Raw genomic sequence first — 143246 nt, 5'->3', positions numbered from 1 at the left:
GCAGCAGAGCAAACACTGACATCACTTTTTATTCATAAAAGCAGTCGCAAACAGTTAATTTACGCATCGAGTAGACAGTGAGCAGCATTAGCATTCCCTCTTCTTGTAGCTGTGCTTAGGACCAACTCATGAAGGAAATATCTGCGTCTTCACCTGCTAAATGCTCCTCTTCATCTGCATCCAGAAACACTGCTGAGAGTGACCCAAGACAGCAGCTTTACAGGAAACCTCAGAAGTCAGTGATTCTCTGTGGGTTTGTCACTGCGAGCCACCACTTTTTTACCTCACACAGTCGTTTGACCCATTGTCGTTGTGGATTAGCGCAGCTTTAAGGTTTGAAGGTGCAAAAAAAACCCTGTAAAGGAGGAGAAAGTGATATTAAAACAGAACACAAGCAAACCAATAAAACACACTAAAAATAGAAAAAGCTGATTAAGGCCAAGAGACCTTAAGAGGCCAAGGTACCTAAAGTACCTTTACAATGTGTAGTGTGTTGAATGTAGGCGCGTGTATACAAAAGTCATGTGGCTTCCTGTTTTTTCAATGCGGCATCTATTGTTGTTTTTTTATGTGTATGGCTGAAATTATCCTGTTAAAACCAAACGTAATATACACATTAGAACAGTGGGAGCAGACCAGTCAGACCTCACAGCTGTATGAATGGCGATAATGTGAAACAGATCTCATTGTTAGACGCCAGCTGACCCCTTCTCGAATCCATAACTCCGTTTTGCATCATTCACCTTTTGATAGCGTTCACACCTGCATGCACTGAGTTCATGCTTACACTGCAGTGTGAGGCGTGTCCAAAGGCGACTGCCTCACATCAGCAAGTTTCCCTCAACCTCTTATGAACACTAATCCCCATCTCCCTCACACCCCCAGCCTCTTTCCTTATCAGCCGGAGGATAAGTGCTAAAATAAGAACGACACTTAAACATTCCCTCCGCGACTAACAAAACTAAAACCTGCACATTTAAGGCTCTCCCTCTGGTGCAAAAAACAGATAATGGGATGTGTTAATCGCCCAATTCCAACTTCTCCGTCCCTCCCACAGACGTGGAGGGGAGGTTTTGGGGGTTGTTGGAGGAGCAGGCGGGCATTAGGAGGGAGAGGTGGGGGGCTTTGCAGGTGAATAGGTGGGAGGGTACGGATTAAAAAGCGCAGGAGAGGAGAAAAGCCTGGAGGTCAACTTGACTGCCAAGACACCGCCTTTCATGCTCGCTCGCTCTCCCTTTCATCTGCTGCTCCTGCCGGAGGAGGAGGAGGACGGGGAGGGCGAGGAGGGCGGCGGACGCTGGGGGTGAGGAAGGAGGAGTGACACAATGCATGCAGGGAGAGAAAGCAGGGCGGTTTTAAATCTGTGTTAATCTTTCTGCTTTGAGATGCAGTTTTTTTGGGTTAACATTCGTCGCACGTTGCATCACGCTGAAAGGGAGTTTTTTAATGCGAGCAGCGGACAGAAAGCGCCAAAGCGTATTTTTATGAGAGCGAGCCGGTAACCTCGTTGAAAACTGACCCCCGCGTCACCCTGAGGACCCACAAAAAGGCTCCTTTCATTACAGCTGTACAGTAGCTGCTGGCGCTGTTGCATGTACACGTTTCTGCTGTGATGTGAAGGCTTTGGTGAGTGCTGTGGTGGTGGTGGTGGTGGTGGTGGTGGGCGACAAGGGGCACAGCTGGGCAGCTGTTGGGGAGCGCCAAGGGTCCCTCAGGTCCTTTTTAAATAGGCCATTTCATACAACACCCACTCCAAGTACTCCAAGAAACAAAAAGGAGGGAGAGGAGCCGGCCGAAGAGCAGGACGAGTGCGCCGTAAACAAACCTCCGTATCCAAGCCGATCCGCTTGTTTGTGGAGCTCGGCCGTAAACCCACGTGTTGTGGAAAAAGTGCGCCGCTGGTCTCCTCTGTTACACGATTGTTATTTCACGCTGTCAACACCGTTGGTCCAGTGGCTCTCTGCACAAGACACGAAACTGGATAAGAAGCGAGAGAGTGTTACACTCAACAGGATGTTTTAGTTAAATTGGCTTTTTTTTTACGTTCAGCTTGACATTTAAAGACCAAAGATTTGATTCACAGCGCTACAGCTCTGGCTGTTTAATGCTGAATGTAGCCATGAAATGAAACCAGAGACTTCAGGCTCTGAAGCTACGCTAGCGACCTCGAAAGGCTTCCATGTTTATTTCAGCCCAGGCAGAACAAACAGCTTTCACATGTTGGGTCAAAATTATGAAATCTGACATCAAGAAGCACCACTGGCTCGCCACAATATGAAGGATTCATCCCTGTGCTGGCATGACAGGGACATAATCCACTGACCATGTCGTCAACGTGTTGGAAAGCTTTTCAGTCCCAGAAAAAAACCTGGTTTCTTAAGAATTTCACTCAACATTAAATATTCGAAAGAAATTAAGCAACGATCTGAGATAAAACTAGAAAATCTTCCTGGACGACGTAACGAGAGAGCAGCTACACCCGTGAGCTCCTGGGAAAGTTTTACAAATATCAAACCTTCTTGGCACGAAACAAACCGTAATAACTCACCTGTGCCGCGGTTTGAGGTGACCTGACCAGGAGATTCATTTGTGGCGACTGGAACAGACGGGCAGCGATTCTGACTGACTGCGGCGTGTCCGGCTTCTGCGGCGAGCGTTCATGGCGGGACACATACGTTGCTCACTACCCCTCCTCCAAACTGAACAGTTTGATATGTGACATTTCTGCATTCACCTCCTCTAGCTGCTGTAATTTCTGGGGAAGCAGCAGATGATATATCAGAGAGGGAGCCAGCGAGCTAGCCAATTAGCCACTCAATTAGCAATTAGCCACAATTAGCCATTATTTACTATTGCTAACGCCAGACGGAGCAGGATTATTCATCTTCATCTGCAATGATGGTTGTTTCACAATGAAGACAACGTTTCCCATGATTCCATGCTATGTCACGACATCATCAAGCTACGACTTTTGTTATTGTTTGGATTGAGAGACCCCTAGTGGCAGAAATGATGTACTGTGCATTTAAACCACCAAGGTCAAAAAGTACTTACAACAAGTGTGCTTTATTGTAAGCGTACTTTTAAAACAAACAAGTACTTTTAATCATAATAATGTGTACTTATGAAAAGCATACTCATTTTAAAGTAATACACTTTTAGCATGCTTGATTAAAGTGTACTTTAATTCACTTCATTTAAGTATATATTTGAAGTATATTTCCAGCACGTTGGTGATTTAACACAGTTGTACTGCGAGTGTAGTTTGAATGCTCATGAATCCTGATTTTCACTCGTCACTCAGAGTTTGGAAAAACAATTTGGCAACTATTTATACTTCAAGTTTACTCAAGCACTGCTGTAGTACACTTGTAGAGTAAAGTTGAAGGTGACAAAAATAGCACAAAGTGTACTTAATCCATTAATCACAGTGATTCCATTAAAGTGAATTGATCTCGGTGTCGTTCGTGCTGGTCTGAGCAGATCATGACAAAAACAAATCTTTTATGAAATCACCAGTGTTGTTGTAACTTTGGCTGATATGTGTTCATCAAGGACCCGTCAGATGTAGGTGGAAGCTGATTATTAGAAATCAGGTGTTCATGGTGGCTCAAGCTAACAGTCAGATGGTCAAAGACATATTCAGAAATCATTATTCATCCCTGGAACATGTCGCGGATTATAGATGTTTACTGTTTCGTGGCTCAGAGCGAGCTGTCGTCAGGGCTCCTGGAGTTAAAAAAAGCAACGTGCATAAGCAAAAATCACAACTGCAATCAAACAGCAGCTGTGTAAGCACAGTTGTGTGAGTCCAGATTCGTAATGTGAAGCGTGTAAAAGACGGCGCTGGGTGGGAAACGGCGGCGAGAACGTGAGCCCGTCCACGAGCGGAAGATGAGAAGGTGACACAGAGGGAAGAGGAAGTAGAAAGGAAGCGGAGATTATGTTTATGAAGCGTCCTCATTATGTAACCTTATAGGACCACGTTACAATCACGGCCATTCCAGGAATTTCTCATGGGTTCACATGGAGTAAAATGGCGTCCGTTGTTTTTCTGGCTCGCCAGCTGTCGCCCCGCTCGGCCCTGTGGTCGCTGAGGATTGTGGCCCCGATGAGGCACGACATTGTTGAGGGAGCAGAAGTGCAGCAAAATGCAATACCCCAAGAATGTAAACCCCAACCCCCTCTCCCCCTTGTGCTGTTCTTCCAATTATCACACTCCCATGTTCATCACATACGTCCGTGCTGGAGGTTTTTTTCAAGACATAACTGCATGGTTACGTAAAGATCGCCGCTTCTGGAAGAGTCCTAGAATTAAAAGTCAGGATTTGTTCTTTTGTTGTTAAATCGCTGTGAAACTGCCTTTTTTCTCGTCTTCTTTGGGGGGACCCTGAATGCAACAGCCCTTTTAATGCTTCTTGAAATAAAGTGCATTAACTGAACTGTCTTTCAAGATAATTAGTTAGCTTTCTTTCTTTCCTTTCTTGCTTTGGTGGGTTTTTTTAATACACAAAGTCTTTAAAATCTGGAATTTAAAGTCATTTTTGCATAGTTTTCAGGAGATGCTTTACATAATTCAGCAAGATTTCTTTCTTTGACGCTTTTTTAGGGTCCAAAATGCAACAAACCACTTTTTGCTTCATGGAAGAGACATGCAGCATGTTTGATATGTCCAAAGTACAGACTGTCAACCGTCCTTTAATACTTTGAAAGTTTTTACAGGAAGTGGAGAGAAGAGAGCTGAACTATTAACTTTCTTAAATGTAACGCTTCATTAATGATGAGCCTAATAACCACGACAGCTGCATGTGTTTACTAGTTGTTTCAGTTACATTCACAGGAATCACAGGACGTATTAAAAACTGAGGCTGCACAGGGTCCAGATTCTTATGTGACATAACGTTTTCTCCTTAAATATAATTTTGAAGTACTTGTACACTCTTTGTGGGCGTGCTAATTCATGAAGTGCACAGTCTTGGTGAGATTAATGAAGAGAATTACTGACGTATTTACACTTGCAAACCTGCAACACAGAAAATCTGGATCTCAGATTTAGCAGTTAGACACCAGATTGCGTATATTACTCTGTATGACATATACACAGCGACGCTTTCATCCCTGTGGTTTGCAGCCAGAGATGCAATGAAGCAACTTTTCATGTTCTAATGTGAAAAGCATATTAATGCTGAAACGAATCATGAGAAAAAAGGCTTTAACTGAGGCGTGCCACGTCATTAATTTCTCCATAAACTGTATAAGCAAAGGCAAACCTATAATTTAGCCATGAGTGATCCATGAGTCAATGCAGAGCGCGTTAACGGGTGAAGCGTTGAGACCTCTGAGAGCGAGAGCCAGCCGCTAATGTTTACCCTGCCTGTTCATTTACCACGCGCTGCCTCAAACGCCTCATTCGTCCATCGTGACTTTCCTGCACGACGTGTTCACCGCGACGTTTATCCAACACACACACACTCAGATCTTTATACACTTATGAGGATCCTTAATGCAAGGGAGACATCAGCCATGTTTAATCTGTCCGGGAGTCCAGAAAGTACAAATATTCAAGCTTTCTCGTGAACAAATTATGTTTTTTTTTCAGCGTTTCTCATCACAACTCATTGTGTGCATCCTCGAGCTCGAACAAATGTGCTAAAGGCTGATTTTTTTTAAGCGTTTACATCCAGAATTGTTTGCAACCATGTTTAGAAGCTTGCGCTCTTTTTCTGTAGGCGCCTTAAAGTACATTTTGCAGATAATTCAGCGATTCCGGAACTTTCATATTTTATAATTGTTCCTTAAGTGTTAATATTTTAGCCCATTTTGCTTGTCAATTAGCATCACAGCTAACCATTTTGAAAAGGTGTATTATAGTTCCAGGCATTCCAGGCGTTCATTCACTGAAGCCTCAGAGTTTGAAGATGGACGTAGTGAAACTGTGTTAGAAGCTGAGTGTTTGGATCAAAGGCTGCGAAGCTGCAGGAGAGGTTTGAGATGTTTTGATGTGCGTTAGCGCCTCCTTCCAGGCTTCAGAAGACTGATATTTGATACTCTGACACTTGATCTTCCACCAAAAATCCATCGTCCAAGTGTACATCATTTGTAGAGAGTTGAAACTTGCAAGCGCATTGATCATAGAGTCGTTTAAAAGCTCCGAGCACCTCCACCGTCTCTGTGGGATATCACTGGACATGAGATCTGAACATACCCCGCAACCCAAACCCCCACCCCTGCAAAAAGTCGCAGCTAATCCTGCCCCTGCAGCCCCGTGTCAGCTGTCTGCACCCCCTTCCAGCTGTCTCCCTAATGATATACCTAATGAGACATCTGGGGGGTCTCTCTCTCACACTGGGACAGTATGAGCTAACCGGAGGAGGAGTGCCGGGGAGCGCCGAGGCGGGGGCACATCAACTTTCCCACGTGTCCCAGTATGGCAGTGTGACTAACTCCTTGTTGCTCTTTCATGAAATTTCATCAACTGCTCCTTGAGGTTTTTGACCTGCAGTAGCACAAATCCACAGAGGGAGATAAAGCCGAGCGTGACGTGAAGCCGGAGCGTCGTGGTTATCCGTGAAATCGGCCAATATTTGAGATTCATAAGTGCCCACGCACTTGAAAGGATAAGCCCGAGTCAATCAATCATATCTAGCCCAGTAGTTCTGCATAATGTCATGGCAAATAAGCTAAGCCTCCGGCTTTAATTCTTATTTCAGCTGAAATCTTTTGAGGCTCACATGCGCCCTTGTGTGTTTTCAGTCGAGAGAATAAATCTGCTGTAGTTGGGAATTCACTGCGCTGTTAGATGGTTTAAATGCTCACAGTGATGGAGGAAGTATTTATTCGATAAAAGTACTGAAAACACACTGTAAAAATGCCTGCATTGAAATGTTACTTCAGTAAAAAGTATGTAAATATAAAAATGTACTAATGTACTGACATATATGATCTCATTAGATTATTGTGGCTCAGTCGTTCATGTAAAAGCAGTTTTTACTGTTGGAGCTGCTGATTATTTTCTCCATTAAAATGACTGAAACAACGATCTAAACAGCTGCCGATTAACGTTTCTGTCAATCAACTAATTGGTTAATTGATGACTCGCGTGAAGACGTTATATTTGATTAACATTTCGTATCTGTTGTGTGTAAATGTCTGAATTGTGACCACAGCTGTCAAGTCAATGCAGTGAAGTAAAAAATACAATATTTTCCCCTGAATTGTCACATCAAAAGAAAATACTCAAAGTAAAGTCAAATGTATTTTTTTAGTAGAATATTTGAGTAAATGTACTTAGTTACATTCCATCACTGAATGCTTCAACAGCTGATTTTGACTTAATTGGCTTAATGAATGATTGAAATATGTATCTTCATCATAAACTTTCTTTAATTGTAGGATTATTTTTCTCTCCTCTGTAAAGCACTTTGTAACTGTGAGGAAAGTTGCTGTACAAATAACGTTTTTATCATTATTCTAATTGTCTAATCTGCTCATTTGCATTTCAGGTGCGTCTTCATACAGACAGTGTGCATTTATACATTTCCTGTAACTGAATTGATATTCAACAAACATGAACATCTGTATTCCTTTGGTGTCACTCCTGGTGTTGCAATTTCAGGTTTCATTTTCGGGGAAACCTTCAATCCATTATTTATGAAGGGAGAGACTTGGGACCAGTAAACACGCCGGTACAGGAAGCAAAACTCAGATAGTAAATAATTGCTATGTCAAGTCACAAAGCATTTCATTTTCTCCTCTGCACTTTTTTCTTTTGTCTTAATTTGGGTAAAAATCAGAAAACGGAAAAGGCTTGTTGACAGAAGCAAGGCTGTTAAATCAAACTGTGTCCTCATTTGTTAGAGGAAGAAACAGAAAACAGCATTTCCAGGCTGAGAACTCGTTTCCGGCTTGTTTCACATCGGCACCGCTGCACCGGCAGCTCCCGGTTTTCGCTCCACTCAGCAGGTTTGCTCAATTCCAGTCAGGTTAGTTTGTCGCCGTCTGCCAATCCGAGCCCAGATGTTTTTAACCTTCGCTCGTCAGGAAGACGATGCCGGAGCAAACCGCCGCTTCGCATTCAGGTCACGCAGCCCGCAGGTAGTCCGACCTCTACTGCTTAGTAAGCGCTGATTTGTTGATGTGCAGGTCGTAAAGCTCCTGGAGCGTGTGGAGTTTTTAGGCATTTGATTTACATTCATCTGCTGCAATTGTTGAAATTGTGTTGAAACAATGAACGTTTTTTTAACCGAAACTCAATTTTTTTGACACCTTTTCACCTGGAGATGACTAAATGGATGTTTGCTGGGAGGTGCGGCTCTGCTACAGCAGCTGGGGCTCAGATGCCTTGATCAGTGGTTAAAAATTCATTGTTCCCCACAGCTGTCAGTCTTCTTCTCTTGTCTTTCATGTGCACCAGCAGAGATGTGCGGGTGCTGGAAACACTAAATAAACTCCCACTTCCAAGGTCAAGAATTAGCACTCAAGCTAATTTTACTTAGCTGACGAGGTGACAATTTAGAAAAAGATCATCATCATCAAACTTAAGGGTTTTTTTTTCTTTTCTTCATATGTATTTCAAGTAGTTCAGAGGTTACAAATTGCATTATAAAATGTTGTGCAGAGCATCTCATACACCTCAACCTCATAGACGAGATTACCCCAACTGGACTTCCTGGTTTATATTTCATCTCCTCACAGTACCTTGAAGAAAACACCCACACCCTTTTTTCTGAGTGTGCCTGAAGCTGCGACACAAACCATCTAACTGTCTTTGCAATTTACACAATGTCACACTTACTAGCACGAGAGGGGAAAAACAGGCATTTTAATGTAATCCGTTTCAAAGTTCTTGGATAGAAGTGACACCGAAGCACCTCGGGGAGCGCCGTCTCCACGCGTCGCTGAAGGCTTCAAAATGTCTTGCGCTCCAAAATAAAAACAATTGTCATTTGCGGCCCGTGTTTTTTTCACTTGTATTTAAGTGTCTGTCTGCCTCCGGATGAGAAAAGGAGATTCATCCCCGGAGAATAAAACTCCATCACAAAGCCTGTCCGCAGACAACAAAACACATTACTGCGAGGAGAGCGGGCCGCCGCTAACTTCGGCCCTCGGGATGCTCCTGAGACGGTCTGATGGCGGGGAAGTCACAGCCAGCTGGTTGAAATGGACTCTCGCCTGCCTTCGTGTGACGAGTCGTGTCATCCCTTCTCGAGCTGAAGTCTGGCTTTAACCTGCACGCCGCTGATGTCATTGAGTCTTTTCACGCTTTACATGGTCGGGAATCTGAGGACGAGCGGGGACAGAAGGCCGAGAGCAGCTTTGTTTTTGTTTTTTTTCGTCTTCTGCTGCACTCTTCACACAATGACGCCCTCCACAAAATCCATACTGTAGTCTTCCTCTGTTTCTCCATCCGGTGAGGTTGTTTTGGCTGCGTAATGAAAACAAATGGCGATGCGGCCGCGCTGCAGCAACTCTGCACGCCGCCCCATCCATCCCCATCTGAATGAGATCTATACGCCATCACGGCGAGGGGACGCAGAGCTCCCACAGCCCCGTCGCTGCAGTTACACCTCCAGGCTGGGCTCAGGTCGCTAAACGCGTTCCAGTCAATTGATCTGAGAATGTCGCACCAAAACCTCGTCCTGTATTCGCAAATACAGGGAGGGCCAGGCTGAAGGAGGGAGGGTGTGATCTTCCTCTGATCTAATTTCTTACATTATACTCTTGTTCAGTCATCACTAGTCGGACATGCAAATCATGAGACAACACCTCACATCCCCTCCAATAGCTACAGTCAAAGCTGTTTATTTGCCATCACTGAGCCAGATCAAAGCCACAACATGCTGATGGCGTATGCTTTATATATTATTTTTTTGTTTGAAGAGTGAGACTGAGAGTTTGAGTGTTCCCAGGTTGGTGTTACCGAAGTCAAAGTTGTTATAATCCTACGATATGAGCTTTAATCATGGATGACAGATTATAAAATAACCATATGGGTCATTTTGGAAGGCTGTGACAACCTGTTCTGTTGCTCAGGCATGTGGACTCACTTGTTTTTGAAAACCAGTCTGACACGATGCAAAGTGAATTTTAACGGTGGCGTGATGGCATACAAAGTCAATGGGAAGACACAATTAGGCACGTGTTTGCCAGAGCAGAACTGATGCGAACTCGTAGAGGGGGTTGAAGTTGCTGTACAGGTAACGTCTGTACAGTTGTCACATCGGCTGTTTTTGGTAAGAAAAAACAAACCGTCCAGTTGTCAAATTCATGTACAAGTGCCAAAAACTGCAGTTCCTCGAATGGCCACTCGAGGCTGGCCACAAAGGCGAGTCAATCCCCATCGACCCCCGTATTAAAATGAACAACTTTACAGCAGAAATAAACATGTTTACAGCCTGATACGAAAAAAAACGTTTTGATCTTTACAGCTAATTTCCCCGTTCAGGACAACTGAACAAGGCTGATTTTTTTATGTAACTCACAGATAGCCGTGAGGTTTTAGCAAGCAGACTTCAGTCAGCCGCCTCAGCTCCACCCACGCTCCACCTGTTTGCCCCTTTTTGGATTAGCTAGGACATTAGTGGAGACAGGCACTGCAGAAATGGCGACGTTAAGAGCCACCGTCACTGATCTTCACAATGGCTCTTCAGAAACCTGTGGGTGACATCATGGAGACTACGTCCATGTTTTATACAGTCTGTGGTCTGGACGCACTTTTATGCAACTTTTTCATGCAACTTTTGGTGCTGTCAAACAGGATAGAGAAAAAATACCTCACAAAAACAGGCTGCAAAACATGCAAAGTGCATCCATCGCCGGATCATTCCAGATCAGACAGCACAACACCGGAGAAGCTTTCTAATGAAGCTCGGCCGCTCCAACCTGGATTTGATATTATAGAAGAATGAGGTTCCCCGCACATATATTGTTCATCTGACTCCATTACAGCCCGAGGAGAGGTATAAATTGGTTCATTTGCTGCTTATACTCAGGACTTTTGCCTGTAGGGGCCTTAAAATTGCCAATCAACTGAGTGACGGGGGTCGGCCAAGCAAAACCACACAAAACATCAAGAAAAAAACGGGGGGGGGGGGGCGGAAATGAGAAAGTCTGGACACAACACAGCACTACTTAACAGACGCTGACATGCATCTGAATCCAGTGGTAAATGAGACGCAAGTAACATAAAATAATTGTAATACTTCTTCGTATACTATCAAAGTATAAGTATAAAGCACTATATTTACATGACAGGTGTGATGTGTAAGACATGGCCGAATTTTAGCTCAAAATGTTTTCTAAAAATCAACATTATGTGACAAAATGACAGTTCTGATTATATCAAAGCTAGCACATTAGCATGCTAACCAGCTAACGTTCCTGTCTGGACGGACTTTGTACCTATACCTGTCTTATTGTTCACTGCTGAGCCAGGTTCAATCCCCCGGTGCTCCGTGCTCCTACTGAGCTAAACGGCTAACAGCAGCTAGTAGCTACAAAGACAGCTACAGCAATGAGTATAGTGAGCGCTTTGATGATCCCTTAACTTTTCCTCTGGATCATCAGGCCGAACTTTAATTTGTCCAGTACTTTGATTTCTGACCAAATACCTCATAATAACCTCAGCTGCACTTTGTGTTTAGTGCTAATTGGTACAATTTAGCATACTAACACTAATATAAGATGGTGAGCATGGCTAACATTATTACTGCTTAACATCATCATATTAGCATTGTCACTGTGAGTATGTTAGCATGCTAACATTAGCATTAGCTCATCATTAATCACACTGTTTTTGATGTTTGTTGAAGATCGTTAGGGAAAATTATCATCATAAATTTCTTTGTTTTTATGGTTTGTTTCTGTGTTTGTCTGGTATGTTTTTGATTTTGTTAGAAGTAGACTGCAAATTAGCGGATGCGCTAACAGCATATTTTACATTTAAATCTTAGAAATGTGTACTTGTGCTATAAATCAACAACAACATGCATTTGTGTTGTTTATGATATTTTTGTTTTTGTCCTATAATTTCAACATAATAAGAAAACTTTATGTATACAGCAGATTTCATGCAAATAATGCAACACTGTGCTTCACAATAGATGAAAAATGCACGAATACAGATGCAAAAACTGTTTGTTTTCTGTTGTCACCTGTGCACGGTTTCAATTAATTTTTTTCTCCGTTTTATCTAATCTTCGGATCCTAATATTGAACCGAGAAGTGGATTCTTTTGTTGGCCTCCCGCAGTAAACAAAGCGCGGCGCTGCTGCTGGTGTTGGAGGGTGGAGATGAGAGCTGGCTCAGGACTGCATCAGTCACTGTAAAGGCTCCTCTCCCTCTCATCAACAGCAGCAGCAGCAACCTGGCAGACTTCCACCGCCTCGTGTGTGTGTGTGTGCGCGTGTGTGCGTGTGTGTGTGTGCGTGTGCGTGTGTGTGTGTGCGTGTGTGTTTGTAGACGCCCTTCAAAGACACTGGACTTGGCTGTATAAATGCAGTTGCACAGAGAGAAGGAGGGAGCTCCACCTGTCTTCCCCCCCTGCCGGAATGCATCTGTGAGTGTGTTAGTGGAGGGGGGATGAGGGATTGGGATGGGGGAGGGAATCTCCTTCTAAACAAGGTGATTCCCACCCCTCCACCTCCTCCAATCTCCTTCCCATGTTCCCTTTTCTCCTCCCCCTCTCCCTCCTCTCCTTCGTCCTGCCAGAGTCTTAAATTGGAGGCTGCTGAGAGGGTGAGGATGGGTGGGTGGTGGGTTAAGGAGAAGCCCCCCCCCAACTCTGTCCACCTTCCACTTTGCTGTTAAGGTGGCCGACTTAGGAGGGGTGAGGACTGTGGAGCTCCGCCTCTCTCCTCCTCCCACCACCTTTCTGCTCACCTTGCCAAACTGTGTGTGTGTGTTGGGGGGAGAGAGGCTAAGGGAAGGGGGCCTCCACCTCTGTCCCACCCGTCCCCCCTTTAAATTCAGCACTCAGAAGGTCTCGTCTGTTTCGATGCCAAGGTGGCGGCGGGTCGTCCAGCCGGAGCTCTGCCAGGCCCTCAGCCGTCCAAAACGCCGTGAAATTTTTAAAAAGCGTCTGTGTGTCCTTTGGTCACCTGCCTGCAGGGGGAGGCGCTGAGCAGCCTCTGGAAAAGGTGTGGTGCAACAGTTGGGGCGGGTGGAGTTTCATGCATGCTCACACATTTACACTCAGGCCTGTCAGAGCAACTAAGAAGCAACATTCATGAGGATTTATCCGTCGATCACACCGTTACCCATCCTGACCCTATAGGTGGAAAGTAACTGAGTACATTTACTAAGTACTATAATTATAAATAAACTGTTTTTTTTTAATAGGATGAGGAGAAAAATTCACATCTATATACGAATGGGCCATTCTTCTTTGAATACAGGACTTTTACTTCTCACAGAGTATTTGTACACTGTGCTATTGCTCCTATTGTATAAGAAAAATATCAGAGTACTTCTTCCAGCACTGACTCCACCATCACAAGGTTCAGTTCGTTGTCACATGACCTGAATATGACATTTTGGTCACATGATCACAGATAACGGTGGTTGGAAATGGTCTCTGGTGTTCACAAACCGGATTCGGGTCTTTGCCGTTTCACCGGCGTCCCCTCAGCTGTCACACGCCGCCACAGTCTTCTTCTCTTGTCTTTAAGGTGGACCAGCACGGCCCTGTAGGTGCTGATTGGTTTGGGGTACTGGAAACAGGAAGTAAGACTGTTTCCAGTTTAAACTGCCATTTTCAACATCGAGAACGAACCGTAAACCGGATTAAGTTTAACCAAACCTTCGCCATAAAGGTGGCAATTTAGAAAACGGTTGTTTACTGTGAGGTTGTGTTTTTCATTTTCAGTCTCTGTCTTTGTTTCGTTTGTCTCTATAAACTCTTTCTTTCTTGTTAATGTTAACTACGCTTCGTGGTCGTAAACAAAAAGTGCATTTTGGAGGCACTAATAAACAACGTTGTCCTGCCTCGTCAGAAAACCCTCGCAGTTCCCATCGGAGGGAAACAGCATTTGTTTTCTTGGGTTTGACATTTAGGAGATGAAGCATGTTTCCACTTCAGGATAATAAGATGTTTAAAGCATTAAAGCAGTGAAAGTAAAGGCTCTGCAGTGCAGGAGAATTACTGTCATATGGGACGCACAAAAAAAAAATCAGCCTTTGCATCAGTTACAGGCATCATCATGATTAAGAGACCTTTTGGGGCTGGTTTAATGTGCGTGGTTGAGGAAAATGATTTAATGCACAGCTAGAAAAGGAAAAAACAAGGAGACGCTAATGAAGAAGAAGCTAAATCAAGCTTGTGCTTCCAGTATTTTCTCCAGTGTTGGCACCCAGGTGCTGTTTTCCGTATATACGGTTGGGTTTTGTGTGTAAATCAGATGCTATTTGTTTGGAAAAAAGTGAGAAATAATCATTAAAAAATGACTGATGGGTCAAAGTCAGTTGCTGGACTCGTTGGTGCATCTTTGAAAGGAGCCATTGTGCAAAGATAATCCTTTTATCCTTTTGGAAAAGGGATGTGATTTATGGTAACTTCTGCCAAAAAGGTTTCATTTTTCACCCTTATTAGAGTGTTTGTCCGGCTGCCAGCAGAGCGTCTCGTACACATTACCGTGACATCGGATGGACAGACTCGGGTCAAAGAACAGTTTCTGTTGCTGATCAGGAATTTCCACCAAGAATGGATGATGATCATTTTTCAGCCATAACTATGCAACTAATGAAAATAAAGGCTTAATTCCAAAACCGGAGGGAGGTTTCATGGCGGGAAAAAGTCAGCTTTGAGTGACAGCGGAGATGCCTTTGGCTGCGACAGGAAGTTAATGATTTGTTTAGCATTAGCAGCGTCGGTTCTCGAGTTATTTCTGGAGGCTTAATTTGTGGATTCGGATGCCAGCGTCTCTCTTTCACTGGATTTCAGGCCCTGATGTCTCTGTTACAAGCAGCCAAGGTTAATTTATGTATTCAAAGTACTTCAGGTGCCTCTTCGTCAAGGTTGAGTACACTAATTAAATCTCCTTTGTCTCACTTTCACACCTTTATTTATGTCTAATGCATTTTTGATCACAAGGCTTTAGAGAAAATCTGCCTATTTCACCATCAAAGCGACCTCACATTCCTCTGCTTCCCACTGTTGCTTCATATAACTTTTCACTCTTGCTTTCCTCTCGCTTGTCTCTAATTTCAAAGCGAGCGTTTAGAGATGTGGACGCTTCTCTTTCGCCCGTCGTCATGGCCAAAAGTCGAACACATCAATCGCACATTTGTTTTCCATTTAACAGAGACGCTTTTAAGAAAGATGGAAATATCCTCTTGGCAGCGCGTCAGTGCGCTCTTCCTCTTTCAAGCCATCTTATTTAGCTGCTTTTATTCCCCCTCCTCCCCTCCCACAGCAGAGCTCCCGCCACATCTGTAGTGTGGTTTAGGGGGAGGGAGAGAGGGAGGGAGGGAGTGTGTGTGTGGTGTAAAACAGAGTCAAACTCCATCACAACTCTGCTGATTACCGTGAGAGTGTTGTCCGAGAGGCACGCCGGTGTGTCCTGCACGGCGCTAAGCTAGTTCTGTCCGATATGAAGCTTAGCATCGAGGGAACACAGAGCATCTGATCGCACTGTTGGAGGAGGCCCAAGTTCGGTCCTAAGGGCAAATGTGGTGAGACGTTCCAAAGAGGAGAGAAACCAGAGCCAGAGTCTGGCCATGCCACTTTAAAGCAACATTATGCAACAATTTCACCTTAAAATAACAGCTTCAGATTCGTTTTGATGGTACACTGACTTGTAATAGGGAGGACGGTGCCTCTTTCGTTCCCAGTCTGCGCCCCGAACGCCTCGTCCTGCACTCTCTAACCTGGGTTGAGCGGGTACAAGGCACAGTTTGTATTTATGACAGCGAAACCGAGATGCAAACAATACCAACTCCTGCGTGACAGGCCGTTAAAGCAGCGTGCATTTTCATGACCTACCAGGAATTTTCACATTTATTTCCCACAACTCAGAATCCAAAAAAGTCAGAACGCTGTGTAAAACATGAAAAAAACGCGATGTGATTGTTTCCTTTTTGACATCTACTCAACTGAAAACAGCACAAAGACAATATATTTAATGTTTGACAACTTCATCGGCTTCATTGATTTCTGTAAATATCTGCTTATTCTGAATCTGATGCTGCAACACGTTTCAAACAAGTTGGGACAGGAGCAACGAAAGACTGGGAAAGATGCGGAACGCTAAAAAACACCTGTTTGGATCATTCCACAGGTAAACAGGTTGATTGGTCACAGGTGAGAGTATCATGATTGGGCATGAATCATCCTGGAAAGGCTCAGTGGTTCACAGCGAGGATGGAGCGAGGTTCAACACTTTGTGAACACATGATTGGATAAAGGAGATTCATACCTGGACTTCTTGGAATCAGCACTGTTTTCTGACACAATTACAAACTTATGGATCATCACAAATAATTTGTAGGTGCATCAAAGTGCGTTCAGTAATAAATAAGGTGAATTTTGTTTGTCTCTTCCAACCGTGCCGTCCACAGTGGAAGAATGTGCTTGTCAAACATTACGTTAGCTTCAGCACAGGACACGAAATCTCTCACTTTACCTGCATCGGCTGCTGGCGGCTGACTGAGAGGTTATTTATAAACCCAGACTTTCTCTTTCCTATTTATTCAGGACGTATAACAGCACGGGGGCAGAAAACGCCTCGTTCTGTGCAGCGCTGTGAATTAGCCGTAATGGTGATAAAATGCTGATGATGGTCCTTAAAAAGCCCTCAGTGAGAGAGCTGCCAATTAAAGGGAGTATGGTGATTTAATGGGAACAATAAAGCTTTATCTGCTCTGCTTCTCTCACACACACACATACATTTGTACTTCTGTACTTGTGAAGGCCTTTATTTCAACCATGCATCCCTGGTCTCTTATCCTAACCTTGACCCTGAAGCCAAATCTTAACTCTCAAACACTCGTTTCAAAAAGGTATCCTCACCTTCAGAAAAACCTCCTCTGTACAGCAGATCATATCCTCGCTGCAGCTCCAGAGGTGGTGTCAGTGGCTCCACCTCGTCGGTCCAGACTGAAATATCTCAACAACTATCGGATGGATCGCCATGAAATTCTGCACAGCTGCTCAAGAGCCGCAGCCACAACCCACGATGATTAACACCCACATGATGCAAATGATGCATTTAGTCAACAGACTCATCTGCAGTCTGTGAGCAGCTTCATGTTACACAAGAAATGAGACAAAAAGGCAGATTGAACAGCATCCGAGCGCATGAAGGATGTCAACATCTAGATGGCGCGAGTAGCTGCTGGACGGCCATTAAATTTAACACAGATATTCACGTTTCTCTCAGGAATAATTGTAATTACTTTGTGCATGAACAAAAAAGAAGATATCCCCAATTTTAATTCATACGAAACTAAAGACTTTCCGATTAGCCTCACCTGTTCTTAGTGTTTTGTGCTAATAATTAGCAAATGTTGCATGATAATACACTAAACTAAGATGCTGGACATGGTTAGCATGCTGCTAGCATTTAGCTCAAAGTACCACTGTGCAGAAGACTCGCTTTTTCCTCTTTCACACCCAAAGTAACATAGTAGATAAGATTAACAAGAGCACACAGAAGAACCACGCACACCTTTTAAAAACTCAGTGCACAACACACATTCATGCACACATATTACTCCCGTTGCCTGAAACAATAGCTCACATGCACGCAGCAGCAGCAGCAGCAGTCGGGGGTTTGCTTTGTTTCTGCAGAGTTCGCTGAACTCGGAGTTGCCCCCAGACACCAGGACCCACTGGAGGTCTTAATGAGTCTCTGAGGAGCAGCCAGCTGTGCTGCGGCCAGGAAACCCTGTTTAAAAACTATCATTTAGTCCGCGATACTCACCCACTTCCCTTCCAGACATGCCAGCACTGCAACCTGCATCAGGCCGGACCACCTGCCGCACAGTGCTGCGGCCCCCCCACCCCCACCCCCACCCCCATCTCCATCTCCCAGCAGTAAACTGTGAACCTGAACAGCCGGCCAAACGCTTGGCCTCCAGTCACCTGAAAACATCATCTGCATTTAAATTGAAAACCGGCTTTGGTGAGTCATTATTACTCCATAGGTTCGGGGTGTTTCATTAAGGGGATTTGCATGCGGGAGAGCCGGCACAGACTCGCCGTAAACATATCGCTGTGGCTCATGACAGACAGGAAGTCTCGTTTTGGTGGGTTCTGATGAGCTGGATTAAAAGGCAGAAATAGGCAGCAGTGATATGAGCATGCAGAGAATCTATACGTGTCTCAGATTACTCAGATTAGTCTGAAAGTCAGTTTTCATGATGAGACTCTTTGTTATTATTGCTTCTTCTTAGTGCCTTCTTCGCACAGCATCAGCTTTACAGAGCTTTATTTTGAGCTTCAGCTAATTGTTTGGGTCTCTGCTCACAACTTTACTGGTTTGGTTCACTCTCACGCTCTCATGGCCACATTTCTGGCTTTCAGCAGCAGCTGCTCTCAGGGAAAAGCTCTAAAGTCCACTGTAGTCTACCTGCTGAGCAGCAAACAGCAGACTGACTCAGTTAGAGGTGAGCTGGTGAACGTAGCGGAGCATTTGGCAGCTGAAGAGGCAGATGTTTCTCTCAGGAGCTGGTGGAGACCAAAAACAGAGCTGAAAGAGAGAGGATACTGGACTGAATTCATCAGGTGGAAGCAAACAGGTAATTTCACTGCATAACTGCTGGATGCCTAAATAAGACGTTTGCTAACAAGCTCGACAGTTATTGCCAGTTTCAGGAAAATTAAAAGTACAGAAATCTAAAGTTAACAAAAAGAGTTGGATTAACCAAGAATCCTTTATTGTCATTGAGCATGTCAACGAAATTTGCATCGCAACCCCCGTGTAGATAATAGAAAGATAAGAAAGATAATAAAATAAAGTAAAGATAAGGGAATTGAATAAACTAACATGCAGTAAAAATATGCGTAAATGCAATAAAAAAAAAAGAAAATATACAAGAAATAAAATATACTAAACAATATAATATACCAACAACATCTGAAAATATTCCAAAAAGTATAAGTCTCCAGTCGTCTGAGTTCAGGATAATCAGCAGCCAGACGAACACAATGAATCATGTCGTGCCTTTGTTGGGGTTATCTGCACACAAAGAGAGTTTTCAGATTTGATCTGTCTATATTAAAGGCTTACAGTGTGGCGAGGGGAGTCTGGATCTTCTTAAATACTCAGCTCGTCTCTTGAATAAAAAATACATTTTTGCGTTTTAGAATCCAAACAAACAAGAATCTGGATGTGGTATTTCCAATCTGTGTCGAGCACGATCTGTGTTTAAAGGGGCAGAACCGTTCAGCATTTTCCTGCCGCAGTGGGTCAAATTGCCGTGAGATGGAATGAGATAGAAACACGAAAGTTGGCCAAATAACTGGAAGTGATTTGCAAGTTTTTCCCAAGACGTAGGAGCCCAATCTGCCAGATGGTGGCGCTGCAGATAAGACCACAGCCTTCACCCCAAGTCTGACTACTTGAAAGTGGACACACAAGTCCAGCTTATTGTGCCCTGCAAAAAAAGCATCTTAGACCATAAACGTCCACCATTTTTGAAGTTTTAAAAAGCAGAAATATGAATAGAACTTGTTGGATTTTGACTGTATTAACACCGAAACTGGACTGAGTTACGAGTTTCTATTGTAAATGAGTCAGATCAGTTAAAAAAAAACAACCAAAAAACTTACAAGGGGTGGAGCTTAGCAGGAAAATGGCCATAGGTCATTAAAGATTTGTCCAATCATGAAAAATCTTAGTAAATATCTTCAAGCTGACCTATAGGGGGCGCCACAAACACCAAAAAGGCGTACTCCTAAACCCCGTGGACAGAAATTCACCAATTTCAGTGTGCATGCTCTGAGGGCAAGTATGAACCTAAATCCGAGGCGCCATGTTGATTAGTGCAAGTGGGCGTGGCCTATCACATATTCACTCATTGAACAGTCCCGATTAAACTCGCTGGAGACATCCGGCGCCACCTCCTGACCACGCACACAGAGTTTCAGTCAGATCCGAAGAAGGAGGGACAAATGGTGTTTTTTTTTAGGGAGTAATTATTCAAATGCCGCAGACTTTGTGATGATGAATCGAGTGTGTGATCGGCGACAAAATTAAACTCGCTGGGGTGCGGCCTGCTCGCTCTGATGGTGGCTACGACTGCGTCAATCAAACTGACGGCTGATTCTAACGGTTAGTTCCTGTGGGCCACGTGTTGGTTGCATGCACGTACTCAGAACACGAGTAGAAAACACAGCCGTCTCTTTGGTGACCACTATAGCTGCAGTGGTTGGAGCAGTTCCACTCAGTGCCCCCCCCCCCCTCCTGTCCGTGCAGTTCAAGCCCAGAAAGAAACACCACCACTGTGAGAAGCTCGGGAAGTTTTATTACCTCTATAAAAACTTCTCTATGTACTCTTGGTGACTGTGAGGCGCACTGGTGAAGCCCTCCAAGACGTTCATCATCATCTCCCACTAATACCGATTCCTGTGAGTGACCACAGAGGCTGGGTGGCCCCCGGTGACGAGCCAGGCTGTTTACGGACGCCAGAGTGAAGGCGAGCTCGACGCCAGATAGCAGAGGTCACCGTCAGCCCGGGAGACGGAGATGGATGTGTGTTTGGTCTGGAAGGGAGACAGGCCTGGAGTCGCTCTCTCTCCTACAGAGAGGCCTCAGTGCAGCTCGCCCACTAACAGCAGAGCTGCAAAACCAGCTATACCTTTACTCAAGTACTAATGCTGCAGTACTGGTACTTTACTTGACTAGTATTTCTATTTTTCTGAGTCCTTCTATCTCTACATCAAGGCTGAACGGTCATATTTGTTCTTCTAATAATACACTACATGGCCAAAAGTATGTGGACACCCGTACATGTCACCCCATGTGCATTAATCTACAGCCTCCTCTCTTCTGGTTTCAGGATTTCCACCAGAATTCAGCGACAAAAGCAACACTGATGGTCAGAGATAAGGTCCGGCTCGAAGTCAGCGTTCGGGTTCATTACAAAGATCTTTGGGAGTTTATTTATTCATGTGCAGGAGCTCACAAGAAAATACTGTTTTCATCTCCACAGGTTCAGAGATAAACACAAATAATGTCTCTATCAGATAAAAATCACCTCCGAAACATTAAAGTCTGAGGAAATCCATTTAAAAAACAACCATTCGAGGGATTTTAGAGGGGAGCAAATCCCTCAGGTGATCTAAAAGCATGTTGGGCAACAAATCTTTTGTGGCGTCCATTGTTTGGATTTGCGTCGCTGATGCATTACCACAGAAATAGAACCACTCTGCACAGGTAGTGTTTCTCACACCTGGGACAGTTCTGCTGCTCGTCCTCTCTTTGCACAAACCCCACTCTGCCTGGTACTACGCCTCACTCAGTACATCCTGAATCACTGTGACAGCCCGAAACAAGCAAAACAATGTGTTTTTTGCCAATTTCCCCATAAAGTTAACTGCTCATTAAGCAGATCCAGTTGAATTCAGCTCAGTTTCACGAAGCCTTTGAAAACCCTTTTCACGGTTTGTTTTCCCTGCTCAGATGCCAGGTAGGTGGAGTTTCCCTGTAAAGAAACATAATGAGAACAGAAAGCTCACACAATCACAGGAGGAGGCGTTTGAAAGCCAATTAGTCGACCGACTTACCTGCCGCAGGAAAAGCCTCCCACCTGGCCTGCGGCTCCAAACCCGTGAGGACAAAGCGCTTCCTGGAACGTTCTCGCTCTTTCAGTAGCTGTGTGGCTGACCTCGGTCTGCTCATTCATCACTCACCAGAACAAGAAGTCACAGTTTGAGAGTGTTTATTCATCCGAACACGCTGTCACACACCGCCATCTAGTGGCCGGACCGCAAACACCACCGAACTGAAAGGATGTGGATTCTGCTGCTGCAACAGGAAGAGGAAGGAGCTCCTGAGCAAGGCACTGTGATCCTGTGAAGCTGCACAGTTAATGACAGTACAGAAGTAGTAGTAGTTTATGTTTTAAAAGGCTGATAGCTGATATTCTGACCCTGAGGTTGCTTTAATTTCAGCATTATTCAACATCAGATCTTTGATTGCTTTGTGGAATGTATTCTTGTGTTGTCTGAGTTCATATTTATGGTTTTACTTGATCTCATATGTTTGTTCATTTATATGTTTTGTTATGTGCGATGAAGCCGGAAGAAACATGCAAACTACACTGGCAAAAGTAGAAAAAAGTAGGAAGGTAAAGGTCTTTCCAGGCTTTCTTTCTTTATATTTTTATTTCTATTGTTTTCATGGTGGGAAAACCCAGAATAAGTAGAGTCTGCTTTCGACAGATGGGGAGTTTCTAGAATGAATTCTGCTTTCAATAAGGAATTAATACACAGCAGCGTTATTAAAGGAGTTACTGAATACATTAAAGATGGGAAACATAATTAGCAGGGATTACAGGGAGGAGCATATTTAATAAAGCGGAGCAGCCTCTGCACAGCTCTATTTAAAACAGGTTCTACTCAATAACAGATTAACAGACAGCTACTAGAACAGACAGAACCACAGAGGGAAGCTGCGTTGAGAGATTTATTGCAGTTTGTTTCAAGCGATATGATCACAGCAGCTTCTGAACAATCCAGATGTCTCAGATGTGTTCAGTTCTCCTCCGTTTAGGAGCAGAGCAGGTTTACACGTAGTAAACAGAGCAGACAGACAGCACTGTGTGGTTTCTACTGCAGCAGACGACAACAGCCTGGTTTCACTATCAGCAGTAAACAGCCTAAACAGGGACCGGCTCTCGCTCCACAAACCTCTTTGTGAAGATTTACACGGACGTTCCAGAGAACTTTTTCTACTCCTATGACAACCACAACGTCTTTCAGGTCGTGTGTAGTTTCCACGTGTCTCCCCAGCTGTCTGAGGTGGTGCATGAGGCCTGTAATGTGACAGAACATTCAGCCGTCGTGACTGATGGAACAGCAGTAGTGACCATTAATCTTTAACTTTAACTGATGACGCCTGAAGCAACGTGATACCTGCAGGACAACGTGGCATCTTCCAAATGTAATAAAACCTTCAAATGAAACCAGTCGGAGGCTGTAACATCATGTCATTAGAGCAACTTATTACACCACAAACGATGATTTGAAAATAATAATGATTAGATGCACTTTCTTTACACCTTTATGAGTTTTTACATTATTCATCTATGTCTTTATTACATTCCTGCAAAGCCCTTAAGATGTAATTAAGGGGTAATTCTTAAATTAACGAATTCTGTTCTACATCACAGGAGGGACACTTAAATAACAGGTGGTTACATTGTCAATTAGCACCAGTGTGGCTCAGCCAAGTCTGTGTGTGTGTGTGTGTTTGTGTGAGGTGTAATTTAAGCTCATTGTGGGCAGATTCTTGCAGCATGCAGCCTCTTTAGATTCACTTTATCTGGAGATGTTTCCACAGCGCCGACGCTGCAGTGTCCCTCAGCTCTGCAGAGATATTTAGTCTGTTTTGATGTGCACGCTGCAAGATGCCAACCTGCACAAGAGCAACAATCAGTCAGCTGTTCAAAGGTCAAAGGTCGGAGGGATGGAGAGAAAACATACAGCTTGAATTAAGAGCTTTATAGATAAACTTCCTTCCTGCTTCTTTCCTATTGGCTGATTGTGATGTTTCCTGGTCATTTTTTTAAAATATATTATATAAAGCACATTGAATTACCTCTGTGTGCAATAAAGGTGCTAAACAAATAAAGTTGCCTTCTTTTCTTCTGCTGCACAAAAAGGCCCAAAATGTAAAATGTTAGTTGTTTAGTCAAAATCTTTTTCTTCCAAGAAAGTCTAAAGTGCAGTACGACATCAAAGCTTCTCTTCAGGCCTGACAAACATAATGTTGATGCACAGCTGAGCAGGATATCAGATTTCTTGGTATTAAATGCCCTCGTTTTTGGTTACGAAATCCGTCATTTCGCCCTCAGAACACACAAAAGACATCATGGCTGCTCTGGAGGAAATGAGAAATTAACATAAAAGCTCTCTGAAACCACGATCTCCTTTTGGGACCCACACAAGATGTTAACAATTAATGTGTTTACAACAATAAAAGATCCAAAGAACAAGTTGTTTTAAGCACAGTAACCATAACAAGGAAGGAAAACAGGGAGGACGTGGAGCCAGAATTGAAACGATGGCCAGGCACTGAAAAGCCTAAAAGAAACACTGGACCTCCAGAGGAAATAAGAAACAGTCACAGTGCGTAAGCACCTGTGATGAGATCAGCTGTGTGTCCAAACAAGTCCCGTCTTCCTCCTCTTCCTCAGCTTTAACAGTGCGTGCAACACGTTTTTGTGTGCAGCAGGTTCGTCCAGTCAGTCCACAAATCTGAGAAAAGTGAGCAGAGGAGCTGCGAGCAGCGTGTCCACACTGAAATATGCAGGCGGACAGTCTGTGGGTGTCGCGTCAGCAGCAGATGATCCAACACAGCAGCAAAAATCCCCAAAATTTGAAATTTACAAAACATTACAGGCTCACTAATGATAGAACATGTGGATGTGTGAGCTAACATGCAACCTAATGACTGATGATTTCTTCCTCGGCATGCAGTTTTACATACTGCTGCACAGGGAGACTCCCAGTGAGCTCAGTGTCAGATTCACATTAAAACTGTAGTTTAAAAGAAGGCCTGCATACACTTTATACAGCCGATAGGATCCATCTGCAAGAATCCCACAGAAAAATCTTTGTTATTTAAAATATTTATCATCTGCTCTGAAAATCACTAAATGACTTAAGTTTCCTCTTTCCCAAGAAGGCTGCAGCCGCCGCCGAGCGTGTTTACATGCACGCTGTTATTTGATCATCTTAACCAGGCCCGTTTTTACCAAACCACAATTCAGCTTAAAAATGCTCTAAAAAGCCAATTCAGGGGGTTATTATTGTTATCATTTAGAAAAAAGTTCATTAAATTGGCATTAAACCTTTAATGCCTCCAGCAGAAATGAGCAAGAATCTTCTTTGACTCAGGTCCAAAGTTTCACTCTATTAGCGGTTTGATGAATTCGGGCTCTGGTGTCTGATCGTGGTGCTTCTCAGCTCCAGTTATGCAGTAGTTCAGTTGGTAAAAAAAATCTACCACCTGCACCAGTCATGCACAAGATAAACTACACTGTCAGACTTGTTTTCCATTACCGGTGATCATCCTCAACCGTCGACTGGACGTGGAGGCGTCGAGGGCACACCTGCGCCGGTGCAGACCAGCAGAGGCCTGGTTCACACTCATCAGAGCTTATGCTCCATGTAAACATCCCATCCTGGGATAAGAGTCACTGAGGCCATGTGTTCTGGATTTACTTTCTATAATTTTATAGCTTCAAGATTATTTTAAACCAACTCTGTCCATAGAAGCTACATTTAAATACAACTAAACATCAGCAACGAATACGTTTCGAAAGGGGCGTCGTGCCTGATCTGGATTTCTGATCACACAAAGAGAGAACGGTGAAGCTACGTTGCAGGATGTTGACACTGAACATGCAGAAGTTCACTGACAACACACAGCGTTTCATTTGTTTTCCCTACAAGATGCACACATAGCAACTAAAGCATTATTCAGCCTGTTGTGGTCGCGTCGAGGCGCTCGCGGAGCTCGGTTCAGGTCGGGGAAAGATTGTGGTCTTGATTTAATATTGAAAAAGAAGTCGTGTAAGGAAATTCTGGGACAGACTCGTGACCTCAGTGTCTTGCTGCGGCCCTGATTTTCAACATTTGGGCACATTTTCCAAACCAGATATAATCTAAACCCCATCGGTCACATTTAGGCGAGCAAATTTCTGTCTGCGAAAACAACACATTTCTCAATAACGTCACATTTGTGAGCTTATATACAAGAACATCTGTATGCTTCCTGTTTACAGACGTGCACTGTGCAAACATCATTTATTATCTCTCAAACAGTGATGTGCTGCTTTCTAACAGGTTAGTGTCTATAATCACAGATCCTGTCGTCACAGCACCAGTTCAGTTCAGTCTGAGGGTGAAGATTTGTTGACTGTGAGATGAAACGTGGGCGAGTCTCATTCAGACCCACTCACAATGATCCTGGAGGCAGCGGGAAGCGCGAGCATCATGACGCTGCGTCCGGAAAACAAAAGGGATGCAGGACTTCGTCTGCACCGCACATGCAGGACTGGTCGTCCACTCAAATCCTCCAAGAGTTCTCCTCTTCGCTGTAATCAGCACCTCCTCATCAGAATATGGTAAACAGAAGCTCCCCGAAGCAGAGAGCTCACACTTCCTGAGATCAATGTGCGTCTCCGTTCAGAGGCTGCAGGCCTGAGCCGCCGCCGCCGCCGTGAGCCGGTTACAGACACACTTCACCGTCCTGACAGGCAGCCTGCAGACAAACCCCTGACACCCGACTACCGAGCTGACGGAGGTGCAAATATCTGTGATTCTCTGCAGAGACGTGACGACGGGTGGAGACGGGGAGCAGGAACAAAGTGGGGAAACATTTGGCTGTCTATCACAGGGTGTCTGCGGCGTCTGCCTGTTTTTAGACCTGTTTTATTTTTGCTAGAAACGTAACAGACTGAGAAAACAACCGTTTCCAGGGTTGTTCTGACTTTCTTTTTTTTAAAGGCTGCACTAAGAAATATAGACATTGGTGACCTCAAAATGAGCGTGGGGTAAATTTTGACATCTTTCTGTGACAGAAGTTTGGATTTTTCTCTTAAATTTAACTTAATGTGAGTGAACTGAACATTTCTACAAACATGCAGAATCTGCAGGATCTCAAATATTCCCATTTTCCATGAATGCTCTTTGCAGATACATGAAAACATTGCTTTTTAAACAAGACACAGGTGTGCAGCATACCTGTATTACCAGTGGTTGTACCGTTTTAATGCCATCAGTATCTGTCTGCAGGAGGTTTAACGTGGAGAGCGGAGCAGGTCTTCCTCCACCTCCGCAGCCTCCTCCTCCTTCTTTTCAATGTTGCTCGTTAAATGTTGTGTATCTGTGAGGAGGGTTTGGGGGCTCAGTGGCAGCCGCACCACCGAACTAAAACGCATGTTGTTGCAATAAATGGCAAAATCCGTGACGTGACTGAACTTCAGATGAAGATTATCTTGTGGAAAAGATCTGCGATGAATGACTGTGATGTTGAACAAAAACCTGCAAGATGTTAGCGTGTCCGCCGCCTCCTCGCTTCCCCACCAGCGGCTTGTTGCTGCTCCCTCTTGCTTTACTTCATCTACAGTAAATAAAGCACGTTCGAGAAACGTCTCAGCTCGGGCCGGGATCAGGGCTCGTCTCGGAGCCGCTCGGACCGAACGACCTCTCGTGACGATCCTCCGGCTCGAGGGTTTTCGCCTCAGATTTCAAAAATGCATCCAAGACAGGAAAATCATGGCAATAGTCGCGCAGTCTGCACTGGGCTTTACATGGTTATGTTAGTGGAAAACAGTCTGCGGTAGAAAAATTGGGTTGAAACCAAAAGTCAATCATGTGTCTTTCCTGGTCGACTGCAAACATCCTGGAGATCAAGAGCGAGATGCAAACTACTGTTTAGGAAAATCTGTTTCTAAACTTTCACAAGCGCTGACGTTTAAAAAAAACATCGGCTGTATCACAACTCAGCACCTGAAGGCATCATGAAATATGACAAGGTTGTTGAGATCAGAGGTCAAACAGACATATCAGAGGTCAGGGGGGTTGCCTTCTACTTGGCCAATGAGAAATGTGTTTATGAAATCTTAGTGCAGCCTTAAAGGTTGTATTTCAGATATTCAATGAGTGTAAAGGACCTATGAATCTGGAAACCTTTCATCTTTCACAGCAGAATGTGGAATCTTTTCCTTTCAGCCTCGATCAGATCAGATCTGTGCAGGAAGACGTTAAAGCTCCTGGTTACAGGGTCGTCGCCAGCGCGTCAAGGGTTAAAAACCAGACCCGTCATGTCTTTTATGCGTTTGTGTATCCTGCTGAAGTCTGTTAGAAAAACCACTTACACACAGACGTTAAAAGTGTCGCAGGAAAAATGAGCCCGGTCGCGTTCCAGCGGCAGAGGACGGAGGCTCTGTGGGGAGCGGCGGCGAGTGTGGCGAGGCGGGTAAGAGCTCAGGAATGACGGTTTGGGATGAGAAATAATAAGAGAATGGCTGCGTGGAAGGATTCAGAGGTGACACACGCGACCTGGAATGGAGGTGAGTGACACGTGATGAGCGTGAAAAGAAGAAACATGAAAGGAAATCCAGGATCGTCCATCATTTATTCAACACTTCATTGGTTCATTTTGCAAATGACGTTTCTTTTACATGAACACTTGATCTGATGCTTTTCATACATGAGAAGTTAAACTAAACTACAATCCAGTTCCAGTCATTAATTTAAAAAAAAACTTTGGAAAATTTGAGTAAATAAATAAATAAATACACATGATTACCTCAAAGAAAAACTCCAGTGGTCTATGTTTTAGACGCAATGACTAATATTCTTTTCATTCCAGATATAATTGCAAAGCCGTCAGAGATTAAACTGCAACGTGTCGCCTCCTCTTTCAAACTCATGTCTGCCTCTGTTTTCTTTTAAAAACCTCAAAAGATCAACACTGGATTCACTTTTCTTTCCTGAAAACTTTGTTTGGGCTTCGACATCGTGTAAACTGACTGACTGGCTGCACAACGCGAGGCTTCCGATGACGTTTGATGGGCGTCAAATCGCATCTTTCCGTTTCCAGCGGAGTGAAACTCTGAGTCTGAGGGTCTGAGGTGAAATAAGACAGAGCCGGAGTTTCAGTCAGAAAACTTTCAGTCTGAACGACACGCTTCCTGTGTAAAAACATGGTGGCTGCACTATTATTTAAAATTCAGCTAAATTCAGTTTTGAAACCTGAACCTGGTCTGAGCTGCTCCTTTAGGTCTGCATCTGTAGAAGCAAACGCTGCTGTCAGTCTCTTTACGTCCACCTCAGGAGAAAACTCATATATATTCTCAGACATCCTACAAAATAGCATTCTGGTTTGGTAATAAAAGGGCTGGTGCAAAATACTCAAAGGAAAAAGAGGTTTATCTGTCTTCAAAAAGTCCGTACAATAATCAACTACAGGTGCATCAGCTCCCAAACAATCATCGAGAAGAGAAGCAGAATCCAAGCATTGCTTTTTAATTACAGCAGCCTTTTTTCTCTAAATCACATATATTACAATATAATTTCAACACATTAAACTCTTGTTCCACCTCAAAAACGGGAGATCAAACGAAATTCAAAAAGTTACACGATGCATAAATGACTTATTGCTTTGAATATTTGTTCTTCTCGTGCTCGCCTCCTCCAACGGGAATCTTTTAGGACGGTTTGTATCGCGGGTCGCAACACGCCAGCTTCGAGCTCCCTGCTGGTCCTGAAGCTGCTCAGACCGCATCACAGTGAACACTCACGCCCTGAGTCCAAACACTAACACACACCTGCTGTAAGGAAAAAAACGAACAGTGCATTTACACAGTGGCAAAACTCCACAGAGACCAGCCAAAGAGCTACGACAGGAGCTAAAACCGGCCGAAATATCAAAGCCCCCGACAGAAGAAAGCCTCTTGGCTCGGCTGCTGGACTCGACCTGATTTAAGCTCGCTGTCTTGATGCTTCTGCTGCCTCTCCACCTCCCTTAGGTACAAGACGGCAGCTTCGACAACACAGTGCAACACTGCTGCCAGCGGTGAGCTCTGCCTCCTCGCGCTGCAGCCAAAGACGAGGACGCGCAGCCGTAAACTGCCATTCACGCCTGCACAGCTTCCGCACACCAGAAGTCTGTGGAAATACGAGCAAACTTTCTGCACAGCCTCCTTTTTGTAAAATCTAATTATTTTTTCCGGGATTTCTTGAATGCATCTGACGGTTTGACGGGTTTTCATAAATCATAATCACATCCTGGTAGCATGAGGGAAATATGACTGTCATGTCTCATCACTGACTGTGTGGCTGAAATGTATTCCTCACTATGAATATAGCAGCGCATGAAATGACGAGCAAGAAGTGCAGAGACTGTGAGAGACAACAAATATTCTGATCATTCCTCATTTATAAAGACAAGATGACAAACGTCCTCTGGGTGCAGAAGAATTTCCTGTTTTTCTCTGTTTGTATGTTGAATATCTTTGAATTCTTGACTTTGTCACACTTTGAGGACATCTTGAGCATAAGAACTGAAGCCATTTGTCAATTAATTGATTATTTGATCGACATAATATTAATTAATGACAACTAATGATAAATTGCTGTAGCCTTTCATCAAGAAAAAATGCCAAACATTCTCGAGGTTTTGCAGCTTTTCTCTGTTTTAAGTACTTTCCGCCCAAAAACCAATACTTTAACGACGCCGGTTTGGGCGCAGGGAGGTTGTGATGGGAATTTTCTTCCATTTTAATGAAACTATTAACAGATAAATGTGAAAAACATTCACTGACAATGAATGCAGACCTAATCAGCGCTTAAACAACAGCAGTTGTTCATATTTTCACCTGTTGGTTCACCAGGTGTTCAGATCAAAAACTGTCTGGTTCAGGTACCCATGAGACAATGAAATCCAAAAAGTCTGGCTGCGACTTCTTTTCGTTAAGGTGAAGGCAAACCCCTTTTTGGCATTCATGCTTGAAAAAAAACACTTTAAATTAATGATTAATTGCCAATTAATTTTCGTCCAACTGAATCATCAACTAATCGCTTCGGCTCCACCGGACTGAGCTCAGTGTGTTTGCAGTGTTTGGGTGTTTTATTAAGCTTCAAAGTGGTTCAAATTGAAGTTTTTACTCTTAACTCTGGAAAAATTTACCATCAGCACATAATCTACCAGAAATGAGAGACTGCACATATCTGATTGGCTAACGCAGCACCTTGTCAGATCATGTTGCATTGCTTTACAGCAAAACTTGAGCCTGGGTCGCCTTTTTAGCGAGACCACCCTGGATCTTATCCCCCGAGGCCTCTACGTCCTTTAAATTTAACTCCGCTCATTTCAAACCCGTCTGGACCGACACCAGAACCTCAAGCATCGATCTCGACGTGCCGTCCTGGTATTTGTCACCGCCACACATCTCCCCTCCCTGACCTCTGGGCCCCTCCGTGCCTAGAAGCAGTGGCAGCGCTGCTAATGCGCACACAGCGCTCCCCCGACACAAACACCACTCTCTCCCGCCAAGTGTAATCGAGAAGCTGTCACAGCGCTCCTCGGACGTGTTTACACTGACTGGCTGATTTACGCAGCAGAGAGCGTGCCACATCCCGCCGGATCGTCTCTAAGCTAAACAAAACCCTCCGGCGGAGCTGGCTGTGGCCCATGTATGGGGCGAGTGTTTACCCTGCACCCATCAGCCTGACTGCTCCCAGGCAAAGCAGAGCCCCCCGCCCTGTCAGCCAGCCCCGGGCCTGAGCCGGGACGGTGCCTGATGGAAGACGGACGACCTCTTAATCATCCGCGCGCCTGACAGCGGATTCCCGGAACGGATTAAATGGAGCGGCGTCCACTCGGCGTTATCTCGAGAGCCGCTTCGTCTTCCGCGTTCACACCTGAGCTCTTCGCTGCTCAAATCAACTCAGCAGCGAAAGTGGATCAGCCTTTTATTGTGAGTTCACACTGCAAGAAACATGACTAACAACTCGGCAGAAGTCTGATCATTTCCTGTGCCGGTGTGCCGACGCGAAGACTCTTATTTCATTGATTACAGAAGTTAATGTCTTAAAAACCAAAGCCTGCAGTTTGAATCCACTGCTGCCGTCAGTGAAGATGGAAAATAATGAATTTTTATTTTTTCCACATATCACTAACTTTAATTATCAGATTATTCTAACAGCTTTAATGAACGGTGAAAACGGTTCTTGCTCTGAGCAACACTGGTTGAATTTAGTGCTGAGAATATTCAATCAATCGATCGATGGGCTGATTGACAGAAAAACACATTTTATAATCTATCACTTATACAAGTCATTTAGCAACGTCAGCTGGTTCCAACTTCTAAAATATGAGAATGTGCTGATTTTCTCTATTTGTATATTAAACCTGCAGATACTGGGCGCTGGAACAAATCATCTGAAGCGCCACCTCGGCCTCTTTCCTCTGCTTTCTTGACACTATATATTAAAAAAATTAAACAAAACAAATCAAATCTAGTCAAAGACAATCATTAGGTGCAGCCATAGTTGGAATATGTTTTCAGAAAACATAAAAACAATCAATGGCCCAGCTGCTTGCAGTGTGAACGCCGTTGAAAACGAGCAGCGGCTTGAATATTGTGTGAAATCGTCACTTCGACCTTGTTTATAAGCCACTTTTTCTCGTGGCTACTGTGCAAACAAAACGATCTACAGCTGAATTCATCCGGACTAAATGACATCAGGTAAATCCTCAGTGAGGAGAATATCGGAGCGCCACCGTCTTCTTCAAACACCCAACAATAAATGTACAACGGTACACGATGCATAACATCTGTGTGAGGAGAAGGCCACGTTATCAGACTACTCATGTGCACAAAATAAACTACTTAACATTCACACAAAGCCACGATCACCCTGCGACCAGACGCCTGCTGTCGCTCGCCACGGCAGCAGCCAACCGGCCGCCGTTCGCCGTGAGGCGTTCCAGCGTCGCTGCTCATAAACATCAGTCAGTCTTAACTGGTTTGTTGGTTGATATTAGGAATAATCTGAATTATCTATATTTAATTAGTTATTTAAATGTGCCACAGTGCAACTTTGGCATTTCACAGAGATCTACTGAACACAACAGGAATAGATATGAAGAGCTGATAAAAGATTATGATGTAGTAAGTACAAAATAAACAGAAAATACAGTACAACACGTATTAATACGGATGTAAATGCTGCTAAGTTCAGTCGCTTGCTCTTTGGACAAACGTCCAGCACATCTACAGCGCGAATCCAACATTTACTGCTGTTTTGGTGGGAATGATTAACATAAAGCTGTTATTTGTTTTATTGTTAGAATGAATATATAGATTTAATCTTGCACACATAACCTGATGTTTTGTTAATTAGTTTCTACGTTTTGTGTAAATATATATTTGGTTGCAGCCACCATTCAAACCTCCTGTAACCAGCAATAAGCTCCCCTGTCAAGTACAAATCAGGGAAAGTGACTTCACAAAGTGGGGGTATGATGATAAAAGAAAAGAAATGATGGTGATGACGATGATTTTTACTGTGCAAGTCCAGAAATGATGTCTCATTTCTCTGAGATGACGACATGAATGAAATGAAAGGCAAGACGGTTCACCTCAAACTTTCAACAATAAATAGATTTTCCAAACTTAATTTCTGATCAGTTTTCTCCCCTCACAACTCTGACGTTGGGAGAACTATGGTTCCATGTCGCTGTGTTCCCTCTATCAATAAGTTATTGAGTAAAATTACACAAAACCAAGTATCAACATATAATACATGATCAGTCCAGAAGAGTTTAACATGATGGCAATTTAAGTTTCGTTGTGATTTTGTGCGTTTTAAAGGCAATATGCCTTTTTTTCCCCATTTTTTTAACTATTTGTTAAGAGCTGAATTGGTAGTGAGATGACATTCTGAGAAGGCAGCTGTTACCTGGTGACCCCCCCTCAATCTGTGGGCGGGTACCAGACACAGACTTCTCAGAAGTCGGCGTTTACAAGTGCGCTGTGTCTTTGTGGAAATGAGTTAGCTGTTGAGTGTGGCTGCCTTTTCCTTCTCGGCCTTGTCTTTGGCCTTTTCCTTCTCCATCAGCTTCTCCTCCTTCTGCAGCATCACCATGATGTCAGCCACCTGGGAGGTGGAGATGTCGACGTCCTCCTTGTCGATCAGTTCCACCACCTGAAATGACGCCAGATGAAACAAATTCATTGAAGCCCCTAAAAACTTGATTTCAGATCTAGATGACATTGACAATTTGTGGCTAATTAAGCAACAATCAAAGTTAAGTTTGGAAAAAATCGAAAAATTCAGCTGTTCTGCTTCATCAGGACTGTGTGGGTGTGTTTTCATCAAATCTGACTCCACTACTGTTGTAGCAAACCCACTTTGTGTTTTGTGCTTGCTGTTTCTCGTTTTGTCCACCAGAGGGCAGCTTGCACTGTTTATAAGTTCATTTGGGAGAAACAAATAGTATTTTGACATGATTCCTTTATAAATATATTTCATGATTAGAGTTTTGCTAAAAAAATGTAATTTCATCTATATGTATGTGTATATTTTGCTCATTTAAGAGCTAAAGGGGTTCATCTTAAAGGATAACTTTCGTTTTTACAACCTGGATCTTATTTGTAGCATTAAATACGCCCATTTACTCCTCCAGACAACTTTGGTGGCATTTGGAGTCGTTTTGAAGAAATTAGCCCCAGAGGAGCGGCGCGTATATCCGTATAATGCGAGTACTCGGGGCATCCATGCGCAGCCTCTATATAACGCATAATCTGCGGCGAAACTCGTTCATATTCCAATATTTTGTTATGATATGCTGGTGCTATTCCCCTCTGAGCCCGTGGTGGCATGTTATCAACATCCGGCGCCTCTAGGCAACTACCGCTGACGTGGATGATGTAATTTCCGAACGCCGCGCGCTGCGAGCAGCCAGCCACAACACGGCTGACTCTGCGGCGGTCAGCTACGAATACGCAACAACGAACCATAGCTGTGCCAAAGTACAGCTAAACTAGCCGACCGCCGGCTCAGAGGGGAATAGCACCAGCATATTAGTAGTAGTAGAAGTAGTAGTAAAGTAGTAGTAAATGGGCGTAGTTAATGCTACAAATAAGGTCCAGGTTGTAAAAAACGAAAGTTATCCTTGAAGAGTGCAAGATTTTATTTTGAAGGCGCTATGTCATACTTCCGGTTTAATAGTGTGTCGCCGGGAAAATTCAGCCATGAACACGAAATGAACAACTTGACGGTGAAATGATAAAGTTGGCTGTAAGGTAAACAAAGGTAAACGCAGGTGAAGCAGCAAAACAGAAACGGTGACGGAAACAAAGTGTATTTTAGCAACCCCCCCGAAGAGGCACAGGGTTGGTGTGTGCTTGTAATTATATTTTTGACAATGTGTCTGTGCAGGAAATTTATGCTAGCTTGTTGCTCATGTGTTTAGCGATCTTACGATATGTTGCTGAGTATTCAGTTACGCTTGCACTGTGATTGTTTACCAGTTATTATATTCTGGTGATTTGAAAGACTGCTAAATGAAACAAGCAACATACAGAAATATTCCTCATTTTCCGTCAACGTACTTTGATGACGTCGTCGATGTCGATCTTCCCGTCCTTGTTGTCGTCGAGAGCCTCCGCGATCCTCTGCAGCTTGTGCTCTGGAATGTTCTGGATCTGCCGCATGACGCCGATGAGCTCGTCGATGCTGATGAGGTTCTCCCTGAAGGTGTAGAACAGACTGCATACAGGAAAAGGTGTGTAACGAGATGTCGTGGAAATGTGGCGGAGAGGTCTGAGGTCAGCATGCCGCATTCTAGGTTCCCAGATCACACCAATCAACATGATTTTTAATCTTAATTTCTATTCACGGCAGGTCAAATGTCAGTCAAAACTTGACTCACAGTTAATTTATGCTGAAGTTGCTTCTTAAAAGTAACAGCTGGTTTAAAGTGATTCGTTCTTTAAGCTCATGAAGATAGTTTAAAGATGCTCTGGGCAGCTTTAAACATTGGCAACTCAGAAAAAGCAGCAAAAAGAATCAATTCAGTCATTTGATTTGATCACATCTAATATTTGTTAAACCTCAGGAAAGATCAAACAGTTTAGACTGTCCTAAATCTACCAGATCAAGCAGTTTGAATTAGATCTTTGTATTCACTCTGATCGCATTCATTCGGGAACATGAACCGTTTATGAAAATGGGTCCACAGCAACCGGTGAAGGGAGCAGAAACGAAGCTGGTGATCCTTTACGGCACAATTTCAGCAGCTGACGCTTTGACAACCACGATGCAGTGTTAGCGTTTGGCAAGCAAGCAAATGGCGGTTTACCACAGTTCAGCTTACCTTGTGGCATCACTATGTTTAGTAAAGAATAATCTGTAAAATTTTGAATAAATTAGGATTTGGTTTTACAACTGTGAACTAAAATCCTGATTCCAAAGAAGCTGGGACTCTGTGTAAAACATAAATGACATCAGATGCAATAATTTCCAAACAAACTGTGTTCACTGACATCAGTTTTCTGAAGTCTTCCTGAGTCCAGGTATTAACCTCCCTCATCCAATCATGTGTTCACAAAGTGGTGACCCTCGCTCCATCCTGCTGTTTTCAGTTGAGTTTATGTCAAAAAGGATCAACCAGTCATCACATTCGGTTTTATGTCTGTCTTATACGGAGTCCCACCTTTTCTGGAATTAGAGTTGTTTTTCTGGGAAACCTTCTGTTTCTTGTCTTATGTCCACCACCATTTTACAGTGAAAGTAACGATGATGAAGATGACAATGATGGTAAAGATGAAGAGTAACAAAAAAATCCAGCAAGCATAAAAACTGATCACAGCTAATAAAACAAGATATCTTAAAATCTGAAATGACTCATCAGTTGGCTGTTATAGATCATGAGAGTCGACGAAAATGATGATGGTCTAAAGCCGTGAGAGACAGCACAGCTTTTTTCTTCAAGAAGTAGCTCAACATTTTGGTGCTACGCTATTATGACTCAATCACACACACACACACACACACACACAGTCCTGCTGCTACAAATACTCACTACAGCACCAAATGTGGATTAATCCGCCGCAGAAAATAGTCCCCAACAAATGCACTATTTCTTCCTGTTTGAGTAACGTTTGATAAAAACTACAGCGAGCAGCTCTACATACATCTGTGACCTGTTTTCCGAGCCGGAGACAGACTTACACATTGTTCATTTGGTCTTTTCAAGGAAGGAGATGTTGACGATATATAAAAAAAAGAATATTTCAGCCCTGTACTTCAAAAATGGATGTACAGCAGCAACTTCACTCACTATTCTGAACCACCACAGACAGTAAAATAACATCCATCTCTTACCCGACAGGTGGGCTGGTTCCGCTGTCCATCTGTCCGTCCAGGATGACCTTGTCCTTCTCCAGCTCCAGGATGATCTTGTCGATGCGACCGATCATACGGTTCACTCTCTTAGACAGACGCTGGCTCGCCTTTGACTCCTCCAGCGCCTTTTCTTGGCCGGTCTTCGAGAGCTCCTTCTTGATCTCTTCCAGATCCTGGAAAACACACGTGAACTCACAACTGAAACACGGCCACAGAGCACAAAGCAATCATCTGCATTTAAACGTAACCCAGGCCACAAACGCACACATTCTCTATTTTCACACAAAACACTGTTAAAACCTCTAAAACTCTTGATTTGAAAGGCAATAAATCTTCACTCTTATAATGATTACAAGCCTAAGACGGGCACCTCGTTGTACTCCTGGACGTCGTCCTTCAGTTCCTCGAGCTCTTCTTTCTCCAGAGTCAACAGCCTCTTCTGCTCCTTCAGCTTCGAGCAAGCGTCACTCAACAGGTCAATCTCCTCTTTGGTGATCTCCTCGCCCTGCGGCACAAACACATGATGTCAATTTGGATAAAAACCTTTCTCACAATCTCGTATGTCACATGTTTTTTTGAAGCAGAGTGCATGAAAACCGCTTTAAACGCTGCTTTTTAGATACCGAATGATAAACACGGCAGCTTAGCCTCCAAAATGGATGTACGTCACCGCACGCTCCAGCTACTTAAAGAAGTAGGCCGCAAAGTGCATTCACTTAACGAGCACCACATGTGCGTTTAATATAAACCCACATAAGAGACCGACCCAAGCACACAAAATGGGTGGAAGAGGGAAGCTCTGGAGGACACTGGGAGACTCCCCGCTATTCCCACACGGTGGAGAGAACGCTGTGGAACTACACAGGCTGTTAGGGGGGGAAAGGTTGGTCTGGAAAGATCCACAAGGAAAAGGAAAAGAGGAGGAGAAGTCCGTAGAGATGTGGGCCAAACAGAATTTGCAAATCATATTTAGCATTTCTTTAACCAACTCGGAGCACTAGATAAGTGGTACCTTTTATTATGAGGAGACCATGGCTGCCATGGTTTGTCCACACTACAATTTGTTTTATTCTAAAAAACAGATGCTTATATTTTAGGCTTAAATCATTGAAAAAATACAATTATAGTCCAAAAAATATAATAATTCTTGTCTGTGATTTGTCTGCACTCACTTTAATGTAATTCACTTTGTCTGTTTTACATCCCTCAGTTCGATTTCCTCTGCAGGCTGATACCATTCACTGCATCGCAACCATTAAACTTTGCATTTAGGGGTTATTTTCTTCTCATTCTACTGGACCTGAGATCAAATGTCAGTCTGAAACAGTTGAAACAAATGCCAGAATTGTATGCAAGCACTGTTTAACCCTCATCTGGGTCTGCTGGGAGAAAGACCAGGTACTGTGCACACAGGGGTGAACTGGTGTGGACATGAGGGTTGTTTGGGAGGAGACATCATTAAACCTAACCTGGAAGCACAGGAATCTCTGCCACTGTCCAAACTGTGTGGTACAAGAAGACGCAGAAGTGAACCGATGAAAAGGAGGCAACACGTAAATGACACGGAAATTACAGTCCGGATAATAATCAGTAAATAAATGCATAATATCATACATGAATGTTCAGAGCTGGTCAAACATTAGTAGTGCAATTAAGGAAAGAGCCACAATAAATGTAAGTTTTGTGTCTGTTAAAAAGATTATTTTGTATAAAATAACTTTTTAACACCATGAACAATACATAAACATTAATATGTCCAGGACTGATTTGGAAAACAACATTAATCAAAATAATTCATGATACTAACTGCAGATGTTTTATTAATATTTTGTTATAATGCTGGCGCATGAAAATGAATTTAGAGTTCTTGTGTTTTAAGATTTCTGGTAAAACTTAAATGTCTAATTTGAAAATAAAGGTCCAAGTAACGAGCCTTTAACAAAAACCTCCTGATCTCACGGACCGTATGTTCAGAGACATTACCTTGATTCCCTCTATGACGGGCGCTGCATCCCTCAGAGTCTCCGAATGAGCAGCCATGTCGGCTTTAGCCGGCTCTGCTTCGAGCTCCAGCTCGACCTCCTGCGGAGGAGGGTGACGGGGCAAAGCACACAGAGAACAACGGGGCTAAGTTAGGTCACAAAGTGGAAGAATCACCTGTAGGATAACATACTGTAGATCTGCACCTCATGAGCTGGCATAGAAACACATGTACAGGGCTGGGTATCGAACCAAAACACCAGTCATTGCTTTGTTTTTTATTAATCTTTCATCCGACAGTTCCTGAGTTGTTACCCTTGCAGCCTTCTCTGCAGCATCCGCCAGCCTCTCCATCTCCCTGTCCTTGTTGTCCTGGCGTATGGCTGCCTCCTCCTGGAGCATGGTCTCCAGCTTGGTCTTATTGTCCACTTTGGAGAGCTCCATCTCTGCCACCATCAGCTGGGCCTCCTTCGTCTGGAGAGGAGAGGGTAGGATGGAGCTTTTATCGACCACTTTTATAAAGTATTATACAGATAAACTTCCTCCATGTTTTATCAACGACATATTATCATTTCACCAAAGCAAACAGGACTACACTGAAGTCACACATCCCAGTTCAGGCCGCTTAACGTACCACCATCTCGGGCAGCGTTTGCAGGGTCGTCTTCAGCTGGTCGGCGGGGGAAAGGGTGTCGGGGAGGTACATGGCTCGAGACAGCAGCAGCAGGGACGTGGGGATCTGCTGGTTCAGATGCAGCTCCAACCACTACAAGAGCCCGATACAAGATGACAGAGGTGATTACAAATATGTGATCTAACATCAACAACAGTGAGACTGTTTCAAATGTTCTCAAACTTCCATAACTTCATCATTTGAGTCTACATATCCTGTGTGAATAGAAGACGGATCAGAGAATGGAAACATATTTCCGTTTTCAGGTGTTTTTCAAAACAAGACAACGTAATTTTCTGCGTTTTTTGACAGTGGATCAGTTTGAAATAGTGAATGGAGAAATGGAGCAAGAAGGAGGAGCCACAGTTCACAGTTGCTCATACAGTGATTAAAATATTGCCTGACCTTTTAGACCACATTTGCTGTTACTAACAATAACTACAGGTGTCACCAAATCAACCAGGACTGAAATCTGAGAGGTACAACAAAAAAAAAATGACAATCAATTATCATCTTAAGGCAGTAAGATTGTAACATTTAAGTTCTGTAACGATGGAAAAAATAGATGCATGTGTCAAAGAGCTAAATCCTGAAAACATCCTCCATCTCTGTTCCTGCTTGCTGTTGTCACCTGGCTGAGTTGCTCCCTCAGTCGTTCTTCTGTGACTCCGAGAGATCTCATCCCTCTGACGCGACAGGCTGCCTGCACCTCGTTCACGTTCAGAGTCTCCACCCCTTCCTCTGCAATCAGCTGGACAAACAGAGTTCACACAGAGCGCCTGATGATCAGTTAACAGTCAAATCACAAGGTGCTGTACCTATTACCTCTGACCATCGTCTGACTGTATTTCAGTTTTGATGATGATAATGGAACGCAGAGGTTCATACCTTGTCATCTGCACGGATGGCCCTCAGCTTCATGATGAGCTGGAAACGGAGGAAGTTGTTGGTCCCGATGGACTGCAGCTCCAGGAGACGGCAGAGAGCCACCAGCTGAGGTCGGGTCAGGTTGTCCAGAGTCAGGTCATCCTCGAACAGTTTGGAGAATTTCAAGATCTGCTCATTACTGGGACGTTCCCCGGAGTCCCGGATCTGCCAAGATGAATAAGTTAGGACTTATGAATCAGTGTGGATGAGGGAGGTCTGGTAAAAATCTGACGGCCAGACTTACATGCAAAAAATGTTTGCAATAAAATACTTAATTGAAAGCCCTTGTTTCGTTCTATTTGCCCACATTTTGTGTTCTGGACAGGAAATATTGAAAGAAAAATTAATCAATGAAGTGATCTTTACGTATAACTGTGTAAATAAATTTATTGGAATGAATTGAAGTGTCATATTTTACATCTACAACCTATTTTTTGTTTTTTTACTATTTTTACCTTCACCAACAGCACTAAGTAGAGACACTTCATTGTTTCCACCACCAGAGGGCAGTAGTGAGCCTGTTTTCCCTCATTTCATGATGGCCTGTCTCAGTGAATGCTGACACCAACCTTCTGGAAGAAGGTGGAGAACTCCTCCGTCACATTGCCCTGGGCAGCCTTGTTCCGCAGAGCGATCTCCTCGATGGTGTCCTGCAAGAACTTGGCCATCTCCAGTTTGACTCTCAACTCCGCTTTCAACCTCTCCTCCTAAAAACAGCATTACAAGTTCAATGTGGTGTAAAAGTCCCCATTATTCATGATGGTGAAAGTTCATGTCATGGATGAGAATTCAGATTTTATTCCATTATTAAAATCTGAATGGATTCTCACTGATGCTGCAACATGGGTGAGTACAGTGTGGATTTTGCAGACGCTGATTATTTAGAAACGACAATCTGCAGAATAATTAGACAAACTCTTACAATATATTGATGCTGAGCTCAGTGCTGCAACGAATAACAGATTAATCGATGGACAGAAATCTCTCAATGAATCAATTTAGTCACTTTTTTAAAAACTAAAATGCCAAACCTTTTCAGGTTCCAGCTTCTCGAATGTGAGGATTAGATACTTTTCTTTGTTATATGACAGTAAACTGAATATTTTTGGGTTTCTGGACTAAATAAAACAAGAGATGAGAATCAGCTGACCAAGAAAACAATGTGCAGATTAATCAATGACTGAAATACTTGTTAGCTGCAGCCTTAGCTGAGCTACTGTATTTCAAACCACACTGGTGATACACTGTAGACCTAAAAATGGTTGACAATTTTTATCACAACTACAGCAGCAAGCAAATTAATTCACATAATTGATTTTATGCATCTGGTCTGAATCGGGCATCTTTGATTACCTTCTTTGACTGTGTCTCGAAGGTGGACGGCAGCATGTTGGGGAAGAGCTTCAGAGCTACAGGAAGCAGGAACTCCATGAAGGGGACGATGATGAACACCAGGAAGGGAAGAAGTCTGAAGACGTCGGCACATGTTCGGAGGAACTTGGGGGAAAAGAGGAAAAACTGGAATTAGATTTGACTGTGGAGATTATTCTAAATGCCCGTGTTGTGGCAAAATTTGTTGACCAAGTGTCTGCCTGAGTTTGAAGCAGACGTTTGAGCCTGAAGTTTTAGCGTTCCTCCAGCAGAGAGCAGCAGTGAGACGAAAAACCAACAGGGAACCATGTGAAAATGTTTACATCATCTTCCTTTGTCCCTTGGTACAATCAGCTGCTCAATCCCTCTTATAACAGTTTCAACAGTCAGCACTTCTACCCCTGGGCCTTTACATCCCCAGCGCAACAGAAACCTCCTAATTCACTGGTGCGTCCTTTGCATGGAGCTGTGGACCAAAGTGAACATTCTGCCTCACAAGGCTCAGAAACTGCCCACTTGAGCCAACAGGAAGCACATTTGTTCAGCACCAACCTGAACAATCCTCAGAGTATAGAAGCACCAGGCCAACACTGGTCGTTTTCATTGTACAGCTGTCCAACTGTGGCTTACTGACCGTCCCGGTACACAATCCCAACCGGCCATCTACAGAACTGGCCCCGAGGGGTGATGGCCAAAACACGACTCCTTCTTTCTACGCCCTTTCCACCTGCATGTCAGTGGAAAAGTAGGGTGAAGGAATTAGGCCAGCCTGAGTGAAAGGGCCTTTGTCCACAGCCCCATTGACATGTATATCATCTCCCAGAGTTCTACATCAAAGGAGGGAGGAGGGGGTGACAGATTAAAATAGGCCTCCGTTTTAAGGCTTCTTCTGAATATTGGAAGCGAATATGAAAGGAGGAGATTAAGGAGGCAAAAGCCGTCCAGGTTAGATGAATGGGGTGTAGATGGGCTCGGGACATGCGCTCCGAGGGAGTCAGCTGCATTTGAAAAGGTGCAGATGGGTTGCTGGTGCGGGTTAATGGGGAGGGTGACTGTGGTCATCGTCAGCACTGACCAGCAGCCATCAGCACTTTAAGGCTCTATTTCCACTGCTCCTTTAGCACAAAGCATGGTAAATGAATGAACGTTTATACTGTAGGCTCGGCACTAACTGAATTATATTGTTTATTGTTTCGCTTTCGCTGGAGTCGTGTCAAGATGTGATGATATTTCACAAAATTCTGTTGTCTAAACGAATGATTACAAGCAAATTGTAGTAAAAAACTAACAACATGAGTTTTGTTGAGAGTTTTGTCTGATGTAATTCATTGCAGTCACACTGGCATAAATGAATGTTTGATTATTTTATGTAATTTTGCCAACAGTTGCCAAATTGTGATATATACCTGTACCCAAAAAAAAGATATTGGCCTCAACTATACTGACCCCCACTATCTGACTAGACGTAAAAGAAAAAAAACATGAAATCTGTGAGTCAATCTCCCATTAACTTTTCTATTGCAATATAAATGGTTACCTATTACGTTTTTTCATCTTCTACTTAAGTGGATTTTTATTATGATCTTCTGAAAAGTCGAAGGAGAAGGTGTATGGAAACTGTACCTCAAGAGTCACTGAAAAGGCGCCAAGCACATTTCAGCTCCTCGCCGTACTGTTGCACCATCCCCCTGGGAGCAATCAGAGGTCCCATTGTCATCACGTGTCAGCCTGACTTGTGAAACTACATTGTAAACGTGCCTGTGCAAAGACGTCTCTCAGTATGGACACCTGTACGTTCCTGCACTGAACTTAAAAAAAACTGTAATAAATTTGAGCAGGTATTTCATTCGCATGTTGCATGCTTGAATGTAGTAGAAGATGTAAAGATAGATGGAGGAAGTTCTTTACCACTGCTTGATTTGGTCTCTTCTTCTCAAAAAGTCTGCACTCTTGTGGCTCTACTTTAATTTAAAGAAATAAACATGTGGAGCTAATTTGTCTAAAACACCCTTGACAGTGCCACACACTGTATACTTGCGTTGAATATACACTGTTGTAGAAGTGCTGACTGTTGCGTTGTATATTACTACTGTTTGCTATTTTGATATTTTATTATGTATAGTTTGTTCTTTATAGTCCTATTTCACAAATTTTCACTTATTTCACTGTGTGTAATGCTTACAGTCATGGTACACTTTATTTTCTACACACTGCCATTTGCTGTTTATACTCTTTTTTTGTACAATACTTTTTATTACTGCTGTTTGCTATTTTTGCTATTTTATTATTATGAATATAATTTTTACTGCTTGCTATTTTATTATGTATAGTTTGTTCTTTATATTCCTACTTAAAAAAAAATGTCACCTATTTCACTGTAATGCTGCTGCTGCACTGAAATTTCCCAGCTTGGGATAAATAAAGTATATCTATCTATCTATCTATCTATCTATCTATCTATCTATCTATCTCTATATATATATATAAATATAAATATAAATATAAATATAAATAAATAAATAAATAAATAAATAAATAGTGTGATGATTATAGTAGGATCTACTCAGCAGCCTCACTTTAAATGCTTTATGATGTGGACTTGTTTCAAGAATTGTTTCTGTCAGCCCTTCTGGCAGATAAACAAGCATCATTTAAAGGGTAGGGTCTTTGTTTTACCTCACTTTATTTAGTTCAATAACAAAAGCAGTTTTGAATCTGTAGCCTGTATCCCAGCCAAAGCACAAGGAAAGATTCCCAGACGAGGGCAGCAGGGGGGGCGGTCAACCACGACAGCAACTCACACTTTAAGAGGAGCATTCACAACTTGCCAATTACTGCCACTAAGTCCGCACCGTCCTGTACTACTGAGAGATGTGCTAACCGTAAGTATGTGTGACCTGACTGCTCGCCTTGCCTGAAATGACACCTGTGTACCAGCACCTGCATCAGACGACTGCGGCGGGCGCTGGGCCTCGGTCCAGACAGCCTCTCTGAGCATCAGACAGCAGGCAGATTCAGAGTAATCAAGTACTTCGCTTTTTGCAAATGAGGTCAAATGTTCTGGACTATAAATTAAAAAACAGCAGTTTTTATTCTGCATGTGGTTTGAATTAGTGATATTTAACTTGGTTACTCACATACGAGTGAATATTAACCATTACATCACCAATTAAAATCCAATAACAATATACAATTACACCCAAGTTATAACCCTTGTAGTGTAATAACCATATAACCCAGGAAAACTTTCCTTTAAGAGGCATTTTACTATCTCTGACATTTTATTGCATTTTAACAAGATACTTCATCACAAACAGTTTCAGTGACATCAGTTGCTGCAAACTCTAGGAAAGGTAAATAAAGCCCAGTGTAGAAACTGGCTGAAGCTAAAGTCAAATGAGGATTTTTATTCTTTTTTTAATCAAAGAGGCAACACATAAAGCTTCTTCCTAAAGAGCTTTAATCGAGCAGCACAGTCTGCTGAGCGCTGGTGAGTAAACACTCAGCGTGCAGCCAATGTCTTTAATTGATCCCATTAGGTTTGGATTAAACATTACAGAACAAGATGTCTGTGCTGTCAGATGTAAACCGAGCTCAGTCATCTCTGATATGTAAACTCGTGCTGGTGACCTGCTCTGTAAACTCTGAGCTTTCTTCCACTGGAAACTCTGCCTTTATCTACAACTTCTTCTGTTCAAATATACGTTTCTGTAATTGAACAAACCTTTGAATAGTTACAAACGGCAAAATACATATACCTGTCAGACATGGTCAAAATTTACCAGTTAGCTACGGTTGCTACACCTGTTAAGCCTGCCATTCCTGCACAGCACAAATTGCTTTTTAAATGGCAACCATGACAAAACTACTACCCGAAATCTGCATTCATTTTTATAAAAATGATCCTTGGTGTCAGACAGAGGTAGACAACAAACAGGCTTCTCACATGACGACTGTTTCAGGCAGATTTTAGCAGCTTTGAGTGTCAGGCCCTGAAGAAAACTGAAAACCCCAGCTGTCACTGTTGTTGTAATGTTATGTGCATGCATGTGCATTACAAGCAAACCATGAGCCTTTTTACTTTTAACACCAGAGAAAACCTTTCCAAACTACAGGTACGTATATTTCCCGCCCTGCAGACCTCACCTGTCTCCTCTCGCGGCGGGACAGGGGATGTCCGTTCAGCACCCTCCACAGCATCCGGCCAGCAATGGTGGTATCAATCCACAGCAGCTTGAAGCCGTGGTAGTAGTGCTTGATTTCATCGACGACCCGCTGTCGGAGCGTCCGTCTCACGGGTTCTGCATCCAGCGTGGGGCTGTACACCGGCCCTCCTTCCTCCAGCTTCTTCTTCTTGTCCTTTAACGAACGCAGTGACTTCTCCACCTTGGAGTCGTCCCATCTCCTCCTCGAGGTGTGTATCCACCTGACGCCGCGGATGTCCTGTGGTCGCGCTATCGTCCACTGGGCCCCCGTCGTGACTGCAGGGTACAGTGAAGGGGAGGCCCCTAACACAAAAGCACAGTAAGGCCGCTGTGAGTCCACGCTCTGGCAGGGGCCCACGTAGCCATCTGACAAGGGGAGGGAAGGACCGGATGAAGGGAGCTGGGACAAGCTGCCGAGTCGGAGCCCATCAAGTCTGAGGAGACAACAGGATGAAGAGCTTCAGAATACAAAGTTCAGCCTGAGTCTTAGATAAAGTAGAAAGTATTGCTTTAAAAGTAAAAACTGACACCTCTCTGACATTTTTCAATAAAGCACTGAGATTTAAAATGAGTGTGCACAAATACAATGCAAATGTTTTTAAATGGATTTAGGTATGGTTTCATTGAGTGAAATCTTGTAAGGCTTTCACTGGGATGGAAAACAAAAAAGGAAAGACCTTTCAGAAAATGTGGGCGTGTGAATTGAGGTTTCATCCAATAAAACACAGAGCTTTTAGAGACGTGATCTTAATGCTTCGATAAATAAAGGTGTAGCAGGTGTTTCGTCAGCATGCAACAATGGCTAAGCATAAGATCCCAGTTTAAATTTTCAAAAGACCAAGAATAAGACATCCTTATCCAAAAAAATTACATATAAATTACATTTAAGACTTAAAAGACCTCTGGCACTGAATTTTAAGTTTCTGTAAAACTAAAGTTTTCATATTTCATACAGTAAGTAATTTTCAGATGCTTCCAGGAACTGCAGACATGATGTAAAACCAGCACATTTAATTGTCTTACTTCTGACTGGAGAGTCTGAGCGCTGTGCAGTTGAAACATGCACCATCTTGTAGTTTCCCTGAAAGGAAGAAAAAAAAAAGCGGCTGTATTCTGAGAATGAGCTATTAGACAGAGACGGACAAAAACACACACAAACACACACACACACACAGAGTGCTCAGGGATTTCATGAACTGCTGCTGTTGAGCAAATCAAACTTCTGCAGCTATCTGGTACTGGTACATTATATCTGAATTCACTGACCCAGCTACGACACCACACAGTGCCTTCCACTGGTTATGCAATCACATGATATAACATAGCATGGTGTCTTTCACAATGCTCCATGTTTAACAAAGTCTCCTGCAGTCTTGGACAGGCCTTTTCACAGTTTTTCTTTTTACTAATGCAACACTTTAATCACAACGCAACATGCAAATGTCAGGCACAAGGCTTGATCAAGACGGCCTGAATTCAGTTACCCAACATGTAATTTATATTGAATTATTTTCACATATTAGCTTTCAGATTTTTGAAAATATTTTGTAGTGTATGTTATCTATAATATTATCTATAACTGTCTTGGAGGCCAGGATATTCACACCATCAGTGAGGCCCACAGAGGGGCCTCCAAAGCCCCGGGGGCCACCATCGGTGTGACCTGCATGCGGAGCGGGGAGGAGTGGTGAGACGCTTCCAGCCAATCACCTCAGAGCACATGGCCAAACCACGCCTTTGCCCAGGCTCTCACATGGCCGGCTGGAGTGAGTCCAGCAGGGCCTGGCTGAACATGACAGGCTGTGGCTGGCAGCCAGGAGGACAGAGAGTTTACTGGAACAGTGTCACCTTTGTGGCTGAACAGCCGGCAACTGTAGCACAGAAAGAAAACCCTGGAACTACAGTAGATTACCTAAACCTGCACCATTCACCTGGGCTGTACAAGCACCTACACTCTGCCACACCTCTGTGGTTTTATCCCCTGGGAGTTTCTACAGTTTTGGTTTCACAGTCGTGCCTTTAGATAGATTTATGTTTAAGGAGCTATTATTTGTGACACCACAATCACAAGGTATTAAGTGCATTTGGTCACTTTTGGTGTGTAAGCGTATTTCTTAATCATAAATCTCTATGGAGATACTTTGGAAATATAAAAAAATCAGCTTTCTCTCAATTATTTATGCAAAAACTACACAGGTAAGCTGTGGTCTTTGTATGAAGTTTCTATCTCGTGTTGCTTTTCCACAAAGACTCCCATTAAAATTACATAATGTTTTGCACAATGTCATGGTGGCATTAATACTAAACCTTGACAGAATTTTCAAGTCAAGTCAGTTTTATTTATTTATGCCCAAATCATAAATTTGCCCCTCGGGGCTTTACAATCTGTCCAGCATAACATGTGTCAGATAGGGAAAAACTTCCAAAAAAAAGAAAAAACAGAACATTTAACAGAAAAAAGGAGAAACCTCAGGAGAGGAATTTATTATTATGTTGCTCTAGCAATGTGGTCATTGCTTGCTGTGTAGCCACAAAAACTATACTAAACTAAATCAAAGTTATTCCGGTAAACATAAAGTTTTTGTTGACTAAACACAGTAATATAAAACCAAGTATGTTTACAAAAGCTCAGAATAAACTTCTTAGGGATATAGCAGCCTTAAACATGAATCGAATGCAATGTTGCCACCATGTTTTTCTCATCCAGATCAATGTTGATTTAAAAAATTGGGTTTGGTGACTGACAAATGTTGTCATTATAGCTCTCTGTGGAGCTGAGGAGTTTACTTCTATGTTTTTTGTGAATTTTGGAAAGGTTGCACACAGGAACACCTAATTAACAATTAGCTTTAGTTAAAGCAAGAAGTCGTGTCTTGGATTTTAAAGCACGTCTTAAGCTCTGAGCTGAACTTCTGTGAAAATCTAATTCTGCACAAGAACAATGCAGAGCTTCAGCAGAAACATCTAAATCTATGTTGACTTCTTAAACATGACTGTTGCATTGGTAAAGTAATCTATCCCCTTTGGATCTGGTCTTGGCTCAAACTGAACTCGGTCTGGTCTTGGAAGGTCATGACTGGGACATGCCCTGCCCTTCCTGCAACAGCTAACTCGTGTGTGACCCGCAGACTGCAGCTGTTTGACTGGTAAGTGCTAAAACGGCACTCTAATAACACTTCCTCATTCCCTGTGTGAGCAGCATATCAGTAAACAGACCTGGAGCCCGTTATTTGAAATAGTGAGATTGCATAAAGACACACGTTGCATTTAATACCAGCTATTTCAACACGGATATGGCCGTCTTGCACAAAAACAATACAAATGTGCTGTTCAAGTTATTACCTGAACATCTATTGCATCTGATAAAAATCTGATCTGTGGTTTTATCCAAAGTGTGAGCTCACATGTTTAAGTCTGAGTGAAAAAAGTAGCAGCAAAAGAACAGGACAGCTGGTAAGGCGACATAATTGGTTTATCTACTGGACAACTCCCATCACAGATGTTTCTTTGCATTAGACCCAGAGCACCGGCAGAACACCAAACAACACAATCTTGTGCTCTCAACCCAGGTCCATGCTAGATGTTTACTTTGCTTCATCTACACTCTCTATATATTTGCTAACTACACAGTGGACACTTGACAACAAAGTGTAGCTTGGAAACAAAAGTGACATGGACGTGCTTATAGGACAGAATGATGGTAAGCTTACGTCCAGACTGCAATTTGTTCCAAAATGCCTGGCTTTCAGAGTATGAGGCTTTAGTGGCTCTCAAATTTCAGTCATCTCAGGTCCCAGAACCCATAAAATATGACGTTTCTGTCCCTGGGTCACATCCATTGGACAACACTCTCAGTCATGTGACTGAAACTCACACTTTCAGGGGATCTCAGTGTGTCAACTGAGTTTAACTGACTGTGACTCTACGCTGGATAAATCACAAAAAATGAGTAAATGCTCTAAATAAATAAATGCACTGCTCCACATGTTGCTTCAGGTACCCTGTCACAAACCAGTGAGAGTGCATTTAAACCAATGCACGTGCATCATCCCGTTATCACAGCTGGAACTATATTGTTTCTCCTGTAGTTTATCGACACTGCTTTAGATAACACTACAATCTTTACTACTTCTGACCTTAGAGCCTTTATTTGATGACAGCTACAGATCAGCTTTGCAAAGACAGCATGCTGGTCAATTTTGAGCTGCCACAGCAGAACCTAAACCCCAATGGCCAGCTCAGGACTTTCTTTATTATCCTTATGTAGTCATAGTTGCTTGGTAGATTGCTTGTTGTTAACTGTGGGATATTCATAAGCAGGATTCGATCTTCTAATTTAAAATATATCTCAATCAGAATAAGAGGTGATGTCCACACACCACACTACAGGCATTTAATCGCACTCATGTCAGCATAGACATGAAAACAAAAAGGGAAATTTAGCGCCGTCTGTCTCAGGTGGAGATAAAAGAGGCACTGACCTTTCTACATGGAAGCAGAGCAATTTGTCTGATAATCTGGGCCTAAAGCCAAGAACACAGTCTCAGTCCATCCAGGGCAGACAGACAAAATTCCCTTCATGATCTGTTCATCTATTTATAAGCACAGCTTTAATGCACCCACCAAAACTACAGACAGAAATGTTTTCTTCTGTTGAATTGCTCACTGAGAGCTGTGATATACAACAGTGAACATGCATGATTGCTAATATATTTGTCTTTGGAGTTATATATATATAATGATATAATAATGTGACTACATAATCCTCTATAGCATTATATGATGTTTGATATTACAAGATTACTTTATTTTGTGATGATGTGAATATTCTGAAAACCTAATTGGAAAGCTATTATTGTGGATAAAATGACCATACAGGAGTTAATTTGTTTTTGCTAATCCAGTGTATTAAATGGCTGATGAATGAAGGCCCTCCATCGATGCAAAAAACACATAAAAGTGAAATATTGCACAGTCTTGCTCATTGTTTCCCCACAATGATTGTATACACCCTGATATTAAAGGGAAAGTTAACGCGGTATAAACAGTGTGGCAAAATACCAAATTCATTTCACACTAACTGACAATGCAAAAGATTTGACAGTAATTATTTTGATATTGATCGATTCAACATGAAATATTTGCTGGTTACAGTTTCACAAATAGAACAAGCTGTTTTTTCCCTATAGATCATATGATAAAATTTATATTTTGTGTTTTTTTGGCTCTTGATCAGCCAAAATATGCATATTTACAACAAACAATGGGTTCTAATAACTGGATAAGAATTCAAAGGTAGCACAACTTTAATGTGAAAACAGATAGTAGCCAAATCTGGTGCAAAGCATTTATTCTCTTTGTATGAATTAATGTTTTTTTCATACCTAGTCCTAGACACATAAATATGAAAAAACTAAAAAACTAACCTTTGACATTTTAAAGCATGAATGATATTTTGGTTAATTCAAAAGGTGAGACATATAGTGTATATTAAATAAAAGTGAAAGTCAAATGTTAGTAGCAGTTTGTTCGGTAAAGCACAAAATTCCCACGGTGGGTTTGCGACATCACACTTCCTGTGGTTTCTCAACCTTGTCTTAACAACAATGAACAGGCGACCAAAACTGTAATAAGTGGTGGCAACACAAGGCGTTCGGGTTAACTGGACGAAATCAGCACCCCATACAACCAAAACAGAGCCGAAATAGTTAAATCCTTAGGTTTTATTTTCTCACATCTTGCTTAAATAAGGCAATCTCCTGCTGAATAAAGAGAAACTAATTTGCCTGCTATTACAGCGAGCATCCTCTCACACTGCAGTGGAAGAAGAGGGCGCTCAAAAGCCAGAACAGGCGCCAGGTTGTCCTCAGATAACCTGATTCCTTAATCGTGTTTTGCTCCTCACTGAATTCTCATCAGACAGGTGCGGCGCCTCGACTCGTCACATCTCGCGAGGTCGTAACACTAAACCTTAACGTGACATGCAATACACCCTTGATGCAAAGTAATACCTGATCTGTAGATGAAAACAATGAATGCTAGACGGTTTTAAGTGTGATGCTTGTGTGTTACCTGCTGGCACCCTGTCACCTTGAGTCACCCACCATCCTCCTGAAAACCCAAGCAGGGCCAATCGAGAACCACCTGCCTCTGTGAAGACTCTGCTACATGCTAATACAACTTAACTGTTAGCTTCATCTTATCTTTATCTACATTGACATAATAAACAGAGCGAACTGAGACAGACAGTAAAAAAACTAACATAGAAACCTTACCTTTCCTGAATTCGTTCTTTAAAGACCTGGACGTTTTCATGAAAGGTGCCCGAGACCTCGTAAACAGGATTAACGCCATGCGGAGGCTTTCTGTTTGAACTCGCTGCCTTTACAGTTACAGTAAGTAGCAAGCTAGCTAGCCGGTTAGCTAGCGACTGTTTGTTCAAGACGTCGAAACGAAAGGACCGCTATCGTGGTACATAGAAATACCAAAAGCCTTGTATGCTTTTAACAAGCTACGACGCATATATAACTGCTTATCGGAAAATGTAGCTCCATGTCATGCCCTTCCCTTCTACGCGGATGACAGCTAGCCGGGCCAGGCTCCCAAGTGACGTCAATCTGGTGTTGTGTGTTGTTAAGCACCTTGTGATGTGTGAGCAGGAGAGACTTCCGGTATGTTTGCAAAATAAAATCCCGTGTTTCCGAGTTGGCGTTTTTAGTTGCAAGGTGGTTGTTTCTTTTCATCTTCAAAAAGTTCAAGTAATTTAAATTTAGAAACTGATTATTGTGAAAGAGAAGTACAGTATGGATTTATGTTGATACCTAAAGCAAATGTAGTTATAGTTGACCGCACACATAAAACAACATTCTAGACTCTAGACACTACCTGAATATATATCACCTGTACATACAAAAAGTTAGGATGCTGTGTAAATTGTTAAATTGAAATAGAATGCAATCATTTACAAACAAACTGTTCTATAAAGTGTTCCTGAGCCCATGTAGTAATCTCTTTTATCCACTCCTGTGTTCACAAAGTGTTGAACCTCGCTCCAATCTCGCTTGTGAACGACTGAGCCTTTGCAGGATGCTCCTTTCATACCCAATCATGATACTATCACCTGAAACCAATCAACCTGTTTACCTGTGGAATGATGGAACGGGTGTTTTCGGAGCGTTCCACATCTTTCTCAGTCTTTTGTTGCTCCTGTCCCAACATGTTTGAAACGTGTTGCTGCTTCAAATTCAGAATAAGCAGATATTTACAAAAATCCATGAAGCTGATGAGATCAAAAATTAAACATATTGACCTTGTGCTGTTTCATTTCAGTACATGTCAGAAAGCATTAGCAAGTTATCATATTCTCTTTTATTTATGTTTTACTTAGTGTCCTAACTTGGAATCAGGGTTGTATTTATTTATCTATTCATTTGATGTTCATTTTTTCAGGGACATGTGTACAATGCAATGCTACACACCACAATATTTATAGCCAAAGATAGATTGAATTCCCCTTCCTTTAATGGGCCTTAAAATACACAAGACTCAGTGAGAAATAAAGCACACAAAACTCAAAGTACAATACTTTAACACAAGAAGTATTTTGGAGGCAATTTCATTTTGTTTACTTTACTTTTGTTTTGTAATTTATGTCTTGTCAAGCATGTTCACTGGTTCACTGATGCTGTGAAAGACTGAGATATATATATATATATATATATATATATATATATATATATATATATATACATACTGTACTATACTGTATATAGTCTACTTTTATTTTATTTTTTCGAATGTTGTCTACCTCTGCTGCTATTTTTCTTCTCACTGCTTTCACATGCTGCTCGAATGCCCAAATTTCTCGGGCTGGGGATAAATAAAGTTTTATCTTATCTTATCTTAGTTTGAAAACAGTAATTTGATTGTCTAAGTTCTATCTATTGCTGCTTTGGCCTGTTTCTCCATTGATTTGTGTTTCCCCTTTTTAACCTGATCTCAGAGAGTTCCCTCCTGCTTTGTTGAACCTCAACCCTTCATTAGCCCTAATCTCAACTGCTGTCTGCAAAGGCCGATCATACCAAAACCCTTAAACCCACACAGGACATCACTATGAAAAGCAGACTGCAGGACCAGACCTGCTCATATGACTGCATGTCAACGATTAAACCAAAGTATTGACTGAAGATACCAACATTGTTATTCATACTGCCTTGTGTAGATTACTATCTTTAAAGATTCCCATTTTCACATAGTCATTATTTAATAGCTGTTGTTAATTGCCACAATACTCAATAAAGGATGGTGGCTTTTATTTTGAAAGGCAAACGTTTGCCGGAAGATAGTTGTATTATCTCAGTATCGCGCCCCTTGGCGTCCTCTGTTGGTACTGCAAGATCACGAATCGACTGTACAGTATCGATGTGGAGCAAGAAGGCTCTGGGGCCTGTGCTCTGCCATAATAAGGATGCTGCTATAAGAAGAGCCACAATCTAGCATTTGGTTTCAGTTTCTTCTTCTGTCACCACGTGTGTGTTGCATTTGTAGAGCAATCAACATTTGATAAGATTAAAAAATTGGGTCATCTTTTATGCTTGAACAAGGCTGCGCTGTGTTTCTGCTCACCCTGTGGTTATATGCATTGATTCCTATGGATCGAAGCTAACGTAAAAATTTAGATTGAAATGGAATTACAGGCTTAGATTGAAATTACAGTTAGGCCTCTAGTTAATTAGGATCAAGGTCTCGGGCCACCATATCATTCAGATGTTTGCCAGACTCAAAGGAATAGAGTACAATTAAAAAATAGACCATCAGGACTAGGTACCAGCTGTTGACGTTGCTTTAACAAGGTTCTAGATTTAATGGCCACTTTTTGCCTGATCAACAGTAAAAGAAAAAGCAGGAACCAAACATGAGACCGTCTGGACTGACTTGTTTTCGGCAGGTTGACTGTAATGACTCGGTGTCAGATTCTGTATCCCCATCGGAGCCACATCCCCTCCGCTCCGAAGATCGGCCTATCACCGTTTTATCGTGTAAACAAGTTGAGACATTTTTGACGTGGAAAAACACGGGCGCCATATTGCCATACTGTTCTTTAATTATCATTTTTCCACTGTAACGATAACACCCATTCAAACACAAATTGCATTTAAACGTTGTAGGTTAGATGGCATGGTAGTTCCAGCCCGTGTACGTCATTGTTGTAAGAAACAACTAAAAGATACATACAGTCACTGTAAGAGGTAACGAAGAGGTAAAATCGATGCAGAAAAGTAATCATGTCATGTCAAAACATTCGGGAGACACCGGGGTCAGCTACTTCCTACGGTTGGGTTTTTTTGAAAGGACCGGTTAGAGCCTCGCTCTGCTCCCGACCAATCGGAAGTGAGTATTTTTCGCGCTGGTTGGCCGGAGAGTTTGAGTTTCCCGCAAGCTTTTGATTCGACTTGAATGAAATCCTTCGCTTTACAGAATGAATGCGGGCATTATTTCCCTTTAACCACCGAGAGGAGATTCAACAGGTAACAACAAAGAAACGGTCTTTCATGTTATTGCCAACCCTGAGGATATTTGCCGGCATCAGTTTTTGCTAGTACACTTGTTCGGGCCGACCATCCATTTTAGCAAGGGAGGACCTGCTAGCTAGTAAGAAAGCTAACTGTGCTAACGCTGAATGTGCGGATTGGCTTGGTTTGAGTGGTACGGTGGTTAGCTTTAGCTAGCGCGGTTAGCTTTTTGAAAGGAGCTGTCATGGCGCCTGCAATTTGAGTATATCACTGAAAGGTAGCAAAGCAGTTTAATCAAACTGCGACAATCGTCTAGTCGTGCCACCACATATTTATCCGCGTATTTTGGTTTGAATTCGGAAGGTTAGCTGGCGCGTTAACCCAATTTAGCATTTTGGTGGCGGCTTTGTCTATTTGCTGGAATGTGGCGTAATGGCTGACTGTAGCAATGACAGAGATGCGGTTGTACGGTATGGGAAAGTGCTTGTCCATGGCAGGTATCCATGGCATTCCCACATCGTGGCTTCCGTTTCAGATTATAGTCGGTGCCCATTTCGTGTATGACATGATAGTGCAACTGCTGGCTAAAGTTGGTATTTTACGTCGGACACACCAGCGTATTAATGCTAGGTTAGATATCTTAAAAATGACAGAGCGGTTGTTAAGAACGCTTGCATTAACGTTACTTAAACGTTAAATAGTCGTCTTGCCGTTTCACTACAACAAAGCTAACCAACGGTAGCTGTTACCTTTTAACTTAAACCACAACGTGACGTGTTAGCTTTCAGCTGAAGTGTGATGCATTTATGTGCAACAACTACTCGCACCCCATTAACATTACTGGGACTTGTCAGCTGCTTCCATTTCCGCGGCTTTTCTTGCCGGTGATGCGGTGGTTACGCGGCACAGCTAGCCACCCACTCATTGGGCATTCGCTGCATGCGGTGAAGCCTGCGATCCTGCCTTCTTCATACCGCTTTGCCACAGACTGCAGCTAGCCGCTAGCTAAGTTAGTCATTCTCCAGGAGAAAGCCAACTTAAAATTGTCGCGGTAAGAGCTTTTCCGCCCGCCCAGTGGTTTTTGTTCGTATGCATGGATGTAATCGTGAATACATTAGACTTGCCCTCGTTCACATTAGTTGTGATCAACGTATGTCTGGGATTCATTGAGGCATTAGTATTCATTTACTATACAGAGGTATTGTTGCTTCCGACTCGTGGTTTGTCGAGACGCTCGACTTTCTTATAAAACATCCAAAACTACGCGGTAAGGACATTCCGTGACAGGTGCAGTTTTCTCTGTCGCCTCCAAGCTCTCTGTTCATGCTCCGCTGGAGCAAGTGAGTGCCATTTTGTAAAATGTGTAACGTTAAGCTCATAGGATTCATATCCCAGAATCCTATTTTACAATTTGTGTAACCAAGAGCATCAAAAATCGACTGCATGATATTGTTGATGTTTTCTGACGGAACCTTTGGAACAAGAAGTTTCTGTGTGTTCCCTGTCCTGCAGCTCAGTGAGCCTGGAGGGGGTTAGATGGGATGGACAGCAAAGGTAGCTCCCTGCCTTCGATGCCTGAACCAGCCAACCCGATCAGCATGAAGCAGCCACCAGAGTCCCTCAGCGTACGGAAAGGTGGGGGGGACATGAGCAGTGACCCTGCTCTACTAATGGACAAAGCTGCTGCCCAGCTGGCTGCCACACTACAAGACGGTGTCCTTCAGAAGATGGCTGGCCACAGTCATAACAACCACAGCCACGAGAGGCTCAAAGACCTCACCTCCCGTTTGCTGAATGGGGACCAAGACACGCTGCCTAAGCTTTGTGCCCCGGAGCCACCTATGCTTAAGGGTGCTGAAGTCCCTGCTACAAATGGCACCCATCAGCACAACTGCACACCTCTTCCTGAACCTGAACTGAAGGTGACAATACCCCAGGTGGTCAAGCAGCCGCTGTTTGAACCGTACTGTGCCAATGGGACCAGTTTGTCCACAAGCACCGAAGAGATTATATCTGGATCAGAGAAGAGACAAGATGCGAAGAAAAGGAGGGGGAGACCTCACAAACCAAAACCTCAACCAAACCTCAGTTCCTCTCCCATCCCTGTGGAGCCACTTGACCACACAAATGCTGATGCAGCAACTGATGAGGTTTGCTTTTATTTCTGTTTTTAAGAAAAAAAAAAAAAGACCAATATTTTTTATATAAAACTTCTATTTGCTGGTGGCAAGTTATCCTGGCAGATGGTATTGAGACAAAAGGACCACACATATGAATGTGAACTTACATTACATCCTATAGGCAGTTACACTGAATGTTAACTAATAGAGGTATAAAGTTTGTTTGGCCTTTGACATTCCCATATTTGCTCACTTGGAAATAAATGCTAAATATAAAGTAAATAGGATTTCTACAAAGGCTTAAAAATGTGGAAAATTGAGCAAACATTTGTTTGCTACAATGTGTTATACGTGTATAGCTGTTTATAATGCTTACAGGTGTAAAAGAGTGGTGGTGACGCATGTGATATAGTATGTGGGCAAAGTAATTGATTTTGGGAAAGAAAAGGTGTCAAAACCTTGAACAGTTTCTATCTTTATGTGTTGATCAAATGATTGTTCTTTCTCTTCTCCAGCCTGATCTCATTCCAGAGTTGACAGAGGAGGCTACAGAGGACCCCCCTCTGCTCATCTCTTTTTCTGTTGGTGATGTGGTTTGGACCAAGGTGTCAGGATACCCCTGGTGGCCTTGCATGGTGACCACAGACCCTGAATTCAACGGTCACTTCAAACAGAAACAGAAAGGTGAGACACAGTCACGACCACCTACATCAATTTAACTTTGCTTATATATTTACTAGTGTCTGGGACATGTTTTGATTTTTTAAAATTGATTTTTCTTTCTTTCTTTTTTTGCTTTCATTTTAATTTTTAGCAACCAACAGCAGGTCAGGCCTCCTTTACCATGTGCAGTATTTTGGAGATGCCCCTGAGAGAGGTTACATCTTTGAGAAGAACATGGTGTCTTTCACTGGGGAGGATCAATACCAGGTGCTAAGCCAGGGCAACAAACAGCCAGCCTCCCGTGTCATCCACAAAAAGGTGAATTATCTTCTTCTCATATTGGCCTGTGTAGGATGTGGTGTGTTGTTGTTAAGAAAGACTTGACTTAGAAACCTTGCAACATTAAAATATTACACTTCCTTAAAATGCTTTGTAGAAGGTACGCTGTCTCCATTAAATTTGGAGAAGTGCGATCCGAATAAAAAATCAGGCAAATTTAAAATGTTTGTTTCAAAAACAAATAACAGAATGTATTTTGCGACTTTAACAAACTGGTTATACGAGATGATTTTTTTTCAGCTTTTTCACCTGAACCTTATATGAGTAGTCACACTTTTAGCCCATTTTCTCAGCACCAGCAAACCAGAAAGGATTAATACGTTAGTGTCTATGCTGTCTTCGTGGTCAGTTCACACTGATTCACAATGATCAAATGTCAGTGCTTGTGTATTTTCTAACTTGATGTATAACTTTGCAGACGGCTCCCTCTGTGCCCCGTAAACTCAAGGCTCAGTGGAACATGGGTGTCATTCAAGCCAAGGAAGCCATCAGCATGTCACTGGATGAGCGTATGACGAACTTCGCTTTTCTGTATGATGATGACGGGCCTCATTTGAACCCCCACATCATGGAGAAGTTGAGACCAGAACAGACCAACAAGATTGACCAGGAAACGAAGTCGAGGCTTACCCCAAATCTGCCCTCGCTGCTGGCGGACCCTGCCAACGGCCCCACAGCCGTCCCTCACTCCCAAGACAGCACTTCAGCAGGGAAAAAGACACAAGCATCCAGAACAAAACTCAAAACGGGAGAATGGCAGAAAAGGGGCAAAGACCATCCGAACAATTTCCTATTAAAAAATACATCGAACGACACGGTTTCTTCCAAAGAAATGAGTCATCTGCAGTCCGCCTCACAGGTTAGAATACTCACTAAAATGTATCAACAGGGAAGGCATGTGTCATGTATCGCTTGTAGTTCTTTACATGCAGACACTGCAAGGGATTTTGTCGCTTGGTTGTTGTACAGGTTTCGAAAGCAGGAGAATGTATGAGAATAAGTTGTAAGTTCTAAAAGCAGATAAATGTAAAGTGAAGAAAACAATACTAGAAAAAGCTTTTCAGCCCAGTATAACCGAGGTACAAACAAGTGTATAGTTTCTTGTCACTGATTCACCCAGAACTGTGAAGAATAGGCCTCAAATAGAAAGGTTCAGCATAGCAAACTCATATTAACCCACAACTAACTGCATATTTTACCCTTTCAATTTCAACTAAAATGTGTAAATTCTCTAACAAATCCTGATAGGTTAATATGGTAATATTTTGGCAGCCTCAAAAAGATTGCATTGACTTCATTGAATACTTTTTTCCCCTCCATAGGATCCCACCACTTCTGCACCAGACACGCAAGCTGAATCAATCATACCTCAGAAGAAAAAGAGGAGACCCAAACAGGCTCAGTCTCCCACGAAGACTGTGAGGAGAAGGAAGAAATCTGCAGTAGACAAAACGTCTGACCCTGTGAAGAAAAGGAAATCAAAGCTTGTTTCTTCGACAGAAGATATTTCAGAGCCAGTCTCACTTCCAGTTTCAGTTCCAGGTCAGTTGAAAGTTGAAACCAAGACGGCTCATTAGCCATTAGTCAATAACTGGTCAAATATGACCATGGCTGGTATGTGTTTACCAGAGCTGTGGAGTCCTGTGCTTTAAATTGCCATATGTGGCAAATAACATAATAAAGTGGTTGGATTATTGTTGAAATGTATTGCATAATTTAACCAGAATGTTTAAGAATCTCACCTCCTGAGTGTATACAGAGGGTACATTTTTGTTGTGAGCCTGTTTAAAAACAAGTAAGCCGTTAATCCTTGATGGCACAGAAGCTTAGAAACACAGAATTTATCTGAAAAGCTCTTTCGTAGTTGCATGTTACTTTTAATGTTGTCATATAACATCAAATCCAATTTGTACAAATAATCACTCAGAAAATCCAATTTTAATGGCCGTTGGGTGGTTATTTCTTGCTCTTTATGAAGGATAGCAAAAGCTTAAAATCATACTTGATAGAAGTACCGGAGCTAGTACTTTCCAAAAACTGAACTCATAATTTGATCCTCACCTGTGGTTAACCAGCATAATGATGTCTTTACACACATTTAGTTTTAATTAATTTAAAAGGAGCCTTTTGTTGCCGTAGATATCAAAGTGAAGAAAAGGCGAAAGCGAAGGTCTCCTGATGAGCAGAGGGATGATTCCTCAGGTGAGTCAGTTGGTAGTTTAATTTTTGTGCAACATTTCTAAAACACATACATTATTCAAATGAACCAAAATTTACAAGAATAAAAAAATAACTTCTTTAAGATGATCGTGCCAATTTATTTTGGCCTTTTCTTTAACCCTGTTAGGTGTTTGGCACATGGTGGGAGAAAGCTTTTAAATGAATAATCAGGCTACTCTAATGCTGCATTTTCAGCATTTACTGTTCTAACCATCATCAGCAGATAAAAATCTTAAATCGGAACCAAATTAGAGTGTTTAACCCTTTTGTGACATTTTTGTTTGTTTGTTTTTTAGTCGAGGGGGAGTGGAAGAAGATGTCTAAAAGGCCGCTAACAGACGCCGCCGCAGAAAAGGGTCAGCAGCCTAAAAAGAGACGTAAAACAAGCAAAGATGCAGAAAAACAGGTGAGGTTTCAGTCACAAAACTGCACCCTTTCATGCAAAGTAAAAGCTGACACTGACAAAGATGTGGAGAGTTTAACTGATTCGTTAAGAATAATGTTTGTTTAAAATGATGCAGTATGATCTTTTTTCTTTTTTTTTTTAACGTGACACATTATTGTTCTCAAATTATTTGTAATAATTTCTTTTTGATTTTCTTTATCACATCTGCAAACTTTCTTAGGCCTCCACATCAGAAGGAACAGGCAAAAAGCAGAGAAGAAGAAAGAAAACTGACAAAGACGTAAAAGAAACCAAGAAGCGGCTAAAAAAGTCAACAGCTCTCCTTCCTGGTAAACCATCTAGTTAATCTGTTTTTTTTTTTTTTTAATTCACATCTGAAACCTCTGAGCTTGTACTCTGCAGCCTCGCTCTCAATCACTCTCAATCTTGTCTGTTTCATAGTGGCTCTACAGTACCTACTTGTCATTGTCCTTGTTTTTTTTCACAGATGACCAAGATGCAGAGAAACCAAAGCGTAGGAGGAAAAGAAAACAGGATGGGGAGAATCAGGCCACCCCCTCCAAGGCAAAGAAGAGCCGTTCCTCCCCATGTCCTGATCCCGAGGTGAGAGGGCATAACCTCAGAGCAGTCTGAGATTTGCTAGTAAACCTAAGAAAGCTATGAAGTGCTCAAGAGGCACAAATCTTAAACAGTTTAAATATATATATGTGTGTATTTATATGTGACTTAATGAACATAACAATTCCACTGACTTTAATTTCCTTCACTCAGGTTTGTTGGAAATAAATGGGTCACTTAATGTGATTGTAAATCGTGCTGGTGATAGTGTGAATGTATAGCTATAACCACATGTTGCTTGCTTCAGGGCTCTGGGAGTGAAGGACGTCCTGATTCTCCAAGTGACAGCTTGGACGGGATAAAGAAAGGTGAACGGAAGAAAGAGTTTGTCTGCCAGGTATGTCTGTCCGCCTTTATTTAAATGTGAGACATTTCCTGGGAAAAGGCAGCCTTAAACAAGTGTTTTCAATGAACAAACATACTGAATCTCTCTCTCTCACACACACACACACACACGCACACACATATCTCCACCCTTGTACAATCAGCTGTGGGAACTAGACACATTTTCAGTTGTAAATGTTTGTAGTTTTTCCCTGAGGTAATAACAGCTCCAGTTCTGATTTCTATTTATTTTTTTACTCCAGTGGACTGAAACATCTCAGTCTCTGTTTATGTGTTTAACCGTGTGTTTTTCCCTGCAGATGTGTGAGCAGGCTGGTGAGGACTTGGTGCCCTGCGAAGGCCAGTGCTGTGGGATGTTTCACCTACACTGTCTTGGTCTGTCATTCAAACCTGACGAGAAGCTGCAGTGTCAGGAGTGCAGCACGGGTGAGGAGTTCAGTTATTTTATGTTTTAAATGTTTGGCTGCACTGCATTCACGTCTCAGCTGTAACATAATGTCAGCCACTTGCTGGACAGTTTACCTCCACATCAGTCGCAGTCAGTGCCTTTTATTCAGTTAATAATTGCTTTTGTTATGGATCTGTTTTTCTTTTTGACCAGTCTTTGAAGAATCAAGTCCATTAAATTATGTCTCAAAATCTAATAATTGTTTAACTTTTTTTTTTTTCTTAGACCAAATGTCACAACCCTAAGATTTTTTTTTTGTGATAAATTACCTGTGACCCATACCTTTATTATTGTCATGCCATGTATGCATACAGTACATGTTAGTATGGACAGAATGAGTGGTAGCAGTGGAAAAGTGAGAGATAGTGGTACTTATATCAGTAAGGTTTTTGTAATAAAAGTTCAATGTGTGTAATTATTGCCGTTTTTACCATTTCATTTATGATTGCCTCCATGTTGCCCCTCGCAGGAATTCACTCATGTTTCAACTGTAAGCAGTCGGAGGGCACGGTGCGTCGCTGCCACGTCCCACACTGCGGCAAGTTTTACCACGACGCATGCATCCGCCTCAACCCCCTCACTGTGTTTGACAACAAGGGCTTCCGCTGTCCTCTCCACACCTGCCTGGGCTGCCACTACACCTGCCGTACCAAGCACAAGTCCACCAAGGGTGAGGATCTGCAACTCTGCATGTTGCATTTTTACTGTGGAGATTCCTTTACCTTTTGGTCCACTTTTAGCCCTGTGACTTAAGTTAAATTCTTGGCTCAGTAAATGATCAAATCCACTAGTTCCTAAAGTTTAGGAATTACTTATTTTCATATTTCTGTCATTATATAAAGGATGTTGCACTTTGATTACTCATTTCTGGCATGCTGAACTTCTTACAGTTGATGGAATTTTGTTGTGGCTTATTTAAGGCTGTGTGGGCGGAACATTTTTGAGTCAGCGATCCAGTTTAATAGCTGTAAGGGAAATGCATCATTGTTGTCAGCCATGAACATTATGACATTTGGAGGGCTTCAGAGTAGATCTGTTAAATGTAAAAAACAAAAAAGAAAAGGTATAAAATAGAGAGAGATGACGTCCAGAGAAGGTTGAGGAATGCATTCATGACGTCATTGGTGTTTTGTTTTTTGTTTTGGATTTTGTTGTCTGGTTTTTTCTCATAAAATTAATTTAAAAACAAGCTGAAGGAATATGAATTTATATTTGCAGAAAGGGGTCTCTTGTGCCTTTTACATGCAGCCAGTTCACATTTACTGTAGCCTTGAACTCAACTCATCCTGTAAATTTCTAAAATAAATTCTTTCTTTTGCTTTCTCTCTGTATTTTTCAGTTTCTTTGGTATACATTTTGCCCACCTGTACTTCTAAATCTGTCTAATCTGGTGTCTCTTGCTTTCCATACTGCAGGTAGGTTAATGCGTTGCCTGCGCTGCCCCGTTGCGTACCACGTCGGTGACCTGTGTGTGGCTGCAGGCAGTGAGATGGTCACTAACACCGCCATCATCTGCACCAACCACTTCAATGCCAAGAAGGCCTACAGCCACCACAGTCATGTTAATGTCAGCTGGTGCTTCGTCTGCTCCAAAGGTTTGCCTTTTGTTTTCTCTTACCAACAAGACGGGCAGTCACCAGTAGCCATATTTGATCATTCTGTGTTTATTTCACCAGCCAGCCTTGTAACCACCACTTGTCCTGGTAAAGCCATATTTCACCTGTAAAATGGCACGTTTTATACTAAACCTCATTTAACATCAGTAAACATGAGGAGTTTTCATCTATGACTGTGCCTGTTGAACTTTTATTTAGTTCATTACTTTAATTTAGCTGAGGTGTTTATCCAAAGTGGCTTACAATGAGTGCATTCAACCATTGGGAGATTCTTGCAAAAATGCAAGAATCATGTAAGTACATGTACGCTGCTTCAGGTGCTAGGTGCTCGTAAGTGTCTCAAGTGCTCAGAGGTGGTTGTTTTTTTGTTTTTTAAGTTTAGTTTATTTAAAATAACAGCAGATGTGATAAACCACCTGGATTCTGATGCAGTTTGCACACAGCAGCAAAAACAACAGCTGCAAATGTAGACAGTATGCTGTGTTCTACTGCACCTCTTTTTCACAGAGTTAGTAGTCTGTTTCATCGTTTGTCGTTTTTTATGTTAGTGGAAGTTTTCTTTATTTCAGGTGAGGCGTCCCACCTCTGCTATCAAACACTGCAGGAGATCCTGCTTTAATATGATGTAATAGCTCTCTAGAGAAAGAATTATATGAAGTAAAAGGTTGTAGATTTTCCAAATGTTCTTGTAGAGCACTAAAGTGTAGTCTGAAATTGATTAAAATCTCTTAAATCTCCATAAAGGGTAATAAGGAAATCATTTTGGCACGGCCAACTGCACTAGGGCTGCCGCAGTGAGGGTGTGTAGCTGTTAATCACACATAGTGCCGCCGCTGCAAATCAGAAAATGCTGAACTACAGCAGTTCCTGAGCATCAGTTTTCAGTTGAAATCACAGCCAGTTTTGCAGCACGGCTGTATGATGTCATGTGGGAGTTGAAGTTATGTAAGATGATATCGAAACCCAGAAAGCAAGTCAGTTTGATGCTAAATAATTTTAACTTTTTAGTATCAAAAGTGATGAGCTTTATGAGAGAGTTTTGTCTTTGGTGTAAAATGTGTCTTTGTACCAGTTGGTCTGTATCCACTCAGCTTCACAACCAAAACACACAAAAGCAACAACAGTGTGTGTAGGGGTTGATAAACGAGCGGGTACGTGGCAGTTTTTTGGGCTGCTAGTTGGACTAGTTCTGTTGTGCTTGTTTTTATCACCCTTGTACAGATGACTCAGCTGTAATTAGTGTAAATTGTTCCACACTCATCTAAAATGCCTATCAGCTTAATTTAATGTCTGGTATGTTGCAGGAGGGCAGCTGCTGTGCTGTGAATCTTGTCCAGCAGCTTTTCACCCCGACTGTCTGAACATCGCTATGCCTGACGGGAGCTGGTTCTGCAATGACTGCCGGGCCGGAAAGAAACCTAAATACAGGGACATCATCTGGGTCAAACTGGGAACATACAGGTCAGAGAAACTGATCCTTAATTCCGGTCCGTCTTCTCTAATTTCACCCAAACGTCTGTTTCTTGTTCCATATTGAGCCCGAGACCCTCAATGAATAACTCGTATCTTTTCCTTCCTCTTTTATTTCCTCAGGTGGTGGCCTGCAGAGATCCACCACCCCAGAAACATCCCCACCAACATCCAGCACCTGCGACATGAGATTGGAGAGTTTCCAGTCTTTTTCTTTGGCTCCAAGGACTACTTCTGGACTCACCAGGGACGAGTGTTTCCCTACATGGAGGGAGACAGGGGCAGCAAGCACCAGAGGACTGGCATCGGCAAAGTCTTCAAAAATGGTGAAGATCTACCTCCTAGAAATACACATTTTATGCAATTTGTATAATCAGTAGATAAGTCATTAAACTCATGAATGAAGTGAAGAACACAATCAGAAAACAGAAAATGATTCTTTGATTTTTTTTTGTTTGTTTGTTTACAGTTAAAGTTGGGAAGGTTAAGTTTATATACACTTAATTTAGATATAATATATATATAGTAATATAAAGAATCTTAGTATCACATGCATTGTACTCAGCTAGACAGATTTATATTATAACATACATTTTTTACCTAAAAAAACACACAATCTCAAAAGGTATGTGGGTTCTAATCTAAATATTTTCGGGGTTGGAGATTTGAAATTGCACAGAAGTTTGTAAAATAACAAAGATATTCTCTCCCAGTGTGATTACTACACACTGTGTGTTATAGACATTATACCATCCGCTGTGATGTCTGTTTTTAAGCATCACCTTAAGCTAAATGTTCAGATGGATGTTGCCACAGATGAAATGTAATGATCCTTTATATTGTTTGGTCTCCCCAGCTCTGTTGGAGGCTGAAGCTCGGTTCAAGGAGATAAAAATGAAACGAGAGGCCAAGGAGGCGCAAGAGAACAGCCGAAAACCGCCCCCATATAAATTTGTCAAGGTCTGAAATCTCATGTTTTCTTCTTTACCTTTGTATCCCTCTCTGTTCGTACATTTTTAAAGAATGAGTAAATAATCCAGAACACATTTATAATTTTTAGAAAGTTATCCTCTTATTGATGTTTCTTAATGGCTCCATTTCTTCTTCAGGTCAATAAGCCCTTTGGTAAGGTTCAGGTCTACACCGCAGACATTTCTGAGATCCCCAAGTGTAACTGCAAGCCGACAGATGAGAGACCGTGTGGGTTCGAGTCTGAGTGTCTGAACCGCATGCTGCAGTACGAGTGCCACCCTCAGGTGTGTCCTAGTGGGGAACGCTGCTGTAACCAGGACTTCACCAAACGTCTCTATCCAGAGACCAAGATCATTAAGACGCCCGGCAAGGGCTGGGGCCTGGTCTCTCTGCGGGACATCAAGAAGGTGAGCACATGAAATATAAAACTGTTTTTAGAAGGACTAGTCCGTGTGTCATGCTAATATAACCGTATAGCTAATATATAATAATACAAATACAAGAACAATGTCACCAGTGTCATAAAAGCCTCTTGGCCACATCTGTAGTATCGAGACGTCTCTGGTCTGACGTCACGTTTCTCCAACAGGGTGAGTTTGTGAACGAGTACATCGGAGAGCTGATAGATGAGGAGGAGTGCAGGGCGAGGATCAAGTACGCCCAGGAAAACAACATCACTGATTTCTACATGCTCACCATCGACAAGGTTAGTGCCAAACTGCAAGCTGAAAGTACTTTCAGCTCCACAGTGTGACCAGGTGCTGTGCTCTCAGCAGCAGCACCATTTCTACTGGGAGCAAGATAAACAGAAAGGTATTGCATTGGGAATGTTGCATTACAGGCAACTGTGACATTACAGTAGTCAATACTACAAATGCACCCGCAGCTCGAGTCAGCCTGCTGAGTCCTATAATCTGATTTGATTAAGCTGATGATAGAAGATGATGCTGATAAGTGACAACATGTTAATTGGGGAGTAGCAGTCGTGGATGTGCTTCGGAAGTTCTGAGGTTGGTACAAGAAACTGGGAAGATAATCTCGAGGAAGGTGCAACGAATCATCACGCACTTTGTTTTTCTTTTTAAGGACCGGATCATTGACGCCGGCCCGAAGGGAAACTACTCTCGCTTCATGAACCACAGCTGTCAGCCCAACTGTGAGACGCAGAAGTGGACGGTGAACGGCGACACGCGGGTCGGCCTGTTCGCCGTCTGTGACATCCCAGTAGGTGAGACGAGTTTCAAATGGAAGCTGATTGGAGCTTTGTCTGCAGAGTCCTCTCACGTGTGTGAAGAATTACAGCATTTCTAACAACACAAGAAGTACGAGATGGACACTTTATCTTTTAAGTCAGGTCCCACCAGCTCATGGAGTTGATTTTTCCTGTTTTTTTTAACTTGCAGGGACTGAGCTGACCTTTAATTACAACCTGGATTGCCTCGGGAATGAGAAGACCGTCTGTCGCTGTGGCGCTCCCAACTGCAGCGGTTTTCTTGGTGATCGTCCTAAGGTGAGCATCACACCTGCAGGTTCATGTTGAAATTACATAAATGACCGGTTATCAGTTATAACGACAATACTGTTTTTGATGTGTGGGCCCTTTCTGTTGGTAGTATGTTGATATTTCTATGGATCTGAGGGTCACATCACATTTCATGTATTAAACTGGCATGTTAGAGTCACACTTTATGTTAAGGTAAACGTATTTACCATTAACTAGTTGCTTATTAGCATGCATATTAGTTGCATATTGGCTCTTAATGCCTTATTTTCAGGGTTAGGTTATTAAGATTGTATTTCATGTACATTAACGTCCTTACTGACTATCAATAAGCAGTAATTAGGAGGTTATTGAGGGGAAAACTCTTAACGATCTAGAAGTTTTAGGTATGGTCATGCAGAGTCAGGCTTTAATAAGTGCTTTGTAATAATAATAATAATAATTATTGTTATTATTATTATTATTATTATTATGAAGAGCCAATATGCTACTTGTATGCATGCTAATAAGCAACTAGTTGATGGTAATATGAATATAAAGTATTACCAGTATTACATGTATAGTGATCTTTTTATGTGTCTCTTTTTTTCCCTTTTAAGGAAAATTGTTTTGAGTGTGTCTATTGTTTAATTAATTGAATTAGAAGAGCTTTCCACTCCGCCACTTAATTATCTCTGAAACAGTGTAACAACACGTGAAAAACTGCACCTATTCAGTTATAATTGTACTAAAAATCCAGGCAGCGATGATCAAATTTATCCCAACCTGGTGTCTCACCCACAGAACTCAAATGGCCAAACAGCCGAACCAAAAGGGAAGAGGTTGAAGAGAAAGTATAAAAGGAGGAAATCCGAAGGAAAGAAGAAATCTGAGGATGAGTGTTTCCGCTGCGGGGACGGGGGGCAGCTGGTGCTCTGTGACAAGAAGACCTGCACCAAAGCTTATCACCTGTCCTGCCTGAACCTCACCAAGAGACCGTTTGGTAAGAAACACCTGAAATACTCACAGCATGCAGGTTCTTAGCTCATAGAATCCACATACAGCATCACAGACCCACATTATTTTAACTGGTCACAGTAAATAAAACAAGTACACCTTTTGTAATATTCTCTTTCCTGTTATAACACACACACACACACTCGCAAACAGACATACTGACCAATAAGTGAAAAACTTTCATAATTGAGCCAAATTTATGTATACAGTAATCCCTCGTTTATCGCGGGGGTTACGTTCCAAAAATAACCCGCGATAAGTGAAATCCGCGAAGTAGATATATCTTCATTTTTACTATTATTTTACAATGCAATATTGTACTATAGAATGAAACAAAACGCCAAAACTTGTTTTCACGCCTAAAATGCGTTTAATAAATGCAAATATTAACGTTTTTTTTTAACAAAAACTATGATACAAAACAGGAAATATTGTCACTCGCGTATTTCACAGTCCATCCAGCTGTGCCTCTTCGTCCTGACTCCGCTGCGCTGTAGCGTCTTTTTCTACTGAAGGCTGTGCAGGAGTCTTTGCCCGAGACAAGAACATAGTTATGGGTAGTTGTCGGCACTCTTTCTTTTTCTGAGCAAGAAGATTTTTATAAACGAACATGTCACCTTCAAAGCGCTGTAAAAAAAAAAAAACACTGTAAAAAAAATCCGCGAAGCCGCGATATAGCGAGGGATTACTGTATGTGCTCATCTATCGCATGAATTATTCAGTCTAATTGTACTAACTCTTACTTTCAGAATACAGTAATTTTATATAATACTTAGTATAAAAACCTTAATGTAAAAACACCAAAAACTATTATACATGCACGTTGGATGTTTTATTTAAGTTGAACTGTGTTTTAGGAAAGTCAGTGCATGTTACAGGATCTTCCTGTTAGTCTTTGATTTATTGACTTGAAATAAATACGATCAGCTGTCAGACGGGAGTTGACTCAAAGAACTGACTCGTTCATGAACAGCTCTTCACTGCTGGGAAGTGATGGCATAACAGCATTGTGGGTGGGGGATAAGTGGAGTCGTAGACCTCCTCCCTCAACATGGCAGGAGGTCTACGACACCTGAATTGAAGACTCCCCTTTGATGAGAGGTGAAGCGTTTTCAGGTTTCTGCTACCAAGTTCAAGTTGCCTTTGATTCAACCCCCCTTGGATGAACCTTCAGACATCTTCCCAGAGCTTTTTTTCCTCAGTGTTTGAGTTTATTTCAGGCTTTCGGATCAGCTGTGTTCTAATCTTTGTGTCCGTATCACTTGTCCTCCCCGCAGGCCGCTGGGACTGCCCCTGGCACCACTGTGACGTCTGCGGGAAAAACTCTGAGGCCTTCTGCCAGCTCTGCCCCAACTCCTTCTGCAAGGCCCACCAGGAGGGGGCGCTGCGTCCCTGGCCTGCCACGGGACAGCTGTGCTGTCTGGAGCACGACGAGCTGGAAGGAACGGACAACCAGGATCAGAACGTCAACTCTGAGACGAACGCAACAACCGCCACTACTGCCGCCATCGCCGGCCGTCCCCCTAAAGGCTCCAGGAAGGCGGAAGGAGCCGAGGCCAAAACGAAGGGCTCCAAGAGGAAAGCAGCGGAGGCCTAAAGTGACCTCTGACCCCTCAGAGAGCCAGAAGACCAAATTAGACTCTGATATCTGCTTCCCCGCTCACGAACAACTATATAAACCCCCAAATAACAATGTCGTCAGGATCACCAGAACCAAGACACTGTATATCTTCATCATCAGGGAAAGCCGCTGACCTCTCACATGCTCAGCGACAGCCTCCAGCTAACTGCTCACACTTTTTACCTTCAGACGTTTTCAGGTTCATTTTCACGTATCTGCACTGAGGCGACCCACCTGTGGTTAAAGCACAACGCAGCAGAGCGAGTGCAGGTCAGGAAACTCGGGCGAGTGGATCCTAGCTCTCGTTCTTCCACCAGCCAAACCGCCCTTTTCCACTTTGTTTCCTTGTTGTCTTTGTTTCCATGGTTTGATTTTATTGAAAAATTGAAACAGCCGGAAGTAAAACTGAGCGTCGCCGTCTGCTAACTTGAATCTCAGTCAGCCCCTTCACTCAGCACGGGTGATCACGAACAGCAGAGTTTTATAGCTATATCTATATATGTGTATATCAAAGACCAAAATTATGATTACTGGAATCGTGTAAGACATCAAACAGGTTGCCAAATGGATTGTTTTTATTTTTATATATAGTGTATATATGCCAGATTTAATATCGAACACCAGGACACTATGGATAGGGCTCAGATGACCTCTTTACTTCTATTTCGTAGCCATAGGTTACATTTAACTGTAGACTTTTGTTGCTATTTTACAACCTGTTATTTTGTTTTAGCTCAGTTTTGCTGTTTATTGGTTGATTGGATCTTTTATTTTTTGTTCTTTCCAACATGCTGAACCATGGCACCACAAACCGTTCATCTACCTGCCTGTCCAGAGAAGGGATGACAGAGAGTATTAAACTGCCGTCTGACTTAAAAACACTATTGAGAGGTTTATAGGTCTTCAGCGCTCGATGCTAAACCACATAAATGAAGGACTACGTGCGATTTTCTTGGACGTTTTTCTAAGTCGAGGTTTGAGTCCTAACCTTAAGGTGCTGTTTATTCCCCACTGAAGTATCTGAAATCTGAGGTACGAGCGTTTTTATGTGTAAATGTACACACCGTGCTGGTTTGAATTGAAGGTCTCTCAGTGTCACTGTTCGGGCTTTTTACTGACGTTCAAGTCTTTGATTAGTTCATCTGAAAAACGCGAGACCTCAACGTTTTTAATCCTCAGGAGGTTTTTAGTCTCAGAACTGCACCCCGCTTGTTGTTTCGTACTTTAACACAGGCTAACGGCGCACTGGCTAACCCCTTGTAACTGCAATTCTGGTAAATCTCTCATATTTGTACTTGACGTGAAGCATTACAAGGAGGGTTTGGAAAGCCGAAGAGAACGGTGGCCATTGTAGGACATGTCGGGCTCGGCTCGGCGCTGCCAGATGTTCATCACTGTCAGTCCCTGAGCTTCCTCAGCCTCAGCTGGACTCAACAGCATGATGCTCGTAAGTCAAGATCACAACTGAGAAACTCAAAAAGAAACAAACATGGAGGACTCAAAAACCTGAGATTAATTATTCGTTAGAGTTAAAATGAATATTTGGTCACTCATGTTGTCGATTGATAGAAACATTATTGGCAACTATTCTATTTTTATTTAGCGGTTGTTTAAGGTTTGAAACCAAACATTCCTCATTTGTGATGGATGTTTTTCAGCATAATCCGAGACTTAAATACCATCATGAAAGAATTGAGATGACAGGCAGGTTGATCAGTTGCAGCCCTCATGCTTACACTGCTGTATTGTCAGCGCGCTGTATTTATTTCATCTCTGCAGCTCACCAGCGCTCACACACTCCAGTCCACTGAAACTGAGGCTCATCACTCTGATATCTATGCATTGTACGACATGATTATGGTGCAGATAACTGTCAAACACGAGTGAAGTCCTGATGTTGGACGAGCTGTAGCTGCAGCTGACGCGTAGCTCGAGTCCATTTCACTAAATTTACAACATCGAAGGCTGCGATTTCCGACACGAAGTCGCCTCTTCATCTCTCGTTTTGACCCTCTTCACTCATTCAAAACGTCATGCTTGAACCCATCCCTGCTCATGTGAGGACCGTTTCTGAACAGCAGTCTGCCCTGAAACGTGACGCAGATATTTGTGATCAGCGTCTTTAAGTCTCCTTGCATCAGTATTAAAATGTGCGTCATAATGATCCCGGCGTACATTCATGATCCATGCAAACAGCCTGAAGTTCATTAGACTGGAGCTGAGCCAGGTCTGAGAAGGTAGCGCTGAGGTTTAGACAGTCTGAAATGTCCTAAAATAGCCACCGTAGTTTGAGCTGTGACACCACGTCAGGCGTGCATTGGTTCTGATACATGTTGGTCTATGCGTTTTTGTGTTCACACTTTGGAGAAGCCAAGTTTGCCCCAACAGTGATCGTTGTTCGCCTCTCAAACGTTGCTTCTAAATGTACTGTACATCACGTTGAGTGTCCTGCGTCAAGCAAGCAGCACGTTTAACTTAAGAGTTCATATCTTCAGTCTCTGTTTTGGGTCGGTCATGAGGCTGCAAACAAGCCCTGTGCCTTTAAATTTCAGATTTGACATTTTGATGAGGCCCTCTCCAACAGGCGTCTCGTTTCGGACGTTTTATCTTGAAGCCACTGTCTGTGCTTTTCTAAAACTTCTCCAAAAACCACATTAGAGAGGAGGCCTTTTTTTTTTCTTTTTACAACTGCACCTTTTTTCTTTTTAAATGTTTTCATTTTTCCCAGGGTGCGTGAATGGGACATGTCCACAGGTGCAGCAAGTCTCGTACGAGTATTTTCGACTTTGTGTGTATCCTAACCTTGTGTTGAGTGAATGTAGTCCAGCCAGTTATTTTTGTAAGCACTGTAATTCCCTGTAGAGCTGAAGTGTAATGTGTGCGTAGGGGTTTCATTCTGTAACTACTGTCATAGTAAACCAGAGACTAATATGTACATAATGTATAAGTGGTAATAGTGATGCATCTATTGTAAATATCATACAATTTCTCTGACATTGTATGTTTTTTTGTTGTTTTTTTTTTATGTTTTTTGTTTTTCTTGATGCAGTGCTGAAACACTTTGTGCAGGATCTCACGTCTGTTGAATCATGCAATAAAAAGTGACCAAACATGCATCGACCGTCTGCACGCTGCTGCTTCAGCCTCTTCATGTCCCTCTGGAGGTCTGGTGTGGAGCATCCAGGGGGACATGGAATACTGTTTATAACTGTCTTCATTAGTGTGTAATCACTTGAAAATAAGAATCGTTTTCATTACGTTTTAATGAGCCCTTTCATATGTTCAGAGGGAGCAGGTCCGCTTCAGCCGAGTCCATGTTTCTACAGAAGCCCAACGGACAAACCTAACACCGGCTCCAGACTGAGTCTTTGGTGAGTTTTGCGGCTACTGTCGGTTGTACACACACTTGAAAAAGGAGGGTGAAGCGAGAGGTTTTCAGTTGGTTGTAGTCTGCAAAGTCACCACTAGATGGAACTAAATCCTGCACACTGGCCCTTTAAATCAAACTCATCCAAAGAGCTTGAAAGCTGCTGAAATTCAGCCTTCCAATGTAGTTTTAGGTGTTTTTTTAAAAAAATGGTGCTTAAAGTATTGTGGGAAAACTAAAACTTTTTATCTTTGTGGTAAGATTGTACTGATTTGACTGCAGCTGAAACGATGAGCTGTTTGACAGGGATTTAGTCAAACTTTCATCGATTGAATCAATTTTTTTGGTCTATTCACATAATCTGGTTGCTTATTGGAATGAATATTGGCATATTGACTGTATTTGTTGTTAGAAAGCACTTAATGTCTTATGCTGGTGATTTGGATTATTAAGATCATAATTCTTGTACAACTTAACTATCAATAAGCAGTCATCGGGAGGTTATTGATGAAAAACTCTTATTAGAATAAGGCTTTAATAAGTGCTTCATAAAAAAAAATGTACCTTGAATATGAAGTTGGGTTTTTTTTAATAACACTTTCTGGTTTTATTCTGTGAGGCTGAAATGAATATCTAAGTTTTTGATTATTGGTTGGACAGTGATTTTGACGGAACGTTTTGAATGTAGAAAGATACTGTGTTCAAACCGAAGCTGCCGTGTTTTTCATGCATGCAGCATTAAATTGGATCACATTACACTGTGCATCAGTGAATTCTTCAAATGTGAGCCAATAAAGATGATTTTAATGCAAATTTTCCCCAAAATTCAATCTTACATATCTGGAAACGTTTTAATCTGAATGGGAATTTAAAATAGTTCTTTTGAAAGACTGTAAAACCTGAGCTCCCATCATTTAACAGACGATAAAAGCAACACTTTTTCCAGATCAACACTCTGAAATGTGTCTCATCAGGCTGTTGTTCTTTGATCCAGTGGTTCCTCATTTAAATCCAGATTTTCCCATTTTTACTTCATATTTTAGAAGTTGTTTTGGCTTCTATTATTAAATGAAAAAAATAAAGGAATTTACAGAAAAACTTGTTAATATTCCTCAAAGTAAGTAAAATAGCAGAGCTGCAACCAAGTTATTTTCATTGATTAATCTGAGGATTATCTCCTCAATTAATAGATTTTGTCTATAAAACATTAGAAAATGCTCATTGAGCAAATCCTCAAGTTTCTATGATGACCAAAATAGTTGCTAATTTGCTGTTGGTTGATCATTTCAGCTCAAAAAGGTCTGAACAACACGAATTTGCTTCTGACTGAAGTTGGTAGTTTGACTCTGAATTAACAGCCTGTAAATGTAAACATCCATCACACTCAGACTTCAGTCCTCCAGAGTTTTTATTCCCCTTTAAGACGAAGACAAAACAACTTTCATTTTGCATAACAGTAGTACAGCAGCGGCCGAGGGTACAAAACGCTATTTCATTATTCAGTGTAAAAATAACTCTACTCATACCTCACACCTGTGCCGTCCTCTCGTAGTGCAAACGCTTCAAATAAAAGTTAGGCACGTGATGGATACAATACGATCGCAGTTCAATTACACTTGCTGATGACAAGTTAAACGTCCTTCTGAATTTCTTCTCCGTTCGAGGATTCAACAATCGCAGACTGAAGACATGATGACAGCTGGAGTTTAAGTGCGATAAAAGGGCAGTTTGACTTCCTGTTTGTGCAGCGGCGTGAAAAGGTTTGGCCCGCCCTCGTCGAAATTACCGTCACCGAACAGTTCAGTGAGTAGAAGGCGGACTGATCTCCGGACGGCGTTACGGTAAAGATGAGCCTTTTTTTCTTTTTAAAGCAAGATCAGAGCTTTTTTTTGTTTTACAATTTCAGAGTGAAAATAAGAAAAGAGGACCATGCAAAAGTTTGGGCACCCCAACACATTTAAGCTCTCAGACAGCTTGATATTGCTCCAGCAAATTTCAACGCTTCATGAAGAGAAGAAGAAAACTTTCCTGCGTCCTCACAACAAAATTCAGCATCAGTTTGTAAAGGAACACCTAAACAAGACCGACGCATTTTGGAAAGAAAACCTGTCAACTGATGGTTACAACAGAACTTTTAAGATAACCCCTAACCCCTAACCCCTAACCCAAGCTAGGTTTGGAGAAAAAAGGGTGTAGAACTTCCTCTGGTGAAGATGTGTGGATCGATCATGCCGTGGGCTCGTGTTGCAGCCAGTGGACGAGGAACATGAAGATGAAAAGAGGACGACTTCTACAACAGGAAAATAATCCTAAGCAGTGGTCCTCACTGCCCCCCAACCTAAAGATCATCAAACATCTGTGGACAGACCTCTAAAGGCCAAGAACCTCACAGAACTAGAAGCCTTTTGCAGAAAGAATGACTGAAATCCTCCAAACAAGAACCGAAAGACTCTCAGCTGGCTGCAAGAAGCCTTTAAAAGCTGTGATACTTAACAAACGGCGTGTTACTAAACACACGCAGGATGCCCAAACTTTTGCTTCTGGCACTTTTAATGAAACAGGAAAACTGTAAAAAGTGGAAATAAAACTTGACGCCTGTTGGAAATCAGCTCATCTTTTACTCAGAAACCTGGACCAGAGGAGTCTGAACCTTTTCACGCCGCCGTAGCTGTTAGCATCCAATGAAGCTGAAAAAAAGACCGACAGAGTCCTTCTACGTCAACACGGACTACACTGCAAGCTTATGGTCCCAAGCAACGATCACGACTTCTCCCTCGCTGATGCTTTTGCTTGTAAATATCTGAGCGAGCGTTTAAGTGGCAACTTGACATCTTTCTACTTTAAAAGAAAAAAAAAAAAAAGAATAAAAACTAGCTCCAAATAAAGTACAAAGTAAAATATTTCCCAGATTTACATATGTTACAAATAAAAAATAAATATCAGCTCTGTTTTTAATCTAGGCATTTTACGATTCATCCAGAAAAATAAAGGTACAAAGAGCGACCGTCGTTCTTTTCCGACTAACACAGTGCAGCTTATTTTCAACCGGAGTTGCTCCGCCATCAGGAGGCCAGCACGCCTCGGCGGATGATGTCAGACCCGTAGCGCCGGCCGAGAGACGAGTCGCCCCTCAGCTGGTGGGAGTGACATCGTTTCAAGCAGGGCTCCATCTCGCCGTCGCCCGCTTTGGAGTCGGAGGCGTAGCCGTCGTTCTCCGTCCCCGTGCGGAGTCTGGTCCTGGGGTACGACGGCTCCGGCGTGTGGGTGAGCGGCCTCAGCAGCGGCTTGCAGTGCACCTCCTCCTCCTCCTCCTCCTCGGCCGTCAGAGGCCTCTCGCTCCTCTTCGGGATCCTGAACTTGCCCCAGCCTTTCAGGTGTCCGGCCACGTGTCTGCTGGGCGTGTGCGAGCCGTTGGCGTGGGTTTTCCTCAGACAGCCGTTGCTTTTGGTGGCGGCGGCGGCGTCTGAGACCATGCCGGCTCTGTTCAGTTTAGTGTTGGTCACGTCCAGAGAGACGGGGATTCTTTTGGTCATTCGTTCGTCCATGAAGTAGTCGTCGGCGTCAGAGTTCCTGATGTCGACCAGCCGGACGGAAACGGTTTTCTCCAGATGTTTGGAGCCGAACCTGTTCTTCACCTGGCTGGGGAAGCTTTCCGTCACATCGCTCCTCCTCTTCCTCCTCTTCTCCTCTTGTTCCTGGTCGCTGTCTCGTTTCCGTCTGGCCAGCGCCTCGTGGTCGGGCCCTGGCGCCTCCCTTCTCGGGCCTTTCCTGCTCTCCGGCCTGTGCAGCTTGACGGCGATGGTTTCCTGAACGAGCTCTGGCTTCTGAAGCTTCGGGACCTGGACCTCCTGGCCGATCTCAGCCGTGTGGATTTTGGCGTCGCTCGTGGCCTCAGCAGGTGCGGACTCTTTGATTCGGGGGCCTTTGCTGTCCTTTGTTTCCAGTGGTTTGCTCAGATTGTCCTTCCTGTGAGTGTGCAGGGAGTCGGAGAGGCCTTTTCTCTCACTGCTTTTCCTTTTTTCCTGCTTTAAAGACCCCCGTTTGGTTTTCAGTCCAGAGTGGCTCCAGGAGGAGCGAGACTGGGAGCCCTGAGACGTTAACCAGCCCAGAGAGAAGAGCTTCTCCAAGTCCTTCGCTGAAGGATCGCCTGCAACAGAGTGATGGGGACAGCATCAGGACAACAGTCTGATCTCCTCTGACTCTCTTAGTATCATTACAGTGAGTTCAACCAGAATTACCTGATTATAATATAATCACAATTATTAGAGATCCGATCGCGTTTTAAAAGTGAGCTTAGAGCTTTTGAATCGTTGTGGGGGGGCAAGAATGAGGAACATGAGACCGGATGAGATTCAGTTTTAAAAATTCGCTAAATGTTTTGTTCAAACAGGTGGAAGAAGGAGAGACTGTTGAATGAACTTTGTACTAAAAATGCAGAATTTGAATCATGAGAAATATTCTGCGTCACGTTTCTCCTTCCTGCGAGTTTGTGTCTTTTGTTCTGCTTTTCTTCTTCTTCTGTGCACATTTGAACACGTGTGTTCTCTTTATGACAGAATAAAACGGAACATAGTGCACCGCCAGCGTCTTTGTTGACTTTACTGCTCCAAATGCTGCATTTTCCTGTACAAATGGCTGCCGGGTGTCACGGTCGGACCTGCTGTTCCTGTAACGCAGGACTGCGGATGCAGACGTAATTCTACGCATGCATACAAACAGGCTTCAGTAAAACATCCCACCACCATCTGCCAGCCAGACGTAGATTTAGATTTAACAACATAACCCTGAATGTGTGAAACTCCAGAACGCCGCCCAGTGAAGCTCGCAGACTCACCCGTGAGCAGCTCGTGGTCCAGCAGTCGGACCTGCTGCTGGAAGATCTGCTCCTGGACTCTCCACAGCGAGCGCTTCATCTTCTCCCTCCGAGTCACCATGTAGGTCAGGTTACGAACCTGAGGATGCAAAGTGGACGTCTTTGAGTACAGCACAGCTTAGATTCTGTCAAAATACTTATTCTATTCTAATACACGTGTATTATATGGTAACATATTGTGTATCCTCTCTATATCAATACAACGTTGAGTTTCTCAGCACAGTTAAATATCTCCACAGTTTCAAAGGTGTTGTAATCTTTGCACTGAATTTCTCGGTGCAGGTGGAGTAGAAACCTACCCTCTCCAGGTCCTGTCGCAGGTGTGTGAAGAGCTGCAGGCGTCGCAGCAGCACCTCCTGCTCCCGGCGTGCCAGGCTCTCCTCCTCGTCCTTCTTGGGCGTGAGGAGCGGCTGGTTGAAGTTGGCTTTGCGTTTCAGTTTCCAGTACTGGTAGAGGAAGTCCACCACCTCCGGCGGCAGCTTCAGGTGACCGGCCACCTCCTCCACCCCCACGAACTGGTAGAAGTCTTCCTCCATGGCCTCCAGCTTCAGCTTGCGGAGGTTGACTCTCTTCTCCTGCTGGCGGCTGCTGAGCTCCCCCAGGTCGCCGGCCGCCCTGCCGATGAGCTGAGGAGCCACAGAGGAGGACGAGGAGGAGCGGGGGGCAGCGGCGTCCTCCTCCCCTCTCACCCTGCCTCTCCTCTTGCCCTTCTTGTCTCTGGCGCTCTCCTTCTCCTCCTCGCCTTCTGAATCTCGGTCCCTGGACTCGGCGCCCTCCAGCCCCGAGTGTTTGGGGCAGTAGGACTTGAACTTGACCTCGTCGTCCTCGGTGAGGATGGTGTTCATTTCAAGGCTGGCGTGGAGGCCGCACGTCACGTGGAAGGCAGTCCGGCAGTTTTTCGCTGAGCACTACGGCAGCAAACACAACATCGTTAGACTTTTAAAACTTTTAAAAACACAGAATCTGGAATAAATGAAAACAGATTTCACTGCCTGTCGTGACTGTACTGAATATTTACATTGTGTACGATATTAAAAGTGATTAACAGAGGATAACAGCTGGATATGGAGTCTCGTTATACTGCTACAAAACACGCAGACTTGTTAAAATGAAAATAAATAATTTTAAAATTGGTGGTTTGACTCTTGCTGTTACTCTCAGAATTATTAAAAAAATAAAGTTTAATTCAAAACATGACCAACTTCAAACAGAAACATGTGAGAGTCTGTGCTGACCGGTCGGCCGCAACCTGCTGAGCTGTGAAATCATTGAAGTTTCATTTCCCACGTTTGTTTGGTTGTGAGAAGCAGAGGCAACGCTCCGCAGCGCCGGACGTATTCCAGCACGCCGCGTCGCGCTTTGCTTTTGGACTCTTTGCGTTTCTGTGCTGCGGGGGTGAAACGCGTGCATCGGCTCTACCTGTATACACGCTCCGGTCTTCTCTTTGCACATGCAGCAGATCAGAGCCCATCTGTTGCTGGGAATTTGGGACACGTTGGTGATCGGCTCCATCTTCTCTGGATTCCCGATGCTCACCTGTACGGCAGATCGAACATGTGATGAGTCACGTGTTGGTCACATGTGGGACTAAAACTTCCAGTTCGTGTCTGCTGTGCAGCGTTTCATGGTGTTTGGGACAATAAATAAAATACATGATAACTGAATTCATTCAAGTTTGGGTGATCTGATTACAAGTGGGCATTACAATGCATCTCCACAGATGCCTCGAGCAACCGCCTGCGTTAGGATCTCAACTTCCCAGCTCTACATGCATCTTAATGTTTGCAAAGACCAAACATGTTCTTGTCTTTAACCGGCGGCCCGACACTTCGTGGAAGAAATAACTTAAGTGTAATAGTTGCAGAATTTACAAGAAGGTCCAAATAATTAAGACTGTTTCATAGACAGCGTTCCCTAAGTTTCTAATGTTTCTTTTTATGCAACAACTCGTAAAATTGTGCCATTTCTGAAGGGAGTCTGGGGACTTCCTCCACAGGCCACACAGAAGCTTATATTGTTTACTGTATTTGTAAAATCTGACATGACACTCACACAGGGGACATCAGCTGAGGAGGTGGTCTTAGTTTTTAGTAAATATTCTAAAATATCGCTGTCAAAGCCAAAAATGTTAATCCCTTATAAAGATACAATTAAAGCTGTAAGTATGTAAATCTTTGATTAAGATTAGAAAACAGAAGACGCAACCTGATGTAAACCAACACCTGCTTCTAGTTCAAATATGTATTTTGGAGATTAAAAACGTTTTGTTCATCAGCAGATGACTGAGTTCTCTGATTGGAGCGTTTGTGAAGCGTGACAGTCGGCTTTTGATCCACAGGGATTGATCACCTCTTCTAACTGTATGTAAGTAATGTAAGTTGTTTACCAATTTGAGTGTAATTTAAATCAAGGTGATTTCATTCGAGATTAAAAACTGTTGTATTTAAATTAGTTTAACATTAATTATTTAGTATAAAAACAGATTTCATCTTCACCTCTGGAATCCACAAGGCACAGCTGACGTGGACCCACTTGGTTCCACTTCGGGTCGGCTTCATGGCTCCGCCCTTCTTGGGACACAACTGGCACTTTGGCAGGATGCCGAGGGCGCAGATCCGGCACAGCCAGCTGCCCTTCGGGACTTTCTGGATGCCGTAACACGCCTGGTGAGAAACCCAGAGACAGGGTGGCTCAGCTTCCAGACAGCAAGCGGAAATCAATACAGCAGCAACAAGTGGAGACACGGAAAAGAGTGTGTGTGTGTGTGTGTGTGTGTGTGTGTGTGTGTGTGTGTGTGTGTGTCAGATGAAACCACAGCAACAGCTGATCTGAAATATAAGAAGCGTCCTTTTCATTTTGCTTTTCACCACAACGAAACGATCTTCAAACACAGCAAAATGAACTCATTTAGGGCTAAAAGTCTCGACTGTTTTCACTGTTGCAGCCTGAGTGAGGGCAAAGTTAAAGGATAACTTTCATTTTTTACAACCTGGACCTTATTTGTAGCATTAAATACGACCATTTACTCACCCAGACAACTTTGGTGGCATTTGGAGTCGTTTTGAAGAAATTAGCCCCAGAGGAGCGGCGCGTATATCTGTATAATGCGAGTACTCGGGGCATCCATGCGCAACCTCTATATAACGCATAATCTGCAGAAACTTGTTCATATTCCAATATTTTGTTATGATATGCTGGTGCTATTCCCCTCTGAGCCCGTGGTGGCATGTTATCAACATCCGGCGTCTCTAGACAACTACCCCTGACGTGGATGATGTCATTACCGAACGCCGGGCGCTGCGAGCAGCCAGCCACAACACGGCTGACTCTGCGGCGGTCGGCTACGAATACGCAATAACGAACCATAGCTGTGCCAAACTACAGCTAAACTAGCCGACCGCCGGCTCAGAGGGGAATAGCACCAGCATATCAGAACTAAATAAGAAGATATACGCGCCGCTCCTCTGGGGCTAATTTCTTCAAAACGACTCCAAATGCCACCAAAGTTGTCTGGGTGAGTAAATGGTCGTATTTAATGCTACAAATAAGGTCCAGGTTGTAAAAAATGAAAGTTATCCTTTAACGAGCTCCATTAGTTATCAGTCTACCTGCAGTGGTACAGACTCCTACCTGAGCGGTCACACCTGAACACCGCTCACTCCCGCTGTGCTAACAACCAGCAGCAGTCAAATGTGTCTGGATGTCTTCTAAATCGCACTGTGACTCATTAGATCACTTATCAACTAAATAAGTGGACAGGCAGGACATCCAATCATCTGATTCACATTGAAGATATTCAGCTGATGCTCTTATACAAAGTGCTTAACTTAACCTAACCAAAACTCATGTAGTAAAACACGAGAAACAAAGTGTCAACAAAAGTGTCAAACACATGTTTATCACACAATAACGTGTGAAGTGAGTTTCAGCAGCCTGCGTGTCGTTGACCTCTGACCTGGTGAACGCAGATGTTGCACTTGTCGCAGAACACCATCTCGTTGTTGTCCTCGCCGTCGGGCGAGCGGCAGACGTCACACACCACGTCCTCGTCGTACTCGATGCCCAGCCCCTCCTCCGTCTCCATGGCGTGCGTCATGTTCTCGTGGCAGCAGCGCTCGAACTCCTCCATCACCCGCTCCATGGTGATCTCGTCCAACGGCGACATGGCTGGAAAAAGAGGGAGGAAGAGTTTCCTGATTCCTGACTCTGAGTCATCTGACCAAAAAGTCGCTGTAGAGCTCAACAGCAGACAACAATGTGTCTCTGAAATAAAAATACAGTCAAAGCAACATGAGCAGCCTGAAAGAAATGAGGAGAAAAACAAGAGGAGGGTCAACTCGAAACAAAAACTGCTTGAGCCCAAAACCAGAAACACAGAGCTGGATGAGGAGAAGATGGAGGAGAAGCTGAGAGGGTGTTCAGGACCGGACGGACGAACAGGATGAGATTCAGAAGTCATGACGTTAGCGTGGCTTTGCTTTCACATCCAGGGATGATCATGAAAATAAATCTGATACTGAAGCCTTCGTGGCTGAGAAAACACAAACCAGTTTGAGTCAAACATTGAACCAAAGCTTCTTCAGCAGCGTTTGAATAACAGCAAAATTCAGACTTTTTAAAAACAAACTTGATCGTTGGAATTAAGACCTTCATGTCTTGCTCAAAGAAACTTCAGAGACTGTTGAGTGGGAGAACCAGCTGCTGGGGAGGCTGAACAAGCTGCTGGTTTAGTGCACAGCAAGACTGTTCTTTAATAAAACTGCTGACATCAACATCGCCAAATCAATCCATGTCTGCAGCTCAGCTCTCAATTAAAATCAGTTCTACCATCAGAGATCAGAGAAACATTTTACTCACAGGGGAAAAAACATTTTCATTTTTCAAAGACTTTTCGTTTAATTCTGCGCTGCGACTCACCCATCTCTGCAAACTCCTCGTTGGTGATCTGCAGCCAGGCCACGTCTTCCTCGTTCAGGTCGTAGCGGCACATCCCCTCCGCCAGCGTCCGGATGTCCACGTAGCCCAGCGCCTCGGTGCCCGACGTCCGGATCAGCTTCTTTGGCCTGACGAACATGACCTCCTTTCCTTTCTCTGCCAGCACTCTGCACAACACAGGCCGGAGACATTTCGGTTCACTGTGCTGCATTTACAGTCTGGGGGGGGCATTGTTTGTCTCATGTTTTTGTTTGTCGCCCCCCCCTACAGACCATCATTGTAAACAGGAAACTGTTTGTGATAGTTTGTGTCAACTGCAAGTGACATTTTCTGTGCCAGAACACGACAGAGAACTCAAAGAGCAAAAGTGACCAAGATCAGAAGAAAGTATTCGGCTGTTATGTTTCCCCTACAGCAGCAGCAGCAGGTCCTGCCTGAGCCATGATTAACTGAGCATTTTAAGGACTTGATATCTTGTAAAAAACGCCACCTGAAGGGGCCAAACGCCAGTTAAAATTTACATTTGGTGAGGGTCAGGGTTAGGGCCACCAGCAGCAAATATTCAGATATACACCTTAATGATTTCTGCAGCTACACGTTTTATTTTTCCACTTTTCTCTAGCTTTGCTGGATATCAAACTATCTGACTGTGCCATACTGAAATAAAACAATGGCTCTGTAAGAAACAGGCTTTTAAAATAGCTGCCTGTTGGCCTATCAACGTTAGGAGCCTCTCCTGGATTTCCACTCAGGGACATCGCGGGATCAACGGTGACTTTCTTGCTCAAAGTGTTTTGTCTTTTGTCCTACCTGGTGACAGGCTGCGGGATGGACTGGGGGCTGACGGGAACCTGGACGCCCTTCTCCCACTCCTGCCTCCACGGGTCGGCGAGGACGTAGTAGTCCTCGGGGTTCAGCTGGTACGAGTCATGCACTTTCATGGCGGTGATCAGGTCCGTCCTGAAAACCTGCAGCGGTCAAATGAAAACAACGGTCACACTTTCGTGCGAGCACTCTTGCTTTTTAGAGCGCTGTCACTCTGCCTGGAGACGGGGCCTCTCTGGAAAAATGTTGTTTTTTGTTGTTTGACAGTTTGCAGATGTTAGAGGACGTTAGCAACAGTCATGCTGTTGTTTCTGATATGAGTTCTCTGAATCCTCTGTGGAAATATTCATAAGAGAAATATGAGGCCTCAGAAATTGCAGAAAGAAACATTATAATGATCAAAAAAAATCCAAATACTGGAAATAAGTGTTAATTCTTTCATCTGGAAAACTGCTAATTATCTTAAATGTCATGTACGCTCCAAAAACAACATCTAAATGTGCATAATAAGCATCTTTAAAATCAAACTAATCATAAGATTTTTCAGTATTTGTTTTTCCCACAGAGTGTTTGCACAGGTTAAAAAAAAAACAGCCCTGTTGTGTGCAGGCTGCCAAACAGGAGCCAGCCAATCAGGATCCAGCATAGGCCAGAGTCATGTTTTGCTTTGATTTGATTGGTTCTTGGTCAGAGGGCGTGTACGGTGGCCTGCCAGTCCACAGACTGTACATGAGATAACAGCAGGTATGTTTCCATCCCAGAGGCCAGCTGTACAGTGCGAAAGAGTACATGAATGAATGTAACAAATAAAGGCGGGTTTTATTTTTGGAGGTGTTCATTTCAGAGCTCAATTCACTCCATGAATAATTAAAAATTCTTTAGTTTTACCAAAAAAATAATCACATTTTAGTTTTTTCTTCTCAAAAAGTTCACAAAAAATAAATAAAAAATGACATGGCTGCAGAATACAAGAACGACAGATTCATAAACTATGATCTATGCATATGCTCATCAAATTCTAATCCTCCTGCAACGCCATCATGTTATTATGAGTTCAGGCAGACGTACCTCGGAGGGTTTCTGCCCGGTCCCCCTCCTGGGCTGTGATGAATGCTGGGACCAGCAGGTAGAATTACCTGGAGGGGAAACACCACAGACTGTTAAACATCTCGGCATTTCTTCTTCGGCTGTTTCTGCTGTTGTTGCTCTGATAAACAACTTCATATCACACTAAGCGAGTGGATTTCCCCCCACAGGGGAAACTGACATAAACTCATTTGTGGCTCATTTGAATAGTCAAAATGGTGCAACTGGCATTTTCTGTTTTCAATTTCATTTCTTTGCTGTTCACTAATTTGACTTTGGGCTTACTGTAAAAGTATCGACCACAGCAGCAGCCATTTGGCATTTAAAATCACCCTTGTGGCACCACAGTTGCACTACATGTGGGACTCCTTTCATTAATGCATTAAGCGTTCACCAACCAAAGCCCTGAATCAGACCTTCACTTAACGCAATTCACAGTAAGAGCTCAGGGTTTGTTTTAATACCAGCTGGCACATCTGATAGACTGCATATTAACTAAATCCAAACAGTGGAAGCAACCTCACATTGGTTTTTCTGTACTTAACAACTTACACCCAACATTTTATATGATGTGGTTAAGCCCCACCCAACGGAGACTGTGTGGAGGGTGAAACAAACGCTATGAAGCGTTTCTGAAACTGTTCACTGAGGTCTCATTTGAGCCTTTCTGCCTGACCTGCCAGGAGGTCTTTAAAGGTCTGAATGTGCATCCTATCCCTACTCTGTCTCCTGTTCCCCAGACTGCCGGCTTTCTTTTTCTTCTCCTTAATCTCTGTCATTCTGCCGCCTTCCTTTCTTTTTTCTTTCTCTCGGCTCCCTTCCTGTGCATGAAGTATACATTTACTGACACTGGCAGAAATATGATGGAAGGCACATTTTGCAAAGCCAACATGTGATAGCTAGAAAATACCTAAATCACTCAGCTGATAAAAAGAGGTGACTTGTGCTGATCTTTATGGAATAATTTACTTTTTATCAGACCTAGATTTTGTACAAAGATAAAAGTGAGTACTACCTCTGATCCTCTGACCTTATAGTGCTGTGTTGCACTTTCATGTGTGAAATTGAGGGAGGTGGCAGGACTGTACTGACCTCATTCAAGTCTATATTTGGACTTGGTACTAATGAGTCAGAAGAGACAATAGTATGCTTACTTCCATTGTCGGAGTCATCACTGCTGCTGGGGTGCCTGCTTCTCTTCATCGTTGTTGTCTGTGGAGCTCCAGCGTAGAGACACTTCACAAACCAGACCAAACCAGGTTAAATTACAGGAGGGATTGATGACAAGATATGCAGCTGTGATACAGAAAGCTGTTAACATTATGGAATAATATAAAGTCCAAGTAAAAAACAGGCTGGATGTTAAAGCACAATATAAGAACTAAAAGTTGAGTCTGACTAACCCCTGGCCTAGTGATGAGCGAGTTAACACAGCACCAACTTTAGAAGACAAGAGCATGATGCCATGACAACATTAAACATTGAAGCTCATAAAAGTTAATAAATTGATTTTCAGTGCTGGAAAGCACTGTTTCATTTCCAGCCAAATAATCAGGATACTATCTTTGCAGCCTCCTGACAATCTTTTGAACGTAGATTTGAATTCAATCATTAAGCAAGCAAATACATCACGCCTCTCAAAATGTACCAACTCTACTAGACTGTCATCTTGGGCATAAACAGGTAGATGACAGAGCTGAACAGTGGCACACGGGTATTTCCTTGCTGATCTGACAGCACACCAGCCCTGCAGGGATGTGTACACACCACAGTCACTGCACAGCGATGACAACAAGATGTAACCACATGCAACAGACAGGAAACAACACCCTGCAGTGCTAGGAGTTCAAACTGCGGCGTGCAAAAAACACCAGCAAGGACTCTTAACTCCCTACAGGTGGAAATATCTCAGGGTTTACTCCCAGCGTGCACAAGGCGAAAGGTGCTAACTCTAACTTAGCCGGCTAGGCTAACAGCAGGCTAGTCACGCCCCTTCTTCCAGCAAACAGACACCAGAAAGTACCGGCTAACTAACTAGCGGCTAACTTTAGCTAGAAGGCTACAACAGCCGGTACTTACTGTTACCCCGGCAACATAGTAGCACATGCAAGGCAATATTGTGTTTATACGATGGGATCTCATTCCGCTTTAAAGCAGCCTATATAGCGTTGTAGTTTTTAAAATCAGACTGCATACAGGGTAACGTTAGCCAGATAGCTAATCTCCCACTACCGTTATGCAACATGCGGGCCCACCCACACCCGGCGCCTCAAGTGGAAATGTTTTTTTATGATAAGGATAATTATTTTCAAAATGCTTCGCTTCATCAGTTTGCTTAAAACAGGCCATTCTGCCAAAAACGGCCAACCAGAAACCGGTTCGTATCACACGGGTTTACGGCTTATATACATGTTTTTCTCAACAGACGTAGTAACGTCAGTCTGCACGTTAAAGTTAACTTACGTTGGTGGTTAGCAACATCGGCTAGCTCGTTAGCTGGAGGCTACACTAATGTACCCGTAGTCGGCTTTTAGTATTAGCCAATGCTGCTAACATAACGTTGGCTTTTACGATACCCCTAGTTAAACCCTATATTCAACCAGTTATCTGTCAAAGGTTAGGGGTCAATAATTGATTCAAACAAACTACCTGAAATCAACGTGAGCACATGCATGGAAACTGTTAATTAATAATAATGTTGTTGTGCTATCTGTGGGGCTAACCAGCAGGGCACAGTGTGGTAAATTTACCAGCGATCCACTGGCTGAGGTTAATCTTTGGCGCCATTTTAAATGACGATGTCGCGTTTTCCTAGCGGACTGCTAGTGCGACCGTACGAGGAATATAAACTCGTTCAAATAGCCCGTTAAGAACATTCTGGCAGATATGCACATGAATTAAATACGTGTAGAGTTGAAAGTAAATTGGACAGTACATACAGAGTACGTCAGGCCGATGCAAGCCGGTGTTAGAGTTTGATGTGAAGCGCAGTTTTAGCCGTGAGTTCCGCTTGACCCGCATTCCACATACACAAACACAGAGCGGCGGCGGCCGGGGAGGAGGTTACCCAGCCCGGGCTGTAGCTCCGCCTGCAGACCGCTGGAGGGCAGCAGAAAGCCTGAGCCGGTCCCGGTACCAGGATCCAGGAGATCCGAGGACTGATGCGGGAGCAAACTCATCAGTATGTTTCCAGTGATAGGGACCCACGCTGCCCGTCTGCCAGTTTGATTGTCAACAATCATAATGTGAATTTAAGTCTTTCCTGAGTGAGCGTGACGCAGCTGTCCCATTGACTGACAGTCACTCCTTTTTTGGCAGGTGCTCAGTTTTATCTGTTAAAGGGACAGACCACCACTAACACTTTCCTACAGTAAAAGTTTTGCACCAAAAACACACTCTTAGTTTTGCAATACATTAAAATCTGCACCCCAGCTCCTGCTTCACGACTCAACTTTCTAACTATATAATCTAACTTATAATGTTACTGAGTTCCAAATTCACTTTCTGTGATATTTTTGATGCAATTTGTATGATTTTAAACTGCAAATAAACAAAACAATACTATTGATAAAGACTTGTTCTGTGATGGTCTACAACAGATATTCCATTATTGACTCGTGTGTCCAGGTCACTCAAGGGTTAAATGATTCAGAGGAAAATCCAGACATTTTATATTAACGCTTTAACATTCACTTTTCTCATTTTGGTAAAAAAGTTCAACCAAGACTCACAAAATATTCTGTTGGCATGGCTGTATTTTTAATTTTTTTATTCAATCCAATGTTGATATTGGCCAATAATTACATATAAAACAGTGATACTTCAGAGAAATCATTATATTTTTATATATTGTTCTGATTCACAATGAAAATGTCATGCAGACAAATCCCCTGAGCTCTTAGTGGAAAATGTACTTTGTGTACACTTCACTTCAGTATTTATTTACTTTTTTATTGGCTCAGGTTAAATTTAGAGTTAGCATGTGAGGAGGGTTATGATTGTAAATAATTTTTCATATATTTAAAACTGAAATCAAGAGAACATGACAGGCTGGAAGTTAAAATCAGCCGCAGGAAGTGACATAAAATAGATAATATGTGATGAATTGTGAGTAATTTAACAAACCAACCTTTAATTTTCTTGTCATTAAAGTAACTACAAATAAGTACATTTAAATACTAAAATAAAATTTTGAGGTACTTGTACTTTACTTGAGTATTTTCAGTTCATGCTACTTACTTCCACTCCACTACATCTCAGAGGCAAATATTGTACTTTTTCCTCCACTATATTAGTTAGTCTAGTTACTTTCCAGATTACAGTTTTTTAATCCCCTTCCTGCCAAGTGAAAACCACGTATCTCCAGATGTGTTTATAGCTTGAGAAAATTCTCCTCCTCCTCTTGGATCAGCTGGAAAATGAATCATTACAAAGCTGAAAACAGGCTGTTTTTCTGAGATACGAGGTTCTCACAGGACAGCCACGCTACAAACATGTGATGATCTTATAGAATATGATGCATCGCTGTATATTAAACCAGCCAACAGGATATAAAGTACTTCAAATGAGCTCAAGCTGAAACATCTACAGCAGTAAAATGCAGCATTAATGCAGCAGGAATATTAATCCACAAACATCAGATATGATAGAGAAACACTGACGGGAACGTTTTACTGCAACATGAGGACTTTTACTTCACGTACTTTAAGTACATGTTGCTCATAATACATAGCTTTACTTCAGTTAGGTTTTGAATGCAGGTATTTTACTTCTAGTAGAGGCATTCCCAATGTTGTATTAGTACTTTTACTGAAGTATCTGAGTACTAATGAAAGACAGCTGCAGTGTCACAATCCACCACCAGGGTTGTTTACACGTGCACAACTTTTAACGAGAACTAAATTTCAAAAAAGCAAACTGTTAACAAAGAACAAACAAGATGTAAATGTTTGATGAATGTGACGGACGCATGCTGCAAACATGCAGAATGATCGGAAGAAGCTTACAGCGACATGTGCCGGTTCAAAAAGGACAGTTTTTATATTTCTGACACACATATTTCACATTCACACCTCATCTATGACACGCATGCAAATCACAAAAAAGAACGCACTCATCAGGTTGAACAGAAAACCTTGTTCTCCTCTTATCAATGTGACGTTTTCAGCACTTATTTTTGAGCGAACTGCTTTCTGCTACGCGTGATGATCTGGAGATGCAACGAACAAACCAACATCTACAAAGACATTTTTTTAATCAGTGCTACAGGGATTTTTCCTTCAGCTATAAAGTCACACAACTAACAGACCAGATCTGAGAAACACTATCTGAGGAATGATGGAAGTAAACAGTGCAGGTTTGTCCTGCAGAGTCTCATCTACATGCAGTTTGAGAGGGAACCTGAACTCATCACAGTAAGTAAGTTAAAACACTGACACTGGAAATGCTTCTGTGGGGTTAAATGACTTGAAAACATCAAAGACAGATTTACGTATGCTTTGCAAGAGGGACTAAATCTACGATATGTCTTCTGAACATGCAGCTGCTTTGATTCTCCCAACTTCCCTCCTGTTAGTGTCATTTCTCCATTTTCATTTTTCTTGTATGTTTCACCATTAATGTACAATTACGCACAGATCATGTGGAGCCACGTCCATAACTTGTGTTCTAATGTGTTTGGTATGCATGACGCGGTACCTGGCAACAGTGTTGTTGTTATTTTTGATGTTATTGACTTAACATCAACTGGCCACTACCTGGAGCATCTCTGGGTAAGTTGAACGTGGCGGTGCTGTTTGGATTGTGTAGGAGCAGTGTGAACTGGCACTAGGGGGGGTGACTCTGGGACGCCGGAGTTCACTGCCTAACCTCCTGGAGGTGTAGTGGGACTAAGTAGGCGAAACACTGTTGAAGGGAGGTTTCCACCTGATGACCCCCAGAGACGTGTTAGGAATCACTGCTCTTTGGCAGGTATAGAGGCAGATTAGAGCTCCAAGGTTCTTCACTGAGAATGAATCCTCTTTTTGAGCACAAGTATCTTGTGTTTAAATTAACTAAAGGATAACTTTCGTTTTTTACAACCTGGACTTTTTTTCTATCATTAAATACGACCATTTACTCACCCAGACAACTTTGGTGGCATTTGGAGTCGTTTTGAAGAAATTAGCCCCAGAGGAGCGGCGCGTATATCCGTATAATGTGAGTACTCGGGGCATCCATGCGCAGCCTCTATATAACGCATAATCTGCGGCGAAACTCGTTCATATTCCAATATTTTGTTATGATATGCTGGTGCTATTCCCCTCTGAGCCTGTCGGCTAGTTTAGCTGTAGTTTGGCACAGCTATGGTTCGTTATTGCGTATTCGTAGCCGACCGCCGCAGAGTCAGCCGTGTTGTGGCTGGCTGCTCGCAGCGCCCGGCGTTCGGTAATGACATCATCCACGTCAGAGGTAGTTGTCTAGAGACGCCGGATGTTGATAACATGCCACCACGGGCTCAGAGGGGAATAGCACCAGCATATCATAACAAAATATTGGAATATGAACGAGTTTCTGCAGATTATGCGTTATATAGAGGCTGCGCATGGATGCCCCGAGTACTCGCATTATACGGATATACGCGCCGCTCCTCTGGGGCTAATTTCTTCAAAACGACTCCAAATGCCACCAAAGTTGTCTGGGTGAGTAAATGGGCGTATTTAATGCTACAAATAAGATCCAGGTTGTAAAAAACAAAAGTTATCCTTTAAAAAGTTTCCAAAATTAAATAAACTTTAAGTCATCTGTCACATTAAGTTACATGGCTGATTTCTGGCTCTAAAATCTAAGAAATTGGTGGGATTTTAAATATTTAAAAACTGGTGAAAATAAGCTGAAATCAATAACAACAAAACCAGAATTATTCATATAAAAATTCTTGTAAAAGGTAAAGGTATAAAAGGTTGTTCCAAATCAGTCATTGATTAGTTTCTAATACTTGGAATACACCTCCATGATGCTCCAGAAATACTGCAACCAAAGATGAAACTACAATCTGATATGAGGGCTCTATTCGCTGTTTGATTGTGGTGATCGGTGGCGGTGATCAGCTGAAATTAAGAACATTTGACTGTAAATGTTGAGTAGATTTTAGTATTATTGAGCAGATTAAAGTCAACAAAGTAAAAAAAACATCTTTAGCTTTAAAACATCGTTAAAATGAGGCCAGTCTGAAAAGCACGGCCTGTGAACGTACCACGATTCTTTAAAAAACGTCAGCATCCACCACATCTGTGCATTTCTAAAATGATTAAATAACTGATGCTCTATTGGCCGTCTGTGGAAACTCTTAAAGGAATAGTTCCACCTTTTGGGAAACACTCACGATTCGCTTTCTTGTAGAGAGACGAGAAGATTGAGCCCACTCTCATGTCGGTCCATTAAATGTACCAGCAGCCGGTTAGCTTAGCTTAGCATAAAGACTTGAAATAGCCACATAACCACAATTTGTCCTTGTGTGCTAAAACACACAAGATGTAGCGTGCTAATTCATGAGTTTTTGTTACTTTTGGTCAGAGCCAGGCTAGCAGTTTCCCCTGTTTCCAGTCTTTATGCTAAGCTAAGTTAAACTAAGCTAAGCGGCTGCTGGCTGTAGCTTCATATTTAGTGTACAGACATGAGTATGATAATCATCTTTGATAAAAAACAGTCTCAGCAAGAAAACAAATAAGCGTATTTCCCAAAATGTCAAAGTTTCTGTAACCTGAACTGATTCTTGGTGAGTCTAATGCAACATTTAGATCTGAATCTTTACAAACATGTTGTCAATATTACTTAGAGAGATAAGTATTGATCAGAAATGTAATCCAGCAGCGACCTCAGTCCAGAGAAGGTTTGTATTCCTACAAAATCTCACAGGGGTTGACGACAACATAAACAGGAGATGCAGGTGCACTGAGACGGGCAGCCTTGTGTGTTTCCGTCCACTTCCAAACCTTTTCAAGGCCTTGAAAAGTTCAACTTCCTTTTCTTCCACAGGCTTGAGGGATCCTCAGTCTGAGCTCATCTGATGGCCAGGATGGCGTCGTAGGTCTTGCCGGTCCGGCACACCTGAACGTTGCTGAAGCCGGTCTTGTTGAGCATGTGGGTGTACTCTGACGGCGGGCGCTCCCGGCCCTCTGCCTGCACCAGCATGTTGAGGGAGAAGAGCTGGGCCATGACGGGCCCTCGTCTGTTCTCAAACAGCATGGTCTCCACCAGCAGGACGCCGCCGCCTGCCCGGAGGACGAACACCGACACAGATACTGAGCTGAACAGGACTTGACATATTCTTTCCTGTGCACAACAACACTATTTTAACTGCGTCTAACATGCTTGTTTCTTCTTTGTTTGTGTCCAGAGACTTGATTTGGGTTCAGAAGAGAGAAAGTAAATGTGTTTTTCTGCATTTATATTAATCTACCAAATACAATCATGTTAGCTTAACTCCCATAAATAATGTAATATTTCCATCATTACTTAAAGGATAACTTTCGCTTTCTTACAACCTGGACCTTATTTGTAGCATTAAATACGACCATTTACTCACCCAGACAACTTTGGTGGCATTTGGAGTCGTTTTGAAGAAATTAGCCCCAGAGGAGCGGCGCGTATATCCGTATAATGCGAGTACTCGGGGCATCCATGCGCAGCCTCTATATAACGCATAATCTGCGGTGAAACTCGTTCATATTCCAATATTTTGTTATGATATGCTGGTGCTATTCCCCTCTGAGCCGGCGGTCGGCTACGAATACGCAATAACGAACCATAGCTGTGCCAAACTACAGCTAAACTCGCCGACCGCCGCAGAGTCAGCCGTGTTGTGGCTGGCTGCTCGCAGCGCGCGGCGTTCGGTAATGACATCATCCACGTCAGAGGTAGTTGTCTAGAGACGCCGGATGTTGATAACATGCCACCACGGGCTTAGAGGACGTTTCCGCAGATTATGCGTTATATAGAGGCTGCGAAATGGATGCTCCGAGTACTCGCATTATACGGATATACGCGCCGCTCCTCTGGGGCTAATTTCTTCAAAACGACTCCAAATGCCACCAAAGTTGTCTGGAGGAGTAAATGGTCGTATTTAATGCTACAAATAAGGTCCAGGTTGTAAAAAACAAAAATTATCCTTTAAGAGAAGAAAGTCTTTTACAGTGTTATCTTAAACCGATGTTCAGTTCTTGCCTGTTTTAGGAGAATATTAACTGTACACAACGATAAAAAAATGGTTTCTTCTTCTTAGAGAACTTGAGTTTGGTTTTGAACTGCTGCCGACTCCCTTTAACTTGCCACAATAAGAACATCCACAAACTTAAAATAATAAAAACAGCACATAAAACTCCAGCAGCCGTGCTTCCACACGTATAAACAACAAACTGTTCGTCAAGTGGTGGATTTGCATGTTATGGGCACGGAGCACAAACCAGATTGAAATCCCTCACACTAGAAACTCACCTGGTTTGCAGGTGTCATAGATCTTCTTCAGCAGCGTCAGGCACTTCTCCTCGGGCCAGTCATGGATGATTCTGGCCAGAACGTACAGGTCAGCAGGAGGAAGTTCACCGCTGAAGAAATCTCCTGCAACAAGAACAGAAGGATGTGACCACGCTGGGCTCTTTAAATGGACGCCAGGTGTACACCAAGCTAACTGACACACTAGCCTGCATTCACTTAGCATGTATGCTAGTCGTACTTAGCATGTATTCTAGTAGCATATTAGTAATTATAAAGCTCTTATTAAAGCCTTATTCTGCCTGATCATATTCTACAACTACATGCCAGTAACTAAGAGTTTTTCCTCAGTAGGTTGTTGGACATGAATTATGATCTTATTAATGTAAATCTAATCCTTGCATGCATGCTAATAAGCAACTAGTTCATAATAATAATAATGTTTATTTCTAGAAAATAAATAAAAAGTGCTTCACAAAGGCAGCAAAATAAAACAACAGAAGAAAACAGATTTGAAAAATATTAAAACTGAAGTTAATATAATAATAATAATAATAATATATAAAGGTTAACTGTACAGATGCTACATCCATTTTACTTATTTTACTTATTTAACATCCCACTTTAAATATTAATGTGATTACACTCAATAAATAAATGTTTAAAAAAATAGATCCTTTGTGTAATACATTAATAGTGTAATTTTTATATATTTAATAGTGTATTTTTCCTACATTACACTCAAACACTCTCATTTTTAAACATTAAAGATTTATCCAACAAGATACAGTCAGGTTGATTCGTTTCCAACTAAAACCTCACCTCCACCTTTTAGATTCAAAATTCTAGATTCAAGATTTCTTTATTGTCATTGAGCATGACGTCAATGAAATTTTCATTGCAACCCCCATGTTAGAAACAAGATAGTCAGAAAGATAAGAAAGATTCTAAAATAAAATTTAGAATAAAATAAACCAACATGCAATAAAAATATTCATAAATGCAATTAAAAATATACCAGAAATGAAAATATACTAAGACAATAAAAATATCCTAAACAATAAAATATACCAGTGAAATATATTTTAGGGTGACGTGTTGAACGAGGCTGAATGAGACTCGCCTGTTTGAAACGCGACCGCATCGCTCTCCTGAGAGAAATGTTTCTGAGCCGTCTCCACGACCTGCGGGAGGTCGAACACGCTGACGGAGGAGGACGGATACGCCTTCGCCATCTCACGGGCCAGAGCACCAGTGCAGCCTGGGAATTATTCAGACAGAACAACAGGAAGTGTTCGTAAATGTAACAGCTGACATCCTGCTATCGATTGATCTACTGATCCCATTTTATCTTAACTTAGACAGAAAACCTCCTGATTGAGATGATTTATTTGATATGTTTTTAGCATTTTCTAGTTTCAAAATGCCAAAAAGAAAACAGAACTGTTTAATCATGGCAGAAACCAAAAAAAGCTCACAAAAACTGTCTTGGTTTGTGTTTCCACTGTTGCAACAATCACAAACGCTGGTTTGGTTGAAATAAACCCTTAATGCACCAGTTGGAGGTGAAAATATTCCGGTTGCAGACACTGCTTTTTCAGTCCTGATCCTGATCTGTGTTCACTGGGAGTCCGCTGAGCCCGGTTCTGTTGCCGGCAGTGTAAACACCAACAATCCCCTGGTGCTCCAAGCTCCTGGTCCAGCCAGACTCCAGTCAGCTAATAAACCCACTAGCTACAAGGCTAACTGAGCTAACTAGCTAACAGCTAACAGTATCATTGCTCTGGTGATATGCTGCCCCCATATAATGCACCTTTAACCGCTTACCTCCGAGATCCACTATGTTCTGAAAGCAGGAGAGGTTGAACGCCGTCACAATGTCGTGTCCGTCAAGAACCCACGAGGAGTTCATCAGACCCATGAACTTCAGCATCTCCTCCTCCGACCTGGGTGGAATACGATCACACACAGAATCATAGCGTGCAAAGATTTCAACACTGCAGAACCACGAAGTCAAAAACTGAAAATCAACACCCACCTGTAGATGGCTTGGAACACGTCCTCTGGCGGGAGGCTAAAGGTCTTCTCATTCTGGTTCTTTCCCTCCCTGCGTGGTGGACAAACAGTCAAAACGATGAAGACTGATGGTTCTTAGTTTCCTCGTCTGTGTTCAGTCTGCACGTTCTACTCTTCACTGCTTCAGCCTAACATTAATCAGCCAGAGAGTTCTTCTTCTTCACCCCATCAGTCCCAGCAGAGCGGCGGCGTCCCGCCTACTGCTTCAGTGAGGCCCGCGCACAAACTGATTGGTCTGTCTGGCTGTCAATCAACGTATTATTTTATCGGCTCTCGCCCATTTTATTTATTGATTGCGAGGCTGCTGTCAGTCTGACCAGAAACCTCAGATTACACCGATCGCGTTCATCGTGTTACTGTTCAGCACGAGCTTCCACACCCGACTTCTAAGCCACTGACCTGACGGCGTCCACCATGTTGTTCCACAGCGGGTAGATGGTCTGTGATTGGTAGATGATCATGTCGTGGAGAGACTTGGCGCTCCCTTTGGCCAGGTAAAGGTTCGCCACATCGGTGCTGCTGTACAAAGCTGTTTGAACACACAGCGTTCACACTGATCGACTTTAAACCAGAGTGACATCAGTTCTCCACGTCACATTCACAGAGTCAACAGCAGTCGGCAAATTATGTTTATAATCAATTAATCGTGTCTGTTTTCTTAAGCTAAAGACCAAACATTCTCCAATAAGCTTCTCATGTGTGAACATTTGCTGCTTCTCTTTAGTATAAATTTTTTTTTTTTTTTAATTAATAACAAAAGAATGGATGGAAATGATGATGATGGATGAGTCTTAAAGAAGGAATCTCACCTCGTTAAACCTTGTAAGCAAATAAAGTCATAATTAACAAAAATTAGCAAACAAGCAACCGTGCGATCAAAAAGCAAACATAATAAAGCAGGCGAGATAAAACAGCATGAAATAAATCGAAGTATGTTACGAGGGTGGGAGTGTTTTAGCGCTGACTGTTAAATAAATATCTTTGGGCTGATGTTCAAATAAAAGAGTTTTATGTGTTTTCACAGTCTGATTTTTGTTGTTTTAATGAGTGAAACACAATCAGGTGCAGGCATTTCGAGGAGATTTTAGTAAAATTATTCTTGAAGCTTTACTCCCGACTTGTTACCACAACACTATCTGTTCATCACCTGCTCCTCCTTCTCACCTGTCCCGTTTGTGGTCTCCACCTCCAGGATCTCGATGCCCACCAGCGCGTCCAGCAGCCTCTCCATCCCGTCCACACTGGTGTTCAGCTCCTGGGCTACATGCCGGGCACTGAGGGGCTCCTGGGACTTCAGCAGGAGGTCAAACACTCCCAGCTCACAGGCTGAAAATATCACCTGGAGGGATGAACAAACCGCCACGTGACACTGCCATCAGCCGCCGCACCATACCTGCTTTGCTGCTTAGCAACTGTTAGCATGCTAACATGCTAACCTGACATTGTTATGTGGTAAGCATTACATCTACTTACTAAAAATGATGAAAATGATGCCATTGTAAGCATGCTAGCATGGTGATGTTAGCATTTAGCTTAAAGCACTGTTGACTCATAAAGCAGCTAGCATGAGCTAGTCCTGCTCAGAATTAGAGACTCTGCAGAGCAACATTAAGAGAAACTGAAAGATAAGATAAGATAAGATAAGATAAGATAAGATAAGATAAGATAAAAGATGAGTTGGGAAAGTTAGTTCATTTAATTTGTTCATTGATGATTAGTCAGTAAACAACAACAACAAAGAAAATCCCAAAAGATTTTGATAACTTCATAAAAATAAAATAGATAAAAAACATTTTAATGACAACTGGGCAAATTCCATCTGCTGATAGAAGATCATTTGACACGATCAAAAGCTCCGGAACAGCTACTAATGGACCTTGTGGTTCAAGCTAACATTGAAGCTCAACTTTCCCGCCAATAAAAATCCATACTCTAGCTGCTGATGAAGATCATGTGACGCGGCTGAAAGCTCCAGAACACACTTAACGGACCTCATAGAGAGATTAATTTCAGTTTTGATAACCGATTAATCAGTTGGGTCATTAGACTTTGATGCTTTCACTGTTTCACAGATGATTCATCAAACAAGCTGCTGGATAATCACCAGATTAGAAACAGTTCATCAGACTATTGAGTCCGTCCAGTCTGAAACTGTTCTGATCATTTCAGTCACTTGTATTGTGAAGATTTGCTTGTTCCAACTGGTCAAATGTGAATTTTTGCCTGATTTGACACTAAATTCCTTTTTCCCCTGATACAGGCCTGCTGCACTGTTGTCAAAATGCACTAATATACATGATTTTCTGCTTTCTGTGTATTCTATTTTTAACCTAATTTTATCTTTATTATCATCATCAAGAGGTTTTATTCTCCATCTATTTTACATGCATTTTCTATCCCTCCGTGTTTTTTATGTGCAACACTTGGTGCATGTGATCTCTTTGTTGTGAAGCACTCTGAGCTGCATTTCTTGTTGATCAGACATAGGAAGCAACGTGAAAACGCCAAGAACACTTAAAACAACTAATCGATCAATCGAGAAGATGCTAGATGAAGTGCGTCAAAGCGGGGAAATTCCTGCAGACTGCGCGCTTCTGAGCGACGATTTGCGCTGAAATATGAACTGTGAGCTGTTACCTTGGAGACCCTGAAGCCGTTGAAATACTCCAGAAGTTTAAATGGGTAGTCCAGCTCACTCTGGGACAGATGCTCTGCCATTACTGCCCTCCTGGTGGAGACGGAGTCACAGCAGAGCTTCAGTATCTGCAGGAATCCCAACAACTTTATTCTACATTTAATGCGAATGTGGACAAACCGGAGCCGCCGACAGGGTCCTCACTCACCGCGTGCTGCTGCCTGGAAAGCTTCCAAAGATGATCCGATCGGCGGGGACACACGGAGGATGTAGGTTTTATCGGGTGTGTATTCGGGGAGGTTTTTTTTAGCCAAAACAGCCAAGATGTCCGTGGTGCGTTTAGGAGCCGCTGTCGGGATGGACTCGGAGTGAAATGGTCGACGGATCATCGGCGAATGAAACACATTGCTGGAAGTGATGAGGACCGGGGCCGTGGTGGTCGATGAGCAACAACTGCGACTACTTTCTCTGAAACACACACACACACACGCGCGCGCGCTGCTCAGCGTGAGGCTGCAGTTCCGGGATCATCCGCAGCGGCAGCGGGGGCGCTGTTGAGCTGCTGTTGATTGCAAACTTATCTCCACATGAATGAACATGAATGTGGTCCTGTCAGTGGTGGGAAGTAACTAAGTACATTTACTCAGCTTCTGCACTTTACTTGAGTATTCCTATTATATACTTCTACTCCATTTCAAACGAGATATTGTACTGTTAACTCCACTATGTTTATTTGATATCAGAAGTACTCAGATACTTAAGTCAAAGTACCACACTGTGATGCTCCACTGCAGTATTTTAATACTCTTTAATATTTACGTAAAAGCATTAAAAACCAAGAATTATCAGCAAAGTTTACTTTGAATATCCAAAGTAGACGCTGTGCAGTAAAATGCTCCCCATCAGTGTTTTACTACATTAGAGCTGTAACGATTAACCGATTAAACAACTAGTTTGTTTCTTCACTTCTCTGTGACTTTAAACATTTTACACCATTTAATAAACCAAACAACTTACTGATTAATCCAGAAAATCGACAATGAAAACAATTTGTGGCAGCTTTAGATTACATCATGTTTCTGGATTTATATTAATGTGGATGTATTTTACTGCTGTAGATGTTTCAGGCCGAGCTCATTTGAACTACTTTATATAATGTTGGCTGGTTTAATCTACAGCGATGCATCATATTCTGTTAGATCATATGTTTGTAGCATGAGTGTCCTGTGAGAGCCGCTGTCAGCTGACCTAGAGGTTTGTCATGAAGCATCTGCAGGTTGTACATTTGGTTCCAGATTCAAAGCACTGTAACTTAGAGCCTGATCTACAGCGTTAACATTAAATCACTACCTACTGCTGAAATGTGGAGTTAACGTTTACTTTTAAATACACTCTGAGGTCCTGTACGTCACAGAAAATGAATGTATTATGAGAATAATCAGTCCGAGGATGAGTTTTATATTAACCCACATCATTTTCCTGGTAGTGATCCAATCCTGTCGTCTTTAAAAGCAAATAAATTCCAGACATCTTCAATTATTAACCAAATTGATTTATTATGCATGAACAAATCCCTTCCTGCTTCTGTCACGCAGACACGCACACACACACCCAACATTTAAATACATGACGTGGTGGGAATTCGGCATAGCTCACTTTGTTGTTGCACATGCTTTAATAAAATGATAGATATATTTACAGGATAAGCAACGTCTCCGAAAACAATTCGCAAGAACAGCTCCCGGTCCCGCCCTGCAGCACTTCGCAACGCTCCTTTTTTTTTTGTTTGTTTTGTTTTTTGGGAAATTCACCCACGTTTAAAAAGAAGGTCAAAACCAAAAGAAAAAAAAACAAAGAAACACAAACCATGGGGGTTTTGGCCAATACAACATAGCATTATACATATATGGAGTTCATCAACTACATAAATATGGCAGTAACACTGAGTAATTCATACGGTCTATTTACAAAGTTTGTGAAGTGGGGGAATATTACAGTCTGTGCGTGGACGACTGACAGAACGTATGCCTTCTTTAAAGTCTGGGGGACCGAGTCTAAGAAAAACCGACACCTCCATCCCTCCGCTCGCCTCCTCTGTTAGAACGGTCAGGACCGACACAACGAACAAAATAAGGCACAATTAATACTTGGACCATTTTCAGGGGAATCTACAGACTTGCAGCTGGCTTGTGAGGCATGTAAACAATTGAGTTGATTGATTAGGACTGCCTTATCACCTTCCCTTTGTATTCCCGATCAGTGATTCAGTCCGTCTGATGTGATTCAAAACAAGATTCATATGGCAAGGACCTTTAACCCCCCCCCCCCCCCCCCCCCCCCCCCCCCCCCCCCCAAAAAAAAACCCACTGCCCGCCCCGCCGGCCCCCAAAAAACAAAACAAAAACAAAACAAAAACCTTCCCTCCCGCCCGCTATGCTACTCACAAATACAATCACATGGTGACAAACAAAGAAAACTAGTAGTGCATACACTACAAACACAACAGGAAAATGCGACGCCCCGCCCATTTCCACAGCACGGCTCAGGCCCGAGCGCTGCCCTCTCAACAAGGGGGGGGGACCATTTGAACAAAAAAAAAACAGAAGTGACTGATTGATGAGCTGTCCGAAGCTGAAGCAGTTTCAGTTGCGATGAGACTGAACCGAAGATAAAAAAAAACAGCGAGATCTGCTTCCCCGTCCCGATCCGCCGATCGTCTGTGACCAGGGGGGGGGGTCTCTGACTACCTCTGACCGACCTCCAGCCAGCGCTCGGCGGCAACCGCCGTGACCGCACGTTCCCCCCTCTGGACAAATTTCTAACAGATTTTGTGGCTTTGTTTCAAATACACCTAATGGCGCGACCCCTCCCCCACGCCCCCCAGACGCGTTTTCTGTCACTAGAAACGCCCTCGTCGAAGGTTTGCAATCGCTTTCTGTTGGCGGTCTTCGCAGGATGAAGAGGGAGGGAGGTCTGGGCGTTGAGACTTGAGTCCTGCCCTTCCAGAACAGCCGCGGCGCCGGACAGATTCAGGAGGTGAAGAGTTCGGGGGGCGGGAGAAAGGAGCGGCAGGTAGATCGATGGGGCAGGAGGAGGAGGAGGAGGAGGAGGAGGAGGAGGAGGAGGGGGAGGTGGGGGGCGGTCTGTCGCAGCTGTTTGGGGCTCCTGGCTTTGGTCGGTGTGATGAACCGCTCAGTCGTGTTTCAGGTGGTCCTTGATGTCCTCCTCGTCCGTGTACTCCGACGGCTCGTCTCCGGGCTTCAGCAACCGGCCGACGTAATCGTATTTTTCTGCAAGACATCGTGTCAGAAGTGAGTTTTCAGGAGCAGCGACAAGTGGACAAAAAATATCTGCTCAATTTAGTTAATTTAAACACAAGATCAAAAAGAGGATTCATTCTCAGTGAAGAACCTTGGACCCCCCTAATCTGCCTCTATACCTGCCAAAGAGCAGTGATTCCTAACACGTCTCTGGGGGTCATCAGGTGGATACCTCCCTTCAACAGTGTTTCGCCTACTTAGTCCCACGACACCTCCAGGAGGCTAGGCGGTGAACTCCGGCGTCCCAGAGTCACCCCCCCTAGTGCCAGTTCACACTGCTCCTACACAATCCAAACAGCACCGCCACGTTCAGCTGACCCAGAGATGCTCCAGGTAGTGGCCAGTACCGATGCTACCATTTAGCTAATGCTAATGCTAACCGCTAAGAGGAACAGAAGTAGACAATAAAGCTAGATTCACCTATACTGTTAATGTTAACTGCTAGCTGCAATCAATCATTTAGACAAAAAGAAAAGCAGGAAACATTCGCAGGTTGGGAGAAGTGATTTTTTTTTTTTTTGCTTGAAAATGATCAATATTTTCTGTCAATCAACTTGTTGATTCATCAGTTGAGCTCAGTCGTTGCAGCAACGTGAATCTCTGAGTTTCGTCTCCTTTGGTTGATGTGCTGAGTGTTTTTCACTGTTTTCTGGAAATTTTTAGGCAAAATGATTCATTAATTTATTACAAATAAAAAAAATGTCGATGACGAAGACATAGATTATTTTCATTATCAATTATTCTGCTAATTATTTTCTTCATCCATTCATTCATTTCCACAGAGGACACAACAGAGAGAAGGCTTGAAGCAGTCTGTTCACGTTGTTGGTTCTTTTTAACAGTTTTATTACAGAATATCGTTTCATGTTGTTTGTGTTTAGCAGCTTTATTTTATGGGAATTTATTTTCTGTGTTTTGAGCATCAGCCTCTGTTAATTAAGATGAGAGTACTCTCGCTGATAAACCCTTCAATGTCAGAAATGAGGTAAAAATACCTGTAACAATATGAAGGCTGCAAAAATTAATCAATGCCTCGACTAACAGAACATGACTCAGCACTATGAACTATTTCCATAACGGCTCCAGAACATTTTCATGAACAAATATCAAACATTTTATGGTTCCAGCTTCTCAAACGTAGAATCTGCTGCTTTTCACTGTCTTATAAATGGAATATTTTTGATCAGGAAACAACAGGACACTTAATTGTTCATCTTATGAATTATGTAAAAAATTATTAGTTCCCAGGCCGGAAAGTGACAAACAGTCGAAGACATTCAGTTAACAAAGATGTAAAAGAGGAGTGGAAGCAGCTCCGTATCTTCTCTCTCTGAACTGAAACCATCGGGCACAAAGCTGGACTCTGCAGTGACGTCAACAACACGCTGGCACTCATTTACTGACATCTTCTTACACGAGTTAATCAGTCACCGTTTGTCGCCGCCAGCTTCCAGAGCTGGACGGCCGGGGCGTCCAGAGACTTGTGATTTAAATAAGCAGAGAGCCGACATCACTTAGAGAGGCTCGAGTCCGAAACATGAGACAGAGGATTCAAAAAGGAAAACCACTTTGAAAGAAACGACGGGCTCTGAGGGGAGGTTTTTAAAAGAAACACGCGACGCTCTTACATGTAACAACATCTGTGTTTCCTGTTCTGCTTTTCAGCAGATGTGGAGCTGCAGGATATTTTCACTTTATTGCACATCTGTCCGTCAGTTAGAGCAGAAATGGTCGGCCCATGGATCAATCAACGTGATCCACAGATCTGTTTTGATAAAATGCAAAATGCCAGAATTTCACTGACTTCAGGTTTTGTGAAATGTGAATATTTTCTGATTTTCTCAATATTTCAAACTGTAAGATACTCAGTTAATTAACACATGAAGCAGAGAAGCTGCCACAGGACTGTGTTTGGTATTCACCTGCAAAACGACCACAACAATCAACAGATTATCAGAATTTCCCAACCGACTAACTGATCCAGAGATATTATATTAATTTCTCTGGATTTTGGACAGTTGCTTGAATATCACAAGCTGTTTGATTAGCTTTCTTCTTCTTTGGAGGAAGACGTCAGACTTAAGAAAACTGGGCCTGCAATTAACGTTTACTCTCATTACTGATTAATCTTCCACTTTTCTCAGTTAAACGTCAGAAAAAGTCCGTCATGGCGACGCCGTCAGTCGACCGATCTTTGGCCTGAATTGTCAAAAACTTCAATAGAATATCTTGAGTCTAAACTCAATCAATCAATTTTTCTCCAAGATTTGTTTTGAGAAGTTCCTCATTACAACAGTTTCTATTTGGAATTAAAACCTAACCATGCTGCCTGTAGTTATTTTGCTCCTGAACTGTGACATGAGCTCATCTTGGTGTTCTTGCTGTTATTATTGTGTGTTTCTTCAGCTCTGACTGTTTGCATCTGCACAACTAAACAAACATGTAAATATAAAACAGATCTGAATGAAATGAAAGCTGAAGGACAGTGAGTGAATCTGGTCAACAGCCTAATTACAAATGCTAGTTTGTGTACTGGCAGCTTTGAATAATTTAATAGCAAAACCACGTCGTTCGAACTGTAATGTAAGACAGAAAAGCAGCTGCTGCTGTTGGAGACGTATAAAAGCACAACAGACAGAGGAGACAGTCGCCGTGTCTCGTGCTCGTGTTGTGGAGCCTCAGTTTGACCTGATGAAACGTGCGGAGACGCTGGGGGACACAGGCCACGAACACGGCGGACGTCTACGAAATCTGAGCCAAATCAAAATCAGAGGGGAGCTTTCTCCGGTGGAAACGAGCCTACCCATGAACTGCATCTCCCACTCCCTCACGCTCTCCATCTGTACAGCATTGAGGTCCGACAAGTCGTCATACTCGTCCCTCAGGGCGTCTTTCTCCAGGCAGAAGGTGGCCAGGCCTCTCGAAGCATCCCGACCTGCGAAAATGCCGTAAGGACCATCTGAGGGAAGAAAAGCACAGCGGTCGGGATGAATAAGAGTTAAAAAGCAGAGCAGTTTCTTACTTTGTCATCCACTCGCAGGTTAAAATCACTCCGACTCCACTGTTCTAAAAATGTATTCGTGTGTGAGCTAATCTGAGCTCGCTACTGAATGTCGGGCTGAGTCAGTGCACACGCAGTCAGTTTCCTGCCTGGTTTGAAAGGTTTAAATCTGTTTCAAGCTCATTTCCTGAGAATAAAAGTGGTCAAAAACTGAACAGTTTCAGTCAAACAACAAGTTAATCCCCAGCAATTAACTCAGCCGTGCGTCATGTGACCGCTGCTGCTTCCCATTAACAGCCTTACAGTAAGTAGAGCACTTGAACGCAGCGCGGACGCAGCGAGATCTCATCAGAAAAATCAAACAAGCTTCTCTTTTTCTGAAAATCTGTTGAGGGTGACTAAGCAGAAATTCTTTCGTGATGACGCTGTTATTAGAGCTGGGGGGTGTATTAATATCAAAGTGATACTGCCATGTGACATGGGATATTTTCTGGGACTGGGTCATCTCAGGAGCGCCTTTTAACAGTCTTAAGGAATGTAAGTCCATCAATCTATGAGTCGACTGTTAGAAAACTTTAATTAAATTAAACTGTTATGATAATTGATAAATTGCTTTAAACCTTCACCGCTTCCAGCCTCTCATATTCCTTTTTTTTTGCTTCCTTTTCACCGATTAAGGAGATAATTAGCAAATCGATCGGTAATAAAAATACCAATTAGATGCAGCCTTAAGTTAAAGAATAATATCTCTGAACTTTAAGAAAATAACAGTGAATGTTTCTCGCTGCTACGTAATGAAACCCACATTACTACAGACTGTTCATCACACAGCCCGACAATACTAAACTTTTGATGCCAATACCAATGTTTGAGAAGAATGTATTGACCATTTTAACCCCAAATTACCTCAAACATGTCTGACATTTGTGTACTACAGTTTCCTTTCATGGCTTCTTATCGACTGACGTATACGCTGATGCAGTGAAGTCTGCTGATGCTTCAGCTTCAATATCATCACATTTTCAAAGGGGAAGAACTGACACCAGATTAAATACAGCTTCTGCATCAATGTCGTTAAAAATACAGTTTTAACTCACATTTATTTTGTCACAGCGGGACATTGACTCAGTTGTTAGCGCTGCGGCAATCGATTGCAATTAATTCATTAAAGCAAAAAAAAAAAATGATGGAAAAAGAGTGACGGTATCAGAATCAGCAGATACTCTGAGCTGAGCGACCAGATAAAGTTTGATCAGTTTATCCCTGATCGTCAATACTCAGACAGACTGTGGTATTTGTCCAACACTGCTCAGCCCTTCTTGTTGTCATCTTGTGTAACTTAAAGGAGTCACGACTCAAATGAACACTCGTTCGGTTTTCAGTGCTGTGTTAGTAGAGGACATTAAAAAGGACATCGTGTTAAAATGATGTGTGCCTAAATTCCAGTTATCTGATCGTTATCAAACTCTCGACATTCAGCCTCGATGAGAAATACTGCGAACAACATTTCAGGGCCTCCCTGAAGTTTTCTGTGGTTAGAAACTTTCGTCATCTTCAGATGAACATCATCTGACCGGCATGTGAAAACTCTGCAGGCCCTTCACATTTTCTTCTTTTAATTGTGCAACAGAAAGAAAGAAAAAAAAGAAAAACACTCCAGTCCAGCGTTCAAACTGCCGACCACGAAGCAGGGAAGCCTTATCGCCTCAAAGATTAGATGTGCTTCTAACTTGCACAACTACAAGCGTTTAAAAGATAAAACCGCTTCACGGCGAGCCCGAGTAACACCACAGCTACACACTGGTGTTTTTATTTCGCTGTTATAGGAATCATGTTGTTTTTCATACTGTCATAATTCATGACTCACGACAAAAGAAGAAATTACGGAGCCACATTTGTTCCTGAGGAATGTCTGAAAACCTGGAGTGTCAGCTGGAAACGGCAGCTGCAGCTGGACCCTCCTGTACGGCAGGGCTGCTTCTGACTGCGATTTCCTATTTTATTTGTCTTCTGGGTGCATAAAACACTGATGAACGCACATGTTCAGAGTTCCAGCTGCTTAACTGTCTGAGCAACAGTGAAAAAAATAAGGCATTCACTTTAAAAGGACCTGACAGACACAAACGCCTAACTTCCAAGAGCTGAACCCAGAAAAAGATTTGTAGTCCAGAACTGAATTCAACCACCAAGCAAAAGTTCAACTGCGTTTCTCTCAACTGACATGTGGACTGATCAACTGGCTGTCCCAGGAAGTGAGTCCACTGTGATGCACAGCAGGCAGCCAGCTTCCCACAGCTGAGTGTCAGAACATGGTGAGCTGGGCAGGATCCGCACCTTGGCTCGGTCCTGGAGGTGTAGGGTAGCAGGCGCGACACGTGATGCCGCTGGGAGCCTGTTTGAATAATTATAGTTTATTATGGAGTTGCTGGGTGAGTCCGCCAGGTCAGAGGAAATGTTGAGCAGCAGGCTGGCCCTGCTTTACGGCATCGATAACAGAGGTCTTATGAGGACTGAGGCGTTTTAAGTGAAAGTGAAGAAATGGAGGATTTGCTCTTCGTGTCGCTTAATACAATAGCTGGTTAACTTTGCACAGCTTTCCGGGTGCTTAAAAAACATCTTTTCCACGCTAAACAAGGCTTCGCATTAGCAAACACAGCAAGATTATTATGGTTTAAGATTAAAACATCCGTGCAATGTTCCCAGTATCCATGCACGGAGAGTCCCATCACTGTAAACAAGCGGCGGCTCCAGACCAGACATCCAGACAGTGCGGTGCGTCTGTGTGCACGTCAACAAGCTAACAGGCTAGCGTTAGCAGACGACCGGGTTAAAATATGGCACTTTCGCCTTGACTGAAGGACTTAATACAGAAAGTTTCACGGGTTTAGTGTGACTCACATGGATGTTAAGTTCAGAGGTGTTCAAACGTCTTCACAACAGTCACGACCCCAGACGCCGTGCTAGTAAGCTAACAGCTAGCATCCCATTCAAAAACACAGACAAAGCCACGGAGCTAAGCTAACCACATCGGTTTGCGCCCAAATTTTTGTTCAGGACAACTCAACACAAGCGGGGACGTGTCAGCTAACTCAGCCGCTGTCAGTTCGCCATCTACCCACTGTCAGCTCACCTTTCCCGTAAAACTTTTTGCCGCTGGTCACGTCGAAAACTTTCATGTTGACAGCCATCAGGATGCGGGGGTTCTGGAGTCCGTCGTACTCCCGCAACTGCTCCAAAGTGAAGTCCCGTCTCCTCATCTTGGGAAGCGCCGAGGCCTCATCGCCCTGGGCCGCGTCAGAGACGAGCCGCCTGCCCCACCGCCGGTACACCGCCAGGCAGACCGCCACCACCAGAACCAAAATACTGATATTCAGCAACATCCCGCCGAGGCCGAGCCCGTCCGACTCATCCGCTGCCCCCTGCCCGCCGCTTGTGTCAACTGGTCCGCTCGAACTGTCTCCATCGTCCGCCATACTGCACGGTTAGCGCCTACCCGCCCCTGGCCGGATGCTGCGTTCAGGTCCTGTCGGGAATAGCGTAACCACTAGTTGAACGAGCGGCCCGTGTGGTCGTATCATGCTGAGGTGCAATAAAAAATAAAAGTTTATCTTTTAGCAAATACTCACGATTACTTTCATTATCAAATATTCTTTTTTTTAATCAATCAGTTCATTGTTTTGTCTACAGAATGAAAAAAGTGACATGTTTGATCACCTAGTCCTTTCATCTGTAGCCAAACTACCTACATTTGAAACGTGTTTTGATCTTAAATTCCACTTTTCCTCCACTTTCTTAAGAGTTAAAAACTGCTTGTGCACTCAGCAGCATTTATAGAAATTCCTTTCAGTAAAAAACAAATTGACTTTTATTTGCAGATAACACAAACACAAGTTCAGGCAACCAACGGCTATTTTATTCTTCAGTTCACAAATGTGATAATTACTAACCCGGCGACACAGGTACAGTGAGTTACCTGGCAGCAACCGCAATTATAATAATAGTTTTAATTACGGCTAGAAGCTTGTTTTGTATTGCTAATATAGTTTCATTTTAAACCTTTTCCATATGTTGTGCAGTGTCACCAAGTGATACTACGGAATACTTGAGGGGTTTTCCATGAATTTAAGTTTTTTTTGTCCACATGTGTTAAACTCCACTCTTCAATTTGTTATTTCATGGATTTTTATACCAGATAGGTCTATCTGATACAACAGTTTCCCTATCTTATTGCAGCATTTCGAGTTTGTTAATTTTATTGTTTAATTTTTAGCAGTTAAATCTTTTTTTCAATACATCACTAAAAGCACAGATAAATGTCATCTCCTGCGGTGACAGAAAAGACAGAAATATAAGTAAACTTCCTTTACAAAGCAATTTACAGCTGAGCAATTTCAAAGTAACAATGAGAGACAACGAAGAGGAAAATGGACAAACATGACAACATGTGACGCAAGCACACAAACATCAGAAAATATACATTTAATATTTCAAACACAACAGGCAGCCTTATCAAACATAAAAACGCAATAAAGCACTGACAGCCCCATGAAGAGCCACTTTTCATTTAGAACTGAGATTTACGAGGGGCACATGAAGGGGGCAAAACACCCGCCCACCACTGTTGTAAGTTGAGACTGAATTGTTGATGGTTTTTGTCCCTGCATGGAGACCCGTAGTGTAACAAACAGCCACTTAACTTGCAATAAAACTAAAACAACCCAGTAATTTAAATACTTTGCCTCAAACTCCTTCAGATATTTCCTGAACAGTTACAGTTTCCTCACCTGTTAGTGTCGTGTTTCTTCATGGTGTAAATTTATAATAATGTGGGCAGAATGAGGGATATCACAATGATTTCTATTTTCCTCTTGACACTCTTTGGCCTTATTTCAATCACAAATGTTTTATTATTGGTTATCTTTGGTTGTACTCCACACCGTCTCCATTTTGCCAGTGATATCCTTTTTATTCAGCTGTTATCTGTATGCTGTTTGCACACTTTATAGTCAGTTCCCTCCGTTAGAGACGATTACCGGTGAAATGCACTCAGTGGAATCAGATTTACAGTCGGCTGAGCTATCAGATCATTTTTCGTTTTTTATCCGAGTGTTGCCAGCTGATGAATTTCACCCTCAACTGCTGTTGGGAACAAAAACCTGCTGATCAGGCTCGATGACTTGCTCTGTGCAGGAGGGAGGAAGGTGAGCCAACAGGAAGGAGGACAGATCACACAAACGCCTTCATACAATCAACTATTTTATATTTTTTTGCATTTTACAATTCAAGACACAAGGCATGAACATGCATCGCTTTATCCTAAAACACACTCAAAACCACACTACCAATAAAACAAATCAAGTCTTAAAATCAAAAGAATAATTGAATAGCAAATGATTTTTTATAGTATTTACATTTTTTTCTTTAAATTCATCTCTAAAACCTCTTTTAAGTCCACTGATAAAGTAAAAGAAAGTTAACAATTTAAGTGCTATAAAGCACTAAGCCTCAAACATAATATGAAGTAAACTTCAAGCTAAAATATACTGTAGTTTTATGATGCTAGCTCACACCCACAATTCCAGCAGAAACATTTGCTTTATTATCATATTCAATTGCAAAAGCCATTAAAAACTGCAATGATTACCTAAGACTATTCCATCAAATCAAGTACAAAGAAAAATAAAAACAAAAATAATAAATTATACTACCTCTGGGTGTAAAACAGGACTTAAAGCTTCCCAGATAAATTTTGTCATTATTTCTGCAGGTTTTAATTAAAAACCAACACGATAGTTTAGTTGTGAAAACATGTTACGGAGCAGCAGCCTCGGGGCCAGTCCTTCACAAATTTATGACCACAGCTGTCAACTTGATTGTCAACTTGATAAAGAAACGGAAGATAGTTACGTCTCAAGAGAGGAAAACCTGCACGTGGCGTCAGTTTTAAACACGTTCAAACTCCAAATAATCAATCGGGAAGACTTCAGGGAGCAAAATTTGGATTATTTCGTCACAGCTCGCCCTCACATCTTCCTGTCGAATCCGATTAAGGCACACAAGACTATCTGCAGTGTCTCTTATCTTGGCAAACTAGAGTCACAGTTCAACAGGCTGAGAGCTCTTCACAGAGCCGAGCTGTTTACAGATTGTGGAGATCAACGAACTTGTCGCAGAGTTTGGCATCTGAGAGAGTAAAAGGCAAAATGCAGGGAATGCATTTTTTTTTTCTGTTTAGTTTTGTAAACGTTACGAGCTGTCAGGCGCACAGATTCAAGCTCACTGCCTATGCTTGCTTGCTTGCTTGCTTGCTTTAAAATGAAATGCACAGATAAAAACAATCGAATTAAGTCAACCACGCTCAGTCGCTCTTCATACCCAAACAGTTTGCAGCTGAAAGAGCGAACGCTGAGCTCAGAGCTGCCGCCGACCGCCACCGCCGCCGCCTCGCTCTGCGTCTCCTCTATCCAAACCCACACCTACAGGAGGGGGCTTCATTTACTTGGCACGTCCTTCTTCCCGGCTGCAGGCTCCGGCCTCTTCCCCTGGGCGGCGGCGGCGGCGGTTGCCGTTTTCTGGGCGTTGTCTTTGGGCGTGTTCTGTGTGGCGGCGGCGGATTTGGAGGCCTGCGTTGGTTTTGAGGTAGAGTTGGAAGGATGTCGCCGACGCCTCCCTTCATCCCCGGCCGAGGATGAGTGACGTCTCCTCCTGCCTCCCTCCTCTCCCATCGGGGGCTGTGGACACAGAGGTCAGAGGTCAGAGTCATGACATGAAGACGGGACAAACAGGCGATGCTAAAGTCGAGTAGGTCCACGCTAGCAACCTCTGTCGGCTGTTTCCTTGTTGGAGAAACAGTCGACCAATCAGAGCTCAGTAGGCGGGATTAAGAATGAGGGTGTCATCTTCCTACACAGCTTCCTCCATTCATAAAAAATAGTGACAAAAAGATGGCGACTTGGCTGCACAAGTTGTTGTAAGTCAACTAATTAATGTACAATGATTGAATGTAATTAAGTACATCTACTCAGGTACTCTGCTTTTAAGTACAATTTTGAGGTACTTTATACTTGTACTCCATTACATTTAACCTAACCTTAACTAAATCTAAATTACTTTGCAGATTCAGATTATTAATACAAAATATGATCAAATAAATTCCAATGTGTTATTACAGGTTAAAATAAAACTTTATTGATCTCTGAGATGTTCACAAATCGCTCAGCTGTGAATAACGTAATTAAAATTCTATCCCGCTTTTACCAGCTGCAGCATTAAACTGATGAACACATTAATGTATCAGTGATTGCAGTCCAATAATATACATTATTCTGTCATTAGTACTTTTACTTTTGGAAAATTTTGAGGTTAATACTTTTGCTTTGACACTTTTGAACTTCTAGTATTTCTACACTGTGGTATTGCTCTGAGTACTAAATCACTGTCAATACAAAAAAAACTTTAACTGCAACTTGCAAACATTACAGCAGCTTCCACGTTGACTAATAATTCCATCAGGAGCAGATTCGTCACTCTCTGATTGATTGAAACCGGAATAAACCCGCAGTCTCAACAAGATTTCAACCAACACAAACACAGTGACAGCATCAGCAAACAAAGCGAGTAAAGATGGAAATTCAGTCTGATTATCACACATCAGAGTTTTTACTTCTCACTCTAACCCCGAGATTCGCCATGACGTTTCTGTTCCGTCCTCCACGCTGCTTTTTTTTTTTTTTTTTAATACTTCTATCATGGGTCAGTGGGCTTCGTAGTTATATGGTTTCTTTTTAAAATATTTTTTAATGTTGATGAGCACAGGGTGTTTTATTTTGAAAATTTACAGGATTCTCTACACCGTTCCTGTGTCTGACTTCCTGTCTGGCTCTGTCTGCTCTGTACAGGTTTACACACCGTCTGTAAAAAACATCAGATACCGAACAGAAGGCGGACGTTTGGCGCCCGAAGGAATTTTGGGTTTGGTTCCCATTTTCAACATCTCATTTTATCCAAATGCACGACGGCTCATCCACTGGAGTCAGCAAAATGTGTGAAATGATGCAGCATCTTGGTCATAAATGAGTGACGGACACTCACCACCACCCGGAAGTCCTCCAGGTTCTTGAACTGGGAGAGGTGTTCCTGCAGCTTTGGGTCAATGGGCTGGTTCTTCATCCTAGAGTATTTCAAGAAGGCCCAGAACTTCTCCAGTCCATACAGCTGACCTGGAGGAGGGAAACACACGCAACTCAGTTAGAGCAAAGACCATTTAATGTCAAACACTGTTTTCAACACAAGCAGGAACTCAGCTGCTGAGTCCCAGAACTGTAAATGGTGACTCTTTAAAATGTAACGCACTGCATTGTGGGATTGTGAGCAGACAGAAGTACACATGTCATGGACAAGCTAGTTTTTCAAGCTCCATCTTCAGAATATTTAGACATAAACATCTCATCTGAGTTCATACAGTACATAAGGTGCTCTATAGTAACAGGAAGTGATTTCAGACACAAGCAGTCTGCCGTCATGACAAACGCCTCATGAAGACAAACTTTTAAGGTGGAGTTAAATGCTTTAAGATTAGAAAATGATTCCTGTGAAGTCACATAATGGCATCTTAATTAGTGCATCAATTATCGTAGCTCGTTATGAGTCAGCAGTTCAGTATCTGGGTGGTGACTGCAGCCTCCTGTGTCTGTGTGTGTGTGTGTGTGTGTGTGTGTGTGTGTGTGTGTGTGTGTTGGGGGTCTGAATAGGCAACATTTAAACTGAAAGCCAAAAATAACTCAGCTGGAAATAAGTGGCTGCAGCCTTGACTGGCACCCCTCCATCCGGCCTCACTGGGTCGCTCACAGTGTTGAAACAGGTTGAGAAATCGACTTTAATCCCTTTCTTTCCTCTTTTCATACAGCTACACATTCAGCTTTTACGAGGTGAACCTCTGAAAAGTGAACTTTTAAGTGGGGTCAAGCAGGCTTACAGACAAATACTGGTGGCACGTATAATTTATAAGCTGTCAGTCCATTTGTGTTGACATTTGTTAACAAAGACATTGTTAACTGCACAAATGTCCACATGTGTTCACGACTGCATTACAGTGGGTTATAAAACATCTGGTCTTTAGATGCTGACTGAATATTACTGAGAGCATTCTGGGTCAAAGTTATGGAAGTTCTGGGTCGCTGGTTTGGTTCAGCAATCTAATGTCTATTAGGGGACAGACCTCAATTCCAAATATATCGAAATATGTCTTTTATCATTATGGTGGGTCTGATTACAGCCTCCAGAAGTATTTTGAGGTCTTGTTAAACAGCTAAAGACCCAATGAGTTGATGCCCAGCAGACTGGAAGGCAGTTGTGAAGACAGGATACCAAAAACGGTTTTAACAGAATCAATCGTTTCCAATCAAACTGTTTCCTGACGACAGTTTCCTGAAGTGTTCCTGAGTCCAGGTATTAATCTCTTTATCCAATCACGTGTTCACAAAGTGTTGAACCTCGCTCCATCCTCGCTGTGAACCACTGAGCCTTTCAATCATGACACTATCACCTGTTACCAATCAACCTGTTTACCTGTGGAATGATCCAAACAGGTGTTTTTGGAGCGTTACACATCAGATTCAGAATAAGCAGATATTTACAAAAATCAATGAAGCTGATGAAGGTGAACATTAACTATATTGACTTTGTGGTGTTTTCAGGTGATTTTTAAATTTTGATGATCCAGTTTAACGCTGCTTTGTGGCTGACTGTCTTCATAATGCTTAATGAAAAATCACTACATGATGGGAAAACACGGTCTGTGTTTGATTCTGTATCAGCAGCCAGTTAAGCGATTTTATTCTGAAAATCTTGGCGAGCCAGTGAAAGTGGCAGGGGACGTCTGGGACGTCTTTTCTGACGTTAATTACCTCTCTCGAAGTCCTTGAGGGTCTCTTCCTGAAAGTCCTTGAACAGATCTAACCTGAATCTCTTCTCCAAACCGTAGCTGTAGTATCTGAAGAGACACTCCAGTCCGTACCTGCGGGGGGGGGAAACAAACATTTACCTGCACTCTGACCACAAAAACAAATGACACTCGGCCTCACATCTGGCTTCCAGACACGCGTGTGTTTGCATGGACGGGATTTTATGTAATGCTATTGCTTCACTGTAAGATGATCTTCAGCGTACCAGCTATTTTCCCACATGTGCCTCCAGCAACTTCCAACAGTAAAGCTTTGTCTCATGGATTATTGATGTGTTCAGTGCAGCTGACAGAGGAAACAGTTGACCAGTTTTTTGATTAAATTAAATCCAGCTGCTGCATAAAAAGCTGATGGGGTTCTTACATTGTCTGCCAACACACCGTTAAACTGCATTCACTCCCACTGCAGCACGCAGGACCGAGCCGCCTACTCATTTCGACAAGAATGTGGGTTTGGCAGGTGTGTGAAGACGCCTCTGGCAGATAAACAGCGTTTCAGCGAGGCGGCCCCCACCTGTTAACCCTCTGCTGCCGAGCAACGAACAACTGCTGTCTGCAGGCAGCACTGAGGGACCAGGAACCCATCAGTCAGTGTGTAATCTGCAAGTTAAAGGCTTTTTGCATTCGTTAGATAAAAAATAAAACCTCTGAATTTGGAGATTTCACTTCGATTGAAGTTGAATCTTCTCTCTTCTTCTTCTTTCAGGTGTTTTTTGCATTTATTATTCACATGATTTCAGTCAGTATATGCTCCTCTAAGACATTAAAGCTCTACTTTATTCTACTTGAACTCCATCAGAAGCCCGCTGAGTCAAAGAAGACACACTGTGATGGAGATAATAAAACACAGCTTCTCTTCTGCAAAGTTCCCGAAAAGTTTCAGAAAACAATATTTTTGTCCCAGAAGCAGCAACATCTTTACTTTGTGTGTCAGAGCTGAGATGTCTGACAAATATATCAATAATAAAACGGCAACCATCTGCTTTTCTCCGTTTACATCACTGTTAATTTAACATCTTTGGATTCTGGACTTTCGATCAGACATGACGAACAATTTCAAGATGTCAGCTCGGAGTATGAAGGCGTTCTGCTCTCACAAAAACTGAGGCGTTCTCTCATAATCATGACTTACAAGATCCGGACCTCATAAGCCCATAATCACTGCCATTAAAGGAGACAGACAACAATACCACCTATTTTAAATATCTTTCATTTCCTCCTCTGTTTGACGCTTTGGAAGATATTTGTATATTCACCAAATGATAAAACAATTTATGAGTTAACATTTAAAAATAAAGACAAAGAACAAAACACAACTGTTGGGCCGCTCACAACTCCGACAGACCACTTCACTGTTAAAGAACCATTAAATGCTTCCAAATGTTTGCTGTGATCAGCTGGCAGCAGGACGACTCAGGGACAAGCTGCTGCCATAGCAACGCAATCAAATGAAAACACCTGACTACAACAAACTACAAGTAAGCTCCCAACTGAGCCGAAACATTTCTAGCAAAGAGTCGTAGCTTAGCCGTGATTTAACATTCTCGGCGCGAGGAGGCGAAGTTGACCTTGTTGCTACGTGTGACGCATTCTTTTGAAAGATGTGATTGGTTGATGAAAAATTAAAAAGCAAGCCGACTGATGACGGACAGAGAATCAGACAAGCAGAAGCCAGGCGCTGTTAAGATGTAATTGTGAATACAGTTTCATGCATGAAGGCGCACGACTTGCACAGTAAGATGTTCACATGCTAAAAGCTGTTAGCACGCCGGTCATTTTAATCTGTGTGTATCTATTTGACAGGCCTATGAAAAAGGGCTCAGCTTTCATTCATTTCCATGATATCGGGCGTTATAGCGGTGAGATGTGAGTGTGTGTGCATCTCGAATGAGGTCGACCACAAATGCTATCCCTGCAGCATCTAACCTGTAGCGCTCCATTAACTCACTGTCCTTCAGCGTTTGGAGAATATTTCTCCTTCCTCTTCCTCATTCCACCATCTTCTCCTCCTCTTCAGGACAAACAAGCAAACAAGTTTTATCTTTTCAAGGATCTAGTCTTAACTGTGAGGGGAAGTTCTCGGAAAACATCATCACTGATGTCACCCCTGGTCTTATGAGCTGTTGACTGTGAAATCTCTAATAAAGGATGAACCTAAAGGAAGATCTCCCCCCTTTCAACAGCTCACTGCACATTTATTACACTCAATATCAAGACATAGCATTAGCATGTAGCTACAACTCTGTGCGCCTTCCACAACAGCCTGAGACATCAGCTATAGATACTCCGACTAGATAGTATACCTGAGGTCCTCCTCACCTGTGGTTTTCTTTGGCATCTTCCAGCGCACTCTGTTTGAACTCCTCGTACATCTTCCTGTTGAAGTTGTCCCTCAGGAAGAAGGACCAGAACCTGAACAGGGTGTTCATCTCCTGAGACTGGCCGATCCCCAACCGTTTCCTCTCTGAAACACATCCATTCAGTCACCACAGAGCGCAACGCCGGCTGCATGTCCTCACCGTGCAGGTGATGAGCAGAAGAGTGTGAACACTGCAAAAAGTGAGCATGTGATGGTGTGATGGAGTCAGTTTTTTCCGTCTACGTACCGTTAAGGCACCGTCGGCGGTACTTGTGGTATCCCTGCTGAGTGAAGCCGTTGTCCCTCAGCAGCTCGTGGGATGGATGCCAGAATTTGGGCAGCGACTGGGGGGTGCAGCCGTAACTTCCTGACAGCGGGGCTCCTTCTGATGGAGAGGCGTTGGAGCTGCTGCAGGAGGACGGAGGAGGCGAGAAGACGTTTGCTGTTATGAATGAGGGATGCCCTGACACAATATTTTTATTCTATGTACCCATTAAGCCTTCTTATTATTTATCGTACTGCGTCTATACGAGCACCGCTGAAATAATTAGTCGACTGGCAGAAAATCTGTACAAATATTTTCCTAAGCAAGTTACAGTCAAACATTTACTGGTTCAAGCCTCTCTGAGGATTTGCTGCTCTTCTCTGTTTAATATCATTGTGATTTTGGACTACAGTTAACTGAAATTATGAAATCCATGTTTATATTATAAAATTATAAATTATCAATACTGAAAATAATGGTTTCTTGTAGTTTTACTGCCGTGTTTGTCTGCCCTGAGGCACCTGTAAGAGCTACTCTCAGCATGAAAGATAAGGTGAGAAAGCCGTGTTCAGTGGAGTGTTGCTCCAGCTTTCTGGTCCATATTTTTTTAACATAAATGATCTACCTGGAGTTACAGCGAACACTTTTCATTGTACTACTGTGAAAGCTGCTGACGTCTCGAGCGATGCTTGTAAATAATCTGCTTTTACTAACTGTGCATGTGAGCTGTGTAGCTGTGTTGTGTGCTGCACATTAAATGACTCGGGGCAGAAATAACCTGATCTGGAGCTCTGTCGTTAATACCACCTGTGGCTATGTAAAGCACTTTAGCTTCTGGTTTTACTAAAAAAAAGGTTTATATGGACACAGAAGTGAATAAAGGTCAAAAACATCACGCAGAACAACAACCAAAGAACGGCTGACAGAGTGAAAGAAGGAAGTGACCACTTTGCGTTCTTCTTCTTCTTTCAGTCTATAACTGAAACAGGGACCGGATCGTTACGAGCAGTCGGACCTGATGGATGCAGAGCGCGGCCGGTGTTCACGGGAGTCCATCACCCAGCCGATGTGGGCTTCCTGAGGAGGGTTCGAACTGTGGCTGGTTTTCTTCTTCCTCGGTGTCTGGAAAACACAACGTCAGAATCATAACACGTGACAATGAACCGTCGACCAGGACCGGACTTAAATCTGTCACCTTGTGGCTACAGGGTGTCCCAGATACCTGGCAGACTGGGATCTAGTTGAGTTTGCACCACTGAAGTTTAGGGTTCAGGGTTTTTGTAAGTTGACTGCTCACTATTGGGATCTAATAATAATACAATGAGGCCTTTAAACTGACTATGCAAACATGTAACACGCAAAACAGGTGAGAGGTAGACTGATATCACCCAGAATCTGTTTTTTATAACTTCTATCCCCCTGGGAGATGTTCAGGACAACAACAACACCCTCATCCTCTTTCACACTGATGACCTGGACAGGATGACAGGATGCGGATCGAGACCCGTCAGGCATAAAGGCTTCACTCCAGCCTGTATGAACAAAGAGAACTCACCTGTCCGTCGATGGTGCCGCTCTCCTTCATGACGGGGTAGAAGCGCGGCGCCTTGTTGGGGTCCTGGCGTCCGGGGGTGCGAGGCGTTCTGGGGGTTCGGGGTTGGTGAGCGCAGGGCGACTCTGGGACCGTTGTAGGCAGAGAGCGGGCCAATTCTGCTCCGCTGTCCGCTGAAAACACACACAAATAGATCATCAATGCGCACAGCACTGGATTATTTTGCCATTGTTACAATTACACAGCATTCATGTGACACTGAGGTCCAAGAAAGCTCCACCGGATTCAGCAGTTTGACCCAAATATTCAAATGATTCCACAGATGAAAAACCAAACCTGATCTGGACAATAAACCTGCTCAACAGATTCTTTCATACGTCTTAACTGTCTTATCGTTTGGTCTTTTTTATACAGTGGCAAAAACGTCTGTTTCTGTGTGCAGCCAAGATGACCGACTCCCAAACAGCCATGTCTTTATTAACACCCCGTTTGTCAAGAATCACAGCTTGTAAAGGCTTTTTGCAGCCATCTGAGAGTCTTTCAGTTCTTGTTTGGGTGATTTCAGTCATTCTTCCAGTTCTGTGAGGTTCTCGGCTCGTCTTGCATGCGCTGCTCTTTAGAGGTCTGTCCACAGATGTCTGATGTCTAGGTGGGGCTGTGAGGGCCACTGCAGAACCTTCAGCCTGCTCCTCTTGTGCCTCCTTTTCATCTTCAGCTGTTTTACAGACGACGTGATGCTTGATTGAGAATTTGTTGTTATCTCACTGAATCCATTCTCATGAAGTTCTACACCCTTTTTTTCTCCAAACATAACTTTGCTCATTGCAGCAAACATTTCTAACTTTTTTCAAAATGCATCAGGCTTGTTTGCAAACTTCTGATGCTGAATTTTGTGTTGAGGACGCAGGAAATGTTTCTTCTGATGACTCTCCCATGAAGGTAGAACAGTAGAGCAGAGCAGCTTTTGGAGATGAGTCCATCTCATGCGTGCACGTCGCTTGCTTACAGTGTTGATAATGAGTGTGTTGATGAATTAAAGTGAACTAAACAACGATCTAATGCACATTTCTCATGAAGGTGGTTCGAATCGTGTTAAAGTCACGCAAAGAAAAAAAAGAAAAGCAGATGTTTAAGAAATATTAAGGTGTTTAAAATGCAGAGAGCAGCAAACAGGATGCTGCTCATCGTGCATGAAACCGACTTCACTGCAGCTCCACAAACCCACCTGGCATGGGAGGGGGTGGGACTTCCTGGTTTGGGTCAACGGGCACTTTCGGGGTGAGGCTGTCAAACTCATCTTTGCTGATGACGCTCAGCTTCTTGAAGTTCTCCACTTCCTGCTGGGGAACACGGCGACACACGTGCAGTTATAAAGGATAAACACACCAGCTGAGTGCAGCATGACTGCAACATACATAAAAAACACAGTCGCTTTCTTAATATGCAGCATTACAGGTAACCTTTGGAGATCCTTTGTGCTGTCAAAGGAGAATTTCTGAACTGTGTTAAAATACATTTGACTGTGATCTGACCTGCTACAAATTTATTATTCCATATTTTATTAGTTCATTTAAGAGTTATAGTTAAATTAAGTTTCCCTGTTTAACCAGGCGTTCCTGCGCTGCACTCAGATGTGAGCACCCTCTCCGGCCGTCTTCCAGACTGTTTGAACTGATAACAGCGCGACATGGTGGTAAAAATACTTGATGTGCCAGCGGCCGTGTGACACAGAGCAGATGTGAGGTGTACTTTGAACGCAACACGTCAGCGTCAGGAGAAAATCCAGGTGACCTTGGTGTGTGTGTGTGTGTGTGTGTGTGTGTGTGTGTGTGTGTGTGTGTGTGTTCAGGCGTGACATTTCCCACATGTGGCGACGTTACTGACCTTTGAACCGAGAATGAGCTGAAAACGGCGAGAGAAAAGAGGAATTTCTGTCAGTCGGCCTTCAAACTGTTTGAGTGAACACGATGTGTGTATTATTAGTGCGGGCGGTATTTACCCACGTCCTGCCTCGGGGACAGTTTTGAAGCGCTACTTGAAAATTTGTGTTTATTTCTGCATTTCATTTGTTTTCAGAGGGGTATATTGTTCTTTTTATATATTCAAATGTAATTTTTCTAAAGATTGTCCTGAATACTTACACTTCAGAGTAAGATATTTAAAGTAAAACACACAAGTTGTTCTAATATCAGGCTTAAAGACATTTTAGACTTTTACTGTAGTTTAAATCAGATTTTAATATACCGTATTTTCCACACTATAAGGCGCACCTAAAAGCCTTAAATTTTTTCAAAAACCGACAGTGCGCCTTATAATCCGATGCGCCTTTTATATGGATCAATATTGGTTAATTATGGCTATCGTAGTCAGGGGGCGTGGCCGAAGTAACAGCGGTATTCCACTCTCTGCGTGCCGTCATCCTTTTACTGGCGCGTGCAGTCAGCTGTCAACCTGAATAATAAAATTACTGTTTCACTGAACAATGAAAAAATATGAATATATGCTAAATAATAGGCAATTAAAATCAAACGTGGTTAATGTGATTTCTGCTCCTGAACCTCAGCGCACAGCGTCTGCACATCAGCGCTGTGCGCCGTCACCTGCATCTTTACGCAGGATAAACTGTCATCTGTGTAAAATAAAATACATTTTAAATAAATGCTCATTAATTATTTTCAGGAGCCGCATCAGAGGGATGAAAGAGCTGCCGGAGCCGCGGGTTGCCCACCCCTGATCTAGTGGATGCATAACGCAACCCCAGACACCACAGTACGGTAGTTTCTGTCAATGCGCCTTATAATGCGGTGCGCCCTATATATGAAAAAAGTTTTAAAATAGGCCATTCATTGAAGGTGCGCGTTATAATCAGGTGCGCCTTATAGTGCGGAAAATACGGTAATTTTATTGCACTTTTTTCTTTTCACTCACCACTTTTATCTTTTAGTCTTGTGTTTTCTGAATTTAATCCTGTGAAGCACTTTGTAAACTTTGTGATTTAAAAGGTTCTTCTTTAAAAGTAGGTTTGTTTTATTCATCATAGCCGAATAACAGATTGAGTACCGCAGTACTTTACAGTATTGCTGTAAAAACTACTTGAATATCTTCTTTAATCACTACAATCAAATCTCTGCTGATAACCTAAAGCTATTGATGAGTTTAGGACCTCGGTGACTGTAGCTGTTGTCTAAAGGTCGCGGACACATGGCTGCTTCTTTGCTGCAGACCTCCGACCCGACGCTCTGCCTGCACGGTCATCAAACACCTTCCTACCAAACATTATGTGAGGGACAGGGACGTCTTCTTCGTCAGTCATCATAGAGACCTCTCCTCATGCTATTCATTTCTTTTTCTACCGTCTGACTAACACAAATGTCGGTGCCGCTGATGCTTCTGCAGCTGTAAACATTAAATAAATGTCTTCACAGGTGTTAGAGTCCATGTTTCCAGGCTGCGTGGGTTTAGAGCTACAAACAGGAAAGCTTTCATCGGCTGGATATAGATAGACTCATGGTTACACGATACAAGCCAGCATATTAAGGGATGGCAGAAATAATCAGGATTAGTGCTTCAGCATACATGGACACAAGGCTGCAGGTGTTGACTTGCACCTACATGAAAGCATCTTAATGTCAATTAATGTCCTAAAACCTTTTATTGAATCAATGAAATCAACAGGAAATCATTGCTATCAGTTGATATGTTTCACCTTCAGTGTTAAACGTTCAGTTTTTCGTCCTTTTCAGCACTCACTTCCTGAATCGAGGCTGCGCTCTCACTTGACCACGTTTTGAGCCATTTTCACCTTTCAGAAGCAACAAGAAGGAAAAGCTGCTGATGAGAGAGACCCGAGTGTTTGCGTTTCAAGCTGCCGATTTAGTTTATCGTCTAATCTCTGAAGCACTAATGACGGATAAGTGTCTGCCATTATAACTTAATCATAAAGAATGACTGTATAACATTATAAACTACTGTTACTGTTGTTAAATCAGACTGATGCCATATTACTACATAGCTCTGTAATAAAAGAAGACTAATGCTGCGTCACCTATAGACAACGTTTCAGGGTTTCTGCAGATGACGCAACTTGTCCAAAAAGCAGGTCACTCAGTTCTGGCAGCAGCTGCATGGCACCCATGTAGTCTGGAGGCTCGTATAGTGGGCGATAAATAGTGGTGTATTTTTGTCCCCCTCCACAGTGTGAGATTTAACAGCTCTGTCACAAAGTCTTCGTGTCAAAGTGCTCCGAGCGGCCGCGGCGCTGGGCTCTAAGGAGGCGCCCGCGGAGGAAGCCCATTCTCTACACTCTTCAGGAAAAATGCTTTCATTGTTTTTATTGGCTGTGTCGAAAGGCACGATGTAAACATTCTGCACTCGCCGAGCTCAACGGGCAAGAAACTGTCTGACCTACTTTACAGGCCCAGGATCAAATGTCAGGTTCCCGACCAGGAGGGTCTGCCGCCTTATTGAAGACTAGGTGATCAGGAGCTAAATGATCCGATATCAGTTTTTAAAATCCAAAGATCCATCTGTGCCTTTTCTCAGTAGTTTCTGCACATTTATGCTAAATGTTATGTGCAGTTTCTTGTTATAAATGGTCGAATTAGGGCTGCATGATGTGCAAAATATCTACACAGCATACACAAAAAGAGCATTTTAGTGTTTTTTTATTTGTGCAATTTTGACACCTGTCTTATGTAATCAAATTGTGACTTTCTAAATTAAAATTGTGAAACCAGTGCAAATATCCAGCACAGTCTTTGTTCCACTGAGGTCCAGGGTGGCATTTTAAATGGGAGGTCGCCAATAAAACAAACATAAATATGCTGTTGTCAGTTACCAACTATGTCAAGAAAACCTCTTTCCTGTAATCCCCGCGCTGCCACGAGGTTAAAGAAAGATGCTTCAATCATTGTTCAGGCTAAAGTCAACAGTGAAAGAGAAGCTTGTTGTTTTTGTGACAGTAAAAGCTGCATCATGAAAACCAGTCATTAAATTATATGTTTTTCAGTTTTCTGGTGTAAAACTGGTTTTTACTTGTTTTCGTTTGTGGAAAATGAAATGACGAAAGCACCAGACTGCGGGTCTCAGTGTGCCGTGTGTCTGCATCCAGCAGCTCAGCAGCGTTTCTGTATTTAACCGTGTTCCTCCTTTGACTCAGTGGTTAACAACAGGGCAGCTAATTCAATAACAGGAAGTGAATCAGGTTCTGTCAAGGCCAAACAACCAGAACAATCTAGTTTACTGACTGTTGAACAGCTGGACATGAACATCAGCTCTCAGCTCTGCCGCTGTAGCCTCCATTTCCTCTCAGGCACTCTTTCTTCAGACCCGGCACCTTGATGACCAATACATTTCTGCATTTATAGCACACTTAATATTGTAAATATATGAAATTTAATGTCAAATACCTCAGTGTCTTGCACAAAGTCTATTGATATTAGTCACCAAGCTGCAAATCGACTCATCATAACACATGTAATAGCGAACAGGGTGAGTAAATTTAAAATAAAAATATCTGTATTATTGATGATTGGTTTGGAGACGGACTCCAGGTTTTATCTTATGCTGTCACTTTTATGGACATTATGTACATGTTGTATTTCACATGGAAGGTTTTAGCACATTTTATATATTTATATAGCGTATGTTTTATATATTTCATTGTGTGTCAAGTTTGAGCCCGTTTCTCCTGGACGGAAGATGAATTTACCTTCTGGGACAATAAAGTTTAAGTTGCCATCTTACTAAGTTATTGACAAGGTGCAACAGCTCCAAAGATGTCCACGTTTGTGGATTTAAATGAACATTTCTTTTTTTTTTTAAGTTTTCTTTAAAGGGTTGAAAAACGGTTGTAATAAATATGACATCTGAGGGCCCTGTTTATGAATGGTGCCACAATGTAAAGAACTGCTTGTTCAGACATGACTTAATATACGAGTCGCGTGTAAACTTCATCATGTTTCATTTTCTAATTTACCTCTCTGTGACAGACATGCTCGAACATGTCTGATTCCCTCAACTAATATAGTTTAATTAACTTTCAAACTGTCGTATAAATATTCAATCAAAGATCAAAGATTTGGTGGTTTACCCGGTCTCACCTCATGTGGCTCATTCAACCAGTAAAAAGCTTAATAATACTTGGTTCAGGTGTTTTGTTATGCTGTTATTTATCTAAAAAACAAACTGAGTTTCAGAGTAAAATTGGGATTAGGGCTTTCAAAAATGGGAGAAACTGACAGTTGGGACCGAAATCTGAATCTGCCAGCTAATATAAAGTTTTCTATTTTCTTATTTCCATACTTGAAACACTATTCTCCATGTTTTTCTCACCTTGCTGCACTCGATCTGCTCCTCTCCCTTCCACAGGTCCTGTTCGTAGTAGTACAGCCCGTCGTTGATGGCTTTGGCCAGGTCGGTGGTGATCTTGGCTCGGGACTCGTGGTTGCCTGTCCGGTCTCCGCCGGGGTGCTTACGGATGTAGGGAGGGGTCTGGGTAACGATAAGGATCTTGTTGATGTCTTGGTCGTCCAGCTCGTAGTCTGAGTCGTCCTCGTCCGACCAGTCGGTGAACTTGTTCTTCCTGGGCGCCATCTGCTCCATCTCCTCATCGAACAGGAAGTCCAGCTCCTCCTGGTCGGGCTCGGCCTGCGGAGGGGCCTGGAGGCCGCGCGGAGGCGCATCGCTGCGCTCCTGGAGACGAGAGGAGATTTAAACTGCAGGACATGGAGAGGAGGTCTAAAAGCAGTTCAACATTTAAAGGAACTTTTGTTTTTCTGTGCTGAGAGTGAGAAGACAAGATCGATGCCACTCTAACGTCTGAACACAGGAACATGTTTTATCATCAACAGATCAATGACAGGAGACAACTATTGTTTCATCTCAAATGTGGGAAAAGCTACAACTTGTATTTTAAAATGCAAAATGAAAATAAGTCTTAAAGGACGTGTAGTCGAGCGTTTTCAGTTAATTTCAAAATAATATAATGTGCACTGTCTGTGTTAAAGAAAGCTAATAAATAAATGTGATTAAATTTAAATCACTGCTATCATAATACGAGGAATTATCTGCCGTTTCCATAGAAGGCAATGTTAAAAATTAATAATCACATAGTAGCACATCAGATAATAAAGACCCCTGTCAGCTATGATCAATTAATCATAGTTATTTACAACAATAATCAATCACCAGCAGAATGCTAGTCCTCAAACTGTTAAATTCATGTGACATAAACAGGATTTCCAGGACTGGACAGTTGGGAAAGTTACGCAAGTTTAGATAAATGTTGAAAAAGGAAACGAGGAAAGAGGAAAAGAGGCAACGAGCAAGCGAGAGCAGGAAGTACTCAACTGCAGAGGGAAGGCGGTCGGGTTGGAGCGCTGAGGGAGGAGTGGAGCTGACAACACACACATCGGCACTGACATGCTGGACAGATGAAGAGGAGGAAAGGATGGGATGAAGGACGTGAGACAGATGTGATGAGAAACAGAAAGAAGGGATGAAAAATATGATGCTTGAAAGAAGGTGATGCTTCGCCTCGCTGCCCGTTGCTCAGTACCTTTGCCTTTCCGGATGGCTGTCGGTGGCGTTTCTCCACCTGGATCCAGGCGTCGGGGTCGGGCTGCGGGGCGGGGGCGTCTTCGGAGGCGTCCGGGAGCGACTCCTGGCTGGAGGAGCCGGGTTCGGCCGAGTCCTGGGGCTCGGCGGACTCGGGAGGAGTCTTCTTCACAGGCGACGAAGCTGAAAGGCCAAACACGTCACAGTCAGAGCTTCAGCGCGGCTTTAACGTCCCACATCACGCTGTCAGCTCGCATTCAGCCGCAGAGGCGCTAAAAACTGAAATCTCAACATTGCTCAAGATTCTGGATCTTTAAACTTAGTCAACAATAAATGTGATTAAATCATCTCTTGCAGATCATTGAATCTCTTTGGGCTTTAAATTGTTGGTCAGACAATAACAGACACATGAAGAGGCTAAAATTTTCATTTTCATTGGTATATTTTATTGTTCACTGTTTATATACATTTTAGCATATTTCAGCTGCTGTCGGTACATTACACTGTGTATATTTTGCTTGTATATTTTATTCTGTTTTCACGTTCACTGGTACATTTTATTGTTTATTGTTTAGTATATTTTATTGCCTTAGTATATTTTCATTCTTGTATATTTTTAATTGCATTTACGAATATTTTTATTGCACGTTGGTTTATTTTATTGTAGTTATCTTAATTTTATTCTTCCTGATCTTTTTTATCTTTCTTATTATCTGTTTCTAACAGGGGGGTTGCAATGAAAATTTCATTGACATGTCATGCTCAATGACAATAAAGAATCTTGAAATGCATTCTGGGAAATTATTATTTATAATTTTCTGGCATTTTATAGAGCAAACAATGAAGAAAATAATCTGCAAATTAATCAATGTAGAACATAATGGTTACTTGCAGCCCGAGTGCACACGCATCAATAACTCACACTCAGGCTAAAACCTCTCAGTTGTTTGATCAGCAGTTAAAATGTTCATTGTTTGATCTATGAAATGTTAAAAAAAGGGCGACAAGTTGTCACATCTTCAAAATGTTTGTTTTGTTCAACCAACACCTTCAAAACCAAATATATTTAATTTATAGAGAAAAATTAGAGAAAAGCATCAAATCCTCAGAAGCCCGTCATTCAACTGTACACTTCTATATTTTTACTTTTTTAAAAGTTGGCATAAAAAGACTAAAACCAGACATTTTGGAAAAACATCAAAGAAGAACTGAAGAAGATTTTGGAAATGGACTTCCCCCTGGAACCACTTATATTTTTATTGGATGTATTTCCTAACCACCTTTTCACTATCGAACAATGTTACATAATGCATATTTTGTTGATGACTGCAAGAAAAATGATTACTATGAACTGGATGAAAGCAAGCGCTCCCATGATTTCACAATGGCTACAAAAAGTAAGGCATGTCTACACAATGGAGTCCATGACTGCTCAGTTACAGTTAAAAAAGCCTACTTTTTTACGAAGATGGGCACCAGTCATTCACTATCTTGGTTAGGACACCCATACCAATATTTTGTTTTATTTTTTTTTTTTTGTACCATTTTTGTAATACTGTAGATATGTACTGAAATAACTACTCTTCTTGTATTGTTATTTTTATATGACAAATGAAGCCCAATCTCAAGATGAATTTTGTTTTCATGATGTTAATTGCCTGTTTGCCATTGCCATTAAGGCAATAAAGTTCAAAAAAAAAAAGAAGAAAAAAAAAAAAAAAATAATAAAACCAACGATGTGCCAGTCCTTCTCTTAGTCACTCAGCCCCGAGATATAAATCTTTAAAAGCTGCTCTCAGAACATGTCGCTTCTTGATTTAAATACCAGCTGGTCACTGTGGTTTTAACAAACGTTACTCAAACAGGAGTAAATAGCGTGTTTGTTGGGAACTACTTTCAGCGGCGGATTAATCCACATTTGGCGCTGCAGTATTCGTGGCAGCAGGATGGTGTGTGTGGGATTGAGTAAAAACAAACAACAGTGTGTGTGTGTGTGTGTGTGTGTTCATGGCGACAGAGGAACAACAGCATGACTCACTGATGAGGATCTGTCACACACAGTTCTGATGTCGGGTGGTTTCAATCTGTGATTTTCACCTTTAATCTGGTGCGTACGAAGAGAAGCAGCGGGCTGAGACGAATACTGACCGGAGCTCGTGGAGCTGAGCGTCTGTCGAGGGACGAACTCGGGACAGTTGATGAGCTGGGAGAAGTCAGTCCGAGGGGAACCCACGATGGTAGGGGTGGGGATGGGCCAGCGCTCCGGGTCGGTTTTACAGCGAACCTTGTCGTCCACCAGCTCCACCTCTTTGCTGCTCTTCAGAGCCTGGAGAGCAGGATTTATTAAGACCAGGACAAATATATTTTCCTATTTCTGAATGTCAGATCATAGCCAGATCTGAATCTCATTAAATGCTACATGTCATCATTTCTCATGGTGGGCTTCTTCTCAAATGTTTCTCATTAAAGGGATTAAACCTTTAAGGCTAATACATGAATGAAGGTGCCAATGAGACCCTGAGGTCTTTGTGTGCCGAAGATGACATATGTGACATCCTGAGAGCGATCAGTGGCGCTTAAAGCCGCACTAATCAATGATGTGACATTACCTCCATGATGAGGCTGATGTCCATGGTGAGGGCCTGCACTCTGTGGAAGCTGGCGATGAGGGAGATGGGGAGGAAGCCCTGCGCATCCATCTTTCTCCGCAGGAAAAAGTCTCGCTCCAGGTTGTGGAGGCTGAAGTAGTACTCGCTGGAGGAGGACAGCAAAAGCATCGTTTAATCAGGAGCGCAATCGCACGATTAAAACGATGTCTTAATTATAGACCTCGCAAAGAGAGCAGCACCGGGAGGAGCGTGAACGTAGCTGCTGATTGAACTGAAACAGCTGATTAACAATTTAATGTAAATCAAGTTTAAAGACAGACACCACCAATTTTACACATCAAAGTCATTTTAGAAAACGACCCTGATGATGGAATCGTGATGTCATCGGGGTTAACTCAGCTCGGGCTAAGCTTGGAGACGACGTGTTTTTAACAGACAGACGGCATAAACAAACCTGATGTGTAGAGTTTGAAATATACGGGTGTTTAAACGAGAGGTGGGGTCTAATGAAACATGCTATCCAGTTGCATTGTGGGAAGTGTAGGATCTTTGTGGAGCTGGAGCCAAACTGAGGGCTCAAAGTCTGGGTGTCGCAGCATGGGCTGAATTCTCTGAGTTCACAACTGTAAAACTCAATGAATTCAGGTTTTGTGGCTGGTTAGGCAAAACAAGCAATTTAATTTATCATTAGCAAATGATTAATCAGTTCATGAATGAATGAGGATCAATATTTAGATCTCCGTAGCAACAGAGAAAAACAGAAAAGTAACGTATTCATGCAAAACTGTGTCACAATAAATGTTGAATATTCTGCCTGGAAAACCAAAACTGTACGTGGAAAAAGTCTCTATGACTTGTCACACCACTTTAAGTCACCACACGCACACGCACGCACACGCACGCACGCACGCACGCGCACACACACACACAGTCGTCTGGACGTGGAGCTCGGCCTGCAGGCGGTGGGTCGTTGTTTCATGTGGAGAAACGCCGGCTGAGTGAGCAGCCTGAATAACGCTGAGGGAGACAAGAGAGAAGACAAGAATGTGCCGTCTTCCTCTTCCTCCTCCTCCTGCCTCCCTCTCTCACCCTCCTCCTTGAAATCCTTTTTTTTTTTAACATTTCCTTGCTCAGGCCTGCATATAATTCATCGCCTGTCCCCTCTGAGGTACTCAGACTATATTTAGGCGTCCACCTCACCCTCCACTATTCTGAGTCTGCTGCTGTAATGAGGCCAAAGCTGTCAGTCAGACACAGAGTGCACGCTGCCCCCTGCAGGACACACCGAACCCAGAGGAGCCGCACCGACTGCACACGCTCTGTTCGCTGCTTATCAGTCCTAACGACACACACACACACACACACTTTTCACCTTGACTTTATCTGTTATATCAATGTCATTACCTAATGTAATAAAGAGCTAATTGGATGTAAATTACACATTAAACATTACAGTTAAAGCTTCTAAAAGCATTTTGAGTGAGAGTCTTTTGGATGTGTTTGACGCAGTTAAAGATGTTTTTAACATTGTTCCTGCAGTTCCAGACGTGGCTCTTTGACAGCTAACATCAAACAGCTTTGAGGAAAGTGGCAGAACCAATATATGGATTTAAAAAGCACCCAAACTTGTGTAATTAAAGCTCCAAAAACCCCAGTTTTAAGACTTTTTAAGGATTTCTGTGATGCATTGTTATTGCAATGAGGTTTATGAGTTCATTTTCCAACAACATTCCTTATTAGATAAATGCAGCATGTACACACTTCTAAGATTATAGTGTGTAATTAGGTTCTTTGAATTTTCAGTGTATTTATTATTGAATAAGTCATTTCAGGCTGCAACTAACAAATGTTCATTACTGATTAATCTGCTGATTATTTCCCTGATTATTCGCTTTATTGTTTCAACTAAGCAAAAAAAAAAAAAGAGCGAGAATGAGAGAGATGGCATATTTAAATCGCCCGTTCTGTCCAACCAACAGTCCAAAACCTAAAGATATTAAAATTTGATGTCATATAAGACAAAGAGGAACAGTAAATGATGTAATTTGAGAAGACAGAATCACTGAATTTTGCCACTTTTGAATGAAATGTGACTAAATTTCCTGTCAATCGGCTAAATCATAAATCAACTAATTGATTGAGTCCTAAGGTTATCATTCAAATGAAGACTGATGGAATCTGGAAAAAGAAAAAATGGCTAAAATGTGAATTGTATTGCATAAAATGCTGAGATTGAAATAAAAAAAATGAGTTTAAAAACAAACTGTTCTATAACCAAACATGTTAGTAAAAGATGAAAATGACAATGCTACATGCAGCTAATTCATCATTTCTCTACTTTTTAGTCAGCTAAAAGTGTAAAAGCCTTAAGGTATAAGGTGTAAAGTAAATATATAAATGCCTAATTGTAAAGTGGTTGTAAAAACAATGGTAATAATAAAGTTTATGATATATCTTTCATACAGGAGGTATAGTTTAAAGTGCTTTCAATTAAGGAAGAAACAGATAAATACAGGAAAATGAAAACAACACAACACTGTGTGATAAAACCAAGCAATGGAAGTATTACATAAAAGAGGCAGCACATAGCAGGTGTGCTCAGAATAAAATATGTGAACGATATGACGACGTGCCGTTAGACTTCAATCCAAAGTGTGGAGGCTGTGGTCAAAGCCAGTCAAAATAATACAGAACAAAGGAACCAAATGACGGGCTGCAGTTATGCTGTGCGGGTATTTTGTTCGCTGCTCGTGAAGGAAAACAGTTCATTCTTTATCCTGCGAGCAGAATCAAAGTCAGAGTAGTACGTCCTGAAAGCCTCCATATTGCTGCAGAAATGACCCGCAGCCGTCCGGATTAACGAAAAACAGAAAGCTGTCGTATACTCACATCTGGCGTTTGATATATTCTTTAAGGAGCTTTTCATCCACGGTGTACATCTGGACCTTCCTGCCGTCGTCGTAGTAGTAGACCATGTTGGTGCCAAACTCTGAGGGGACCTGAACCGAGCCGTCAGACGACTGCGAGTCCCGGAAGCTCTGAGAGTATTCATAACGGCCTGAAATAAGAGAAACGATTACTGAGCGAGTGGTGAACATGGAAATGCTGTTTTCTAGCAAAGGAAGTGAAGGAAAACATTTAAAAAGTCAGACTGCACACCAGAGTTTCTCATGTTTTTACAAAGGCTGCAAAATAAAACCCTCATTCAAAGCTTTGCTGCGAGGAATTAAAAAAAAAAAACACAGATTACACAAACAGAGCAGGTCAAATAAGGCGAATTCTTAAATTAGAGACAGAAAACAACACCGGCAACATGACTGTAAATTATGGGCGTTAATCCAGCGTAAAAATGTGCCGAAACTGAAACCGTACCTCGCCCACGACCTCTCCCGCGCCCACGACCTTTCCCTCGGCCTCGTATTCCTCCGCGGACGCTCCCGCCGTCGCTCCGGACGCTGGCGGCGTCGTCCCCGAAGTCCCGCTGCTCTCTCCTCCAGCCTGTCGACAGGAAAACACGACAGCTTCCTGTCACATCTGACACGTACGCCGTGCAGAGGTTTTCACCGGTTTCTTACAACCTGCAGCGACGTCGCTACGACCAGCACGTACAAGGCAAGAAACATGTGAGACGAAGTCCTCGGTTTAGCCACATTATCCACTTTTTAGAGGCCTCAATAGAGGCCAACAATAGTTTCAGCATCAATTTATCTGCATTATTATTTCTACTATAGATGAATTAATGGTTTGAGCTGCAATAGGTCAGAATATAGAGAATAATATCCATCAAAATTAACAAAAATATAATTTAGGGCAAGGACAAGCCACAAATTCACACATTTTAAATCAAGGATCCATTAAATTTTGGGCATTTTTACTTGAAAAAGATACTTAATTAATCAATTATCAAAACAGCTGATCATTTATTGTCTGTTTACTGGCTACTCAATTAATTGAGCGATCGTTTGATGACGAGTGAGCGCACCTGAAATGTGGCTAATCTGCAACAAAAGATTCAGGTTTTCCCTCAGGACACTGGAAATTATTATCATTCAATCAATATTTTGGGGGCTTTCGAGATGACAGAGAAATGACAGGAAATTAGGCGAGGGATGGGGAATGAGATGCAACGAGGGTCCCGGATCAGACTCGAACCAGGTGGTTCATGGTCGGCATCTAGTCATTAAATTTAGTTTTCTTTACAACCCATGTGACCGTCTGACTCATCCTCCTTCCTTCCTCTTCCGGAGGCTCGATGCTCCCGGATCTCAGAAACAAAGTCAATGTGTCAAACGTCCTCATAACCGATAGAAGTGATTGACAGAGCTATGAAAGTAAAACTAAATCCGAATCATTGAGAGCAAACTAGCAAACTCACTGAAAGAGCATTATCAGTAAATCTGAACACAGCTCGACATTCACGCCATGCTCTCGCTCTGCTTTGCATTCATATTGGAACAAAGCTGCAGACTCTGGAGGGACAAACGTGATGAAACACGAAGCGGCAGGCAAACAGCGAAGCCAAACCAGCGAGCGAAGAAGCAAAAACACAGACTGAAGGCGTGAACAGAAAACAGCGTGCCGCTGGCCACTTACTCCTGCTGCTATCATGCGCCCTGTTATTATGGAGTGTGTGACTGGGCGACGTGGGGTCGGGTGCGTCGCCGGCTGGCTCGGCGTCCAAATGTGGCGGACCCTCGCCAGGCGTCTTGTCGCCGCCGTCGTCCCGGGACGCATCCTCCAGCGGCAGAGACACCCACTTACGTTTGTTACCTAGCGATGATTGCACACCGAAAACACAGCTTGAAGAGCTTTATTCCAAAACGCCGGAAATGTAGCTTGGAACAAATTAAATCAGCGTGTCAGCACATGTTGAAGATTTATTATATTTAACACTTTTTCTCTTTATTGCTGACAGCCAGGAGACCGTTAGCTTAGCTTAGCTTAGGACACATTTTCTTCTTCTTTTTTTTTAACACTAACAAACTTTAAAAGCACTTGTGGGGATGTCGAGCGGATGACCTCAACTCGTTTTGGAACAAACATCTTCACTTCATCTCTGGTTTGATGAAGACGGAAAGAATCGGGGTGAGTGCAACACAAATGATTATCAGAGCAGAACATGCACCAATCGATCGTCACCACGCCGTGATCAATACAGTCAAAAACATGCTCGCTCTACACAGCGATCATCCGGTGAAAACATCCATCTCCTAAACTGGTTAAAGTGGATTTTTTGGCTCGTGACATTTTATTTCTTCTTTAGTTAAAAAAAAAAAAAATAGTTGACAGTCTGGAGATGAATCTTTTCACATTTTCAGACCAGTTAAAAGGATGCTGCTCAGCATGCTTCACCGAGTGAGAAGAACTCCTCACCCTCACCTCCTCGCTTCTTCAGGGCGGCGCTCTTGGCGTCCTGTCCCGCCTTGGACTCTCCATCTTTGGGCAGCTCTCCCAGGGGGTCCAGCTGAGCCTCCTGGTTCTCTTTGCTCTCTCCGCCGTCGTGGCTGCTCTCTGATTTCCTCTCCGTTCGCTCCCTCCTCTTCTCCTTGTCTCTGCGGGAGGAAGGAGGCTTCTTTCCGTTGTTGTTGAGGACATTTTGCTGTTGCTGGAAGACGGAGAGACCAGCTTTTAATGATACTTTCAGTAGATTATGAAACCTCATGTGCCCTTCAGCGAAAAAACACATTTCGGGTTTAAGCTCAGGCTCTTGTTGCAAGGATGAAACATTTACTCACACAGAAAAGTTACGCACATTTTGTTTTTCTAGCTCATTTTAAAGCAATACAAACTACAAAAGACATATCTTCACTGGTGTTTTACACTTTAAAAAGTGGAGGATATCGCTGTACTTTTCTAATCTTCTACAGAAAATAAAATATTCTCTTCCGCAGAGCAAACAGACGGAGGACAGCAGGACAGGAACCTGTCTGGTGAAACCTGTCACTCATTTAAACAGTTCTACAACTCGTTATCTGGGAAACTCTTGGCGTGACGAGGGCGCCACTCCCAGTGTTTCCCCTTACGTTCACTCTGCAGCGGCATGCTAACACGTCACACGATCGTTAATATCCTCTGCTCTCGTGTTTGGGCGAGGTTAGCCCGTTCACGCACACCTCACACAGGTGAGGTGAAGATAATGTTATCAGGATGGTTACAAAGAGACTCGGTAGTGTACGACACGCTAGCATGCTGATGGATTCAGCGTCTATGTTTTTAGCTGAGGTAGACCTGATAACATTTGGCTAAACCCGATGGGTGATGCACTGTGAGCACTGTGCCAGACTCCATTTAAAAAAAATTAAATTAAATGCTACGTCATTTATGAGCAACCGATCATACAGTACATTAGGAGGCATTTTTGGCCTCGTGCCCTCTGACGTATTTGGCATGCAGTTAACACACCAGTCATAATTTTGTCTTCATGAAAACTCAACCCCTGGCATTTGCTCTTGTATCCTTCACCACCGTTTCAAAAGGAGTAAATTACGGGAGTAGAAGGCGAAACAGAATTAAAAGTGACAGATTTATAAAATAAGTGCTGTGCGGTGGATCTAATTTGTGCCGATGTGAAGAGTGGTTTGTGTGGATTTCAATAAATATGATGAATATTGCTAATATTTGAAAAGTAAGTGATAATATTCAAAGAAACTTTAAATTGTTAACTTTGAGAATGAAATTTGGTGCTGTGTTGGTAAGTGGTATCCACCGTCACTGATATATTTGATTTATCTAACATCACACACACATCCAACCACACACACTTTTCATACCTCTTTGGCCAGTTCACCAGGTGTGGGCCAGTTTGTGATATCACTGAAGTCACTTGACTGTAAAATTCAGAGAGAAAGACATTAATTAACAACAACAAATCATCAATTGAACACTGAGAAGTTGACCCCCGTCACCTGGACTCGTCTGATTACGTTAACAGCGTGTGCGGGTCGGGTAGAGTCTGAGCGCCGTTCTGGTAGAAACCAGCTGGGGCGAAAAAGGAGGTCAGTGCTCCGTTTGTGCGGAGACTGCAAACAACTACGATAAACAGGCCGAGTCACTTTCCACCACCGCGAATGTTGTAAATTTGGACAGCCTGATATGAGATCAAGGTTAGACAGACGAGGGTCACAGTTACACTCGGACCTGCGTGGTAAAAACTGCAGCACTGATGTTTTAATCGCATTCTTCTACAGGTGTGTTACACAAAAGGAGTTAATCACTGCGCTTCTGGACACAAGAGTGATGGAACAAAACAAAATTCATCCTTCAGGGTATTCTGGCTTTTAAACAACTCTCGCTGATGCTTGTGTACTGACCGAAAAGTGTGCTTAAAGGGTCACCAAAATCATAAAAAAAAACAATTTTTCCACTTTCTATTAGTAAGAACAGACAGAACAGAACAACAGCAGCTAAAAGTTAATACCATTGAGTTATTGTTTTGAATGAGGGATTTGTTTGCACTTGGAGAATTAAAGGTGCCCTGTGGAGTTTTCTCGAAAACAAAGCTTATGTTTACATTCAGCGTTACTTATTGTGCATATCCTTAAGCTGAAATGTGCTCAATGCACGACCTTCTCATAGAACATTTGCAAAGGTGTTTTTTTTTTTCTAAAGCATTTTAAATCCAACATTGAACCTGGCAGTTTTCTTCTGTCTTTGCTGGCGCATTAATGCGTATTTTGGGAAGTTTCCTGTATCTGTAGATCAGTGGAATAACATAAAACCACAGGCACATGGGTCCTTGTGTGCATGCACGAGACAAACAATACATCAAACATTAGGGCTAAACAATTAATCTAAATATTATCAATCACTGGCCGAGTGCAATATTAAAATCACAGCAGCTGCAGTGTTTTTGATAAAGACGAAATGTGTCACAACGTACGATAATGAATGAAGCATTGTGGCGCTACAGAGACGACCCGACCTACAGGTCATGTTCTCCAGATGTGAGGGGACCGAGCAAAAGTCACTTCATCATCAGTGAAAAAGAAATCCAACAATGACCAATAAAATCATGACTCATATCGCCATCGCATTATCTGTCAGAAAAATCGCAACATGGGGGGTTTTGTTTCGCACGTCGCTCAGCCCCATCAAAAATCCCGCCAAGCACCGTTAACAACATAATTAGGAACATTTCTTCTGAGAATTAACCAAAATGTGTAAAATTGCATGAATAAATAAATAATAAACAGTGTTAGTGCACACAGTAGCATCCAGCAACAAAAAAAATGTGCAATACATATCAATACTTAAAGATAATATAAAAAGCTAATATTTTGTGATAGTGTACTTTTGTGATAGTGTACTGTGTACTGTGTGTGACAGTGGTTATAAACATATCAGCCAGCCCTAACAGCATGTGATCACAGCGCAGCCTCAGCTCGTCGCCCCTGAACACGTGAATTTGACCTTGAAAATGTGAACAGGTTGCATTATGGGTCACCGGGGTTCCATTATTTTCTAGAACTGTAGAAAATAATGTACCAATCAGTACATAAAGTGTAGCATTAAAGAGCCACAGAGCCGATGCGCTGAGGGGAAAATGTGTTTCGTTTCTCACACATGTCAACACTTGCCAGTTTTAAAATCATCATCTATCTGAAGATGAGAAGGTGAGTTCATTCAAATTCTGACATTTCTTTTATATTATTTGGTTCCCTTCCAACTATTAATCTTAAATAACTGCTGTGGAAAAACAGGTTGGAAAAAAGCAGCCAGTCAGCAGCTTTAAACCAGCTCACGTTTGGAGAGTGGCAGATGTTAATTTCCCATCCTGCATGTCAGTACCTGGCAGAAGCTGAAATACGAGCATGCGATCCCGAAACTAACTTCAAAAGAGCTCAATTAAAACACTTTCACCACTGAGACATCGACCTGTGTCTGTCATCTGTGTATTTGGACACCTGATGTTTTTAAGGTTTGACTGAGAGAAAAAGTGGAGACCATTACCTTGCTGGATTTTCTTGTCCTGGGCTTGCTGGCACGGACTACTTTCAGAGCATTCTGTTGATCTGCCGATACAGGATCAAGAAGTGAAAGAGACATCATCAGATTTGACAGGACAGGCCTCAAGCTAGCTGAGTTTAATCTTTTTAACAGCCGCAAGCCGAGTCATCTACTCTTGCATACTCTGCTGTGCAGCATTAGGAATTTCTGTCAGTGCAGAATGAGTAAATCACCCCCCACCCCCCCATATGACTGAGTGACTGAACTAGTTGAGGGTGTTTTGTGTACAGCCAGTAGCAGCGTGTGGCTGCGTCTCTGCAGGCAGCTGCAGGCTGGGAGTGGCCCGCTGCAGCCTGACAATCCCTATCGCTCGGCAGAGGATGGTCGGATTGATAAGAGCCGCGGAGCCGAGGCTTCCACATGAATGGGTGTATGCCCGACTGAGCCTGCACACGTCCACCCACAGAGCTGCTTGTACAGTTACACTGTAAAATGATGCCTGTGCTCTCGTCAGAGTCGAACCCTTCAAATATAGCTCCCCCCGGTCGCTCCGTGCTCTGACACACATTCGCAACTCAAATTCATTTGACCGACTGCATTTAACAAAGCTACTGTTTTATTTCAATACTTCACATTTGTTACCAAATAAATGCTACCGCAGCAATGAGTCACTAGTCTTATCAATAAATTCCCACATGTGGAGTGAGCAGTCTTGCTTCTTTCAACATTTAAACTGGCGCTGAAATGATTAGCCGATTAATCAATTGGCAATCACACAGACAGAAAGTCAATCAATCCACTTCTGAGATCCAATCAATTATTAAATGGGTACTCCACTAATTTAGCATTAAACTTCCATAAAGTTGGAGGGGCTTGTATGACAGATATTTTAAAAAGGATAGTTCAAACTGAGGCAGAAGGTGAAAGATATCGTGATTTTTAGATTTTAGGAGTAAAAAAAACACACTGGAGCCTACATTTCCCATAATGCAGTAGCATCTTCCTGATCAGCATACACATCTTCCAAACTCCACACACACAGTTTGTAACTCTGGCTTTTTGTTATAAAAGTCACAAGTTGAAACCAAGATAACCCTGATGACATCACAATGACATCACCAGGGTTATCAGGACTCCCTCCAGAGCCACAGGACGCATAATACAACTGTCTTCAAAGGATGCGTATTGATCAAGTGAGCTCTAAAGAACACTTGTTAACAATTTTGATAATCAATTAATCGTTCGTGCATTTCAATAAGTACATAAGGCAGAAAAAAGCAACCAGTGGGCTCTGTTAACTTGTGATGGGCCTTTTTCAGTATTTTCTCTCATTTTCCAAATTTAACAAACGATTAAAAACTTCACCAGAAAAATAATTGCTATATTGTTTGTTTAATTAACTAAATTGCTACATTAGCTACATAATTGCTCAAACCAACTAATAACAGCAAGTTGCTACCCCACCTGTTTTGCTTTTACACATCATTCTGAATTTAAAAAGTGTGGATTTTCAGTATGTTTGCTCAGACTATGCAATTTGAGCTCTAGGCACTATTTTTTTTTTTTCATCCACAGTACATGAACAGCTATTAGATTCATCCAAAGTAAACATCATCATTCATTTAATGCAGCCTTCTTTTAACTTTTCCACCTGCCAAGCCACCTTGTTCACACACTTCACTTGTGACAGTGGAGAGCAGGCTGGTGGGAGGAACTGCAGGAAGCCAGGCCATTGGACATGCAAAACGTGTCTTTACAGCAGCAGCAGTTAGCCTGGCTGTCTTAGCTTTTTTTCTTGTTTTTTACACTGAGACAGCACCAACTTGAGGCTGATTATGGCTCATATTGTAGCTCCCCTGTGTTGTATTTAACCAACATTAGCCGTGGCACTCCGTCACTGGCATTTCCAAGAGGGGAGAGCAGTGGGAGAGCTAGCTGGTAGCAGCTAAGTTACAGGCAAAAGAAGTAGCAGTTGTCAGCAATCAACACGTGGTGCTCCGGAGCAATACGAGCACAGAGGGGGATGGGGCAAATATGCTACCCCCCACACCTCTCGACTGCGCTGACATTCAAGTTTATGCACTTCATTCAACCCTATAAAAGCCCAAAAAATGTATGACGGAGCCGTGCGGCAGAGATTACAGCTGATTTCCCTGCAGTGAAGCTGTCAAAATGCCGCAACAACGTGCTCACACGCCGCTGCTGCCGCTGCTGCTGCTGGGGGAGCTGTGTGCTGAGCTGTAACTTTATTGTACACTTCAGTCACGACAATCTTCTCCCATGAGTCCGAAATTTAAAACCATCTCACCTTTCTCTTGGGAGCTGGAGTTGATAGTGTTGATCGGGACCCTGCCTGTGGTCCTCTTCGTCCACGGGTTGACTTTCGGCGGAGGAGCTTCAACAACTTTCCTCTTCACCGCCTCGACAGCCGAGTCAGCGCTGCTGCTTTGGTCATTTTCTTTATCGTTTTCTTTGCATTTCTTGTGCATGTCCGTCGGGCTCTTGGTTGCCTCGGTGTTGTGGCCATCTGCTAGTTGCTTCTCCGAGCCGTTCTGCCCCTGTTGCTCTTGTTCTTTCTGCAGGTGAGTCCCCTCGGACTTGTTTTGGCTCTTCTCCTCCGCTCCGCTGGAGCTGGCCGCTGTCAAACCTGAGTCAACCTGACTACTCTCAACCTCTGCGGACATCCTGCTAGTTTCCTAACAGCGCACTGTGTTAAATCCAGTGTGATTTTTTGGTCCTTGCTCTCTTATCCCACAGAAAAGTCGTGAAAGGCTCAGGGGGTGACCACATCCACAACTTGAGGTAAACAACTTTTGGGCTGGACCTCGCTAGCCAGCTAGCCAAGTAGCTCCTTCAGCTAACTGTTAGCTAGCTAGCGACCATGCAGAAGTCGGCGAGCCCGAGCTAAATGTTGCTGTTTTCCGCCCCGAACGACTGTTTCATATCAACAAGTAGCTACTTCTGAGTCTGTAGTCGGTCACCATGTAAACACCACACGCTAAATTGGTTCACCTGCAAGTTTCGGTAACTTTTTAAAAGCAACTCCTACAGCGACCTCCTCTCTGTCTGCCTCTGGGTTCAACTCCACGCTACCAGCTAAGAGCTCGTGCAGCCAGCTGCTCTCTGCCTGTAAACAGTGACTCCACTGCCCCCGGCGGTCACACGGCAGTACTGCAATACACAAATATATAACTGAGTGCAGAAGTGGTGGAAGAAGTACGAAGATCTTCTAAAAGCAGCAATACTACAGTACAAAAATGCTCTAATACAAGTCCTGAAAGTTCTGCTTTCAAAACGTCAATCAGGTAAAGGTGC

At 42.7% G+C, this 143246-nt stretch overlaps 6 protein-coding genes across 19 annotated transcripts; 1 reads left to right on the top strand and 5 right to left on the bottom strand.

The window, feature by feature from the left end:
- Positions 1–28288: 28288 nt before the first annotated feature.
- On the bottom strand, positions 28289–52840 carry letm1 (leucine zipper-EF-hand containing transmembrane protein 1). 6 transcript variants are annotated; one of them, XM_041953778.1, is made up of 16 exons: positions 52522–52840; positions 47270–47327; positions 46188–46680; positions 42024–42167; positions 41240–41377; positions 40632–40835; positions 40375–40494; positions 39705–39836; positions 39386–39544; positions 39074–39172; positions 38560–38592; positions 37461–37595; positions 37070–37263; positions 36060–36092; positions 35296–35452; positions 28289–33886 (listed from the first exon to the last, which is right to left on the bottom strand). In XM_041953778.1, the coding sequence occupies exons 1-16, from the start codon at positions 52598–52600 to the stop codon at positions 33734–33736; spliced, it is 2331 nt and encodes a 776-aa protein (XP_041809712.1). In that variant the 5' UTR covers positions 52601–52840; the 3' UTR covers positions 28289–33733. The 6 variants fall into 6 exon arrangements, with proteins under 6 accessions (XP_041809712.1, XP_041809713.1, XP_041809714.1 ...); XM_041953779.1 differs by having other exon boundaries at positions 35296–35434; XM_041953780.1 differs by lacking the exon at positions 36060–36092.
- A 2816-nt stretch (positions 52841–55656) lies between these two features.
- On the top strand, positions 55657–74164 carry nsd2 (nuclear receptor binding SET domain protein 2). 2 transcript variants are annotated; one of them, XM_041954373.1, is made up of 23 exons: positions 55657–55773; positions 57271–57908; positions 58394–58562; positions 58693–58859; positions 59299–59739; positions 60203–60422; positions 61020–61082; positions 61397–61506; positions 61727–61835; positions 61994–62109; positions 62372–62461; positions 62769–62895; positions 63387–63587; positions 64333–64512; positions 65838–65994; positions 66127–66329; positions 66860–66963; positions 67113–67382; positions 67565–67681; positions 68062–68203; positions 68379–68485; positions 69260–69458; positions 70750–74164. In XM_041954373.1, the coding sequence occupies exons 2-23, from the start codon at positions 57300–57302 to the stop codon at positions 71067–71069; spliced, it is 4221 nt and encodes a 1406-aa protein (XP_041810307.1). In that variant the 5' UTR covers positions 55657–55773; positions 57271–57299; the 3' UTR covers positions 71070–74164. The 2 variants fall into 2 exon arrangements, with proteins under 2 accessions (XP_041810307.1, XP_041810306.1); XM_041954372.1 differs by lacking the exon at positions 55657–55773 and adding an exon at positions 57048–57098.
- Positions 74165–75850: 1686 nt separating this feature from the next.
- jade1 (jade family PHD finger 1) lies at positions 75851–89294 on the bottom strand. The gene is made up of 11 exons (XM_041954369.1): positions 89119–89294; positions 87334–87415; positions 86162–86229; positions 85079–85236; positions 84251–84435; positions 83289–83500; positions 81829–81996; positions 80753–80869; positions 79633–80241; positions 79295–79412; positions 75851–78607 (listed from the first exon to the last, which is right to left on the bottom strand). The coding sequence occupies exons 2-11, from the start codon at positions 87380–87382 to the stop codon at positions 77523–77525; spliced, it is 2769 nt and encodes a 922-aa protein (XP_041810303.1). The 5' UTR covers positions 87383–87415; positions 89119–89294; the 3' UTR covers positions 75851–77522.
- A 4440-nt stretch (positions 89295–93734) lies between these two features.
- On the bottom strand, positions 93735–100633 carry asmt2 (acetylserotonin O-methyltransferase 2). The gene is made up of 9 exons (XM_041954311.1): positions 100570–100633; positions 100364–100454; positions 98891–99065; positions 98126–98255; positions 97689–97757; positions 97478–97596; positions 96774–96911; positions 95654–95776; positions 93735–94431 (listed from the first exon to the last, which is right to left on the bottom strand). Exons 2-9 carry the CDS (start codon positions 100442–100444, stop codon positions 94220–94222), a joined length of 1047 nt encoding a protein of 348 aa, XP_041810245.1. The 5' UTR covers positions 100445–100454; positions 100570–100633; the 3' UTR covers positions 93735–94219.
- Positions 100634–102788: 2155 nt separating this feature from the next.
- Positions 102789–110183, bottom strand: pgrmc2 (progesterone receptor membrane component 2). The gene is made up of 3 exons (XM_041953860.1): positions 109813–110183; positions 106485–106640; positions 102789–103651 (listed from the first exon to the last, which is right to left on the bottom strand). Exons 1-3 carry the CDS (start codon positions 110153–110155, stop codon positions 103554–103556), a joined length of 597 nt encoding a protein of 198 aa, XP_041809794.1. The 5' UTR covers positions 110156–110183; the 3' UTR covers positions 102789–103553.
- A 1754-nt stretch (positions 110184–111937) lies between these two features.
- larp1b (La ribonucleoprotein 1B) lies at positions 111938–143014 on the bottom strand. 8 transcript variants are annotated; one of them, XM_041953625.1, is made up of 20 exons: positions 142240–143014; positions 139935–139996; positions 137756–137812; positions 136359–136590; positions 135579–135755; positions 134358–134483; positions 133875–134043; positions 130986–131130; positions 130525–130702; positions 128378–128559; positions 128170–128244; positions 127153–127512; positions 122045–122159; positions 120823–120992; positions 120283–120389; positions 119250–119410; positions 118963–119107; positions 116588–116697; positions 114774–114901; positions 111938–113413 (listed from the first exon to the last, which is right to left on the bottom strand). In XM_041953625.1, exons 1-20 carry the CDS (start codon positions 142613–142615, stop codon positions 113174–113176), a joined length of 3315 nt encoding a protein of 1104 aa, XP_041809559.1. In that variant the 5' UTR covers positions 142616–143014; the 3' UTR covers positions 111938–113173. The 8 variants fall into 8 exon arrangements, with proteins under 8 accessions (XP_041809559.1, XP_041809560.1, XP_041809561.1 ...); XM_041953626.1 differs by having other exon boundaries at positions 122045–122156; XM_041953627.1 differs by having other exon boundaries at positions 136365–136590.
- Positions 143015–143246: the final 232 nt, after the last annotated feature.

Source organism: Chelmon rostratus, chromosome 15 (genome assembly GCF_017976325.1).
Source record: "Chelmon rostratus isolate fCheRos1 chromosome 15, fCheRos1.pri, whole genome shotgun sequence".
Lineage (NCBI taxonomy): Eukaryota > Metazoa > Chordata > Actinopteri > Chaetodontiformes > Chaetodontidae > Chelmon > Chelmon rostratus.
Note: the sequence above shows the minus strand (reverse complement) of the source record. Positions and strands in the feature narration are given on the sequence as shown.

What these genes read in the sequence shown, in the direction of transcription:
- letm1 (XM_041953778.1), bottom strand. Translation starts at nt 52,600, where the DNA reads ATGGCGTTAATCCTGTTTACGAGGTCTCGGGCACCTTTCATGAAAACG. An exon ending in AGAGATTCCTGTGCTTCCAG is followed by an intron (nt 37,596 to 38,559) that starts GTTAGGTTTAAT and finishes TTTGTGCCGCAG; the next exon opens with GGCGAGGAGATCACCAAAGA. An exon ending in GGAACCAGCCCACCTGTCGG is followed by an intron (nt 36,093 to 37,069) that starts GTAAGAGATGGA and finishes AAAATTTTACAG; the next exon opens with ATTATTCTTTACTAAACATA.
- nsd2 (XM_041954373.1), top strand. Translation starts at nt 57,300, where the DNA reads ATGGACAGCAAAGGTAGCTCCCTGCCTTCGATGCCTGAACCAGCCAAC. An exon ending in GCAGAGGGATGATTCCTCAG is followed by an intron (nt 61,083 to 61,396) that starts GTGAGTCAGTTG and finishes TTTGTTTTTTAG; the next exon opens with TCGAGGGGGAGTGGAAGAAG. An exon ending in ACATGCTCACCATCGACAAG is followed by an intron (nt 67,682 to 68,061) that starts GTTAGTGCCAAA and finishes TTTCTTTTTAAG; the next exon opens with GACCGGATCATTGACGCCGG.
- jade1 (XM_041954369.1), bottom strand. Translation starts at nt 87,382, where the DNA reads ATGAAGAGAAGCAGGCACCCCAGCAGCAGTGATGACTCCGACAATGGA. An exon ending in ATCCCGCAGCCTGTCACCAG is followed by an intron (nt 84,436 to 85,078) that starts GTAGGACAAAAG and finishes TGTGTTGTGCAG; the next exon opens with AGTGCTGGCAGAGAAAGGAA. An exon ending in AGACCGGAGCGTGTATACAG is followed by an intron (nt 80,242 to 80,752) that starts GTAGAGCCGATG and finishes TTGCTGCCGTAG; the next exon opens with TGCTCAGCGAAAAACTGCCG.
- asmt2 (XM_041954311.1), bottom strand. Translation starts at nt 100,444, where the DNA reads ATGGCAGAGCATCTGTCCCAGAGTGAGCTGGACTACCCATTTAAACTT. An exon ending in GGAGACCACAAACGGGACAG is followed by an intron (nt 98,256 to 98,890) that starts GTGAGAAGGAGG and finishes GTGTTCAAACAG; the next exon opens with CTTTGTACAGCAGCACCGAT. An exon ending in CTATGACACCTGCAAACCAG is followed by an intron (nt 94,432 to 95,653) that starts GTGAGTTTCTAG and finishes TCCTCCGGGCAG; the next exon opens with GCGGCGGCGTCCTGCTGGTG.
- pgrmc2 (XM_041953860.1), bottom strand. Translation starts at nt 110,155, where the DNA reads ATGGCGGACGATGGAGACAGTTCGAGCGGACCAGTTGACACAAGCGGC. An exon ending in CAAAAAGTTTTACGGGAAAG is followed by an intron (nt 106,641 to 109,812) that starts GTGAGCTGACAG and finishes TTCTTCCCTCAG; the next exon opens with ATGGTCCTTACGGCATTTTC. An exon ending in GTGGGAGATGCAGTTCATGG is followed by an intron (nt 103,652 to 106,484) that starts GTAGGCTCGTTT and finishes GATGTCTTGCAG; the next exon opens with AAAAATACGATTACGTCGGC.
- larp1b (XM_041953625.1), bottom strand. Translation starts at nt 142,615, where the DNA reads ATGTCCGCAGAGGTTGAGAGTAGTCAGGTTGACTCAGGTTTGACAGCG. An exon ending in CTGGTGAACTGGCCAAAGAG is followed by an intron (nt 136,591 to 137,755) that starts GTATGAAAAGTG and finishes TCCGTCTTCCAG; the next exon opens with CAACAGCAAAATGTCCTCAA. An exon ending in AGCAGATCGAGTGCAGCAAG is followed by an intron (nt 122,160 to 127,152) that starts GTGAGAAAAACA and finishes CGTGTTCCCCAG; the next exon opens with CAGGAAGTGGAGAACTTCAA.